This window comes from Zosterops lateralis (genome assembly GCF_965231275.1).
Source record: "Zosterops lateralis genome assembly, chromosome: 3".
NCBI lineage: Eukaryota > Metazoa > Chordata > Aves > Passeriformes > Zosteropidae > Zosterops > Zosterops lateralis.
The window spans coordinates 77,290,692-77,415,653 of record NC_139764.1 but is presented as its reverse complement, the minus strand read 5'-3'; the positions used below and the strand labels follow the sequence as shown (position 1 = coordinate 77,415,653).

Here is a 124,962-nt window from a genome sequence, read left to right as displayed (position 1 = left end):
GATAACAGTTCTGAAAATATTTCAAGTCATAAACAGTTTGGTTGGGGGAAGGGATAGAAGGCTAAGAGCAGTCTTTCTGAGAACATGAGGATGTGTCATGAATTGTGTTTCATTCTGTGGTTTTAAAATACAGAATCCTGGTTTGCTGTAAATGGGGATGAGACTTCGTTTTTAAGAACCTTGTTTAATAATATTTTCCATGTTTACATAGAAACAAATCTACTAGAATCTAACAATTATTTTAGAGGGAGTTTTTGGAGAGATTTATAAATGGAAGTTTAAGTATCTCACTAACCCTAAATTAATCTTTTCATTAACAGGTAATTAATCTTTTCGTTAACAGGTAATTACATGCCTCTGATTTTAGTTCATGAGTGCAACAGATTAGTTTTCCAAAGGGTGCTCTTCAAGTAGGTGTTCACTTTTGGGTCTTAACTATGTCTCAGACGATTTAACTTTCTTGGTCTCTGAGCTATAACAGAAGTGGGAATTATTGAATGCCTAGGTGGGTTACTCGTTATCCTTAACTTTTTTTTTTTTTTCAGAATCTTTCTACAGGAGCTGTGTTCAAGTCTCAGCTTCTGCTCATACTTTTAGCCTTCACTACTGATCTTAACTGTATTTATAAACATTTTTACTCCATTCATGCTAAAGATTTTTCTCTTTATAGGAAAATACTGTTCTCAGTAAAAAGTTATTTTAATTAGTTTGATTGTGTTACTTGTCTTCTTTATATTAAATGAAGATTATCTTTGGCGTTTGGACAAATTTCGTGTTTAGGAACATCTTTCCAAACTTCTTTTTGTGGGTAGGGGATATCTATTGTATCTAATTATATTCTTGGTATCTAATGGTAATGGTTCTTTTTTGTTTCTTCCCTTCCAAATTAAACACTGGTTCATTGTCTTGTGTTTAAAAACAAATTATAACTTAAGGCAGATTTCTTCCTTCTTTCTTCAGTGTAATACAAATAAGATTTACTACTTTGCTTTTTAGCCAAAGAAAGGGGCTGAGGAACCTTAAAATGTTTACTGTAGTGCAACTTTGTGGAGCTCTGCTAGTTGATTCCTACAAACCATTGTAGTAAGGATGATCATGAATATCGGTGATCTTGCTTTTGTTCAGAGGTCTTGAAATGAACTTTTCACAGACACCCAGCTGCAATAGGGCTTTCATGTGTAAGTTATATGATACGCTCAATGTTAACCATTACCTTCCTTAAACCAAAACTCTCTGTATGGCTGTCCTGTCCTTGAATTGCATGTCAAATGTCAAAATGTGCTTGAGCAATTGCTTTTTTTATCTCACACTGCAGTAGGGTTTACTGAATTTTCTTTCCACAGCTTCTCCTCTGAATTTTTGCAGTGGGAGTTCAGGAGAGATAACAAAGCACAGTCTCCAGAGCCATAGGAGTGGAACTTTGTATGCTACCCTTTTCTGGGGGCGGTTGAGTATTTTGTGTCATCTTTTTCAAGACCTCTATTTCTGTTTAGTTTTCATGTGGTTTTCAATGTTTTCTTTTAGGATATCAGTTTCTTCTGTTGAAAGGGAAGGAAGATAGCTCAGTTGCTTCTCCATGTCTGTGCAGCAGAACAGTCGTTAAGAGCTGAGCGCACTCGCTGCCACCTCTGCACGGGCATTAGTGTCGCTCTGTTCCCAGGTATCGCTCCAGGCAGACAAGCCTCACCAGGGCTTCCTCCAGTACCTCAGGTCACACACTCCAGCTGTGCCCCGTGCAGCTCTTCTCACTGGGCACACAGCCAGGGGGATGTGACATCATGTGAGGCTGACCTAGCTTGGAACAGGTGCCAGGACCTGTTTCTCCTTCTGCTAGGTAGGGTAGCTTTGCTGCAGGATATCATAACCTCCTAAAGCAGATGGCTTAGTTAAACATGTCTTAGTTGAGGCACCCACACCTGTGATAACTTAATCTGGTCAAAATGTAGTATTCATGGGGTTCATTCACTTCCTGTGCACAAAACTGATAAAATCTTAAGAAGGTCTAGTGTATTTGAAAATTCCACTTTTGAAGTTTGGGATTGTATATAAACGTTCACTGGAATCTTTTGTGTTTTCCCCTCTGTTCATCTTTGTGGTAAAGATGACTCCATTAAATATGCAGTGACTTGAAGAGGCTTCAGGACATATTTTTGAGAGGCTGGAACTCCAGTATCTCTCTGTTGAAGATAGTACAGGATTATGTATATTGCATTGATAACTGCAATTACTTATGCTTCCAATCTGTATGTGTCTAGCAAGCATACAATTTCAGATATTTGTATGGAAACTATTGGAACACCTGGTGTTCTAAACATACCTCTCTTTATTCCCATAAAGGGTGTAACATTTTGTCTGATAGAAGGGAAGATTTAGCTGTCACGTTTTTATTAAAAGCTGTCTGGATTTTGCCTCTCCATATCACTAGAAAATACCCAATTTAAATATCTTCTATTCAGCAAAAATAACATGTCAACTGGTAGTACAGTGAACATGGATATATATTTAGGAGGAATGACATGACTCAGAGCTGTGATGCAGTGAAATTTCTAATGTTTCATTCACTAAGTGAGAGTAGGGAAAAGGGCAGCACCGTCTTTGCAGCAGTTGGTATATTGGGACTTAGTAAGGTAGGTCTAGAACCCGTGGTTAAGTCTGGGGTATGCAGAACTTCTGGTTTGTCTGTCCAGATTGACCAAAGAATCAATTAGTAGTGGAGACTGCTGGAAATTAAAATAACTTATTGCTGTGCCAAGAGCTGGATTTTCTTCAGATGCATCCTGAATTTATAGGAAGAGATGTTTTTGAACAAGCTTTGCTGTTTCCATTATCTGTAAGCAGAGTAAATAGCAACCCCCTGTCCTAATAATGTAGGCTCTGTGGACTCATTTCTAGTAACTATAGGCTTCCAAGTAAAATCTGTATTCTTCAGTCATTTAATTACTAAATCTTAAAGCATTACCAATATCTTTTCTTCATAAAGTATCACGATATAGAGGCTACCCGATGTGTTAAAATTAAATTTTATACACCACTGCTAAAGAAACAAGTTCTTGCGTCTCTGGCCCCAAAAAAGTTAATTGAGATCTTAGTGGGTTATCCCTATTTTTCCCTGCTACAAAACAATGCTTCCTCTGGTACCTGGATATCAGAATAACTGGTATGTTGATTTCTTCAGCTTTGAAATGTCATTTGAGCAGATAATGAGTGGATTGCTTGTTTGGGTAAAAAAAAAAAAAACCAAAACAACCAACCAAAACCACTTGGGATGTAATTGTAGACTCTTGGGTGATTTACTATGAAGAATCTTATAGTTTGGGATGATATCATTCAGTAGATTAGGCTGTGAAATAGGTGCTGGATAACATACTGAAAGTGATAGGCATGAAAGAATCATCATTAAAATCTGCAGCATTGCATCAGGTGTTTATCTACAAAGTCCTAGCATTTTGTCTGGAGTTCAGTTCTGATTTTATTTCAAAGGTGCTTGTGCCACTGAGATTTCCATAACTGAGAATAATCAAAACACATGGGGGAAAAAACAATTACCTCAATCTGTTTTTGTTTTAAGATAAATAGTTTCTACTTTAGTCCCCTACAGAATGTTGAATATTTGCATGTTTGTGGAAGCAGGAATTGTTGGGTCAAGTTCTAAAGGGCTCTAACAGGGAAATAGCTGAAACGCCTGACATTCCCAAGGTTTGCAGCTTTCCAGTTCTTGAATTAACAGCTCACTGTCAGGGGATACTTGATAAAAATGAGCAGTAAAAGGAATAGGAACATGCTGGTACGTCTTCCTTGCAGTCCAGTGTCTGATCATTGATCAGAAGCACACTAGAGAGCAGCACCTGAAGATGGCTAGTTAGGGAAAACACCTTGGTGAAAGGAGATATTTGTATGAATAATGACTCATTAGAAATGTTTTTTTTTAGTATTTGGGGCAAAGGATACTCCATTTTAGATATGGGCTGGAGAGAATGTCTATCATGCATTTTCTTACAGCATTCAAAACTGCCCAACACTTCCATTAAGAAAATCTCTATGCTGCTTCTAGGTTCCACAGACTTTGGAAATGTTACATTTGTGGTCCCTGGGATTCATCCTTATTTTTATATTGGCTCTGATGCATTGAATCATACTGAGCAGTACACAGAAGCTGCAGGTGAGTGGAAGTGAAAAGGGTTAGAGGATTTGTATTTGCAATCCTTAAGCATTGTATAGTCTGTTTGCTGACTGCTCACTACAGCAAATCTAGAAATCAGAAATATTTCAGATTACAGACATGGCTTTCCCATTTTTCACTGGAATTCAAAGCTACTGTGTAGTAAATGTTTAAAAGTGTAAGTACTAGATCTGAAATTGGCTGCATGTGAATACCTTACAGAAACAGGATTGCTTTTGTCCAGCGGGATGTGGTCTGAGCTGAATAAGGATCCTGAAACAATTAAAATTAATAGTAGAGTTGCAGAAAAAGCAGACAAATTAAAATTTCTTGGTTTGTGTTTGAGGTTACATGTGTATGGGTAGGATAACCCCTCCTCATACTAAAAGCCTGATTTGATAATGCCATCTGGACAAAAGAAATTAGAAGGATTATCCATAACAGCATATTCAGAAGAATTTCTAAACATGAGCCGAGAGATAAGTAATTTTTACTCCTAAAACACAGTACTTAGGAAATGTAACAGTGCTAGCTTATAAAACTCCACATCTTCTAAAGAGCATAATGTGAACACTCACTTTCCTGTTCTCAGTCTTAGTTGTTTATATCAGTAGCAGAAAATTAAGTACTTGCAAAAGAAAAAAATGTTTTGAGGCATGGGAAAATAGGTTTATTTTATGCAAGTAGATTCTTAAGAAAATGTTCTTGCAGCTGAAACTTACGATCTTATTTTATGAAATATCCCTTATGCAGTAAGCAAGTGGTTTAACATTGGTAATCTCACCTGAAATTCCTCTTACTTTTTTTTCTGCAGGGTCACAGATGGCTCAGTTCTATGCCTTGCGCACAGCAAAAGCTTTGGCAATGACTGCACTGGATGTCATTTTCAAGCCAGGTCTGTTAGAAGAAGTCAGGAAAGACTTTAGAGAAGTGAAGCTGAAAGAAGAGGAGCAAATAAATCCAGCAGAACCTAAAAAAGAATCTGTTGTTGGTGTAGGAGCGTGTGCATCACACTAAACTTGATTAAAACATTCTCAGTAGGATTGACTTAATGGAGATGCTGTATTTAAATCCCACTAGGGGCTGGATAAATATATAGCAGAATAAATGATTATTTGATTTTCTTTTATTTGGACTTTAGGAGAAGTAAATAGTATCATTGCTTTCAAAAATGAAATTTCATCTAGCTGTAATGTTTGTGTTCACTATGATGATGATTTTCATACAGAGATTTCAAATATGTTCTCTTTCATTTGCAGTGTTGAAGAAATTACAGTGTTTAGATCCCTTGTCAGTAATTTTCTATGTAGTGCTATAGTAATATTCCTTATAAAGGAAGTATGGCAGTTTTCTGTTCTAAAATAAGCTTTTCATTCAGCGAGCATGTGCTGAATCTGAAACTGTGAAGTTTTTATAAAATTTCTGGTCAGTCACTTTTCTTGGGGCAAGATGGAGACATAAAACATGAGCTGGTTTCACTGGAGAGAAGGGGCTATGTTTGGAAATATACCTGGTTTTGAAAATAGTAGCTTGTAGCAATGCAAGAGGACTGTTTGTCTGGGAATGCAATCTATAAATCTTGATTGTCCTGAAACACATTGGTTTTCCTCCTAATAAATTTTGGAGGTGGTGTGGAGAAGTCATGAATCACAAAATTAGAAAGCAGCTAAATGTTTAATTGATTAACTCATTTAAATGACCACAGGAAAAATTCTGCTCTGAGGTAACACAGGTGTCCACGTAAGGCTTCACATTAGCTTAACTGATCTGAAGGAGGTGTATAAATTTAGCTGAACCAGTGGAAATTTTTGTCACAAAGCAGAAAATGGCTGTGTGCAAGGCCCTCTGGTAAGCTCAGAGGAGCTTGCAGTGAGGAGTGCTGTTGCAGTAACTGGCTTCTTTAACCTGTTTGTTCCTGTGTCCTAAGTAGCAGATCTGTTAAGTCTTGCCAGTTGTCCTTTCTGTGTGTTGCATAGTCAATCTTTGTTATTTTGCTTCCCAGAGACATTAATACTGCAGTTTTATTTAGGTGGTGTTCAGTGTGCCCAAACATGTTAGGATTTCTTTTAATTCACTGGTTAAAGGATCTCGTGAGTAAACAGAAAAGAAGTCAGTGGACAGATGGAGTGAGAAAGCAACTTACTAATTAACGTTTTCCTAAGCACAGATATTACTATAAGCTTCAGAAAGGAAGGCAGGCAAGCTGTATTCCTCAGGAAGTCGGAATAACTGACTTTCAGAAACTTTTTTTTTTTTAACAGTCTCTAAATGGTAAACTCTCAAATTCTGTTCACCATTTATAGTTTATTGATTTCTGTATTGACTTTAATTTTATGCCAGCATCCTTGTGTTCATTAGCAAGTGGTTTTCACAGATGAATGTGTGAAACAGATGAAGGTAGGACTCTGAGTTGTAGATGTGTCCAGGATAGTAAGTTGAATACTAAATCCAACTGAAATTTGTTTTAAGGTTTGTCAAAGGACTTTTGTCTTTAACTTTTAATTTACAGTCTGCCTTGCCAGCTCTCAGATGCAATTGCAGTTCATTAACATCTACAGGGTTAACAGGCTAGGACATTGATTTCCTTGGCACATGTGACTTTTTATTTCCTCCTGCAAGAACTGCTTAACTTGTTGCTTTGCTGTTTTTAAGATGGAGTGTTTGGATCCCACATAGGTACCACATGCTTTGTTGTTGTGTTTCCTGCAAGCTGATATGCATTAAAGCCTTCTCAGTTCTTTTTGTCCAGACTTCTTGGGTGGATTCTATCCAAGATCAGTTAATTAAACTTCTCTGAACTAAAAGAGTGTCTTCATTTTGTTGTAATCATTGCTGTACTGAATTGAAGTACTGATTAAAGATTAGTTGATATTAATAAAGGAATTTAATTGATTGACTTCTCATATTTTTCTTAATATTGGGATGCTGTATGATTTTGAGTAGCGGGTTTGTTTTTTTTTTCTTTTTCCCCCTAGTTATGATTTTGTAAGATTAAGGGTGTTTTAAGCTTTCCATTTTGGTCTGTGTTTGTGAGGGTTAATGCTTTTCAAATGCAGTATTTAATGTTAATCTTTATAATCTTATGGCTGTTTTAACTGTTAAAACATGTTGGAATTGATAGAATAAGTCAGAATGTGAGCTTGTGGGTGATTGCTGAAGGATCTCTGTTAGGCTAAAGCTGGTCTAGCCTCCAGTTTGAAGTGGGATTATCACCAACACTAGGTCAGGTGATCTTGGCTTCATTTGCCAAATCCTTGAATGCTCTTTCAGCCTTTTTTCTCAACTCCCCATGTGAGCTAATGCCAGTTTGTCTCAGAATGTTAATTCTTGAGATCCAGAACTAAAGCAGTTTGGAGTTTAACCTTGCAGTTTTACTATCACCGTGATACTATGTATGGGAGAATTTTAGTTCCTGTGGGAATAAAGCTTTGATTTTCAGAGATTTATGCTCAAAAATCACTCGTATATGAAAATATCCTACATGCTTTTTAAGTTGCCCTAAGTGCAGTTCTTCCCTAAGCAGTTTGTAATTTAAGAATATTGGAGTATTTGTCAGGAATAGTATTCTCAGTAATGAATCAAAATGTGTAGGAAATGAACTGTAATGGCTGAAATTATTCTTAACTGCTGATGGCAAATCCTAGCTGTGAAAGGATGAGGTGATGATGTCCAGATGTTGTAAAGAACTTAAATCCTCTGCCAGTCTACCAAACTACTATATTTCCTTATTTAGTATCTGTCTTAGAACCTGAGTAAAAGATACATGTGGTTTAAAGCAAAACAAAAAATAAAACATGAAATGTGATGGGTTTATTTTTTACAAAAAGATTTGAAGGAGATGACTTGCAACCTGCTGTGTTCCTGGTGTAAAAGGCCCAGCAGTCTTTCTTCAAACCATAAATGGGAAGCAGTTTTTAATGTTCTTGTGAATCTTGTTTCTGTAATCGTTTCCCCCCACTATGAGTGCTCTGTATCAGCTCCCACTGCAGTCACAAGGAGCAGGACTGTGGTGTTCTGAGGAAGAGTCATGACACATTAACTGAAGTCTCTCTAGTATTCATTGAGTGATCTCAAACTTGCTAACAGCATTCCTGAAAACAGACTTTTATTTAGAGCAAAATGTTTTGGAATAAATAATTTGGAAAAAAACCAAAAAGTCAGTCTACATTTTTTCCTTTTTACCTCTGAGGTCTGAAATTTCTTTGTCCTGCAGGTAGCAGCCCTCCACAAAGCCTTTGTCCACCAGACTGTTTCATTGGCTGCTGCTGCCACCCACGTTTTGTTCCTACTAGGCAGCAAAAGTGCATCCTGCATAAATATTCATACCCAAACTGTACTGAGCCAAAGTTGGATAAGATGGCTGCTGTTTTAGATTCCTCTAGGCATTAATGGAAGCCAGAAGTATCTGACAAACTCAATGAGGATTTTTCTCAAGCTATAACTGCATCTAATGTCCTTACTTAAAAATAACCTGAGAATCCAAATGCTTCAGTCCTAATGAAGTCCACAGAGTTGAAGATAGTATAAAAATATGGTGCTATTGTTTATGATGGCTCTAGAGTTTCAGAGAATCACAGAATGGTTTGGGTCAGAAGAGAGATTAAAAGACCACCTAGTTCTTCATGCCTTCTCACTACTCCTAGAATAATTTCATTTCTTTTCCTACTCCAGCCTGGCCTTAAACACTCTCAGGGATGGGGTATCTGCAGCTTTGCAGTTGCAGACTGAAGTTTGCTTCCTTGCTGCTTCACCCTATCAGTAATCATCACCAACATCCTTAAAGACTATCAAAGGCTTCAGCGTCCAAAGCTGGATATGCTCACAGGCAGAACCTGTGTCTACCCACAATACACACAGACCTGCCTTCTGTCCATAGCTTCATTGCAGGCTGGGCTTTGGGTTAATCTCAAAGAGATTGTCACCCAAAGCAAGAAGAACAAGGACGGTAATGCCCACAGTCTGAGATGGAAAGCTGAGTGTCACCATCATGGTGACCTGGAGTTTGCATGCAGGCTTCTTATCAGAGCCCTGCTAGTGAAGCTGGAACTCTGCAGCTCCACCAGCATAACCAGATTTAAGGATGCATTTGGTATTCATCTGCATCATGTCCTGAGCTCTCCATGTATAAACTCATGGAGATCATGCATTTGAAGGCAGAAAACACACAGTGCTGTACAAATGTGAAGTTTTATTGGGATTTTGAGTGTTTCTAGAAATAAACAAAAGCAAACAAGCCTCTCTGATTTATCATAGAAGTGGAAAGGAGCAGAGTGTTAATGATTAGATACAAAACCTATACAGTGAAAGATTAAAAGCCAAAAAAGTGCATATGTAAATATGTTTAATGAGTACAGTTGCTGATTGCAAGCACTGACTGTATATGACATATCCCGTAGTTATAGAATACATGTATATACACATTTATATAAGACTGAAAAGGCACTAGAGTTTCCCAAATAAAACACAAGTAAATTAACAGTGTAAATCCAAACACTGAGGTTGGGGAATCAATTTAGGGAATTGTGCTGGAAGGGAAATTTTGAAAGATCACATGGGAAGTTAGAAACTAGGTTCCCACTGAAAGCCAGGGAATTCAAAAGTCCAGCTCCCATTTGTATCTTCAAAATCTCCTTTAATATACTGATCAGATGCCAAATAATGTATGTAGTATGAGATTAATGAGTCTATAAAGGAATGTACTGTACTGCAGCAAACTACAGAACATTAAGCTTCTTATGGAGCTGAAAAGCTTACTATAAAATCTGGCACTCCTGTTCATGTTATTCTTAAATTGTAGAAATACATGGGTTCTTGCAATACTGAGAATCTAAATACATTCCTGTGCAAATTTGCCCAAGAAATCTTTGAGCTATTTGTGGGTAAAGTTGTCATCAAAATAAGGTAGAGTGGGCAAACCTGGTAGTCAACCTTCTTTCTGCTTTTGCCAGAGTGACTTTTCTACTTTCATTTGACTGCAAGGCTAAACAAAAAACCAAAAAACCAAAACAAAAAAGAAAAAAAAAGAAAAAAAAAAGAAAAAAAAAAAAAAAAGGCATTTTTTTAATCTCTTGAAAAATCTTACAGGAGAATAATATGATATGAAGGGGACTTGATAAAGCAAAGGTATAATAGTATCTGGTAAAAAACCCTGTAGATATAAGTAGTAGAACTATCTTATGGGTGGGTGTGTCTTTCAATGGTTTTTTAGTTTTTGTGATTTAACTGCCTTAGCTATGGAGTGTAGGTTGTGTGAGATTAGAGTAGGTAGTTTTTCAGGTCACAATTTTAGCAGTTGTAAGAAATGCTGAGTATGTTTATGTAACATTTACTTACATAGGAAATAAAAACAACAACCAGCAGTGTTCAAACAACTGCAATGACTGTGCCACGCACCTGATGGTAGAGTGACAGAACAGGCAGTCCAGGACAGGTGTCATATAAGAAGATTCACTCCCTTTGTGGAGTCACAGCTGCTTTGGTCTGATGTTCAGAGCAGCTCCACCAGTAAAACTCGAGAGTATCTGCTCTTGTACTGTACTGAATGGCAGTAATGAATTCTGCAGCTGTGTGCAAAAGCATGTATGTGTTTAAAGTCCTGTGAATGCAAACCCTCAGGCAGCTTTGTGAACACAGGTGTGTGTATATCATGTAGCAGCAGAACAACTGAATGATCACAATTCTGAGACACCTTTGGTGCTGCTGGTGTTGTAAAGGCCCCTGATTCCATTCAATTGATTCTCATTTGTCTGAACTATTTTATCACTTCTGTATTACAGATTCTGCCTTTTCCATATGGAGTGTATTCACACTGACTGGCTGCTCTGCAGACACTGTGTTGGAGATCTGGGACTTAAGTCAGTGCCAACTGCATCCCCTTGTTCTGCCTCGGAAGGTGCTGAGCCTTCTCTGAGAGCAAGATGGACTGCAGGATGCTGAGGGACTATGCAGCATGAAAGCAGATTCTGTTAGTTGTACCTGTGTCTGCAGTGGAGCTTCTGTCTTATGGTGGAAGCTGTTTTCTTACTTCAATCCATAGGTTTTGGCATGGTGTTTCTTGTAAAGTCCTTACTACTGCTTCGTCAGCTGTTAAGCACCTTTCTATTATGCTTTTACTACAAACAGATGAACCTGGATTTTCCTGGAAGCGAGTACAGCTACTGCTGGTATTGCAGGCTGCAACAGGTTCTCAGGCTTATATAGGCTGGTAATGCCCAGACTATATCAGAGGAAAGAGGCTTCTCCTGGAGTAGTCTGGGGTTTTTTCATAGACAACAGATTGTCTCCACTGGATCATTTTGTAGAGAAACCCATTCCCAGGAAACTCAAAATCAAAACTACCAGTACCCCAAATAAGCAGATCCAAGGAGAGCTCCAGTATTTCTCAGAGGATTTGGTTAGCATTACAGGAAGTCTGGCTTTTGTTCATACCTTATTAAATGTACATTGCAACTCACACTTTAAAAACTTAGTCAAGACAGTTTGGAAATATTTCCATGTTTTAAATACTATTAAGACAAAGCACAAGTCTGAAAGTATTGCTACGTGGACCTGTCAATGCAGTACTGCTAATGAGTCATGCATTAAGCTGTGAAAGATGTAGCCATCAATAACCTTGCCAAAGCGGTTTCCTAGTACTGGGTATTTTGTGTTTGTAATTACCATTTCTGACCTCATCCTGCAAACATGCAAGTATTTGCATATTCTTGTATTTATTGCTACTGAATGTGGTCAGTCTGCTGAGCTGAGAGATGTATGCATGCACTCAGGTACTCACAGAATTAGGATTTCAGGGGTACAAAATGGAGGATGCACCATATATAAGCAAGTGGCAATTATAGCCACTTGTTAAAATAGTTTACAGTGGCCTGTGAGGCACAAGAAGGAACATAGCACATCTTTAAATAAGTATAAAATTTTAGATTGTATATCCTATATTTTTCTGACATGTGAAACTTCCACAATTACTTATGCCACAGATGAGTTGCCTCTAATTAAAAAAAAAATTAAATCCTGGAAAAAATCAGTCTTCCTTCCAATTAAAACAATTCTCTATTTGCATTCTGTTAGCCTGTGAGACTGTACTTTCATTTAATGTCACAATGCTCTGTGACTACAGAAGCCATGAATCTTTATGAAAAAATGGACCAGTATATCAAATTAAATAGAATGTATGCCCCAGGGAATATTATCCTGGAGTACTTGTCGATGGCATGGGTGTCGATCCGCATGCTGACGTATCTCTGGTTTTTCCTCCTGGCCGAGCCCCTCTCGGAGCCCAGCGCCAGCTGCACCATCATCCGGTCCTGTTTGTCCCCGTCCTCGGACATGAAGTGCCCCAGCTCGTTCACGTCCCCGTCGTTGTAGCTGCCGTCCACCATCATGGCCCGGGGCTGAGGTAGGCTGCATGCACAGGCAGGCTGTGGGCACACACAAGGGCAGCAAGGGTTTGAGCTGTGTCCACACAGTCACAGACATCCCTTTGCTTCTTCCATCCCATAGAGGTAGGAAGAGGCCCAAGGGATTCAGGCTGCTGGGATGGAGAGCAAAATGGTGGAGCCGGGCAGTAGCTTTTCCCATCTGCACTTCCATGTCTGCAAGGCACAGGTGCAGTCAGGAAGAGAGCTGGGCTGTCTATGGAAAAGCTTTAGCTTAGGCACAGGTATCAGGGTGTAAATGAAGGTTGGACCTGCACCTTGCAGCTGAGAAAATCAGAGCAAGATAGAGGGAAACCACAAGAAGGAATGTCTGACACCTGCCCCGTTTGGAGAGATCTTAGGCTGAAATTTTTGTTAAAATTTAATGTAACAAGGGCAGAATGGGAAAATTAGGACCATTGTGTAAGTTCAGACTGTGCATAGACAAAAGTGGGGGATATCTGTCATGTCACCTGAGACCCAAAATGCAGAATCCAACTGATTCAATCCACAAGTTTTAACCTACAGTATAAAAAAATATTTAAATGTAAAATCCTAAGACCCATCCCATCTATACAGGCAGTGGAGGACTGTACCTAGAGGGAGTTAGCCTGTGCAGGCTACAAAGATAGAGGAGTGAAATTGGGCATGGCAAATCTTTATAACCTGCAGTGCCTTACTGCTGGTGTCTTTTTGCATGCACTGCATTTTCCCCAGGCAGCTGAGAGCAGTGCTCTGCAGTCACAAAGCTTTGAACATTTCCAGACTTTTGCCACATCTTTTACGAGGGCAATAAAATGACATTGGATAGAAAACCCCACCTTGTCCCGCAGTTTCCTCTCCTTCCGCTCTTGCACCGTTGTCAGGTAATTCACAGCCGCGTATTCCAACACCGAGAGGAAGACAAACACAAAACTGACCCACAGGTAAATGTCCACTGCTTTGATGTAGGAAACACGAGGCATGGAGGCATTCACTCCAGTGATGATCGTGGACATGGTCAGCACAGTGGTTATCCCTGGGAATACCAGCAGAAGAGACCATATGATGCTTTCAAACCAGACTCTTCATCACAAATACAGCAGTTGTTACAATTTCCTGAATCTGAATTTACCTTGCAATATTTTTTTTTCATTTTCAGGCAATGAGTTTCACTGCCCAAGGAGGGTCCAGGCAGCCCTGATTTGTAACTGGACTTTTCTTGTCTTTTTGGTGAGCACAGCTCTAATTTTGGTCTCAGGTGTTGCTAGTCTGCCTCCTCACCACACCATTAGCCTCACCCTATGGCCAGGGAGCAGCACTTTGACCCTGTGATGGCTGCACCCCATTCCAGGCTCAGGACAGTCCCTGGAGGGGTACAAGTACATGGATTTGAACTCAGTTATCCTTATGGGTCCCTTCCAACTCAAGATATTCTATGACTCTACAATTCTGAGTACCTCAGCTTCTAGTTCAACCCCTCCACAGCATGGACACAAGCAAAGCTGCTACTTTTAGCTGTTTCTCCTGTGTTTTCTGTATGCTGGACTTCTCCTGGGAAGTCCTTCTTCATGAGAAGTCGCAGAACGCCCCAGCTGACTCTCACACCTGACCTGTACTTTCACTGGAGCAAAAGGAGGGAATATGTTGCCCCACAAGGCAATTGCTGCCCCACATCACATCCTGGGCGAGCACAATGAGCACATGAGCAAGGACAGGAGCCCCTGTAGTTCGGCATTACTTTGACTCTGAGAGAGCCTCTCCATGACCCTCTCATTTCAGGGGCTAATTATGTCACATTAGTGAGTACTTTGGAAGTTGAAATTGTGTATATAAGCACAAAGGACTGATTTCACAGGACTATCTAGGTGCTAAAAATACTGCTAAGGCAGTGTCTAGGTCTTCTGAAAAGCCATGGCCCATACCCTTATCATCTTTTAATGATGTCTCAAGGCAATGGGTGCTTTTTCCAAATCCAGATGTGAAAAACTGCCCTATTGCCATCTCTATTTTGTCTCTTTATATTCTCGACACTGAGGAATATGATTTTAAGAATAAATAAAAACCTGAGGCATGTTGCCTGGAATAAGAGGAAGCAAGCTTGATCTCATAATCTGCAGAAAACCAAACAGCACTTTGCTGAGGGCAAAGCATCCACTTTGGAAGAAGATTTATGTCCACATCACAGTTCTGCTCCTGTGGTGACTCCTGTGACATATGGCTTCATCTCTCTGAAAGATGCTGCAAAAGGGGAAGCTGAATGCCTCACACTGCAGTGCAAACTCATTTAACAAGTTAAATCGCACAGCACAGTTCAGCTGTGTTACCTCCACCCTTCCTCCTCCAGTAAAACTCAATAACTGAAATTTTTTCAGGGCTGCTGATACTGGTTTTCACCTTCTCACTCACTGAAGTCTCAGAAGGATACTGACACCTTGGCTGTACACGTGCCCTGTCTCTGTTTAGAGCAATAAAAGCAGAGTGGGACCTTTGTTCTCTGATTCATTCCAGATGCATCTTGTGCAAACAGGGAAGGCAACTCTCATGGCACTGCAGGGCACAAGGAGAATTTGCACCATGAGGGGACACATGCCCTGTCCCTGGAGCATGAGTGTGTGGCGCAGATGATTTCCATGCCTCAAGACAACCTGGGGGCAGTGCACAGCACCACGGATTTCACCTTGATGGTCAAGGCCATGGTTGCAGCCTTTGTGTCTTAGGTCTACTGACTGCAAGATTGCTTTTACCTAATGGGACTCTGGCAGGAACTGCTCGTCGGTCGATCCAGAAGGACACCCAGGACAACATGACCATGAGAGTGGCAGGGAAGTAGGTTTGGAGCAGGAAGAAAAAGATGTGCCGGCGTAACGTGAAGTTTATATAGAGGCGATTGTACCACCCTGTGAAACAGAAAGAATGAAAAAGAGAAGTTACACCAACATCAGGCTACTTTCAGATAGAGTGATGCTGCACCAGGGGAAAAGTGAAAAACTTTATTTTATTAAAACACAGTTAACAGCTGCAGATCATTACAATTTAATGAAAAAACTCCTTACTGAACCAATGATCAAAGTCAAACATCTCTCAGGCTGATATCTTCCAGAAAATATAACCTATGCAATCAGAGAGTTTAATTCAAGTTAAGACTCGGTGTGACCTTGAAGGTTATCTTTCCAGACTGCATGACCATTAAGATGGAAGTGTGTGGCAGGGACAACAAACTTGGTATAGAGGAGTGGCAGGTCTGATGGGACACAGAGAGAACCCCTAGATGACAATCCTCCATGGCCAGGGCCAAGAGAGACAGTTTTCACCCCTTCTTCCCCCAGCTCTGGCAGGTGCTCTGGTTGCCCACCTGTGCTGCTGTAAAAGGCAAGCTTTGTGGTGGTGTGAAACTCCTGAATCAGGAACTGGGACAGCGATATCCTCTCATCTGTTTTAAGGGAATCGTTCCCATTCTTCCAGTAGAGCATAAGGTCATCTTCAGTGTAGGCATCTGGGGAAGCAGAGCAAACTCAGGGTAGTGCACTAGAACAGCTGCTACCACCCTCACAGCCCAGGGCATGCCCACACAGCCCTCCTGGCTCCCTCAGAGCTCCCAGCTGAAAAGCTCAAATTTCCAAATGCCATCCACCTAGGTGGTGGGTGCAGCTGTGGCAAGGAGTGGACTAGCTCACTGTCACAGCCCTCAGGCCTGATGCCTGGCACATTTTGTTAACCCTCCTGTTTCTCTAATCATAGTTGCACACAAATAATACGAGTGTCAAGTAACCCACTGCATCAGAAAACTTGAGAAATCCTTTATCATAAACCTCCTAAAATCAGAAGCAAAGAAAAGGAGCCTTAGCAGAAAGAGCCTGTTTGGGGTGACAAGAGAAACAATCTATCAATGGTCTGAGGCACACAGGAGGAAAAACTCTTGGGTAAATTTTCTGCCTGTGATATACACATGAACTTTACTTTGTTTTTTTAATACATGTGGAAGTAACAGTAATGTTAACCCTCTCAGATGGGCTTAGTAGCAGCTCTTTTCACACAGGGAGAAAAAAAATCACATATAAATTTATTAAAACAGAATTAAAATTGTGATTTCTTATTACAAGTTTAAGAAAGAGAAGAAAATAACTCAAAAAAGCCAAAAGTTTAAAATGTTGCTACATGAAATTTGGCTAATTCATATGTGCAGCATACTTGGGACAAAGGGCATAAGCTGGGTTTATCTCCAATAGGACTAAGAAGCATAAGAGGAAGGCAATTAACATCACTACCCCGTCGTGGTTTCTACATCACGGATAAGCAGATGGTGCCTGGGAAGGGCATACAGACATTTATCCATGTGTTTGAGGGCACCTGGGCAAACAGGTGCTGCTGGAGACTGCTGACCTGCAGGCAAGTGGCCCAGGGCCCCGGGGGGTGGGTGCAGTGGGGCAGCCTGGCTGGCATTCAGGGCCACTGGCAAGACAGTGCTCACAGCTGGTTTTTAAAAACACTTGTTGCACACACCATCTAATTCTAGTGAAAAAATACAGGCAGGGAGCTCTTCTTAGTGTTGAAGTCCAATGACTTTGGTTAGAGCTCCTATGACTGTAACAGCAGTTCAATTATTGGTATAATTAATTATTGATATCATTAATTATTGGTATAACACAGTTTAGGTGCCCTTGGGGTGCCCTTGGCTTCCCTATACCTCCACTTTACTTACAGCTTTCAATCTCCAGGGAACATGTCTGTGTGTCCAGGGGAAAGCGACTGAAATCCATGTTGCACATTGCTGTTACTGTAACTCTAGGAATAATAAAAATCACTCCATTAAAAACTTGTCTCCTTATGTGACTGAAAAACAGTAAAGGTGTGAGTTTGGTTTCTCATTAAACAACTACAGCCAGTACCACTCAACTGAAATAAATTCCTTCCATTCAGCTAAAGGCATTCCACTTTACTTAAAGCGTTTGCTTCAGCAAACTACGGTTAAAAAAGGTGACTAGAAAGTTGGGCCATTACAAATTGTAACTAGATGACAAAAGTATTGGAGAAGAAAATGAGAAAGGGCAAAAAGGACACCTCCCCCCTGACAATCAGCAAACATATCTCTGCAGACATCTGTCCTTTAAACAGATGCTTTGTACGATAAAATAATTTGCATTTCTCAAAGCCATTGTAGTGCCATGAGGGATGCAGGTAATTTCCTTGCCATATTGAATTTCCAGCTGCTCAGTGGGAACCCGGTGATCACACATGAGAATCAGCCACCAGAGGGCACAAGGCTGGAGCTGGAATGCAACATTGACCACCGAAATGCTCTGGCCCATCAGTCAAAATCTCTGGCCTTGCTATAGTCTGATTATCACATTTTAATAGCATAATTTAGTGTTCGAACCAGAAGCAACCATAAATCTTAACTTTAATGGTTTGGAATCTAGAGAAGTCAATGAAAAGTGTAAATCATATCAGGGAAAGAATTAATATGTTATAGAAGGGTTAGTGGTAGAGAGACATCTATCACATAGTGATAAAAACACAATGCAATCCCTTATGTTAGTCATCCTTCTGCACTAGTGGGTTCTGTCTGATGTTGCTTTCCTGTCTGGATTTAGCCTTTGAGTGAAAGTGCTTCCTCAAATGGAAGTTTAAGTGCCAGTGAGGTCTATGGTGGTTTCCAAGATGAGAAAACAATGTCTGGCAAAGAACCCTAAAAAGGCAGACACCAAGGAAAAATACAATCTGCAGGCAATGGCTTTCAACAAGGCAGACAGGCAGTAAAGACCTGCTTGTTCTTACAGGGAGCCTTCGTCCTTCCCCAGCATTCACAAAGCATTGCAACCTCTGCTGCTGAATAAATTGAAGCTCAGCCAATTTGCTATTGAAGACATTTCGCCACCACTTTGTACTGAGCAATTGTTTAAGCACAAGGCTGTGCAGGATCTGAGGAGTCTGATGTCCTCCTGTTCCCATCTTCTTTAGATAACCATAAAAGCCTGCAATGCAGATGATTGGCAGCTAAATGAGTGTGTAGGCATGCATGCTTTAGCTGAACAATATATCATATTCTTGTCCTTTTTTATCGTACTCAGGACCTGACTAAACTTTGCAAAGGCTTAAGGAATACCTGAACCTTGCCTAATCTGCTGAGTGAAGAAAAAGCTTTGATAATGAGAAGGTAGACAATGTTCAGGCTACAAATTCAAATGAACTATAGGATAAAAATATTAAAGAACAAAAGAATTCTTGTCAAACTGATGCCCCCTAGAGAATCAAGAATTTCTTTGCTTGACTTTTTTATAGAATCATGAAACATCTTGGCCAACAGAGAAATTACCCCTTCACCTTGTGGCAGGCTCAGCTTTACCTCTGCCACTACCAACATTCCTTAAAGATCTCAACAGCCTTCTCAAGCACTGTATTCTGCAACTTCCCACTAGTTAAATCTATGAGTCTTGCTGATACTGACCTCCTATCGGTCAGGTTTTCCTTCTTTTTGTCCTTCAGAATATATTATCTATCATCTGATGCTTTCTTTACTTATAAGGTGTATTTCATTGCCATGGAGGTGATGCTGACATTCTTGCATCAGAATATTGCACAGATATTTCCTTTCTAATAAGTTTTTGTGGGTCCTTTGGCAATAGTTCTTTCCTAACTGGATGGAGTTGCAGCCAAGTAAAACAAAAGCACAGATTTTATTTTCTTTCAGAGACTGACAAAGTGATTGTTTGGGAGAGAGTTAATTTTTTTTTTTTCACAGTAGCTAGTGTGGGAATACATCTTGAATTTGTCCAGAAAACAGCATTAATAATACAGGGATATTTTCATCAATGCTAAGTAGGACTTCCACAGCATCAAGGCTTTTTCTGCTTCTTACCCCACTCCAAAAGGGAGGAGGCTGAGGGTGCACAGGGAGTTTGGAGAGGACAGCTGATCCCAGCTGACCAAAAGGACATTCCACAGCATATGGCATCATGCTTAGCATATGAAGTGGGGGAAGAAGAAAGAAGGGGTGGAAGTTTGGAATAAAGGCATTCACGTTCCCAAGTGACTGTTATGTGTGATGGAGCCCTGCTTTTCTTGGGTGGCTGAACACCTGCCTCCCCTTGGGAAGTGGTGAATTAATTTCTTGATTTGCTTTGCCTGTGTATGGGGCTTTTGCTTTACCTAATTATCTGCCTTTATCTCAACCCATGAGGTTTTTTTGCCTTTTACTGTTCCAATTCTCTTCTCCTTCCTACCAGGAGGGAGTGAGCCAGCAGCTATAGGGGGCTTAATTGCCAGCTGGGGTTAAATCATGACACAGATGCTCCTCATTTAGCATCTCCAAGCATGAAAGTGTTATTTATCAGAAATTTAAAAATCTCAGTTTAATAACATTCAGACTTATATAACTGAACTATTTGGAAAATAAGGGAGAAAGCCAGGGCTGGGAAGACCCCTCAAACCAGAGGACAAAGCAATGTTTATCAAAAATGTCTCCTGCAAGAAACTTTCATGGATTTCACATGAAAAGTGAGTAAAAAGCAGGAAGAGCCAAACTGTTTGGGTTACTCTAACCACACATGGGAGTCACCAGGAGCCATACACCCTTGCCCTGAAGCTTGTCATTTCACATGCTGAAGGATGTTCCCTCTGGTTTTTTGCTTATCATAAAGTAGCACTTGGTATAATTTATACTTCTTTATTATTGCTTTCAAGAATAGAAACTGCACATTTTTCTGAGCCTAGACACTTCGCCATGTAGTGAAGTGGATAACTATAGCTGCCCTGGACTTCTCTTTATTACCAGACACTGCCCTTTTATTTATAATGTGCCCTGCCCTCTTCAGCAGAGCCCTGTGGGAACTACAGCCTGCTAGCCCCCTGCAGAGCTGTTCCCAGGGACTGCCACGTCTGACTGCAGCTTCCCAACAGGAACAGGGGCTAGCCATGCTCACAAGGTGAAGGGACAGTGGTGGAAACAATAATGCTGGCACAGAAACTGGCTTTCTGCATTAGGCACTTAAATGTACTCATACAGGCCCTTAGATGTCTGTGGATAGCCAGCACATTCATTCTTTTTTATGCTTTTTTGTATGAAGTCATGCAAGAACACAATAGAGGAATCAATTAAACCACTTTCTCTTTCCACTAATAGCTTGCATTGACCGAATGCAGTTTTACCTGAGGCTATAAAGTACTTTCCCATCTGGCTGGACCCGCAGCATGACATTGTCTGTGGTGGTGTCATGGATGAAGGAACGCTTGGAGTGGACGAAAAACATGTCAGGGACCCAAATCTTCTTCACCAGTCTGCCATCAAAGGTCATGCTTTGGTTGTTGGTGCTGGGGAAGGACAGCCTCTCATCTTTCCAGTAGTGCCTCAGATAAAGCGTCATGGTGAAGTCCTGCAGCAAACAGGCTCCTGTCAGAACTTATACCTTATCAACATGTAGTGATTGCTCCTCTCTGGGACAAACCATGAACTGTAAAGAACCTCTCCTGAGGACACATCCACTCCCCAGGCTGCAAGGGGCATCACCAGAGAAGCAGCTTGTTTATTCATCAGGTCACATAGATCTACTGGGTTCAGACAAAACTTCTCAAGCTTAAACATAGTACAGAATGAATAATTGTCACTGATGCATCTTCATTAAAAAAAGCAAGTAATGATCTTGCTAAGCACCATGGCATTTTTCTACAAAGCTGCATGAGTTAAAAAGTATTGATTCTGAAAATACGAAATCTTCTCCATTATTATTTTACCAACAGCCAAAACCTACCCTTTTTTTTTTTTTTTTAACCCAAAGCCATCTCAGTGGTTTTCTCATGTTGATGAGTGTTGCAACATGACATTAGAAGAGGAACAGGGGCAATATTCAAACACCATAGGAACTAATTCAAAATCATAATGTTTGATTAAAAAAAAAAGAAGAAGAACAGATTTGTTGTTTGGGTTTTGTTTGGTTTGGGGTTTGTTTTGGGGATTTGTTGGTTTGTTTTTTTTTTTTTCTTTAACTTCTAAGTCCTTGGTGTTAGTTCTTCCACTTTGCTTTCAAGTCCCAAAGCTTTTTAGGGCCCCTCTGGCCACCTTTACAAGCTTTCTCCTCAACCAGAGCAGGTGAAAGCTCAGGATACCCATGGGTAGCTGTCAGGATGTCAAGAGCATTGGAGTCAGGGAGTCAGCTGGAGGGGTCCCCAGCTCTGCGGAAAATGCTCACCCCTGAGGTCAGATGACTGCAGATATCCCAGCCCACACAAGAGCTGAAATAGCTGCAGTGAGAGGAGCCTGACATGCCACCAGTGTGTCTGCCAACCACCAGCTGTGCTGCCACACAGCCCTGTTCCTGGCTCAGGCACGGGAGGAGGTCCAGTGCAGGCTCTTTATCCCTCTGTTTGTTAATTAGGAGCACAGAGAATCTGGGGCTTCCTGTGAAACCTTCAGAGCTGTTTGATGATTTTGTTGAAAAGTCAAAACATTTTGAAAAATATTCTGTATTGGGGAGGGATTTTTTTTTCTCTTCCAAAGCAAAACCTGAGTTACTGAGAGACTCTATGGGTTATAGAATGTTTGGATTGGAAAAGTGCCCTTGAAGACCATTGTGTTCCAACCTTCCTGACATTGGCAGGCTATCTTCCACTAAACTAAGTTGCTCAAAGCTCTCTCCAGCCTGACCTTGAATGGGATGGGGCCTCCACAACTTCTCTGGGCAGTCTGTTCCAGTGCCTCACCAGGCTGCGAGTAAAAAATTTGCTCCTTACATCTGATCCAAACCTATCTTTTTTTAGTTTAAAGCCATCCCCCTTTTTCCTTGGGAGCTCTCTGGCCCCTGACTGTCTCAGAACTTGCCCAAAGTGACACTATGTCTGCAGCATGTAAGTGCCTTTAAACAAACACATTCATTGGTCTCCTCAGAACTTTTAAGTGTGTTATCACTACTTAAGAAAATATAGAAACCCAAATCCTTTGAGCCACTCTTGGCAATGTTTTATCATTTTGTCCTAGAGAAAAGAAAATGTCAGATTTCTTCCTTCTGCTTCAAGGGCCATGAAATGGTAGCATGAGGTCAATGGAAGTAATTGTTGGCAGATTCAGATCAAACCTGAATCTGCCTTTAGAGGCTGTGGAGTGTTTGTCCTTGGCAGTATTCAAACCCCATGGACACAAACCCAGATAGCCTGCAGAGTTTTGGTCTCCAGAGGTCCCATCTGTGACTCTTACCATGTCCACCTCAGAAATGCTGTCCAGACTTTCAACTTGGACATCCACCCCAACAGGAATTGCAGGGCCTAGGGAAAAAAAAAAATTAGGAGTTGACAAAGTACAAACCTATTGAGACAAAGCAATCCACTGACTTTACTATCTTACAGATAGAAACAGATACTCAGTCTGAAATAGAAACAACAGCAAACCTATAGAAAGTATAAATTATTGGAATTGACAACAAAAATCTCCTAATAATAATTAAAGTCAGTAATAAGACTGACCCACTAATAACTTTCTCTTTTTATTGTGTCATCCTACAAAATTCAAAAGCAAATTTAACTGTTTTTAGCTCTAGCGCTTGGGTACAGGACTGGTGAGGGAGATTACAGGAAGAGGATCCATTCACAGAGAGACCAATGGTGGCACAATGAAGGGAATGTGGGAGATTTTCCCCCACTTTTGCTCCCCTTGCAGGCTAATAACATCCATGAGAGCTACTATGTGTGTTTGACTTTCACAAGACTCAGTGCTCAGCTGTGGAAAAGAAAGGGTGGAAGGAAGGGATACATTGCAGGACACAGGCATGTGTCACTGAGCCTGAGGCTCCTGAGGGGAAGGATCCAACTGTGACCCCATGTAATAGGGATTTTGAACTTTTTCCCTCATCCATGCTTTTACTAGTCCCTCATATACCTCTGGCAATTACAGTCCAGGAGAGCCGTCAAGTAAAATAATGCTCACATTTGTGAACTGCTGTGAAACTGAAATGTTTTTAAATTAATTGAACATGCTGGTATTTGGTATATTGAGCATTTAGTGATAAAATCTTCTTTCATCAGAGTATATAATGGTATCCTGGATTTGAATGACCATCTGTCAGCCAGAAAGGGTAGATAAATTACAACATTCTCTAATCCAATGCGCTGAAAGAAAGTTTGTTCTCTTCATCCATTTCCCTGAAAGCTTCAGTTGCTCTAGTACATAGCCACAAAACTGTGAGCAAGCATTAACACAGGCAGTCAAAATATTTTCTTTTGGGTTATAAAAGAAGTAAGTGCAGTAAGTATTTGATTATGCACATGTATGGCCTTACTAAGAGAAAAACTTAGAGCTTCCCCCATCATCCAGGAATAAGCAAAAGGTGTATTTTTATCAGAGGAAAGTATCATTGAGCACCAGGAATAATATATTGCCTGTTAATCACATTTCCACGCCTTTGACTATGTTTTTTGCTCATCCAGAAGATTATTTCACTGCACCGCTATTCCCCCAAGAGTGCCATGAATTCACAACTCAAAAGAAATTAGAGAAAGGAAAGCCAATCTGCTTCTTACTGCTATAGATGTTAGAGTACAAAGAAGTGACAGTGTAAAACAGGAACAGTGACAAATATCTCCATAACAGTTTCATACCTCCAAAACCTGGTCTCATGCTGAAGTCATGGTCATCTATTCGCAGCAGCTGCTCTGACTTCGTCAGGGGAGATTTGGTGATGTCAGGGCTTCGTTTTAAGATTGGGCTACCAGGAGGAGAGAAGCACAGCTATGAGCTCTGAGCAGTGCCATTTACTCCCCAGAACATCCACCCCTTAGACCATGAGCCTGTGATTGTGGCAGTGGTTGGCAGCATGTCATTAAAAACCGATTCCTGCACTGAGCATACAGTTTAGGCACCTGTGATAATTTTAGCACTGAGAAAATATTTGTTTGGTGGCTTTTTGTCCCTGTAAAATTCTCTCTGCATACAGCACTTTGGGAACAGTCACTCAAACCTGTGGGCTAGAGGAATAGTATGTGGGGTTAAGTGGAGAGGGGGAGGTATTCCTGACATTGAGGTATGTTGGAGTGTGAGGCCAGGAATTAGGGAAACAATATATCAAATAAGCTATTGGCTGTTGCCCAGGAACAAAATGGAGGTAGTCTGGGAACCAGGCCAGGAGGCAGGCCATTCCCTAACTTGGGATAAAATTATTAGCTTCTGCCCTAGATTTCCATCAAGGATAAAAAACAGCATTACAGACCTGTGAGGTCTCTGAGCTTTAAAGAGCCTGGGAGGGTAATTCCAGAAGCTGCTGGAGTTGCACCCAGTGCTGGACAGAGGAGGCTCTGATCTCCTTCCATATCCAAAATGCAAACTGCTGTTCAGTGCCCCAGTGCTTTGACTGGGATGGTGATGGCAGCAGCTCCTTGGTTACTCCCTTGTGTAGGGGAAGCCTTTGCTGCCCTTCGAGCCAGCTGCACACCAGCCACTTGGGTGCCAGGAGGGCTCAAAAGAAGGAAGAAAGGTTTTCCTGGTTCTTGATTTTAGAAAAGATGGCACTCGTCTGAATATACACAAGACAAGTAAGAAGTAGATTAAAGGAAAACAGGCTGACAAAGAAACTTAATGAGGAAAAAGTTCCTGCGATAAAGTTTTTCATAAATTAAACTGCTTAGCCATGCTGTACTTCTCAAAGACTTGTTGAAAGCTGTACAAGCAACCAATACAACAATCTTCTAACAGTGGCCAGTGGTGTTTTCAGTGACTCCTCTCTCAAATCCTTTATCTGGACTACAAAGTATCTTAGAAAGGTGGCTAGTCTGAGTTCAGTAATTTCTAGGAGGGTTGTCTACTTCCATTAGTGAGTTCTAGTCATGAATTATCCTTCAGGCATTTTAAAAGGTGGCTCCTGCTTCTGCTTTAGGTTTAAGCCAGCCTCTGAAAGACCTGGGAGTGTACATTAGGAAAGGTTTATGCCTGTCCAAGGCAGAGGAGCAATATATCAGGCCAGTGGCAAAGCAAACATCTGTGAGCAGGTTTGACTGTGCTCAGAAAGGTGCTGTCTCCCTGCCAGTGGCAGTGGGAAGGACAAGTGGCATGGCAGAGCCCATGGAAGGGCTCAGGTCTGCAGGAGGGACTCTTGGAGGGAAGGCATCCGCTGTCACAGCGCGGCAACACAAACTGTCCATCAGCACCGCACGAAGGGCATGGGGCAAATGGCCACGGCCTCACCCCCGTGAGGGTGTCGGACAGCGGGACCTCCTCTGGGGCCTGCTGGATCCTGCTGATGGCACAGCTGGTGCCTAAAGACATGGCTCGTGTGAGCGGTGCCCCCTCCCCGCCCCGCCGAGGTTCTCCTTACCTGCCCTGTTTGCGCGCCTCGCCGTGCGCCTCCCGCCTCTGCCGCTGCGGCCGGCTGCGGGGAACGGGAAAGGACAATCAGACAGGTGGGCACAGCAGCCGGGAGAGGGTGTCAGGAGCGGGGCCCCGGGTCCCTGCAGCATTGCCTGCTGTCACATGTGAGAAATGGTGCTTACCTTTTTTTTTTCACCCTGTCACCACAGCGGGTGTCAGGCTGGGCACGGCAGAGGGAGGGGAGGGATGCTCGGGCTCACAGTGGGGACAGGTAAAAGGAGGGGAGCCACGATTGCTGTAAGGTGGGATGCCTCTGCTTTTGACTGTCTGGCAAAGTAGCCGAGCAGGCAGCTTGGGTCCCACCTGTCCAGCTTTGGAGGGCAACACCAGGGGCTGTGGAGACAGGAGCTGCCATGGGGCTCTGCCAGGGTGATGGGGGCACAGCTGGTACATCTAAAGACCAGAGTCAGCCGGGTATGTTCATGAGAAAAAAATACTTTCAAATTATTTTGGGGAAAAAAAGGAAAAAAAAAACCTGTGAAAATTGTATCTGGCTTTGTACCATCTGCCAGCTGGCTGTCAAGAAAGATCTTCTCAGGTCTTCAGCCAATATTTTATTTAATCATTAAAGGCAAGAGTTTTGCTTTTGGCAATGTAAGTGCTAGCTTGAGCAAAGTTAACATTTTAAACATTTAAGAGTTCTAAGTAATATCTTTAACTAAAAATATAAAAAAATAGCTTCTTTCTGTAATAAACGCTAACTGAAATCAACTCTACTAATTAGGCTTTTTGCCCATTAGCATGCATTTCAAATCCCTCTGTAGAAATTTACAATGGCAAAACTCTTTTTGTCAGCACCTGAGCACTATCATCCTTTGGTGTGTGGTGGAGGCACCCCAGGCCTTGTGGGACAGTTCCTTTATGGGCTGGGAACATTCCAGAGACCAATAGTATTAGAGGAAAATTCATCTTGCTGCTGCCGCAGAGAAAGAAGCAGACAGCCAGGACAGGAATGGGCACATTGGGCTGTAGCATTGTCTCACCCTGAAGTGAAACACTGGATGAGTAGGATTTTTTTTCCAGAATCTGCTCTTTGCTTCCCAGAGGAATTCTAGGAATAAGTGCTCAGGCAGACCAGTGTTTGGGGGAGCCTTTGGGCCATGCAGCACCATTGCCATTACAAGAAGCAGCTTCTGTGGCACTGGTTGGACCTGGGCATCACACAGCAAAATATTTTCAAATGCAAGATGCACTTTCTGGAGTCCTCTTCCTTGTTCTACACCCTTGCTGATACGTCTCACTGCTGCCTGCTTCTCATCTGCTGGCTGTCAGGAAGTAATTTCCCGTGTTTTGGGGATAAGCAGATTCTGGCAACAAGCTGACCGATTTACATGACTTTAAAGTGCCCTAGTAAACTCTTGGCTGTTCAGGAATAATGCTGGTATTCAAACAGGGATGAGGCAGTCCATGTTCTTGCAATTCCTAATTTTCATTTCCTTCATAGGTCTTATCTAATACTGCACAATGGCTCTGTCCCTATTCTCCTTGTCAAGGGAGACTTCAAGGTATGGCCATCAAGGATTTGTGGCCAAATCATCCCCATCCTCTGCACTCAGCAGCCCCTGGTGCTTCCTTTTATTTCCTCCAGGTGTTTCTCCATCCCCTCTAAAATGAACTTTATTTCCTTGTAACAAACAAGCATAAAGTGTCCCCCATCCTCCATCCACTGCAGGGTACTGTGTTCATTTAAGCTTTTGTTCAGGTATTTAGCTCTTTTTTGCTGGCCCTGTTCCCCTTGTCACAGCTCTGTGGCAGCAAAACAGTTGTATCCGTCACTCAATTACTTCAATTTGAAGCCCTATTTCTTTCTACTCAATAAATATCTTTTCTGCTCTGGTTCCTGGGAAGTCCTCTGCTGGCTCAGGGATCAATGGTAGCTCCATCATGGGAGCCCACTACCCTGCCTGTCTGGGCTGTGAGTCAATGGAAAGCTGCTGTGGCTTCCGCTCTTTCTGGGTGTTTGCGGTCAACAGCCTCAGCCAAGAGATTCAGTCCAGACACTGTGCACAGATTGCTCAGCACAACTGGCTGTGAGTGTCCCTCCTGCCTTCACTGGGGTGACAGGCTGTCTTAAAAACTCAACAATCATTCCTGATGTAAAATATACTGAATAATGAACAACCCTTTCTTTCCACCCCACAATGTCAATATTTATCTCCTAGCAGTTACAATGCCAAAAGGCATTTCATGTCTCATGAAGCTCACAGAGATGCTTTGTTGAAAAGCAACAACTGGAGCAGAGTGGCATTTATTCACAGTGCTCCCTGTGCATTACTAGGGTAGGTCTTGGGTGCCTGATGGCAGCTGGGGTGATGCAAGATCTTCAAAGTTATTGTTATTGCCCCAGACCTACCCATGCTTCAGGGGATCTTGAGATGCTTCTGCCTTAAAGTCTGAGGCTTGCTGGATCTGGGAGGCAACGATGTGGCTGAAGCATAGGATAACTGGGGAAGAAAATCAGCCAACCCAGATTTTGATCACTACTGCTACAGACACAAGGCAAAAAGCAGTTACTCTTTTTGTATTCTAAAGAATGATATTCCCTATTGCTCTAATAGTCACTCCAACACAGCAAAAAGGGTTGCAGGGTTAGGGTTAACAGTGTCTGATTTTCTGAAGAAACCATACAACCCTGACATCTGAAGGTCCCAGCAGGCATTTCCAAATACCCAGTTTCACAGGACATGTGCCAGAGGAATGTGAGGTCCACGCTTACAATGTGCACCAGAATCCCCATGTTATTCTTCATCTTGGAAATAAAAGCTTTTGGAAGCAACCAAAACAAATGTGCAAGAAATAATTACCCATCATAGCATTTTAGTTTGCAATTACTTCTGAAACATACATTTCCCATCTATAATCTCACAGATCTTTATAGTATCAATACACCTTTGCCAATCCCATGTCCATCCTGCCATGACTTTGTTCCCTGCAAGGGACTTGTGCTGCCTCCGCTGCCCACTCCTGCCTTGCCCATGTGTAGTTTGATGGGAAGACCAAGCAGAGCATGGGTGCTGGCATTCTCCTGCCCATCAGGGCATGAGGTCTGTGCAGCACAGCAGGTGCAGAATGGGAGGCACAGCACAAGCTGTCCACCCCTGCTCACAGGGATCAGGGCCCAGCACTGAGTTCCATGGCACGGCTGGTGGCCATGAGGGACTCTCATCACCTTCTTCACTTCCCAATTGGAAGTCCTGCTGAAAACTGGCTCAACAAGCTCAGAATCCCCCGCTGCCTTGCATCAGTGGTAAGGAAGTCTGTGGATCAGCCACACTGCAGTGCAGCATGTGCTGCAGAGCTCATATCTGACAAAATTAAGCAGGAGAGGGCAGTGGAGGCAGCTCAAGTCCCTGCAGGGAACAGTCTTGGCAGGATGGACATGAAATCAGAAAAGATGTATTGATACTATAGAGATCTGTGAGATATGTAAAAATCTTACTAAATACCTATTAAATGCCTATATATTCGACTAGGCTTTGATTCTACTTATTTTATGACCAGTTAGTGACTGGGGTTCATAGCGTCCTGTTAAAGGCCAAAACCAGGTTAGGGGATGGGGGAGAAGCAAGAAGGAACTGAGGATTGTATGCACAAACATACAGGAGGTTCCTGCAGGGAAAAAGTAGGACAGAGACAAAGGGAGCTGGGATCTGCAACAGCACCTGTGCTTTGGGTGAGACTGAGGTGAAAAGAGGCTCGATGGGCAGAGGTGGGGAGGGAAGGAAAACATTGGGTAATGCCAGAAGATATCAGAAGGAGCAGAGAAGAGAGGAGACATCAGATTCAAACAGGCCTCATCATTTTGTGCAATGATTCCTGGGGCACAGAGAGCCTTCACTGTCCTTCATGAGTAGCGGTGTCCCCTCACCACAGAGTGATGCTGGACAGAAATAATGTTCAGCTCCTGGAGACATGTGAGCCTTGCTGGGCTAAAGAACTTTTCAGCTTGTGTCCCAAAGGAAGAAAATAGTGTTTGGAGTGGGGAGTTCACAGAAAGTTCCTCCCTAGCATGCTTATGACTTGCAAATGATTTGGGAAGGCCTTCTCAGCAAGCAGGAGACATGGTGCAGCAGGTCCAGGTGAACACTGAGAAGTCATCCAGAGCCCAGAGAAGAGCTTTGCACGGGGAGGAAAAGTGAGCTAGCTAAATGGCAAGAAAACCTGCCCAGCTCCTGAGGGAGGAAAGAACAAGCCTGAAATGAGAGGAAGCTGCTTTTACCTGGTGACATGCGCTTCGCCAGACACGATCCACTGCATAACACATTAATTCCCCAGGGATGATGTAGGATAAAACCCCACTAATTTGTACTCAAATTGAGAGACTTGCAAAGCCATGAGCTGTAAATAAGACTCTAAGAACTGAAGAAATTTTTTCATAAAATGTGTTTTGGGTTTTTTGGTGGTATTTTTTTGCATTCATCAAGCCCTTATGTATTTGTAATTATTTTGGACCATGTGTCCTTATGATTAGTAGGTTTAAAGATTGTGAAGAAAGGTCATGCATTTCTATTATAATATATATTGTTAAATATTTGAAAAGAAAGGGGGAAATGACACTTTTTTGATGTTTACATCACAAAGTCTGAGAAACTGGGATTCGGAGCTCTTCTACCATCTTTTTTTTTTGAGTGATACAGAAAATTCAATGAGAACCCCATTTTAATCCACTACTACTTGAATACAGGTCAGTCTCAGAATCCAAAATATGCAGGAGACATATATACATCCTTTAAAAGTTGCACTTCTTTTGCTCTTTGCCTGGACATAAACACTGACTAAAGGAAAAAAGGGAACATACGTACACATATTGATTACTCACAGAAAAGTCATGCTACCTGAGCTTTTGACACTGTACCTGATATTGCAAAAATGGAAGTGCCCCTATGTTGCAGGAATTGCATCCAGTACATGGGTGTTTGTTGAGTTTTGTGTTACATATGTTGAAAGGAAGAGTTGGAGGAAGCAGAAGGTCCATCCTGCCAGCTAGGAGGAGGCAGGCATGGTGCCAGGACTCAGCCAAGTAAAAAGAAGAAACAGATGAAGAGAAGGGGAGAAATAACTAAGCAATGCAGAACATGCTGAAAGGCTTCATGTCTGACCCAGTCTCAGAAGAAAAATTGACTTGCAAGCAGACATCAGCACAATGTAGATCAGGGAGGGGCATTTTAAAGAGTATTTAGATAGTTGGAGGCATTTAACAGAGGCTGATGGCACTTCCCCAGGAGCACCAGGAGTACCAGTCACTACAGACTCTGAGCTGTAAGCCATCACCTTCAAGGACTCCTCCGAGATGGGTGATGCCCCTGGGAAAGCATGAGGGTGAAAATAATACCTGGTTTTAAGAAGGGTACAAAAGAAGGAAGTTGGGGTTTTGAGATCTGAAAATAAATTGTGACAAACTCAAGTGATCCCCTGGTTTGCCTTTCCCCCCAGGAATAATGAGATTATAAAGATCAGTCAATGTGAATCTTTGCAATAATTGACGTCAAACCAGTCTAATGTCCTGTCTGACAGTGTAACTGGCTGCCTTAGTGTAAGCAGGAAGAAAAGTGGATTTGAGTGAGGTTTTTAATATTTCATTACTAAACAAGGGAAATAGGGTTGAGATGAACTGTGACTTTGAACATGGTTGAAGTACCATGGTTAATGTAATGCCATTAATTTGCTGCTGAGAGACACTAAACAACATTTCACAGATTTCATCCTGGAAATAGCTGGTCAATATTTTCAATAATAAGACAGATGACAGAACTATAAAACCCAGGCATGAGGGTATGCTTGAAAGAGAAACAGACATTTGGGGATCTGGGGTCACAATTCAAAGCAGCCGCAACATGTTGGATGGAGAAAAGGTCTGATGTCAATACGACAAATTGCAGCAAAAAATACTAAGAACTACATGGAATATGGAGAAATAATTGTATAAATTATGAATGGGGAAAAACTAACTTTAAAAAATAGAATTGTAATAGAATAGAACAGAAAAAGCAGAATTGTAACAATTCTGGTGTTGGGACAGAAATATTAAGAAATATTCATATTGGCACAGGACCAGAGATAGATTTAAAGTAAATGGACTGAACAGTAACAAGTCAACAGGCTTTTACCCAGAAGAAAGCTAAGTAAGAAACTGTTGAATCAATTGTCATTGGTGACACAAGATTGGAAGGCAACAGCTTTCCACTTCTTTGGAACTCTAGAAATCTTACTGTTCCATTAAACTAATTAGCTACAAAGATAGTAAAAACCACCAAAAGTTGACACCAGATAAATACAGTATGTATTGAAGAAGAGCAAGAGGCAGTTTGACCTTTCTTGAAGGATATTATGCCCTTTAGAATTATGGAAACATTAAATTTGGAAGAGACCTTTAAAATCATCAAGTCCAACCATCAACCTGTCACCACCACCATATTGACCATTAAATCATATCCTCAAATCTATAGCTACATGTTTTTTGAACATTTCCAGGCATGGTGACTGTACCGCTTCCCTGGGAAGCCCATTTCAATGCTTCACAACCCTTCCCATGAAAATGCTTTTCCTAACATTTAAACTAAACCTCTCCTGGTGCAACTTGAGGCCATTTCCTCTTGTCCTGTCACTTGTTACCTAAGATAAGAGACTGGTGCCCACCTCACTACAACTTCCTTTCAGGCAGTTGTTGTAAAATAATGGCCTTCTCTAAAACATTAGTGACCTTGTACACAAGAGTGATCAAGATGACACATTGTGCCTCAAATTACAAGTGTGTTGACAGGTTCTTCTCCTAAAGAAATCAGTCAGAAAAAAGCTCCCCACATGTGCATGGTTACAAAACAAGAAACAGGAATTATGGAGAGTTTTTACCATGAAGAAAGTTTCTCGGTGTAGTCACATTACACCTATGATAGGATCGCTGTTGTTGAATAGCTTTATAAATTATTTTGGATAAAAGAGTAATTAGTGGAAACAATATTTACTGAGGATATTTAACTGTTCAAGGTAGTTAAAATCAGATCTATGAATGGAGAATTGCAGCAGAATCTCATTACTTGAGAAAAATTCAGTGCTAACAAATTCAGAAAAATGTACATTGATTTCTACTTAGTATTTTTAATTTTTTCCATTTTGCTTTCAGAAACGATGTTAAAATAGTGATGGCCTCCAAACAAACTGTTACTGCTAAGGAGGTGTCATTGTGGTGTTGGTTGATAAACCTCAGCTTAATGATGCACAGTGCTCTGGGAACAGAGCAGCAAACCAGGCAGAAGGCATTTCAATGCTGTCAGCAACAACAAGGCATGTCCACATCTCACATATCTAATGTGCATAGCTAGAAGAAATAGCTGAGTAACAGAAGAGATCTTGGAGGTGGAGAAACCTTCCAGGCAGCCTGAGCAGGGCTCTCAGAGTAGGAAAGGAGAAAAAGCATATGAGTTCAGGAGTAGCTTGGTGCAATTGGGCAGGAATCTGTCACTCAAGATTTTTCACAGTGCATAGCAAAGAGAAGAAATTTGAAAGAAAGTACATAAAAATGGCATGTCATCAACTGTGAAATCCACTCTGAAATCTGTGAGTGCTTTCATACAAGTGAGTTTGGAAGGTGACTGAGCATTTTTTAGAAGAAAAACCATCACCATTTCAGATGTGAACTCAACCCTGCAATGAGAAAATCAATTTATATGCACTCAGGAGGGAAGAAATTACCCTGCAGCCTCTTTGAATTGGGCTGGGGTTGGGGTTTTTTTTGTCTAGGCTGCACACAGCCTGCTATGTCTCCTCACACCAGCTCATAAAACACTTTGCAGTAATGGTGGGCTGGAAGAAAACATGAAGCTGCTGATCCTGAGCAAGTTACAATATTGCCTGGTGCTTCTATCAGTAGGGGCCAAGTAAAGTTGGAGAGTGTGTATGAACATAGCTACAGAAGTGACAGTAGAGACTGTTCTGCCACAATTGAAACTAATAAAGTTAGGAAGCTGTGTGGTGCAAAGACCCAAAGTAAATTCGAGAAGGGATGAAAGCAGGCTGGTGATAATGATGAAAGTAGAAAATTTAGTTTTCAAAGCATTATCACTTGCTGTGAGAAGCATAGGGGGGACACTTCTGGCTGGTCTGAGTAAAGGTGCCATGCACAATTGAAATTTCTTGGAAGAACAACAGGGGTGAAAAGGCAAATGAGAGAAATAATGAAGCAATAGCAAAAAATAAGCTAATGTATAACAAGATAAAGAAGAGAGCACTGTTGGAGGAAAGAAAAGGGTTTGAAGTAGGCCACAAAGTAATATGAAGTTAAAAGCAACAAGGTAAATCTTGGCAGATCTGTGTGACAAGGGCAAGGGATGTGGTTAGGGATTAAAAAATGAGGCAGGTGAAGCAGAGGGCAGAGAAAGGGACAGAAAAAACCCAGACAGACAAACAAACAAACAAACAATCAAACAACCACCAGCTTATTGAAGAAAAGGAGAAACCTTGAATGAGGGCAAGAAAAGAAGTGAAGGAGATGAAGCTAAAAGGAGGAAAGGGAAAGGCAAGTTACTAACTGAGGAGATGGAGAGATGCCACTTGCACTGGCCTGAAGTCCACACTGGGCCTCTTGCTGTCCTGAGACTCAACACTCTGGAGCAAATGGTGTCCAGATGCAACTCAAACTGATCCTGGAAAGCAATGTCTTGGGAGCTGCAGGCTCACTTGATCTTGCTCGCCACTGATAATGTGGCAATGCTTTCACCAGGCATTTTACGGTCTTACCATGCACTCCAGAAGTCTGATCTAGAGACAGCTTGCATTAGCAAGATTTGTTTATGCAAATGGGTTACTATTTGGAGATAAGAGTGAGGCAAAACTATTACAGCATGGTCAGGGAATGGTAGGGATATGACTAACAACATGAAGAGAGTCTCTTAGGTAAGGTTAAACAAACATGATCTGTAGATCTTTTACAGTGAAATCTTTTCTGTTGAAAGCTGTTTGTCTGAAAGGTGGTTTTAATGTTGTCCAGGGAGATTTTAGTGTTAAAAGAGATTTTTTTCCCCCCCAGCAGTTAGCTCTGGCAGAACAACATGGCTCAGGTCCAGGACATCCTCTCTAGTAGATTCTGCAAGTTTAATTAGCAACACAGGCTTTGGCCCTTTTGTTGGCACAACGATGTTGTGACTTTTAGTAAGCCTTTGCATCATTCCAGTGACCTCCCCCCCCTCTGAAGCCTGGTGGCTTTCCAAGAGCCTGAGCAGTTGGGAAAACAGCAGACAGCTCTCTTGCCAGTGCTCCGGAACTCAGCTCCTTCCTGTAGGAGTTTTGGCACTCTGAATCTAACAGGCATAAAAAGCCTTGCAATCCCTGCAGGTTTTGCACACGTCTGACTGCAAACTGTGAACAGGTCTGCAAGGTGAGAAAGCTTTTATTTTTATATTGCTGCTCTGTGAATTGAAATTCCTTTGAGGTGATTTGTCCTGGAGATTAGCAAAAAATAAGTAGTTGAGTCTTTGACTGGCACACAGACATTTTTACAGTGAATTACAATATTTGAGGGTTCTGTAGTAAGAGCCATGCAAAAAAGCTATCTGCTGTGCTGCTTTCACTGTGACTGTCTGCATACTTCGACCTAGACTGATTTGCCATTTTCTTGTCACACTATGTGACAAAGCCTCAGCAGCTTTATTTAAGGAATTATTTGGGACCTTCTTTGAAATTCCTGTCATGCAAACCCAGTCCTCATAAGACTGTAGTGCATGAATGAACTCTTGTGGGCAAAACCTTGCCTGTCTGCTCACTCTTCTTCACAGCTCTTGTGTCTCATGCTAGAATGGGGTACCTGCATTGACAAGAATTGTCACAGAGAAGATGTCTGACCCATATACTCCATTCACCATATCTCTAGAACGTGGAGGCTGTGGATGTGAGCTCAGCTGGATCTGGGCAGGTGAAAAACAAGCCCTGGAGCTGAAAGCTACAGATCCAGTAGTGAGTTTTAATTTGAAAGCAGAGTTCAGAGCAAGTGAGTCTCCTTGGAAGAAACTAACACACCGTCCAAAGAAACAAGCTGAAAGCCTGTGTGTTCCTCCATCAGCTGCACCATGAGAATCAGGAGCAAAGCTGGACATGTCTGTCAGGAGCAGCAGGATGCTGGCACCCCGCCCAATGTGGCAGGTCTTTACAGCAGGTGCCTCTGCCATGTGCCGACACCGGTGGCTGGCGCTGAGCCCTAGCACTAGGGCAAGAGGATGATCTTGTCCTGTAGGGGTTCTGGGTGTTAGGGAGGTCATGGGTGCAAATCAAGCCATCCTGAGCATCCTGTGATGGAGTGGAGACAGCCATTTCCACTTCAAATGGATTTTCCCATCAATCTCCACTGAGGTCTGTGTCTTTCTTCAGACGGAAAAAGCTACAGCGAAAGGATGGATGTCCTTACCACAGGGCTTATGGAGCAAGAGATAAGAGTATTCAGAGAGGTGTAAAGAGGTCAATTACTCTAACTTCTCCTCCTACTCTAACAACTTCTCCTCTAGCCAGTGTTCAGAGCTGGGTGTTGAAGGGAGGAGGGAAACAGAGTCAAACATGAAATGTTCAGGAGCAATGTTCTCTGCAAGTTTTTCTGATGTAGTATAGCATCCTCCATTGCTCTGCTTTGAATCCAGAATCTAACTCTGTGATGGAAAAAGGCATGGAATTTGATTGAAGTGCTAAGGAATCACGCCTACTTCAAAACTGTTTTAAATAACCAGCATCTTAACATGTAAGAGACTACCCCATGAGAGCAAAGAGGGTTGGTTGTGCCTCTGAGATGAGGTGTTCTGCCATACACAGATGCCTGGCAGTGTTGGGCAGGCATGATCTCCCACTGGGAGATCCTGACTGCAGTCCCAGAAGGTCAGGGGGATTACCTCTGCATACAGGACCTGCAGGAGGGCTGTACAAATACTGCACAGAGTCCTGATGTCAATCCTGAAAAAACAGTGAAGGGACAGAGGAAAAAGAGCAAATGGCTGTGTCAAAGCTTGGGAAACATCCTGCACTGAGAAATGTAAGAAGCTTAATCTCCTGAATATATGTAAGCAGAGATGAATGGAGGCTTGATCCACCTGCAAATACCTTGATGGGGAGGTATCTGGGGGACAAGTTAGCGTAGAACAGGACCAAACGGATGGAAGCCAGAATTAAAAAATACTTGCAATCCTGTTCTGAGTTTGACATTGAAGGTTAGGGGTTTGGTACAGAAGGGTATGTTGTTCATGCTTAGGAGGAAATCCTAAGGTTCTATGGTCATCCTATGGGTGGCCATAATCATCTTTTTTACCTCACAGGGGTGTCTCACAGGCTGTCCCATCACAGGGCGAAGTGGGCACTGTACTGGGTGCCACACTGCTGATGGACAACCCTACGGCCACAGGCCAGCTTTGTTTCTCTCTCCCCATCAGCTCTCCTCAACATCATTGTGCCCTACTGAGGAAGAAGTAGGCCAAAAATTACCTCCCAGGCCAGAGTGGGCATGCTGGGAGGGCAATGGAGCCAATTCTCCAGAGCCACACCACCTCAGGGCTTACTGATGGGCTTACCCTGGAACAATTACGCCTTATATACAAAGTATGGGTGAAGAGGCAGCTCCTGCATTTAATGAATAGGTATTTCTTTTCCATTTTCACACATTTTTAACACTTTTCTGCTTTGATTTGTTATATTGTCACTTCATTGCACTGACACTCTTAAGCATTTAGTGCAATATAGAGTTTTCCCTAAAGATGGTAAACAAGAAAATGGCTGTGTGTGCACATTCCTCTCATCTGGATGCTCCCAGCTCACACAGTGGTACCTTGCTCCTCACCCCTTTAATTTGCTACACCCAACGCATCACCTCTGCTGTCACTGTCATGAAGCCTCAACAAAAAAAAAGGGTATTTTGTGCCTGTCTTGCACCCATATTGCCTCTGATAATGCATCCCTGGGGGCTGGTCATGAAGAGAGCAGTGCATCCATTTTGCCAGTTTTACCTCGGTGGAGGTGGTATCAGTGCTAAAGGCACTTCCTAGGTATAAAATGGTTCATGGATCCCCAAGTACCCACTGGGACATGGCAGTCACTCTGGAAGGTACCCCTCACCTACAACAAGGGGCTGTAGGAAAATAAAAAGGCACAACATTTTCCATCCCTTCCACCTTTTAGTTGTTTTTTTCTGAAGGCTCATAGAAGTGGTTTGAATTCCTCAGGACTGTGACATTCCTGCATTTCCATCCCTATATACTTTACAGTACTGATGATGATACAGAGTCTTTACAAACAGCACTGTAGTAAAGCAGAGACAACCCAGGTTCAGTCTGTCACAAGAAGAAGTACACATCATTTAAACAAAATTAAATGTGTCAGCTATATTCTTACATTAAAGAAAAAAGAAAAAAAAAGTATTTTTCCTCTAGGTGTAACTTGTTTTGTGCCTAAGCATAAAGATCCTCACACAAAGTTACAAATATTTCCCAAATAGAATATAAATAATCAGAACTCAGTTATAGCAAAAACCCTTCCTCAACTCAAATCCTCCTAAAATGGCTGTCTACAAGATAGTGAGAGCAAAATATCACAGTCTTTTTGTAAGAGATAGAGAGAGAAAGAGTAGACAACATTTTAAATAATTTTAGCATATTAATACAGTACACTGCTCCTTCTGTTTCTTTTCGTAACTGACCATTGCCTTGCTGAGACCTTTTTTCCTTTTAAAAGGTATATAAAACAAATTACATCGAAACAATAAACCAAATTCTGAATGTTTTCATCTGAGATCTCAAGTCCATCTAATCTTCAGTGAATGCAACAATTCTCATGGACCTAAATTTCATTTTCACTTTCATGTAAATATTCTATCACATTATAACCACTAGAAATATAAATATTTTAATTTCTGTACCCTATCAAACTTTGAGACACTTCAGAAACCTATTTTTTGAAAGAAGCAGTGATTTTCACTGTAGAAAATGCATTAAAACTTACTCACTGGGAAAAGAAACAACAGAAAATATTTTTGCCTGAGAGATCACAGTCTACAAATGAAAGCTCAAATTATCTTTTAGTCATTTTATCATCACCTAAAACATTACATTTATCCAAACTGTAGCTACTTGAATGTAAAAAAATGAGACTCACCTGCCTTTTTTGTATACCTCATGTATTTCTTTTCCTTGTCGGTGGGTTCTGCATTCAGTGGATAAAATCCATCCCCACAGCAGGAGGAAGATGCTAAAACGCATTTTATGGACAGTCAACATGTTACCTGAAGGTCCTGTATCCAGAAATAGTCCATACAAGAAAAAGAAAACCTAAATGTAGATCCTGTTTCTCTTTTTAAGACATTATCGGTCTGATCGTTATTGGAAGGATGTTTACTCATACAAAAAATCATCCTGCAGTATTTAATCTGGACAGTGGGGAAAGCAATTTCCACTAAACCTATAAATCCTTCTACGTCAGATGGCAGGGATTTTCTAGCAGTGTTGAATTCACGTATTCTAAGACAACAATTATTTTTAGTCCAAACAGGCTATTTTATTAATTGGTTTAAATTGAACCCTATTCAAATACCTGTGGCACATATACATATATTTCTGCCTTCTTAAGTGAAGTAGTGCATTTCATCAGGTAGGTGTCATTGGTAATTCTTTAATCACCAAACTTATCTCTGTAACTGTAATGTTTGTTATAAGGATTGCAATAAATTGAAAAGTATTAATGAACATATACCAGTTTCCTGAAAAAATTAATTTTTATTTAGCTCCACAAGCAGCATTTGATCCTGTATATTCTTCCACATTGCTTCAGCATACAGGGATGCTGTGGCCAGAGTGGTTGGTGCTTCCACAACTTGTGCTCTGTGGAGCACCATGTCTGGAAAGTATTCAGTGTTCTGAGGAACAGGGAAGGACAGAATGGGGGAGATGGCTCTGCCCTCTGCACAGGGATGTTTGGAGACTTCCTGCCAAAATCAAGCAGCAAACACCCACCAGAGCTGCAGGAGAACTTGGGGGCCTGGTGTGTCAGGTCTCACGTGGCTGGCAAGATCCTCGTTTGTGGTAAAGAAAATAAAACAACGTGGGCAGAAATAGGACTGGTTGAGCCAGCCACACTGCCCATCAGTTTGGAGCTCACACCCTTCCTGCACAACCCACAGCTCCATGTTCACCCTCCTTCTCCTCTGTGCCTCCCCTCAAGGGCTCAGCTCTGGTTCTGACTTGTGTCTTCTCCTGGAAACCTCACCTGTGCCCTGCTGACACAGCCAGCCTTGTCCTGCCCCTTTGTTGATAAGACTCTTCTTCCTCAGCCCATTACCCATGGATTTCTATTTCAGAGCAGCTTATCAGGTCACCCACCTCTTTCTACAAACCATGGGGAGCAGATCTCTACCTGGCCTAAGCTGCTGTGGCCGTACTGGCTTTGGTGAGCATTTACACCACCTTGGGATCCACGGGAATGACACGCTGAAAGGCACTAACATTTCATTCAAGCAACAAAGATTCAGCTCCATGATTTGTGGAGGTAAAACATTTCCTACACAAACTCATGCAGGCTTCAAGAGATGGGCAATCAGTCACCAGCAGTTTGTTGTGATCACTGATCAATGCTTTTGTTCAAAGATGTTGTACCCGTTTAACTTCGAAAATCTCCTGCATTTCATTTACACTGATTCATACGTCCTTCTCAAGGAGAATAAAAAGCACCTTAATAACTGTTATTTTCACTTGTGGAGATATTAGATATACTCTTCTCAGTCTCAATAACCTATGTAAATATATTTTGATTTATACATATTTAAAAAATACTAGTCCCTTTCTTGTGCGCCAGAGGAGCAAGGGGGATCGACAAGCAATGGATAGCTATGAATTCACTTAGCTGCCCTAAAACAGCTGGAGGTGCCTTGGTACATGTGAGAAGAGGGAAACAATTATCCTCTTACTAACAGAGGGAATTCACCAAAGGAATATATCAGGAAGGCCAAAAAATATGTTCAATTTCCTTTTTTTTTTGGATTGTTGTTCATAGAAAAGTTCAAATATGAGCAATTCATAGAAAAATCCTAGAACAAATCATCAGACAACTTATGAATTCCTTAAAGAAAATGTCTAGATGAAGAATAGACGTGGGAAAGAAACTTCTTCCCCTGACAGGCCAGTAGGCTTCAGAGCTTGGAGAGAAGCAGTAGATTTAGATAAGCCTTCAACACCACCTCATAGAGCACTTCCATAAGCAAGACAGAGAAGCATGGTCTTGCTGAAATGTCTGTAGGACTGATGCAAAACTTTGCAAGCTTTAGCTCAGTTTATCTTGCTGTACCTTGAGAGCAGCCATCCATGACCAGCTCCTAGCCTGCAAGGTGTAACATGTTTTGCAGATGACCTGCAAGGAAGCTGCCAACCACCTGGGTGGTAACCCAAAGGGAGGGCTGGAAAGGATAGGAACGCCACAGTGTACATCTCCAGGTATGTAAAGTGACTTCAGACAGAAAAATATTCTGCTCCAAATGGCCATGAGATACAGAACAAAAAGGTAACAGAGAGATTAGTAAGGGGAAAATGAGGCAAAAATGAGGTTAGATACTAGATTAGATACTAGGAATATTTTTAACAATAGGGACAGGGAAGCATTGCAGCAGATTACATGGAAAGAGTTTGCAATTGCCATCATTAGAAATAGTTAAGAAGGTATAACAGATCTTGTCTTAGGAACAAATGTTAGACTACATTACTTCCCAAAATTACCTCCAGCACTGAGTCTTTCTGGTTTTCCCAGAGGAAAAAATGATGGAAAGTTTCCATATCAGAATTAGAAAAAAATTTAAAAATTCAGAAATCCAGGAACAAGAAGAGAGATGGCCAGGTGCCTTGTAGATGAAAAAATAAAACAGAAAAATTGGACAAAACAACTTTCAAAAGGTTTGTCCTCCAGTTCTGCTTAATATTGATCTTGAGCAGATGGACAATTAATTTTGCCTGCTTTCTCCATGAAAATGTCTAGAGACTATAGATATAGCACTATTTTCATTCAGTAGGTAAAACCCTCTGGATACCAAATATGAAAAGAATGAATAATTTGCAGTGAACAGTATTTTTAACAAGTTCATCTTTTCTACATTTTGGGGGCTAGCTGTGAGCTGACTGAAGGCTCCTCAAATGACTTTACTATTTATCTTATCAGCTGTTAGATTTGGTGGGAAAATCCCACAGATATGTGTCAAAATATTTGCATTTTGATTTATTATTAAGTTTTATTTGATTTGGTAATCCCTTGGCATTTTTTTTCTTGTTGACCCATCAAATGAGTGTTCACAAATATGAAATTTAATATACACTCTGCCTTCCAGATACTCAACTAGTATAAAATAAGTACCAACTTTCCACCTGCAGCTGATGCTCACCAGCTCTCAAAACAAATTTTTAAATGGAAAAGGTACAATACTGTTGACTTTCCTAACTTTAACACCAGTTCTGTGGGTAGGAGACAGCCATTCGAATGCAAAATGATTGCACTAAATCCCTCAAAGCCAGCCAGCAGCTGATCCAGGGATAGACCAAGAAGTGGGGGTGGACTGTAGCCGTGAAGTCAGCAGGAGCAATGTTGAGTTTTGCAGGAGGAAAGGCCAGCTATTTCCTTTTTATAGCAGAAGCCATCTTTCCTGGAATGCTTTTATGCTTGAAGCCAGACACCAGGCTTGTTTGGGTTAGAGCAGTAGCTGAATGCAATTGATAATCCATAAGAATAATATAAAAGCATCTCAGACAGATGAGACAAATGATCTTGAACAGGAAAGGTAAAAGAAATTAGAGTTCTTGAGTAAGCAGCAATGAATAAGGTTTGAAGTTGTGTTGGAGGGCAGTCCCCAGCAGCTGCCCTCACTTACAGCAGCTTGATCTCCCCTCAGGAATGCCACCCCCAGCTCCTGCTCAACTCCTGCCAGCTGGTGATGCTTTCCTGGCTCGAGGATTTTATCACTTTGATCACTATGCTCCTTAGAGGAGTTCAACAGGGTCTTGGGCTTTTACTTAATTACTGAGGCGTAGAAATGCAGGTTTCCCAGACTGTTCAGGACTTTAATCCTGGATTTCCTGGATTTTCATTAACAAAACATGATAAGAAGGGTCACAAAAATAAACTTTTCATTCATTTGGCTCAACCAAATTATTATAATTTGTTAAATATACACTTTTTCCCATTTGATTCCAGAAGAGTAAACTATTTATCTAGTTCAATTTATAACCTATCCATCTCCAAAATAAGAACATAGTAGAAGAATAAATTGAGACTTTTTTTTTGCCTTTGAGTCAACAATATACTGAGATACTGAACTTGTCAGAAGCAGAAATCCAGTCTGGAGAGCAGTCACACAAGCCACCAGAAACCACAGGAACCCAGGTACTTTCAGTGCTTTCAGGGCAGGGCACAATGCAGTGAAAGTGTCTGACACAACAGTAACTCCAGTTAAACCATGGCCCAGTCTTCTCTTGTTTCACTAACTACCCAAAGCTTCAAAAAGTGCAACAATACACAGCACACTCCGTGTTAATTCTCTTGGAGCTACAATCAAGCTACAGCAGACACACATAAAAGAGCATTTAGATGTTCTAACCTCTTCCCAGCAGGTGTCTGCCTTTAAAAGCTATTGATGCAAGCATGGACAACTGTGTCAGTGCATCTCTGTTGTGATTTACCTTTGCAGGAGCTGGAGGAGCACAAGAGTTCCTATGTAACAGATCGGGTGCTGCTTGACTTCTGGAAAGTTATTCCAGAAGTTATTCCAGAAGTAAGCAGCAGTTATTCAGTTATTCAGCCCCTCTGCACCTCTGTTTCTTTCAGAAATGGTACTCTATGCTCCAGGACACAATGGTCAGAGAATATTTTTTACTTCTTTAGTATCTTCTATCATGGGTGTCATCAGAGACTTTAAAAATCTGGCTTAACATGAAGTTAGTGGGGTTTCTGCATCTATTACTTATGCCCTTTTAAAGAAATATACTTCCATTCTTTGGGACATTTACAGGAGATCCATGCTCACTCCGTGTAAGGTGAAATATGTCACCTGGATCCCTCATGTTTGTTGGATTACTGGACCATACCCAAGGAGGTTGTTAGTACAGATGAAGAATAGAATTTGATCAGCCTAGGGATAAGTGCCATTTCCACTGAGTTTCACTGTGGTGGCGTCAGCAGAGCCGGTGGCTATTCCTAGCATTCCTAGCTCTTGTTAGCTCTACTCTTTTGTGTGACTCGAAATCAAACTCTCCAGGAAGTTGAGAGGATGAGAGAAGTGTGAAGATACATATTTATACTGCAATGGTTAAAACTAAAGAAACCCACACAGAAAGGGAAAGAAGACAGAATTTCCTCTGCAGGCACAAGAGCAAATGCACCCTTTTCCAGGCTGTAGCTAGATGTGCTGTGATTGTGGAGAGCAGAGGATGGGAGCTACTGGCTAGAGTAGGGCAGATGAAATGTCCCAACAGGATAACTTTACTTTTCAGTGTTAAAGTTCATTATATGATCTGGCATAAGGGTGCACCAGGATGGGAATCACGTCACTTTATACTGTCCAAGATTTTCACCACAAATAGGCTTTTCAGTTTGTTATCACATTTGTTTTCATGCCCCTGCTCCTCTCTGGTGTCTCTTGCACCTCTTGTTTATAACATCACATCAGAGCAGATTCACATGATTTTTGTGGCAAACCCTGGAGCTTCTCCAAGCAGTAATGAGGACATTGGTGGACCTCAAGAAGTCATAAACACCAATGAATAATTAGATTTCCGTGCAGCTTGAATGGCAAGGAGGTGCAAGTGCCCATGAACCCGTGACCCCAAGCCTTCTTATCACAGAATAAAAATCAGATAGAGACAAGGCAGTGTACATGGGCCTCTAAGCCGCTATAAATCCCTAAATGGATTGTGCACTGCATGAAAGAAAAGGGAAATAGGCCAAGCCCGCACTGAGCAGAAACCTGAATGGCTACAGCAAACAATATGCCTGAGTGAATTGCGCTGCTTGGGGACTAATGCACTGAGCTGCTGTTCCTCGCTGCCAGAATGAATAACAATGCCACAATACCCCAACGAGGCCTGTCTTTAGTACCACTCTCCTTTCATTAGAGCTCTTCCCGCAGGGATGCCTTTCTCCACCAAACGTGTCTTTGCTCCCTACATGATGTGTCTCTGTGCCCGTGGAGGCAGATCTGGGTTTGCAAAGTGCCACTCCGTGGCCCTGCACTCTGTCTGAGAGATTATGTGGTTTGTTGCGTGCTGAGCTGTGTCCTTTTGTTTCAGCCCCTCCTGCAATTCCCCGGAGCTGCCTTAGCTGGATTAGGCGGCTTTGTGGGTACTTGGCCGTGGGGCACCTGACCTTTTGCGTGGAGGTTCTGCTACTAAAACTGAAGAAAAGATACCAAAAGCAGAGTAAAAGATAAATGAGAGATTAAAAGACACTTTTAGAAGTATACTTTGCTGTTAGCAGTTTACCAGGGTTGAATTAAAACATTGAAACTACATACCAGTGCCTAGTGCAGCCTGGTGGAAAGGATTTTTGTCTGCTACTAGCAGATATACTAGGGGAGGCAGACTTAGGATACTACAGATGTCGAGGATGCTCCCCAGGATGTCCTAATCCCCACAGTACACAGCACTCATTTACTAGGAGGGGCTGATCCCTTAAAGGGAGCTCTGTTAGAAGATCCAGAACTAAAAGATTTGGAAGCATTCAGACTGGATTGAAGTTGTACCCTGGACATTGTAGACAGGGACTAATTTCACTAATTTCACTCCAGCTACTAGATTCTGGTCCTTAGTCCTCCTATCCAGCCCATGCAATTCTGCTTTTTTTGCAATAAGTACATTTCTTTCAATAGAACCCTAGCTTTAAAAGGGTTTCCCAGTTTCCTCTGCTGGTCTCACAGTTCATCTGCAGCACTCCATGGGGAATTTCATCAGCAATATGCTAAGGACCTCTGCCTATCGACCAAGAAATTGTTCCAATTATTTTTCAAAAAACAGCAACAAAATGGAAGAAAAAAGAAAGGTGATGAGTCTGAAATTCTTACACACAGACACTGAGATTCCAGCAGGGCCCTCTCAAGGCAAAAGCTGACATGAGTATGAATTACATCTACAGAACTGTCAATAGCAATTCAGCCAAGGCAGTAGTGCTTAATAAGAGAGTTGTTCTGCCAATATTCAGAGGGGATTAAAGGAACAACTGGACTAATTACAGCCCTCATCCTGACAAAATATTGGAAAGGCTGATATGGCACTCAATAAATGAAGAGTTAGGGAGTAATTTGATTAATGTCAATTAGCATGGCTTTAAAGAAAAATAGATCTTTCCAAGTTAATCCTTTTTTGATTAATTTAAAATGTGTTTGCCAGGGGAAACTGAACTATGTGATGTGCCTCTGTAAGGCGTTTAATGTTGCACCACATGGCATTTTTGTTAAGGAAGTGCTTCAATACAGTACTGAGATAAAATAAGGAAAATATTAAAATATTTTAAAACTGGATAAACTCCCCCATATTGAATACGACTGTAAATAGCAAATCCTCATCAGGTAATGAAATTATCTCCCCAAAGAGGCTGGTTCTTTACCCTATGCTGTTCTTGACAAAATGTGGGAATAAGGATCACTGACAAGGAGTAAATAGAATATCATAGGGGAAGGCCCATAAACTATTAGTGTCAATTGACCACAGCTTACTACAAAATTGTCCTCTCTGTAGATACTAGACTGTATCTAACAGTCAAGAATGTGGCTCATAATTTTAGGATAAGGAGTAGAAAATCTAGACACCAATGGAGAGTTAAAAAAAAATAGAAGAAAGAAAAGATAGACAAAATTTCCTCACTTTTGTGCTTAAAAAAGGAATATTGTAAGAGTATGAAGCATGAAGATTATATTTCCTCTTTATGTGTTGATGCAAACTGGGGAAGTCTTGAAAGTGAGTTCTCTATCCATCAAGCTGAAGATTTATTAACATAGCTTTATTAATTTTGTTACAAGATCCAGTGCCCGGAATACCACAAAACATAAATTTGAAATAGGTTGGGTTTGGGTTTTTTTTACAGTAGTAATGAAGTTTGTTTCACTATTCGTATATTTATGGACTGAAGATAGTATTTTCTGAAAGATTTGGACTAGTTCTCTGACAGGAATAAATCTGGAGAAACCAAATACTAGGGCCATAACAAAGAGATGATTAGATGATCAAACACTCAGTGAGCCAGGCTGAGAACCATCAACTATTAGCACTAGGTAAGTGATAAATTTGAACAGTCCTTTTGAAACTCAAATTTATTTGGATGTGACAACCTTTGCTGAATTTGGCAGTGAATTAACTTCAGAGGACAGGACATTTTAACAGTTAAGTTTTACAAAATGATTGGCCAAAAAGAGTTTCTAAACAAATAATAGACTAAAACAGTTTGTATTTTTTAAAATTAAGACAAAAAAGTCAAACATTCTCCCTTGACAGATGTAATCTGAGGCACACATTGGTTGTCTTTTAGCTCCTTCTTGGAGTCACCTCCTTTCATGGGTGTCCATCTGGTGGACCCACCTGCCAGTCCCAAATGGTGTCTGGCCATTGCACACAGGACTCGCAGAGTTCGTATGTGGCTGCAGTCAATGACGTGATCAGTGTCAGCAGGTCTCACCTTTCCGGTCTTGTTTCATTCTGATGGAGTCTTGTATGTGGAATGCCCATGGGCAACCCATCCCAACAGCTTCCTACATATTTCCCCTCACTGGAGACACTGCAACCTTTTAGTTTTGGCACAAAGAAATCCAGTAGCTTTTGTTTTCCATATGTGAAAATGCTGCAGAATCTCCAGCTCTGTCAATTCGAGGATATTTCAGTTTTGCACTAACATTGGATCATGACCGCAGATTGGAGCAACTCTAGCAACAATGTTCCTTGAATTTCTGTGTGGAAAAAATATTAGCTGGCTTTTGGATATACTGAAGCTCTGTGAATTATACAAGGTCATTTGGAAAATTACTGGTTGGGTCATTTTCTTCTGCTACTGATCTTCATCACTGTAACAATGATGCCTCAAAGCAGCAATAAAAACCAAAATGAAAGGTATTATGAGCTCCACTGAAACACACCAGGAAGAGGACAACAAACAGGAGCCACAAATCTGTCACATGAAATTCTGGCTTCAGCAGCAACCTCTAAAAGCTGCTAGGTGGTTATCACAAATAAACCTGCCTGACACAGCTTCACCAGCATGGCTGGTGCTGTTCACTGCCTCTGGATCTCAAACTCCTGCAGCCTTTCCAGGTCTTCAGACCTGTGATGAAACAGAAATGCCTCAACAGACATTTCTCACAGTGTCTCCCTTTAGCCTGTTACCCAGAAGCATAACCCCACTGGTGCTCAGTTGCTCTGCCCTTCAGCTTTAGAGATGAACGAGAGTTATTTTAGACCATTTTCTCAACCAATTAATTCCCTGTCAAAAAAATTAGTACAGGATACAGCTAGTTTTTGCATATATTTTTAAAATTTCATTATAATTGAAAAAATTTACTTTTTTATTATCTCCCAGGATCTCAATTTAGCAAAATATTGATTTGCTCAGTTTGTCTTACTGCTGTTATAAGTGTCTTTATAGAAGCAGTGGGCTGAATACAGTGAAATGCTTTGTGTTTCTCCATCAGATTAGCTTCTGCCTCTTGTCTGCAGATACCATATGGTGTAATATGGGAAGAGACAAGACTATAATTAGTAGACCATTAGTCTGATTACAATATTTAACTGAAATAAAATGCTAATAAGAGGTCTTGTTCTGCAGACATTGACTGCAAGTGTACAGGAATCAACAGATGATTGTGTAGCATAGAAATCACTGCCACTGGCAAATGACCAAGCTTAGTATGTAAAGATTCTTTAGTGTCAGAGCATCCTGCTTTATCCCTCTGCAGAATGAGGGAGTTCATGACTTTTAATCCTGTCATTTTTCAGACTGCATGGTCAGTGACAGCTATTATTTGTCAAGTCTTAGTGACAGAATAGATTTGTGTTTGGAATAGAGCTTCCATTAATTTTGGTCTTCATATAATTTAAAAAATCTTATTGGCATCATTCTGATGTTCCTTTTGCAGCACAAATTATCATTGATCTCTTGAGATGTAGTTGAAGGTTTTGATAGGTTTTTCTCACATCAAAGTTGTAAAGCGATTTTGGTTCATTGGATGTGAAACCATCAGCCTTGGTTTCTCGTTTCTTGCCATAGCAAGAAATAGTCTGGGATCCAGACTTATTAACACAGCCACAGTCTGGAGATGATGCATTTATCCTGTGCCATGAGTTTAATTTTTCCTTTTGGTTTGCAAGAATATTTGAACTTAGTATTTATTGTTCAGTATGAACTGAGCCTTGAGAGGAAGTCCTGATGCTAGTGTTTCTTTTCTGGTGACCATACACTAGTGAACAGGCCTGTTTTCCTATACAATCTACTAAAAAGTTTTGGTGATACTTTCTGGTCTTCAGCCTGAGAGATCCAATTAGACCAGGCTTCTCAGGACCCTTTACAGTTAAATTTTCATACCTCCAAGGGTGAAGTTTCCACAGCCTCTCTAAACAACTTTCTCCTTGTACCTTGCTGCAGCTTGTCACTATTGCCACTTGCCTTCTGCCAAGCACTGCTGAGAACAGGTGTGCACCTCATAAAAAAACAGATTAGCCCCCAGCCTGTACCCATGCTCAGGGTTATCCTTCCCTAGGTGCAGGACCCTGCGTTTGCCTTTGATGAATTTCAGAAGGTTCCTCTCTGCTCATCCCTCAAAACTGTCAAGGTCCGTCTGAAGGGCTGCAACAGCCCTTTGGGGTTTTGGCCATTCCTCCAGCTTCGTGTCATCAGTGAACTTGCTGAGGAGGCCTCTGCACCTCCATCCATGTCATTGATGAACAAGCTAACTCAGCAGGGTCAGGGATGCCTTGACCTGCTGTAAAGCAGAAGTTGCATAGGAAAAACAGAGTGCCAGATATTGAAAATTAAGGTGTGCAGTGTTGGGTTTGTGACATTTTGGGTGAGCTGTGTTACAGAAGAAGCCAGCCCTTGTGTTTTTTAACTTTTTCCATGTCATTTCACCATGGTTTCTTCTTTCCCCCTTCCAAACTAGGTCAATGCCAATTATATGAATCCATGCATGTACTTCTAAAGCCATCATGTGTGTACTTCTAAAGCCATCATGTGTGGAGGCTATTGAGAAGTCACTGAAGTATATGAGCAAGAACAAGGCACATCACCAGAGGGACAGAGGCACAAAAGATCTATCAGAAAGGTCTCAGCAGCTCACTGAGGTGGAAGGGATAGAAGAGACAGTCTTTACCTTACATGGTTTTATTTCCAGATAAAACAGAGAAAACTGTATATTCACTTTGTTGCAAGCACACTAGCAGATGGCAGAGTTTAAAAAGTATTAGATAGACCACAGAAGTGGAAAGCCTTGTCAAAAACACAAGCACAATTAATACAGGTTTGCTATGACCATTTTGGTTTCTCACATCATTGATTTATGCACATATTTCTTCTTCCACACATTTATCCCCTTTAGCCTCTCATAGCCAGCACATTCCCTTTCTAGTTCAACCTCCTGCTCTCATTCCATGGCACATCCAAGCCAGGGTAAGCAGAAATGAACAAGCTGCAGCAGTGGCAGGAGAGCAGCTGCCTGTCCCCAAGACTTGTGTCCACACCAGGACTGCCTCACTTCTGCCACCAGTGCCACTTGCTTGTGTCCCACCTGGGGACTGACCTCGGGGATGAGACAGGATGGGGATGAGCCTTACACCCAGGACTGCACAGAGTCCTGTAATGGCAGTCAGGGGAACAGAATCACCTGCAATTTTTCTTTCCATTGGAGTATAGGGACATGGAGGTTAAGAAAAAGAAAGGAGGGAATTTTGCTGCCATTCACTCTATTTTTTTCACCTGCTTTTCCATCTGTAATACCAACTTGGTATTTTTTCTTTGCCAGAATCTCAAACACTACAATAGGCAGCTGCCTTAGGAAATTAACCACCAAGGCTGGGTCTCTGCCTCTTGGAGCATGACGTGGTCAGTGGGACTGGCAGGGCCATGGGAAGCGCTGGGGACAGGGTGACAGGCAGGCAGGGAGTGATGCTGTGCCGGAGGCACCCCCCAGGCAGGCGGCAGTACGGGAACAGGCAGCATCGGTGCAGACAGGCTTCCACCTGCTGGCCACAGGCAGCTCCACAGCTGCTTTTCCGAGCTGCCTGATCCCGTCCCAGCAGATGGGGCCTCGCAGGAATGACCACACCGGGAAGCCCCGGCACCGTGGCCAGGGGGCCGGGGGGGCAGCCAGAGGTCTTTGTCATGCAGTTTGGTGTGTCAGGGGAGTTCACCTCAGCATGAAGGAGACTATAAACGGATGCGGATTTGTATCTGGAGGGAAATTACATCTTCCTGATAGCCTTTTGGGAAGGCAGAGGGCTGGAAAGGATGCTCATTGCCCAGGGTGGGGGAAGTGTGAAAAAAAATCCAGATTGCCACAGTGCACACTCCCTCCAATGTGTGGGTAACTGGAGGCTTCAGGAGAGACAGCTGAGCAGTTCCCGTGGGGGGTAAAACTCACCCAAAGATACAAAAAACCCAAAATAAAAGATATCTATCCCTCCTTCCTCACTCCCTCGTCAAAAGACATCACTCTAGCTATGGAAAGCTGCCTAGCATTAATGGGTTTGTTTATGGCTTTGGTTAGAATGACCATTTTTCTTTCCTTCACTGAACTCTCAGGCACCAGAAAATGGGCTCTGATTTCTTAGGCTAAATCCTTCTCACTCCCTCTCTCTGGCAATAGTGAATTTGTTGTCAGAGGTTTGATACTAATAGCATTTGAATGGTTTATGTTTAAAGGAAAATAATGTCATTATTTCAGAGAGAAATCCAGAGCTAATAGAAGGGGAGATAGTGGTTTGAGATGCTCTGGGCAAGGACCCAAAAACCAGACTATTAGCATGTGCAGTAGCAAGTTTATGGCTTTGCAGCACAGCCTGCTGATGTCAGCCCAGAAACAGTGCAGGAAAATCAGAAATTTCCAGAAATTCAGTCTGTGGTATGTAGGAACACAATGGGTGAGGTTTGTGCTGAACATATAAAGAGTAACATGTATGAGAAGGCATCATGCCCTTTCCATGATTGTCACCAGTGGTCAGTGCAGGATGAACTATGCTACCACCCAGAGTTGAGCCCTGAGAATGCTGCTTCTCCAACATTAAAAAAAAAAAAAAAAAAAAGAAAAAAAAAAAAAAAAAAAAGAGAGAGAGAGAGAGAGAGAGAAAGAAACAATCTTTACCCCTACAATAAAATATTTCTTTTCAAGATTTTTCCTTGAAAGATTTTCAAACTTTTTCCTTCCTTCATTTCCCCAGTTTTGAGCAAAGGCTGAGCAAAGAAACTAAATAAACCCCCAAAAAATACAGAGGAGACATATTTAAAGCACCATGTTTCAAGACAGAAAATGTTGGTGAACTTTTCTTTAAGACTTATTTTTTTAAAAATTTGCAAAATTCAAGATTATATTGAGATTTCTAAAAATGGTTGTCTAGTCGTTTTGTCTTTTTCTAGTGCTGAAGATTGTTATTAATCTGTACATGCTTTTTGCACATGGTTTCTGTAGCTCCTTATGAGAGCTTATCTCTCCATTTGACATTAAAGACATTGTCTACTGTGCCAGAGCCAAAAAAGCCATTAACAGTCTTCAGACTGGCATCCCTTTAACAGTAACTTCTTTCATAGCCCAGACAAAGTATTAGAAAATATTGAGCATTTTTTAAAGATGATTAAGATGATCTAATGGGGTTGTTTCATCTCTGATGTCAATAATTGGATGTTTTCATCTCATTGCTCACTTTGTATTGGTGTTACAAATTTTCTCCTGGCTATAAATGTGGCCTGTAATTTCCACTACAGCATATGCAGAGTTGTCCATGAATAAAATGTAGTTGGATTTTGCTTTGTGCTGAGAAGCATAAAGCTGCTCAGGGACCTTACTGGTAAAAAAAACAGTGTGTGAAAAAGGCTCAGAGAGAGGCTGTTGACCATTTTCTCTGCTCACTTTAGTACACAACCCACATTGTTTGCATGGCAGCCTGCTGGGAGGCCTCCTTTGCACACTCAGGTACTATCAGCTGACAGACCTTTGGTTGGTAGGGATTTCTGGACATGTATGTCCTGGGCAGCAGCCCTGTGGTATTTCTTTCCACCCCTCTCATCAGCCACAGAGTGTAGTTTAAGCTGCAGAGAGCAGTTTGGGGGTGCTATTGGCTGGCCTGTTGTATTGGAAGAAAAGTCCCTCAGTGGTGATGCCCCTGTCCTTCCATCCTCAGGAGCCTGGGAGGTGGTCTCAGGGGCAGCATCATGCTCCTAGACATGAGAACAGGGCTCTTCCAGGCCCCCTTAACATGGGTGTTCGTAAGTGGCCAAAACTCGAAGAAGCCCTTGCTCACGTGTACCTCACTCTGGCCACGCTGATAAGCTGCAAATTCAATCACCTGCTGCGCCTCTTTTGAAGTCGCTGCCTATGACGGTATCTCTGCCACCAGCCTTTCTCCCTCTTTGAAGTCCTTTGCCTGCACAGAACTGACTTTGTTCTCACACTTCTTACAGATTTAATCTGCTTTCCGCAGCTTGGCATCACTGCAGAAACGCAAGGTGAAACGGAAAAGAGATTAAAGAAATCCCCAGGATCTGAGAGATCCAATTTTACCTGCTGAGCATCCATGCTGCTCAGGAGATATAGGTCTCCTTTGCCTTCTCCTGTTCCCATGTCAGAAGTTGTGAAGATTCTCCTGCTTTATGTACATTTATTTTGTGTAAGTCGGTGTTCTGTAAAAGATAAGATGCTCAAGCAAAATGGAATAATTCTTGCTTTAAGACATTCTTGTAAAATTCCTCAGATCATCAGTAAATTAGTTGGAAGATTCTTATCAGATTATGAATAAAACTACATGTAGTATAAAAAACAAGCCTCACAAGTACAAATTACCTTCCTGGATGTGAAGCAGTTTCATTGTATCTATATCTTTATAGATATAGATATAGGGTAAATCATAGTGATTTTGCTTTTTAACTGGTAATTATTGACACTATTTATTGGTGTCAATAAAAAACTACTCCAGGAGATTTAGCTTTTCAGTGAGTTTAGGTTTTGGACCCATGACTTTGGCAGAATATCTCAGACCCTCTGCTGGGATGGGTGCAAGCATCTCTGCAAGTTCCTTCTGCAAGGGTGACACTGGAAAGAAGATGACACTGCGGAGTAGGCCAGGAGCCAGCACCTAAGGCCTCATCTCAGGGAATGTCTTAAGGGAGAGAGAGGAAAAATCAGTGAGTCACTGGAATGCCTTGTTTCCTTGCAAGTGGAAATACAGGTCCCAGTAGGCTCCTGGTGGCTGCGAGGGTGAAAGTCTCTGTGTGTGCATCCATCACATCATCCACTGCCTGGATCTGGGCAGCTGCACAGTCTCCTGCTAAACCCCTGCTGCTTAAGCTGCCTTTGACCTCCTGCTTTTCACGGCCCATCTCACAGCCCGGTACAGATGCATCCCTGCTCCTTGCACCTTCCCAGGGTGACTCCTTTGACAGAAACACCCATTGGACAGCCCCAAACCCCGTGGCTGAGGTCAGGGAGTTGGAAGTATCCCTCCAGCTGTGAGAACCCTGGTGTGCCCCTGCAAGGCCATCTTCTGCATCCCTGGGGCACAGGGTCCACACAGTGCCCTTCTCCTGCCTCACACCACCCCCTCTGCCACATCTGCATCACCAGGCCATGGTGTAACATATTGTACTCTTTAGGAAGCAAGCTCAGCGCTCCTGGAATTAGAATCTGAGTGACGCTGGCTGAATCATAACCTTAAAAAAATAGCAGGGTTTGGGGTTTTTGTCTGTTTTTCCCACAGAGGAACAAAGCCGGATTTAAAGGTCTGCCGTGGGTGGATGATTGCAACCCTTGATCCCCAGCCAGAAGCATTACATTACATAAAGAGTTTTTTTCTTCATTAGGAATTAATCTGTGCTAACCAACTGTCAACTGCTGGTAACGACCGTTTATTAACATGCTGCCCTCCCCGGACTAGGGGCATTTAACTGACTTATTACATTAGATGTAATATGAAAATGCACTTATCCATATCCCAGGCATTCACATGGCCCAGCTTCCTGCCCGTCTGCCCACGCGTGTGCCGGTGCAGGGGAGCGAGGGCAGCCGGGCAGGGCAGGGCAGGGCCTCAGCCATCCTCCTGCCTCCTGCTGCCTGGCTGCAGGCTGTAACCTCAGATCACCAGCAGTCGAGCTCATAAAAGAGACCTGTCTGTAAAAAGTCCTGCTTTAGATTATACTGGGGGACATTATTTGCCTCCATGGCGGGAACCAAAGTTTGCGGCAGTGCTGTGCACATGGAAAAGCCCTTCTATGCATTTATGGAATGCGTAAGTTCATTGATGGTTAAGCCATTGGTTTATTCTGCCTGGTGGGAGTTTTTTAGAGGTGCAGAATGGGTCACTTCTGGGCTACCAGGTAATCTTCACAGGTGTTAAGGAAAAGCTGAAGCTGTTGTTCACAAAAGAGTTATCACCTCTCTGCAGTGTAATGAAACATTTAATGAAATAGATGAAAAACATATACACAAAAAACCAGCAACCAACCAAAAAAAAAAAAAAAAAAAAAAAAAAAAAAAAAAAAAGAAAAAAATCAAATTCCAATCTCAAATCATGCCACTTCTGCAGAAGGAAATGGTGGATGCAAGCAGGGCTTGTATAGCTTGATAGCAATAGGATAGGGGAAAACAGTTTTAAATGGAGACATGGTAGGTTTAGATTAGACATTAGGAAGAAATTCTTTACTGTGAGGGTGATGAGGCATTGGAGCAGGTTGCCCAGAGAAGCTGTGGATGCCCCAACCCTGTAGATGTTCAAGGCTAGGTTGGATGGGGCTTTGACTGACCTGGTTTAGTGGAAGGTGTCCTTGCCCATGGCAGGGGAGTTGGAACAAGATGGTCTTTAAGGATCCTTCCAACCCAAACAATTCTGTGATTGAAGTAAGGCCGTTGTGAGATTTTTTTCTATAAACAAACTGAGGAACTCTGAGGAGGGTCTCAGACAAAATGGAGGTCACTTAGTCCAGGGAAGTGAAGAGCAGAGGAAACACAAGATAAATCTGCACAAATTTAGGTACATAAACTGTACATAAACTTTACCTCATACATACAGGGCTTGACAGACCCAGCAAAAGAGATTCAGCTGGGTTACTGGTGAACACTTCCTAATTTTAAGGCTGGTTAATCACTGGTAAAAGCTCCCTGGGGAGGCTGTGGCATTGCCACATGAAGTTTTTAAGAGCAGTCTGCACAAGCACCTGCTAGAAATGGTTTAAATGTGGCCAATGATACCTTCAGGCACAGGAGCCTCAGCTGCCTGGTTCCCCCCATCCAGCCCTGTTTGGCCTGACTGTTGTGGCAGCATGTGGTATGGCAGCCTTGTCCTGGTGGTAGGGACATGTCCCAAGACTACCATTCCTTGGCCAAAAAGGTGTTGGTGCTGGAGATGTGTTGAGCTGAGCCTGCTGTGCCTGAGACCTGGCACACACTGAGCCCTAATACCAAGTGTGTATGATGCACCCAAGCACTCAGGAGGCCCAGCAAAGCAGCTTCACCCTCCTTATTCTTCCTGATCATTGACAAACATTTTTCAACCTCTTTCTTCACCTTGTTTCTGGGTGATTCATGATCTTCTGTCACAGCCTTATGAGGAGCAGGAATAAGGATTGGGGTAGACACCAGGAGACAGATGAAGGGGTGTCTGTTTGGCTGCAAGTGCATGTGAGCCCTTTGACTCCATAAACTGCTCTACTGCCAGCAGAAGCTGGGGAGGCTGGGATGGGAGATGGGCGAGGTGCTTGAGGCATTGAGGGACCTCCAGGTTCAGGGAGGCAGCTGAGAAGTGGCACCAGAGGCAGTTTAACACCACAGTGCTGACTCTGGACAGGCAGCTGAGGCTGGAGGCTCATGACATATTAACATTAAGGCATTCTGCTCCATACAGGCAGAGCCAGGGCCCAGAGACATGCCTTGGGGTGGCCATGAAGCATCGAGGCAGCCTCCATACTGGAAATGGATGTGCCTGGAAGCAACTGTGAGCTTTTTATAGTTTAGGTGGTAACTTAGCAGCATGGGATAGAGTGATGGAGAAATGAAACTCTAGGTCTAAGCTTCATCCTAGGTGCACTGGTGGTCCTCCTGTGGGCTCCTCCTGGCCCCACACCCACCATCCAGCCATCCATGGCTCCTCTCACCGCTGTGTGTTGTGCATCCACACAGTCTTGATTGAGGCCTGAAGTGAGGGTAAGCCTAGGACTTACCTTCTGAGGTTGCTTCCTCCTCTGTGAAATCTAACAAATTTTAATTTTTATTATTTTTACAAGGCTGTTTTACCTCTTCCCAACTAAATTGCTTCAACTAACTGGATTCACATAGTAAGTAAACCTTACAAAGTTTGTATTTGTGAAGCAGCCTCAATGGTCCCTTCCCTTGGCAGAGCACCAGGACAAAGGTTTTGCACTGGAGATGTTAGTCACTTATTTTCATGGCTTTTGTTACCAGCTGAGACGTGGGAAGAATAATGACATTCTTAATATTTACGTCAGCTGCCAAAGAACTGAGGAGGAGAAAGCACAAACATTACAGCTGTCATTAAAGAAAAGCTGGAGAACTGAAAAGCAGCTAATGGCTTGGCAAAATACTGCCTTTGGCAGAGTCACAAAAATACTTAGTTTGGTTCGGGGTGGGGGGACTTTTTTCTCTTCTTGCCTCTTTCCCTACTTCTTCCTCTTTTTAAAGGAAGCCATGTCCTGCTAAGCTCTGCATAGCTGCATCTGCAGGAGGGTAGGTAAGAGATAGGGAAAGCCCTTCCGTGGGAGGCTGAGCATGGGGAAGGGGAAGCTGATGGGCACCATTGTTCCTGGGCAGCATCACTGCTGGTACCATCACCACCTGACAGCTCCAGAATAAGAGAAACACTTTCAGTGTGCCACCCTGGGAGCACCTCAGAGACATTTGGGGCAAGGGGACACTGACTGACCCCATAAAGAAAGCATCTACTAGAGGCACAGAACATGGACCAAGCCCTGGGGAAATGTCCTTTGCCACCTTCTCCAGGATGGCACTTTGCATCCACGGTGCCATTATGGATGGGGCTGTGGTTAGGGTGATGACCACCTAGGTGGTTGGTGTCTCTACGTCTGGCCAAGCAGGAGTTTCCTTTCCTTTCCTCATCAGAGAGTCTTACAAAGTCCCCTGCAGCACCACACCTGAGCACCCAACAATATGTGTTAGATGTCAAGGCCTCTATCTGGTGCAAATGATAGGATCTTTCTCCTGTGCAGCTCCTTGGGGAGCATCTTGTGTCCCTGCCCAACAGGTGAATAACTCTGTCTTTCCTGTTTTGTGGAATGGCAGCTCTCCTGTTACTCTAGATGCAAAATTAGCAATATTTTTACTTAGAGGCTGCTGCAATTACAATCTGTGCAGGGCACTGAAGGTCTCCTCCCATCTGTACCAATAAAAATGTGGTCATTATGCACCTAAATAAGAAAAGTTTAAAATTTCATGGTTGAAATGAATTTGGACCCTAATAAAAATCCAGATAAAATGGAAAGAGCCAGGAGGCTAGAGAGTTTTACAGATCTAATGTTCTGTTCCGTTTCCCAAAATATATTTGTTCAAGTAATTCAAACTGTCATTACAATTAACTTGTTCTTTCATTTCCCGCTCTGAATTCCCTCTAAGCTAAACACACAATTTTCTTCTATAAATCTGCATGACAAGTAGAGCAGTAAAATCTTTCCTTCCTTTTTTCCACATCATTTATACACATTTTGCACAGGTTGAATTGCCAGGCATTTCTCCCAAGCTAATTTCTATGGTTGCAACTGCACATATACACACTCAGAGACCCCTAAAAGACTTGTGGAAGAAGTCCATTTTGGACAACTGGCCAAAAGGAGTCTTCAGCAGTTTCTCAAAGGGAGGAAATATTAAAAATCAGGTGTCAAATTATCTGCTAAGGATTTTGCTGCTTTCTCTGGGGAGTGGGCAATGCAGGACTGTCTTGATTCTTGGCTGCCTTGCAGAGGGAGGGATGACAGATCCTGTGCTATGCCCATTACGTAGCTGCCATCTCTTCAGTGCTGCAGGATGGGCTGAGAGGTGGGGATATATCTGGGGTCTGGGCATATCTCTCTGTTGGTATGGAGGGGACTCTGTCCTTGCCTGCCAGGGGCACAGGTTTTCCCTGTGGAAACCCTGACCAAGGACCAGATAAGGACACACATGGCCAGAACTGAGCCCAAACCTCTGGCCAAAAATGGGCTACACCACCTGCACCACATCACCTCTCATGACTACCCTATGGCTGGTGGGGATCCTACCCCTTCTGCAGAGGATGATATTTTGTGCCCAAATCAAGGAGTGCCACATGGTGATGTGTGATTTCCAGACATCCAGTACCTTGGGAAAGTTGTTTCCCCTCACCCTTGCCTCCACAGCAGGCCCTGCTCAGCCTGGTGGTCGCTCCTGTCCTTCCACAAGAGCTGGATGCCAAGAGTGGCACCTTTTCTGTGCTTGTGCGCAATTTCCCTTCTCTCTTCATCTGGAATGATAGTTCCTCTGACCAGGAGAGTAATGACCCTGAGACATTATTTCAAATGTCATTTGTGCAAAGTAATTAATCAGCTTAATGTGAGACTGGATTACATTTTAATTTTAATAGTGCTAAATGCTTGCTGTTTTTTAAATAAATTTTCCTGCTCTTTACATTTCAGCAGGGCAGAATCTCACTTAGTTAGGCTGTACCTTGCTGTAATCTCTCCACTGTGGAAATGTGACAGACAATAACCATTATTTAGTGGTTCAGGCATCAGCCTCACCCATGCACATTTATTTTAGTTCCATAATTCTGCATTAGGGATAATACCTGAGATCTGGCAGCTGGGACCTCGGAGCAGTCTCATCTTCCATTGGGAAGTGTGGAGACAACGTTTTCAAAGGCACAAAGCAGGAACTAAATGACAAGTTCTCATTTGTAGTCAGACGGAGATTGAGATACATACCTGCCACTTGATCTTTTGAAAATGTGCCATTAACTGTAAAGCAATTATTAAAATTTCTTCGGTTGTGGGTTGTTTTCACAAAAGGTCTCCACAGCTTATAACTGTAATTAACAGCTCCCTTTTCCCAAAGAGCTTTGCATACTTCAAAGTACTCAAATACTACCACCTTTTGAAATTTTTTTTACTTGGAATCAATTACAAATGAGGTGTTTATTCAAATCCTTTGCCCCTGGGTATCAGCTTATAGGTAACAGATTTCCAAACAGAATTAAATTCACATTTTAAAGTTCACACCATGAAATTGACTCTTTTCCACCCTTTCCATCTGTTATTTTATTACCAGGTTTGATTACAGCAATCAGCACAGTGGATTGTACCCACTGCACAAGCTTAGCATCAGCATTGCTTGTATCCTATCAACACCTCATTTTTCAGAAAAAAAAAAAAAAAGTAAGAGAACCCATATTTTTTTGTCAATATTTCATTTCTTGGCCCTTGACTGACAATAAGAGCTTTTTTTCCATTCAACATAGTAAGTTTTCTGGGCATAATAAACGGTAATTTACATACAAGATATTGCAATTTCACACATGGACACTATTTAACATAGGTACACATCGCAATGTCTTCCTTTGTTATACATTATGCTTGCACACACATTATACATATGTGCACATATCTATATAGTTACTTTTTCTCAAAGACATGATTTGGTTAGAAGTAAAATTACAATGGAGCCAGACTTAGAATGAGCAGAGCTGACATTTTCTGTCTTAGCAATTGGACCAGGTTGTCTATAGAAGGCATTTTCAGCAGTGACCTCAATTTGCCCAAATCTCCTGTGCAGTTCTGAAAATCCTCTCCTTCAGTAGGTTCGTTGTCCATCTGCTCAGTGCTTCACAGAATTGGGTTGTATCCATTGAACAGCACTCTCTCTCCAAAACATTGGTTTTGGGATCTGGCAACTGGAAGGTAGACAATGCTCGTGGAGTCTCTTGTAATCCAGGGGAAATCAAAGGTGAAATATATTGTCAATACCACACTTCAAATATTTGTTCTAGATTCATGCCTAGCCACTCTCCTCTGAATAAACAGAAAAAATAACAATTCATAGTGATGACTGAAGGAGAAGTCTTGGCTTTATTTGCATCTACACTTTCAATTTACTGTTTCAATTAATAATGAGCCTAAGTAATGCCTAAGATGGAAGAGGGATTTTTTTTTTTCCCTTTCGTGAAAAAATACCCTCTTGATAGTTTTGTAGGCTGACAAAAGCAGACATCAATTTCTATTAGTTATGTATACATGCAAATAAAATAACAGTAAGATATCCTCTCCAAAAGATGCCTATTAGACCTTAAAACTACTGGGAATGTACAAAAGGACATCTTTGCCATCACATAACTTCTAAGGAAACAGGAGGTGTAATAAAAAGAAATGGCAAAGTAAAGCACTAGGACTTCCTGGGTTTTGTATTCCAGGAGGCATTATTCATTGACAGTGCTCATTTTTTGGCTGTTTGTCTACATTTATCCCTGGTTTAATATCATAGTAATGCAGGGGAGTTGTGATAGCATCATAAGGCAGGAGAGATACCTGCTTTCTTTCAGCTGGACTGGTTCAGAGAATGCATTTGAAGAACTCACTCATAAGTAATACAAAATTGGATCCCCACTGGGTGGCCTGCTCAGAAATCATAGGCATGCCCCACACACGTTCTATCTAAGCCTGTTGAGCCCCTCAGCACCTTATGAGGTAGGCAAATCCTAGTGCTCCTGACTTTCTAGATGGAGGAGCTGAGGCACTGAGAGGTTAAATGGCATGTGCCGTGGGTAATGCCGAAAGACTGGCAAAACAGGGGGGTACAGGAATCGAGTTTCTCTCTCCCTGAACTGTCTCTCTGGTGGCTTCATGGCATAGTTCTGCTGCCTTTCCCCAGCAAAGGTCCCTTTGCTGCAACTGTCCTGCTGACAGCTGGGACATTGGCTCCTGTTTTACTCTCAAAACTGCTAATGCTGAAGAATGCACTGTTATGCCCAGGCTTTAACCTCTCAAAAGATGAGTGGCCTATTTCATTAATATTTTTTGTGTCTTTCTTGTAGTGGTCTCCACCTGTCAATACGAGAAGTATCCAGGTGTCAGCTCCATGAGTATGAGTGGTAAATTCACTGACCTGGTGGCTCAGGAGACAAGTGTCAGACTGGGCAATCCTGCCCCTCAGACACTGTCCTCCTTTTTCTTGCCAGCAATTTCAGGGCTGTGGTTTCTCACTTTTATGACCAGAGAGAACTTCATTCATTTTAGTTATTGACATGGCTGATTAAAGGGGGAAAGAGTTGTTAATTTAAGCTTCTATTATCAATTTTGTTTCCACTAAATTGGTGCCATCATCAGCTTGACTTAGGCAGTAACATTTGAAGCACAAGGGAAGACCTGGGGAATGCTGACAGCCAAGAGTTGACACTTCTCTGCTACTTTCTACATCCCCTGAGATTTAGGATATACAAATTTCCACTATGGTAAGCAGAAAATTTCACGTGCTGACAAATAATTATGCCTAAGTAATTTTTTTTTAACCGTTAAGTATTTTTGTTTGCTTTTTATTTATTCTAACCTCAGTCCTGGCCCTTCACACTTCAAGCTCTGCCCCCACTGCTCAGCTTTGGCTTGGCAAACAGGTGTTCCGATGCACATAATCTCCACGGCAGCCAAAAAGTCATGGGATTTTCTTAAAATAAGGAGCACACAAACCTGAGCATCGCTGTCTTGCTGCTATCACATTTCTACATTTGGGTTTTGCTGTTGGTGTTGTTAGCAAAGGAAGGAGAGATATCACGGGATAGGAAAGAACTGCCAAGCACATAAGCTTGTTACAATGTTGTGCAGCAGCTTCAAAGGACTTACATTGACCTTGTACCCACAGTATTATTCTTGGCTATTTAATCTCTGACATGCCTCTGTTTCTGCAGAGAGGTTCTGGCAGGCATGTATCCCTTTTGATCCCAAATGCCTGAACAGAAGGGCATTGTGTTGATTGGGAGAGGCACACTGGGTTATGCAGTTTGTCTGTGGGCTGCACTTTGTAATTTAGAAAAAAACCCTGCTGACTCAGACATACTACCTGTGTTCTGTAACCAGCCCAGCTGATCCTGGCCAGCCAGCTGTCCTAAAGGACCTGATGAAGGTCTTATCCAGACAGAAAGCAGAATCTGTACCCTTTAAGGAGGTGTTCTTCACAAAACAATGGGAAAAATTATGCTTATATGCCAAAGAAAAAACAAAAGAATTTTCTCAAAAGTAGAGGAAAGTGCTCATTCAGTTTCCTGACAGGAGAAGCACTGTCCAGACTTCCCCACATAAATTGCATTTATTAAATTCCTTACAGCTCACACGAGCACTGTCTTTGGTTGTCCATTGCACAGCAGGCACCAGCAGCATGGCCAGCCCCAAAAAAGCATCCAGCACCTTTTGGGTGTATGGTGGACACGTATTTTCAAGTATGAGAAATGACATGTGTAAAGCAAACGGGAGCAAGGGGCTGGGCTGGAAACCAACCAGCACAGCAAGTTCCTCCACGAGGCCTGCACATGGAATTGCCTCCTGGAGCATGTGTCCTCCCATTTACCCATCAAGGAAACAATAAAATAATCAGGTTCCTAGCTTTGTGTCCAGATTAGACAAAAAAAAGTACCAACAAAAGAATGTTTCGTAGATGTCCTCTGACTCAGTCACTACTGTGCCAGCATGCTTAGCTAAAGACAGACCAATATATCAAATTGAAAAATATATAGGTGCCTGGGAATATTAATCTTGAATATTTATCAATTGCATGAGTGTTCTGGATGATGCGCAAGCCCACATGGCCCTTCAAGCCTCTCTTCCTTGATGAATTAGATTCATTGCTCAAAGCTAAATGCACAACCATCTTTTCTGGTTTTTCTTCTTCTGGTACCATCTGGTTTCTCGTATACCCTGCCAGGCTGTTGGCATCAGATTCACTGTAGTTTCCATCCAGCATCATAGTTTTCGAGTGAGGTATTCCACATGAACACGAAAACTAGGGACATAAACAAGAAATATAGCTGAATATTGGAAAAACATGTAAGCAACAGAAATTATGCCTTTCTATTAACAGACAGCTTGTAAACAGTTGAGTTCAAAATTTTGATTGAGATATTTTAAGTTTCTCTTTGAACAAAAAAGTCAGGGTTTTTGGGGGGTTGTTTTTTGGTTTTTTTTTTTTCTTTTTTTTTCTTTTTTTTTTTTTTTTTTTTTTTGCTTGTTTTCAAAAGGAAGAAACAGGGTTTATCTTCACTGCTTGGACAAGCAGCTTCAGAAAATATTAGAAAAATGCTTTAGCAGACATATAGTCTAAGCAAAAGGTTTTCTTAGGTGTCTGCTGTTCAACCTTATTGTCTTGAGATTCCTTATTATGCATTCCTTGTGTTTATAAATATTCATGGACAAGATGCAGTTTAATCTGTGGAAATGGCTTATGCAGTACATTCTATAGGAAGAAAAGGGCCAAGTTCTGGTTTTACAGATACACATGCTTTCTTCATAAATCTGATTTTAAACCAAGCAGAGGACCAGCCAAAAGTATAATGTAAAATCCCAGCTCTGTTGGAGCTAATAGCAAAGCTTCTATTGACTTCAGCAGCACCAGCATGCATCCCATAAGCCTAAAAGAATCCAATGCATGCAGATAGAATTTTGAATAGGAAATGCAGTCTTTGACCATTCAAAACCTTCAGCTTTCCTGCCCTGGCAATATGGATTATGTATTTGCATGCAATGAAAATGGGCTCCAAAATGTCCTTTCTGCTAGGAATTCCTGTCTCTGATTTCCCACAGACCAATTTCCTTACCTAATAATACTCCACCAACTTTGATGCATGGGTTTTCCAAGAACTTGTTTTCAAGGATATGTTCAGCTAAAACAAATGTATGTATCTGAATACATATATATGTAAAAATGTATATAACATCAATATGTAATATTCAGGATGCCATTGGAAAACCCTGCAGTCAAGGCCTTTTCTTCAAATTATTTAAACAACAGATCACATTGCTTATTGAAAACCTTAAAATCAACTTGAGGATTGTTTTCTGTGTTCTTGGCATAACCAAAAGATTTGGTATGAGCAGGTTATGTTCAGAAAAACATGACAAGTTAGTAGCCTGCTTAATTTACTTTTTTTGACCACTCTATGAGTACAACTGAACATCAACTGGGTTTTAAGACATACTTTTTTCTAAGCAGGCACACTTTGAAAAACCCACACCCCAAAATTAACAAAACCAAACCAAAACCAAACCAAAACCAGACTGTACCTCCCCAAAAAGAACAGCTGGGATTTAACCCCAGCTGACAAATAATCATCATGCAGTCCCTCAGTCAACCCACTTTCCCCCTTGGACTCCAAAGTGTTGTGGAGAAGAATCAAATGTAAAACTTCTAGATTGAGATAAGAACAGTTTAATAACTGAAATGTGTTCTATGGCGTAGAATATCGCTTTGGCTCATTTGGGTCACCTGTCCCAGTCATGTTCCCTTCCAACTTTTTTGTTTACCTCCTCACTGGCAGAGCATGAGACACAAAAATGTCCTTGACTCAGGATAAACAATTTAGCAACAACATCAGTGTGTTACAACATTATTCTCACACTGAATTCAGAACACAGCACTGTACCAGCTGCTGAAAAGAAACTAGTTCTATGCCAGCCAAAACCAGACCAATACCAAGCAACAACAACAAAAAACCACCACGGGGGAGAATTACACATCAGACTCTTTATATTGAACTGACAGGTCCAGGAGATGGTGGCTGGGTGTGAGGGACAGCAGTTACAATAACGAGCTAATTGCTGCAGGACTCAGCAGAGAAAGCAATTCTGCAGATTTACTGTCAGCCCCCAGGTCAAATTACAGTTCCCATGGCTTCGTCCACGTAGGATGACAGTCACTTCTATGGACAAGAGAGCCTGACGTGTCAGAAATCCATGTCCACAGAACCTAAAATTACACTCATCCTCACACAGGCACGTACACACAGAGGTGCAGTACATAATTTCACCCTGCAGGACTTTTAGCCTATGTCTACAATAATAATTCCAAGATTTCCAAACAGCTTCCTTGGACATGGGAATGTAGCTGACAATACTATTAAAGTGTCAGAAAGGTCTCTGGCCTCTCTCAGACCAGCAAGCACGGAAAAGTTCCCAGGTGGGAACTGGGAGTAAGCCACAGACCTTTTGCCACAGGCATTTCGCAGCAGCTCCTGTGATCTTGAGGGAGAGAAGGTTTAGTTTTCAATACTGCAATCTTTGTCCCTGGCACATTTAATTTTTTTAATGTAGACATAACATAGAGCTCTCTTCTGGGCAGTCTTACATATTCGTACTAGAACTTATGGAATCTTTCACAGGAGAGCAGCACTGGCTGACAAGATCTACATTTACTATGAGAAATGTCTCTTCTGCTTCTTCAAGTACTTCTTCCTCAAATAATGCTATTTATTATCTCTGTTCCCATTTCCCCTACTGAAGAATAATATTGTCACATGTTGAAGACTGGGTACAATATTTTCCCTTGTGTAGTAAAAAGGCATTTGCTAAATATAGAATTCAATGTACAGGACTCAATAAAGGGCAGATTTATGATATAAATAACAAGCTACACCATCACTGAGTGTGGCAAAATGTCCCAGAACAAACCTTCTTAAATTCATTTCCTCCCTCCAGTACAGTTGAAAACAAAGAAGAGTTTTTATCTTAAAAAACCCCACAGGTTTGTTCTAGGCAAGTCAAACTTAGCAAGGATGTTTCTTGTTATTTCCCATGACCTGCCAAGATGCCATATTATTTGGACATGGGATGCCTTATCAGGGCTGCCTAAAATCCCACAGACCACTGCTCACATGCAGCAAGTCAGACACACTGGAGTCACTGTGCTTGCACAGAGCATCTCTACCTTGTGTTGCAGAGAACTGCTGGGCCCCAGGTCGGGACTGGGGAGGGGCATAGGTAAATTAAGATACTCAGAACCTGTTCAAGCAGCTTTCCAGAATCATAATGGTGTTGAGAAGCCTTGAAGAAAAGTAAAATTTCATCACAGGAGTCTAGTAAATGTATCCAATTGTGGTTTTTAAAAATATATCTAATTACACTTTTTTACTGTATCTCAACTGAGAAAGGTGCTAGGCTGTTATGGGGCTTGTTCTGTTCTTCAAGAAAGTCATAGGGAGAAAAAGAAGGAAAAGAGAAGGACATGAAAAACCAAAGGAGCACTTCACAGAGGGAAATAGCATGCTTAAATTATATGAAAGATGATGTCTGCATTGGCATTTCCAAGAAGCTTGTACAAATTTCTCCAGGAGTCAAAGACAGTAGACTATCAGTATTACCAGTAGACTAATGCAGTGAGTTCCTACTGAGAACAAAGAAACTGTAAAACATGGTGATGTCCTGGGTGTATGGGGACCGAAAAAAATTTAGTCCCAAGCCTTAGTGTTCAAAAGGCAATGGTGCTTTGTTTAATCACAAAGAAGGGCCTGGAGATCTGTAAGATACCTCAGGCTGGAAAGGACTTCAGGGCATCTCTAGTCCTATATCCTGCTCATAGCAGGGCCAAGATGCTCAGGATGTATCAGGTCTGGAAACACTCCAAGGATGCAGGATAAGACCTTTCATACCACGTTAACAAGTACAAGCATAAACTTGGCCCAATCATGTTTGTGCTTGGTGATGGGGAACACCTCCACTATTACATCCATTAAATCCAGTTTCCAGAGTAAAGTTGTCTATAGAGGCAGGAAACTAATTTGCACCAAAAAACACCTTTAGCTTGCTAAACAGGAATCATGGCAGGTGCAAAAAAGTACTAGATTTTATACTTTCCCCTCTTGCCATTCCCTCACATTTCCAGGTTGAGCTCTTTCCCAGTTCAGATCATGCTCTCTTCTCTGATGTTTCTATGAAGATCCATAAGATCAAATCCTGTTTTTCTGTGTTAGCAATTCAGCCTGAGGTGGAGCAGTCTAAACAGACCCAATTACACACATGGTTGTCAATGTTTTCCCATTAACAGACAGTCAATACAAAGACCAGATCAGCTGTAAGAGAAAAAAAAGGAATAAGTGGATGACAAAAGTGCTTCTCACCCTCTCCCGCAGTTTCCTCTCCTTCCGCTCTTGCACTGTTGTCAGGTAATTCACAGCCGCGTATTCCAACACCGAGAGGAAGACAAACACAAAACTGACCCACAGGTAAATGTCCACTGCTTTGATGTAGGAAACACGAGGCATGGAGGCATTCACCCCAGTGATGATTGTGGACATGGTCAGCACGGTGGTTATCCCTGGAAAGAACCAAGAGAAGGAAATATTTCTGACTGATACAGTTCATAAGGGTCTCTACAGAAACAGAAATTATGCTCTACATGATGCTCTAAAAAATGTTCAGTATGAAATAAATGTGTGTAAAGTAACTCTTCTGCTAATGCAGAATTGTTCCCCTACCTACATTTTTGTGGTCATGATGGGTTGAGTTTTGAGGAGCAATGGAACAGTCAACATTTTGTATTTAACGAACAGCATTTAACTCCTTCCTTAAATTCCAGGGTTTAAACAAAATGCTGCTAAAACATATTTTTACACACCTAATTCTAAGATCAAGTCTGCTAAGAGCAGTGATGACAAGGACTCCTGTTTCCTAGCTGTACCATTCTGTGTTATGGCTTCATTTTTAAGACTACAGTGCTTTCTATCCTGAGGTACATAGAAGTGAGGAAGACTGCTAAATGATGAAGGACTTCAGACAAAGTGCAAGTTATACGTTATATTAATCATCAGATAAAATCCCCATTTGCTTGCACAATATATTTAACCATGAAAATGGGCAGTTCCCTTTCCTGCCAAAACCTTCACATGCAAAGCTTTCCACACAGCCATGGCTTGTTGTGGTTGCTCTCACCCAAAGAGACTCTGGCAGGAACTGCTCGTCGGTCGATCCAGAAGGACACCCAGGACAACATGACCATGAGAGTGGCAGGGAAGTAGGTTTGGAGCAGGAAGAAGAAGATGTGTCGGCGTAATGTGAAGTTTATATAGAGGCGATTGTACCACCCTTTGAGAAAGGAGGAAAGCCAGAATCAGTGAGAATAGCCTGGACAGCAGGTACAGAGAGACAAGATCTTTCTTTGGTTCTTTTCTTTCTAAGACTAGTAAAACAAGAAAGTGAGCTTTCAAAAGGACTGTGGAGACTGCACTTCGGTGACATAATCCCAAGAGCCCCCTCAAAAGCTCTTAATGCATTATTAGGTTTAGCAATAGTATGACATCAGAAAAGGTGCTACCTGTGCTACTGTAGAAAGCCAGTCTTGATGTGGTGTGGAATTTTTGTATCAAAAACTGAGACAAAGAAATTTTTTCATCAGTTTTCAGAGATTCATTCCCATTTTTCCAATACAGCATCAGATCTTCATCAGTGTAAGCATCTTAGGGAAAGAAGAAATACAATGTGATGTGACTTTAGCTTAGAGGTTCAATAAAAGTTAATTCATCCAGTGTTTGGCATGAACTAATGCCACAAATAAGTTTGCCAACAGCAAGGGAGTTTGAAAGATCTTGTAATATAATATACTGTGACAACAACAAAAATCCAGATTCAAAATTCAAGAAAACAAATCCTCTCTTTACTTCACGTTGAAACAACAGTTAGAATGGCACTCATCTGAACCTCACAGACTAAAAATAGATAATAGCTCAGGAAATATTCATGGGTAAAACATTTTAATTTAGAGAAAGAGGAAAGCATAGACACTCCAAACTATCTTAGAATGGCAAAAGCAAAAGGAACAGGTGAGAAGCATAAACCCAGAAATATGTTAAAAGTGTAAATTAAAAACGTACAGAATTTGTGCACTAAGTAACAGGAATGGGGAATGAGAAGAGAGTTACCAAGATCATCAGGGACAGGAGCACATGGCTTAGGGACAAGAGGCTGGGAGATTAGGGCTTGTTCAGCTGGGAGAGGAGCAGTCTGTGGTGGGGTCCAGCTGCTGCCCTGCTGACCCTCATGGAGAAGGTGGCAGCAACCTTTTCCCAGATGCTTTGACAAAATGGAGAATGAAAGGACAAGAGGCAAAGGATGGAAGTGTCAGCAAAGGATTGTTCCCAAGCAGGTAAAAGGAAACATTTTCAGGATAAGGGCTGTCAAATATTTGAGCCTGTTGCAGAGAAAAGTTCAGTGGAGCCTGAATTACCTTGCTCAAAACCCTACTGGACACAACCCCAAGGAACCCATCATAAATAACTCCCTGCTCTCAGCAGGGTATTGGAGCAGCTGACCTCAAGATCAGTGAAAATTATCCTCTGATTCTGATTCTGTTTTTGCAGAGGAACATTCAGTTAAATAGCTGGGAGGACCTCAAAACAACCAGATGTTAATCTTGCCATACACTGGAGAAAGTCTACAAAAAATCTTATTGTTCGCATTATTTTCTCCATCAAAGAAGCTGAGCCCAGATCACAGGTTCAGGATTATGTCATAGGATGTTTTCCTTGCAAATTCTGGTCCTGCAGCACAAGAACTAGATACACAATACTGCTGAGTCAATAGGACTCCTAGTTACTCTGATGAACTTTTTTTTCAGGCTCTAAAATAGACAGTATTCTGACACATGTCCAGTGAAATGTTTGTGCAGCCAGCCAAGGAGCACATCTAGCTAGAAACATGGATACCACGTACAGCTTTCCAGCTCCAAAGAACACGTCTGAGAGTCCAGGGGGAAGTGACTGAAGTCCATGTTGCACATTGCTGTCACTGTGACCCTAGAAATCGAAAATGAGAAAGAGCTGGTTTCTATGAGGAGCAATCAAGAGAGAATGTTATGGCAGATAATTATGCAGCAGCTTTTAAGCCAGAAATATTGCATGATAGCAAAAAATCCACAAGATAATGCCTACCAATTCTCCATGTTCAAGCTAGATGGATTATACACAGAAATTCCAAAGATAATTTTAATTTCAATATCTATCACGGAACTAAAGCACTATCTTGGACATTACTGTTATCCTAATGTCAGTACAGATATTTCCACCGTGTTTTATATCCAGCTACTTGCTTACAAGACTACAATGTAAAGTAACTTCACCATTTACATTTGACTATTCCCTTATGTGCAGTTTAATTAAGGTTTCCAAATTTTCCCCATTGCTCAGTTTCCTCTGTAGTCACCCCCAGAATGACCCTAGCCTGAGGAATATGACCATTTTTTTTGCAAGCCACAAAATTCCTTCAGTACATATATTATTAAGGCAAAAGCAATTTCTTACAGTTGTCAATAAATTCTTAATCTGAGAGGTGTATTTCTGGAGCAGGAGTTGTAAAATGGGTGCAGCTGGTTTTCAGCAATTTAGATTTGCTTCTGTTAAGTTTTTGACTTAGCTAAAAAGCTGCAGCAATCACAGCTCCAGCTTTTAAACTGGTCCAGTTGTGCACAATGTTACATAAGAAATTTTCCAGTGGGTCAGTGAACTTTCTCTTGCAGATGGATTTGCAGTGGAGCTTCCAAATTAGGAGGGGCAAATCAGCTGTGACTCATCATTTCAGAGGCCAACTTACGTTGGCTGTGACCATTTTCTAGATTCATTGCAGACGTTGATAAAGAACTTTTCCTCTCTTCCAGGGATTGTGCTCCAAATCCTACCCTGACCTGTGCACTCATCACCCCTGAAAGGCACATGCTGTTCATTTTGACTATAAATTACAGCAAAATTTTGCCATTTGAGTAAAATGGCAAAATGTTTTTGGGGATATGCTCCTGAAGGTACCCTGCCACAATGATCTCCCCTAACTGTGTGTAGCATTTAAACATTGTATAACTCAGTCTCATTAAAACGTGTTATTTTCTTTCCTCAGTGTCACCTGAACTGTGGCACAACCTGTGGTCAAAAACAGTTTGTTAGTCAGGGGCAGAAGAGAAACTCAGCTTATCAATATGATATTCCTCAATTAGAGTGCAGTGTCCAGGTGGCTTTGAAGGCCCAAGGCCCAAAACAGGAATTAAATGTTCCCTAGTCCAGTGTCAATCCCATGCAGACATCTCAAGATATCTGAGGGCATTCCCAGCACCACTGGACACTCATGCTTTTTCAGCTGGATATTATTCTGAGTATTCTAAACACCACCAAGCCCAAATGTCATGGAGATTTTCTTTCTCCTTGGATTTTACATATCAAATTATCAATTTAGCGCTTGTGAAATCAGCTGTGGTTAACTCACAGACTTCTCTCTTGCATGTAACATTAAAAAGTCACATCACCTCCTCAACAGATCACAGATGTAAACTTAATAGAAAACCTTTCCGAGTTTTTTAAAATCATTTTACCATAGCGGAAGTAAATAAGTTCCTGAAAGATCCTAGAACAGAAATCCTTGGCTATAAAATATTCAAAGGTCACTGTAAACTGAGAGCATGTTTTCTGTCCTGGGGAAATATCCCTTTTTTTGGCTCTTGAGCTTTTCTCCTCTGGCAGTGTGTTTTTCTCTGCTTCTCTTTTTTCATTCTTCTGAAAGAAATTAAATCTGCTGGGATGCTGATGTGAGCAGCCATAAAGGTGGCCTGGTTAGAAGGGGAAGCTACTGAGCAAAAAACCTGTCTGATGAAAAATATGGACAGAGAAAGGCTTGCCAGCCTGGGAACAAGACAAATCCTTGAGTAGCACAGCTGGCCTCTTTGACATGCAGATAGGGTAGCTAGAAGCTGGAGACATCCTGAAACACCATCAATAACTGCCAAAAAACAAGTGATTTAACAGGCATTTTATTGTCAGAAAAGGTACTTGAGAATAAAAAAGGGTCTGAGAGAACAGAAAACATCATTATCTATTGGCTGTCACAGGTGAAAAATAAAAATTAGCAGCATCTATTGCCTGTTCAAAGTGATGGCATCCTACACCCTCTTATCTTTCTGGATATAAGGAGGCCGTAATTTTTATCCAAAATGAAACCTTCCTCTGAGACATTTCCATGCTGCACATACTTTTCTGTTCCCTAGAAGGTTGAATTCAGTGCATGAACTTTCTACCAGTGCTTGGACACCTGCCAAAGACACCTGGCTGACTCCACAGCCTGTGACTCACAGCATCTCTGAAATGAGACTCTGCAGTCTCACTGGTCCCCTCCGAGCCCACTTTGGAGGCCGTTTCAGTTTGTCCTTCCATCGGTTGGATGATTTGGGTCACTTGATGGTGGTATCACTTGATGCCAGTACTGTGCACCCACACAAACTACCTGTCCTATGTGTACCTGAGGGTATATTGTGGATGAGTTGCTCCACCAATGTAAAGTAAATACCCTGTTTAGTTATTGGCTGTCGCCACATGATTGATGGATGCTAAATTATTGATTGCTGATAGTAATTTGCAGTAGTGTGATATGGATATATAGTCACTTTATTAATCATGGGTATAGTTGCCAGTGGTGATTTTGTGGTAGTTTACTTGCTAGTGGTGATTTTTGTGGTATTTTTGATAATCTGTAATAAGGTAGAGAAGTTTAGAGGATTAAGCCTTCATGTCCTTGTGCATTACAGAATCCTGAAAACCCAGTCACTATCCGTGTATATCCACAGGATGGATAACCCTCCAGGTCATGACAGGCATCCCTCAGGATTCTTCCAGCCAACAAATCTACTAGAAAACCAAGATGTCTTTAATACTGCTATTTCAGTTTCAATAAACTTAAACATTTACATCAACAAGAAAGTACCACAACTAAAAAAAAAAAAAAAAAAAAAAAATCTAGACAAACAAGAAGGAAAATAGGATAATTGTAGAGGTCACCATCTGGTATATCAGCTGCTTCCAGTTTAATCACACACTGACCCTGGGATGAACATTCCTGCTTGACTAAGCCCTCCACTGACTGCAAAGAGTTGGGGGCATGCTCCACCCAGGAGGAGATTATCCTGTTACTGCCCACAGCATGGTTTCTCAGAGCTTCCTGCAAAGCATTTTGTACTGTATATTCTGGAAACAGGGCTCTACATCAGCAGCAGGAGTAGCAGGATTGACAGGAGCAATCCTGGCGACCATGAAAGTCAAGGCCAGAGCAAACCTGGCAGGAAAGGCCCAGGGGATGCTCAGGGGAAGCAGGGCTGCTCCGTTACCTCATGCTGTAGAGGACGTGCCCATCGGGGAACACCCGCAGCATGATGTTGTCCGTGGTGGTATCATGGATGAAGGACCTCTTGGAATGCACAAAGAAGACATCGGGGACCCAGATCTTCTTCACCAGCCTGCCATCAAAGGTCATGCTCTTGTTGTTGGTGCTGGGAAACGAGAGACGCTCATCCTTCCAGTAGTGCCTTAAGTACAAGGTCATAGTGAAATCCTTCAGAAAAAGGAAGAGAGTTCTGTCAGTGCTGCACTCTACAACTAGGACACACCAGAAAGAAAACTTACTCCCACCAGATAGATGAGATCTCTCCACTCACAACTCCTGATTCTTTCCTAGGTGAATGCTCTCTGTCAGTAGATTTTTCTGACAAAATAATTTCAGCCGAAACAAAGCATAGCCAAGTAAAGAATTCATTACAGTACCTAGTAATGTTCAGTCCCAAACAGGATATAAATTTGCCCCAAGAGAAGCAACACCCTGCAGAAATGATTCTTCAGTTCTGGCAAAAATTATCTTACAGGACTATGGCAGCAATAGGACGATCAAGAGGAAAAACTGAAAGTTATCTTAAGGTTCAGGCTGAACACTAGACAATTTATCCCCAAAAGGACTAAATTGTTGCAAACAGCAACCAAGTGAGGGAACTTTGTTTCCTGCCATATAAGTGTGTAAAGAAAGCTCCCTTTTAGGCTTGCTTATGGGGCAGGATCTTCAGTCACATAAAGGAAAATGTTTGTTGATCCAAACCTGGCAGCTGCTGCTTTTAGAGCTGAATCTACTCTCATGCTGAAAGACCAAATACATTTATTTTCTTTATATTCCCAATTAAGCAAGTGATGGGAGCTGCAGCTGCCAAGCCTGAGCAGGCAGCAACACAGGCCAGGGTCTCTCTCTAACCATGTGGCAACTGTTTTCTCAAACCACAACCAATCAGTTTGGTGACAGTGACAATCAGTTACCCTGACTCTCTCCTTCAAAAGGCTGTCTCACAGCAGCCTTGCAATGCCAGTAGGTTTTTCATTCATTTGTCAAAGAAAGCTTTAGTGCCAGTCCTCACCTTGCTGCCTGGCACAGTACAGAGCTGGCCAGACAGTTACCTCTCTGACCATGGCAGAGATTGGCCAGGGGGACACTTCTGCACACCCATCTGCAGATTCCCACCTTATCAGGCTGGTCCCAGACTCCCTCACTGCTCATGCCAGGGATGCTGCCAGCTCCTGTTCCCTACTGGACACTGCCCACTTTTCCCATACATCTATAGTCCCAAAGAAACACTTCCAGCAGCTACTGCCACTGAGGCAGTAGAAGAAGAATCAGCCTCAGGGGCTGGACATCAAGCTCATCAGTTTGACAAGAGCTGGGAAAAAGGAAACCAAGGAAGAGGCACAATTGCTGCTTTCTTAGGAGTCAGTGCAAGTTATGGTAGAAGTCAAAAAAGGAGTAAAGATCGAAGTCAGGGTCAGATTCAGGGTCACCAGTTTTTTGGCCATGACATGAGACAGAGGGACATGGAACTCCAGGAGAGGAGACCATTGTCATGGTTTAACTCCAGCCAGCAGCTCAGTACAACACAAACTTGCTCACTCCTCTCTCCCACCACCTCCAGCCAACGGGATGGGGAGTAGCTCAAAAGAAGTTCGCTTGAGATAAAAACAATTTAATCATTGAAATAAATAGTAATAAGAAGAGTAATGAAAAGGAAGATGGAAAGAGAGAGAGAGGAAAACTCCAGAAAAACAACTGATGCACTATACAGTTGCTGGCAGATGCCCAGCCTGTCCCACAGCAGTGATCATCCCCTCCCAGCCAACTCCCCCCAGTTTATACACTGGATATGATGTTCTGTAATGGGGAATATCCCTTTGGCCAGGTCAGGTCAGCTGTCCTGGCCATGCTCCCTCACAGCTTCTTGTGCCCCTCCTCACTGGCAGAGCACGAGACACTGAAAGTCCTTGACTCAGTGTAAGCTCTGCTGAGCCACAACCGAAACACTGTGTTATCAGTATCATTCTCATATTAAATCCAAAAACAGCACTGTACCAGCTACTAAGAAGAAAATTAGCTCTATCCCAGCCAAAACCAGGACAGCCAGGCAGCCTGAGGCTGTGGCTGCAAAATGCCTCTGGGGAGCTCCATCATCAGAGCACAGGGGAACAGGGACCATCTGCCAGGCACCCTCAGCTTTGCTTACAGCCACCGTAGAGGAGGGGGAAGAGACTGTCTGAAGGCACAGCACAGGAAGGAACTCACTGCTTTCCAGGTCCCCCCTTTCCCTGTCCTACCAGACAGGAGCTTCTCATCTTTCGCCTTCAGCCCCTCTCTCTCTCCAAACAGCCAACACTGTGGCCTCTGCAATGGCCAACCCTCCTCTCTCTCTTATGGCCAACATGGTGCAGCAAATGCTGCAAAAACACAGAGACAAAGTGGCAGCTGACAACAGCTTCTAAGTATAAAATCCAACCTAAGGAGTCTTTTCCATGGCATGATTCAAAAGAGGCAGTGTACTGACCGCTTGTTCCTTTCTGGCCAGCACACAATTTACAAGCAAGAAAAAGGGTTTATTTCAGCACTCACAAATAGGAAAGTCCCTTGGAAAATTACAGCAAACTGGGAGAATGATAGTACCTGTCAGAGGCACAGCAAATGACTCTACACAAGTACCTCAATTTTGGCAGCATATTTCATGTTTGCTCCATTCTCCAGGCAGCCTCAAGGGTGTCCTGCCACTGCACACAACAGCAGCCCATCCACATCAACCAGACAGGCACCAGTTCTAAATCCACATGCTTTAAACAGCCCCTGGCTGCTCCCACTGTCACACACAGTCTGGCAGATACAGTGGGTTGTGGCTTGGCTGGTGATGCCTCAGTCTGGTCCTTCTTTGGGGCACCAAGTGCCTTCTCAGGCAGTGACAGGACTGCCCAATCCGGGGTACCTGATGTTCAGGGCCACTTCAGAGCAGCTTGAAACAAGCCCTGCCGGCAGCTCTGCCGTGCCTGCAATGGAGAGACAAGGAGGGCACCTGCTGCAGGCACAGCCAGCCCCAGTCCCCTGGCCACTCTCCTCCCTGCAAACACCCATGCTGGAACAGTCTATTGGGAAAAACACACCAACATAACTCAGACTGACCTAAGAGAACACTCTTCCACCCCAAATATATGTCAGCAACTCTGTAGGAAGTACTTGTCATGAGGTGGGAAAATAGGAATTATCAACAGCCAAGGGAGAGAACTGACCTTGAAGACTTCTGACACGCAAGATTTTTGTTGAATCCTCACAGAAAGCACTGCGAGTTATTTACTTGCACAATTAGGCCTCTTTGCTGCTCTGACATTATCTTGATATATTAGAGCCCCAGTTCTCCTCCTGGCAGCCGTTTCCTGTGCTGGCAGCTCCCTCCCACACACCTCACTGCATGCATACCCCCAAACCCTCTCTTTCAATATGCAGGCAGGCAAGCTGCCTGGTTTTAACCATAGACCATAGAATAGTTTGTGTAGGAAAGGACCTTTAAAGGTCATCTAAACTAACCCCTCAAAAATGGGATGAAGATGTAATTACACCACATTAAAAACACTCAACCTAAAGCTCTTCCTTTGTCTTTATGTTATGTCTAGACCACAAAAGGTGCACAAGAACACGGGGGGAAAGGCAAAAAGAGGAAGGAGCCCAGAAGCTTCCTCTTTTCCTCTATGTTCCCCTTTCCACTTCTCAAGTGTTTTTATTCCATTTTCTACAATTAAAAAAAAATCACCGTGAAATAACCCAAAACCAAACAGTAAAGCATGTGTGAGCACTCGTGAATTGAATGGTTCCCTAAGGAAGAAAATTTCTGCAGCAAGCACAGCTTATATGAATTTTATCATATATCTTCAAACCTTCATATGCAGCTGCTTATATTTTTAGTTGTGAAAGGTCTTTCACAGCACTGATTATTCTCCCATTCAAGGTCCCTTTTCTGTTCATGCTTTTAATCTTTGTCTGGAGGTAGAGTTAGGACTTTGATCACTTGGTTTTATGAAGTCTTTGGTTCTGATTATCAGCCTCTTTGAATTTCAGAGATGCTGCTATTACTTTCATCTGACCAATCATTACAAGCCCACAGGTTTCAAGTCAGAAGGTCTTTTTATGACTAAAAGTAACTGAGACTTAGAAGAGGATTACGTACCATGTCAACCTCAGAAATACTGTCCAAGCTTTCAACTTGCACATCCACCCCAACAGGAATTGCAGGGCCTGGAAGAGAATGAGATTTACATATGTAAATAAATGTTCTTTCATATCATCTGCATTTAATTTGCACTTCTAAGGTGACATGAAAACATTTCTGAGCTTATGTTGTACATTGCTGTCAATGGTTCTTCAGGAGGAGGCTGGGGAAAGAGTGAAGAACCATGTAAGTGTCTTTTTGAAACATTGAATTATCTTCTCCTTGCCATATGCTGCAATGTTGACACTTTGCCAGTTGATCCAGAGCTTGGATGAAACAGTTGCCTATGTTTGTAAAAACTGAGCCATGCCATCTTAAAATTTAGGCCTTGATGAACAAATTTGGCCCCAAGGACAGGGGACTGAAAGGAAGACATGAGCTCTTCTTTGGAGGTTTCTCATTTTTTACTGACAAGGCAAGCCACATTAAATCCAAGAGCCCATCACCATTTTGATTCTATTCACTGATGATATTGCTGATTTTCCACAGTAGTTTTAAAATTAGCAACCAAAGAGTTCACAAAGAGTAAATGAGCAGAAAGCATCCCATAATGAATGCACATTCATCTATTACTAGAAAATCTGTATCAAAACTTCACTGTAGATTGCTGCTCATTAATGACTAGGACTTACTCAGATGACTCAAGATCCCCATAGTGTGCCCTCATACACCTTTTCCCAAATTCTGATAAGTGATAAGTGCCTACTGAGACAAGTACACCAAGCATGACCCAGCAGGGTAACTCAGCAGGGACTGCTGAGGAACAGTCCAGGTGGATCCAGTGTTGCCTGGTGCTCTCAGTGTGGCAGTGGGTCTCACTGATGACCCTGTCCAGGGCGTGTCACCAGCCTGGGCACTGTCAGTGACACAGACGATGTCAAAGGAAGCAGAACCTCTGCAGACATGTCCAGCAGAAATTAATTTTCTAGAGACCATAGTGGCCTCCATGAAGATTTGCAAAGACTTTTAGCACCTAGATTTTGAACCTGATTAGCAGTCAGATAGTTTGTAAGATGCACCACAATCCCTTTGTGGATTCAGACCCATATTTGCAGCACCACGAACAGCAAGGCCTACTGAATGCATACATTTAGCTAGAGTAGCATCTTCCTCAAGACCACATCAAAGCTCTGAATGCACAACAAATTTAACCAGAGAGCAGAAATGGTGCTGAGAGAGCAGCACACTTTTTCAATCTGCTATCCATCCTGCTCCTGTACCTGCAGCAGCACCCACACATCTTCAGGGCTTTTGAACACAGCCTTATGTTTGCCTCTGCTGGAGGAGGAAGAAGCAGCAGCTCAGCCTCAGTAGGAAAAGGGTGATCCCCATGCCCACGAGACAAGCTGCAACCAGCCCCAGTGTGGGTTTGCCAGGGCTTTGATAAGCCAGCCTCACCTGATTACAGCAGAGCACACTGACAGTGGCACTGTCCCCTTCCCACATGCACAGTTCCAGCCTGTCATGCCCATGGTGTCTGTCAGCAGCTGTGCTGGGAACAGGCACCCTAAACAAGCCCTGTGGAGTGGGACCAGGCTCCCCAGAACCACCAAATCCAGTTTAAGTGACTGCTGCCCCCAGCAATGAAGCTCAAACCTGGCTAACTCTGAGATGACTCCCAGATCCTTATAAACACCTACGTGTCACATTCAGACACACAGCTCTGCACTGCATACTTTAAAAAAATGGCCAGCGACCATTTGCAACCAAGAGAAAGAATTTTTCTATGATATTTCTCTCTTGCTCAGTAAAGCATGCTTTGGTTTGTTGGGATACTTTTTAAACAAGGTAGGAAATTGCACTGTATCTGTGGTGACAAGAGACATTTTGATGTGCAGTACGATCAATAGAGAAACAGCACAAGCTGAAGGCTGTGTGCCCAACACATGCTGGGCAGCCCCCCACAACTTCCAGACTGCAAGAGAGACTCCCTGTGAATGAATTCTTAATTTAGCCATGATTCAGGAAATCAACACCTGCATAAAGTCTATTTAACTGCTGCTATTTAATGCTTCTCTGAACACTAATCACAGATTTAAAAAAAAACCCCAAAACCCAAACAACTGAAAACCAAACCCATAAACATAAGAACACTGCCAAGTTGGTATCTGTTCTGCTCTCCTATTCCTACCCTATCTGCTCTTGAAGATAAAATACTATGTCCTTAATTTTGTTCATGTTCCTGCATCAAACACTCAACCAGAAGTTATCTCACTGCAAGGACCAAGCCTAAGGTTCAGTCTGGAGCTGACACGAAGATTTATTAAACCTAAATTAAAGGGTGTTCCATGTAAAGCTGGATGGACTGGAAAGCCCTTGAGAGAAGGGGTCCAAGTCTGGATTAGGTGTCTTTTCTGGAGTTAATCACAAATTTGGGGGATAATAAAAAAGTAATTGTAATAGAGAGAGGGAGAAATGATTTAAATGCTGGACTCAAATGTTTAGTGCTTAATACAGAAATGTAAACATGAGTAAAACCAGTGTAAAACCAATTTATCAGCAGAAATATTTACTCTGCCTTTTTTGAGCAAACTCCTACTACAATCAGCAGGAGTAATCACTTTTTCCTTTTCCCTGCTCCTCATTCATCATCTGAGGCTGAGGCAATGAGAGAGCACACAAATGGGAATGAGGATATGTTGAGACACCAAGACCTTTTGGAGGAGGTTTAGACAAGAAGATGGACTGAGTGGAGAAGGGTGAGTGAAGGCCCAGTGAGGACAGTGCAAATGTTGCTGCCTGTGAGGTAATGACAGGAATCAAATGAGCACCAAGTTCTGCTCCTGCTGATGAGCATAAGTGATAATGATAATTGCATGTTCACTTGGCCCATCACTCTACAAAACTTCAAGTAAGATGCAGTTTTGCAGAGGTCCTTGATGCAAGGAACATTGAAAGTGCATGTAGCTTCTGAAGCAAAGCAAAAGCTCTCTCTAGAAATTACCTCTTTAAACCACAGAAACAAACCCTGGGTTTCCTTGACGATCGTGTTGGCTACAGCACATACCATTGAATTAAATGGCTGTTGATCAGTCAGAGAGAAATGTCAAGAGATCTTTAATCTCACTAACCCATGGAGTCAATTAGGAACTGCTAGCTTTTTAATCCTGTTCTTCTGGGAACTGAACAGTTGAATCACAGAGGCTCAGGGTGTTTTGCCAAATTCCTCATCAAATGCCACTAGGGATGAGCAGAAAGAAAAAACCCTCTGTATTGAGAGAGAGCAGAGTATGATGAGAGTGTGAATGTGAAGAAAAAAGAACAGCTCACACGGTATATGACAAACTGAACTGGTAGACAGAACAATTAACTTTGATTATAGCATTAGATTCAAAAAAGCCCTCATCAACCAGTCTTTCTTTGCCATTAAAAATGTTTTAACAATATTCACCTTTTCTTCAAAAAGAGGAAATATAGAAGGATCATCTTAGAGAATTATAAGCAACAAAAGACTTGAGCATGTTAACACTGGAGAGATCTCAAAGCTCAGGCTCATCTTTAGGATGTTCACTGCTGGACAGGAAGCTAAATGGATCCGTGTGAAAGCTGGGGATATGGCTGATAAAAGGAAGCAGTGCTGCTTTGCTCAAAGCCTGCAGTCCAGCAGAGTTTTTTCAGATCACACTTAAAAAATCTCTGAAAAGTATCAGCCAGATTAATGGAATTTTGGGTTGGTTCTGGCACAAAGAAGACTTTGTGGCTTGTTTCATACTGCAAAAACTCCACTTTGAGTATCAAACTCTGCCCCAGATTGAATGGGATGTCTGGCCTTGGGCTGACCTCTCCAGGGAACCCAGGAGGTTTCCACAAATCCCTTGCAGGAATGGCTTCAGAAGGAGCCCAACATTAAGGCCTGTTACATCCCACTGTGTTTCCACACCTAAAAACATCAACCAGTGAGCAGCACGGAAGCTTCAAAGTGTGAGACAGTTCCCAGTCAGAACTGGGCACACAAACATGGTTTTTATTTCTGAACACTGGAGCAGGATTTGGAAGATAGGGAAGAGAATGCTACCATGAAGATGCCTGGAGTCAGTTTTCCACTCCAGCTCTGAGACTAGAGCTTTGTGACATCTCTTTAATTTTTCTCTTTGGCAGTGCTTTCAAAGGCTCGTTGTTTCTCTTTGAGACAGTGCCCACTCATCTATCTTTGAAGGAGGGAGGCAAATGAAGGTCCTGGGAAAAAAATATGTACATGGGAAACAAGTAAGTTTAAGATTTATGTATTGACAGGTACCTCATGCACATCCAGAGAGACTGAAAATGTCCATAAGAGATCCCATGTCTGCAAGATGCAAAACAGCTTTCAGTGTAATTTTTGTGTGTGTGTGTGTGTGTCTGTGTATTTACTTTTTATTTTACTTTTACTTTACTGTATATTTACTTTTTAATGAATGTGTATCTGATTGGGACCTCTTAGGGTTGGGCAGCTCCCAGGCAGCCAGCGCCAGGACATGCTCATCACCTGCCTGATGACTGCAGGCCTTTGTCCCTCTGCATCTCACAGGCAGCTGCTCAGCAGCAGAGAAGCAAGTTCTATTCCAGCCCTTGTCACCAACACTCAGTGAACTACTTGTGCTTTATTCACCCCACTGCCCATCCATCCTGGCAAAAGCACTGCTCAGAAAGGGCAGCAGGGACCAGCTGACATTAGGCTACTCGGCTATGAGCAAATATAATAAAAGTAAAGCATTAGGCTGGTTCTCAATAAAGAAGATACAGCTATTTTAAGTATCAACTAAAGCTGCTTATTCACAGGCTCCCTGTAAAATACGAGATGTCATAAATGAAATGCTTAAAATGGGCGTTTAAGGAAGGCAGCAAAACAAACATTTACATAATCTTTAAATATTAATAATAGTAAATAATACCTGAACATCTGCTAGCTAGAACAAGGTCACTGACATGGAGATAACTCCCTAAGGGTCAAAAAACCCTGCAGTCCCTTTTAGCTTGTGGAGGTCTTTGACCATCAGCAAAGCAAAAAAACTAAATTGTCATTGCCTCTGTACCCAATTGCCTGTCTCTAATGGGCTGAGGACAGGCAAGACAACCATGTTTATTGGGCTGTTAATAACACAACTTATACAACATTTGTTTGCTCACTTGCTCTTTACAAAGATACTTCTTCTTGAAAAACCCTTCACCTTTGTCTAATACCATTTTTTTTTTTCATTTCACCTTGCATAACCTCAGCCTGCTCTGCCCAGTGGTGATAACTGTGTTGGGCTGGCAGCTTGCTGACTGTCCTCTGCAGACCAGCAAGAGTCACTGTGGCCACCATGAAACAGCTCATACCCTATACCCTTTTTAGCTTAAGGTGGAGTTGCAGGCTGGCCCACCAAGCTTGGGAACCATCAGCAGTAGTGGGTTTCTTTTAGTCTTAATGCCACTCACAAGTTACTTATGGGTTGTTGTTTTTTTTTTTTTTTTAATTTTCCAGAAGTGAGGTGCCTTTCCCACCTGCAAGGTAACATCAAAGGCCCAATGGAATGTCATAGGGCTGGAATCTCAATTAGGCCAGAGAGAGTCTTAGGGCAACAACCAGTTACAATCACTTGTATCCCACAGGCTCCTCTTCTCCACTTCTGCAGTACAAAAGTCTTTTTATCCTCCACAGGTCAGACCACATCAGTTTGACTGACATTGCCACAGGAAGAAGCTGGAAGGACTCATGGTGCATGGCAAATCACTGCGACTGCCTGACGAATAACATTACAGACAAAACTATGAGAATCACCTCTTACTAGAATTTTTTTCCCTTTCCTTCATGGTTTCTTTCCATTAGGCTTATCATCTGTCACTGCAGCTGAGCAAGAACCTGTAGCACCTGCTATCTCTGTGCATCTCAGTCAGGCTTTCCGAGGCTGGAGTCTCAACAAAGCTCTTTCTATGCTTTGCTCCTCATCACATGGAATTTCAGTGCAACTTTGCTAATACCACACCATAGTCCCAAGAATCTCTGGAAGTTAAGAAGGCTTTAAGCAAAATTTTTAAAAAGTGTATCATGTTTTTCCTTTACAAAAAAAGGAACCTTCTCAGCAAAGGCTCTTAGAGTATTTCTCAGTTTTATAAACGTTATTCCAAATTTTGGCTCTAGAAGAATCTTGATGCCGTGATGGGGGGTAGCATGGGAAAACAGGGCAAAAAAGAGATTAAAATGCAGTTCCATTAACACTAGAAGAATGACTGTGTAATTATGTGTGTCTGTTTGGTGTGACCTGTGCTCAAATGCACTTTTCAAGGACCCTGATGAAAATACAATGACACAGATGAAAATACAGATGTTTCCAGAAATACAGTGCAGTGGTGCCACTGGGTGCTAAACCATCAGCACAACAGAACAAAACCCCCCAGCTTCTTCCCAAAACAGGCATGATGCCCTGACATACATCCAGTTGGGGAAAAAGTTAAAAAATCACCATAGTTCCCCAGCTGTCTCCAACTGTGTCAAGGTAGGGAGTCCAAATATCCTCCCAGAGAAGCCGTGTCACCCCACCCATCAGACCAGCGGGTCTTTTGTCCAGAGGATTGATCAGCACCTTTAGTTTGGTCATTTCAGGCACTCAGAAGTCAACAGCCAAGCTCCAAAAATTGAGGTTGGCTAAAAAAAAAAATCAGAAAACCTAAGACAGCATCCTCTCACCTTATAACAGGGTAGGGCATACCTGGCACTTAGGGACACATGTGCACTTTGGTGAATTCACACTTTTACAGCTGATTCATAAAGAACCCCAGTGCCCCCAGAGCCAGCTCCCAGCCCTCACCCCTGAGCCTCAGCTGTGGCCAGAGCTCTGTGCGTTCCCACCACCCCAGGGAGATCTGCCTCTGCTCCACCCAGAGGGCAATTTAGGGCAAACTCTTCAACCCTGAAAGTAGCAGATCAAGTTTTTCACTGATTAGAAAGAATTTACCTCCAATTTTTGGGCTGGACTACCACTTGCTGGTAAGTGGTAGTCCAGGGGCAGTAAGGGGGCAGGAAATACTAGTGATGACAGGTTTTGAACTCTGGAGTGTGAAAATATATATAAATATATAGCAGGGGTCAGCACGGTGCTCTCAGAATGGCACATCTTCACTGACAGGCAAGAAACATCTTTTCAGCCACGCCAGGAACGGGCAGGTCTGAGAAGCTCTGTTTTATGGACCAGGTGCAAAGGGCACAACACTCATGTGTCCCACTGGGTAGGAAGAGGTAGCACTTCACCCTAGATGGCCAATTGACAAAGGATGCAGTATTAGTCATTCAGTGAAAATGCAGAAAACTCTTCCCTTAGCTCTGGAAGGATTTGATTATTGACATAATCAGAAGAGGGACTGCCACACTGGTATTCCAGCAGTTTTTGTTCAGGTACCCTCTTTTCTCTGCAGTAGTGAGTCAAGAAAGGTCAGGCAAGCACATTCCTGTAACTGGGTGTAACCAAAGTCAGAAGTGAAGCTGGCAGAGGTCTCCCATCCTACTCTCTTATTTGCTTATGAGAGTTTGAGACAAGACTTTTTTTCTGGACAAAAGTATTCCATTTTCTCCTAGTAATGATGGGCTGTGATCCACCCAATCAGTTCTTTACTTTGCAATTTAATCACATCAGCTGAAAAGCTCATTGCAACTTCACAACCACAAGTAAATATTAAAACCTGCAGTTTGTTCCTCTTCTCAATAGAGTGAAACACTTACTGGGAGGGTCCAACCTGAGCTCTGGGGAATGCCAGTCAAAAAGAGAGTCAACTGCTGCAACAGGAAGGAATGTAGGAAATGTACAGAGCACAGGAAGCAATGAGATGAGCATGAGGCCTCTCTGAATCTGCACCAAGTCTTTTGCCTTCACACTGATGCATCTGGACAGAGGTTTGTTAGCTTGGTTTTTAATTAGATTGCTAATTGGATAATTAGATTATTCTTAATTAGATGAGCATGAAATCAAGAGAACCATTTTATCCTCACCTCCAAAGGCCGGCCGCATGGTGAAGTCATGTTCATCGACTCTGAGAAGCTGGTCTGTCTTTCCTTTCCAGGCTTTGGTCAAGTCACGATTCTTCTTAAAGATGTGACTGCAAGAGACAGCAATGGCATTGTTCTGATGTCTCTGTGCCCAAGTGCCACAACTGCCAGCCCCATTTTGGAGCCACAGGAGCAGCAGCTTTGCAGGCACAGTCCCGGGGACAGTGGGGAGACTGCCAGCACCAAAACACAGACACAGTGCTGCCTTTCCACAGCACTAACTCAGACCTTTGTGCCCCACGGCAGCCCTGCTCCCTCTGCCCCTTCCGAGGACATGGTGTTCCCTCTGCCCCAGGCACCCTGGCTCCCAGGGAGGCACAAGGCAAAGAGCACAGCATCTCACAGGGCAGCTGCATGCAGCAAATGCTGCAGCTGAGAGCAAGAAGCAGTAGAAGCAGCTGGCTGCCCCACATTACCTGGCCAGGATTTGGCCAGGTACCAAGACAACGTTGTCATGAAAAATCTCTTTTCAATGCTGGTCACGCAATGTCATACACTACTTGGAAAGTGCCCCGTGAACTTCACCAATTCAGTGCCAGCAGTTTGTGTGGACAGAGGGTCTTCTGGCTTTCAGCAACAACAAAACCACCCATTCCTCCCCACAGCAGCAGGAAGAGAGGAGTTTTATCTAAAGAAGCCTTCAGTCCCTCACTTTCCTGAACATTAAGGTAGGAAAAATTCTAACTTTTTATTTGAGGTATTGTATGATAACAGTGGAACAAGAATGACAACAATCCCCTAAGAAAAGTGAGAATAGTCACTAAAATCATATAAGAGGATAACTAACCAGCAGATAAACAAACTGCATGCACTTCTGGAAGAAAATCCAGATCAGCATCCCTGACTGTTCTCCAGTGGTGCAAAGGGAAGACTTGGACCATTAAGGTTCCTCAATCCCTTTGCTCTGGACATAAGAGCTGATGACATTGTAAGTACTGCTGCAATTAGCTGGTTTCTAGTAACTTACTAAAAATAACTATGATCAATAGAAAGAACTTTATACAAAAGGTTCATGTTCCTTTTCCTGTATGGAGGAAATATTACTGAAAATAAAGAACAAAAAATCCTGGAGGAGAAATATAGAGACTACTTAGGCTTAAAGTCTTGGTCAAGAATTCAGAACTTACAAAACAATCACCCCACTTGTAAGTGTAGGTAGGAAAAGGGATGTTCTTAGCTTCATTAAAATATAAAGCACGGTAAGTATGAGCCAAAGGGAGCATAAATCACGAAGCAGAAGAAAAGTTTTCCATCAGAGCACATATTTCAAGAAAGAAATTATGAAACCTAAAGGGTGTTGATAGCTGCTGCTAACATCAATAACCCATTTCCTTGCAGTAAGAAGGTGAAAAAGAAGCAACAGATTTTAAAAATAATTATATCAAATAGATGTTTTGAAGGAATATAACCCCTTGTACCCCAGGGCACATGCTACATAGGAAAAGTTGGATCTCCCTCCAATTTGGTTGATTTGCACTCCTGTTTCATTTGGGATGTCAGAGCTTCTCTCCCTGTTGGCTGAGAGAAAGAGCCAGCCGGAGCAAGCGCCCTCCAAACAAGGCTGCATTAATGGCTACCTAAAAGCAGGGGTGTAAAACCAAGCACAGCCACTAATGGGAATGGTTGGAGGCAAAAGTTTAGCTTTTAACTGCTTGCTGCAGGGGGAAAGCTTTGTTTCGCTGCAAAGTTAGGGCTGCTGCCAAAGTGATCCACTTCACCATCCGCTACACAGTCTTTGTGTCCAAAAAGCTGGAAGTCTGGAAAAAGGGTCTTGATCAAAAGGTTGCTTGACTTTAATTATCGGGGAAAAGCCAAAGTATCCGTGAATTTTCAATCAAGTCCTTCCCCTCGAAGAAGGGGAGAATTAAAAATCCAATAAAACATTGGATTGCACATTGTACAAGGAATGAGTACGGAAAACCCTAGCAGTGTTATCTTGTAAATCAATGGCTCAGCCTCACTGAAATGCTACATTTTGATCAATTCTTTGAAAATCATCAAAGAGCAAAGAGCACACAGGAGAGCTGCTGAAAACAGCCTGTGGCTGCAGAGGCTTCAGAGGGCTGGCTGGGGACATGGACACTGTCTTAGGATGAAAGGAGGTTTTCAGGCACATCCTGAGCCAGGGGTTGCATTTAATAACCATCATTTAATCATCAGTTCATGCTCAATCCTTCAGATATTATGATCACCAATTCAGATTTTACAGAAAGAGCTCTGACCATCCCTTTTTAATCAATTTAATCCATTTACCAAGTTTTTGTATTGAGATATTTTTAATGACAGGAAGTCTACACAGCCTTTAAAATGTATTACTACTTTCATCTATTTAATCCAATTCAAGACCAAGTTTGTTTGAAAAAAAAATAAATTTCTTTGTAATAGTGTTTGACATCAGCTGTGCTGTATCTTCTGCCCTGCTCTGGCAAGTACCCCATGGCAACCCCACTGCTGTTTGGCACAGGGAGCATCTAATTACCTGCAGCAAAGGTGACACCAGCTGCCAGTGCTCTTGCAGAACTGAAGGGTGCTCTGACCACTGCTGCCTGCAGGGTGCCTTTACTGACAATCTGATCACCAGCATCTCATAAATCCTCCCTGATGTACTTATGGTCTTTAGCATTTCTGATTATAGATTTGTCAGGGTTTCTTTCAGCTTTATGCACTCTGCATTTCACCAGTATTCATTTAAATCCACTCATCTCCCTTTGTCTTTTTTGCCACATTTTTCATATATAACTTCAGTGCTGTTTAGATTTCATTCAAGGAGCATGAATTTGATAAATCTGACTTCTGTGAAGAATTGTTTCTGTTTAAAGAGGAGAGGTGACAGATAGCTCATTGAGCTTCTGTAAAGGCTTCTCTATTATTGCCCTATTTTTAAAAAAAAAAATATTTTCCTTTCCAGTCACTTCTATTCAGAATTGTCTCAATTGCATAAAATAGATGCTTTTTCTATTGCCAACTATATAGAAGAAAATTCATTCTTGATGGCATGAGAAATTACAGATAACAGCTCAGCAGGATTCAAAAAAGAGCAGGTGTCTATGCGGACATCCAGATCTTTCCAGAGCAAGATAAAGAACTTTCAAGTTGGAAACAGCCCTTGTGCTGTAGGGCACGAGGCAATGGCTAAGTGGTCAGCCTGAAAGGAAACATGATCTCCATCCTGAGCATGGCACAGCTGTTGGCAGCCAGAGTCTAGCAGGTTTTTGCACCTTCTCCTGGAGTATTCAGGGTAGATTTTGGTTGTAAGATGGTACCTCATGGTCATGGGGCTTTGTTCCAATTACATATCGGGATGCAGAGAAGTATTTCTACAGTGGAAATGTTACCACTCTTCAGTATATTCTCTGGGCGGTGTGGGGGAGAATCCCAAAATGCATTAGGTGAAGGCATCACTTACTTCGTGTAGTAGCCACAGCAAGCTGGAGGAGATGCACACTGTGTAAACCCAGAACCAAGGAAGGTACAAGACCTTCTGTTTTTCTTACCAACAAAGCATGTGACTGCTGCAGCACAAAGCCCTAGAAGCTAAATTAAAAAGAGAAGGTACAAGAACAGTTTATGAGTATCATAACAATTAGCTTGCTCCTAGATGAAAATTCCCAATTTATTAATGCCACTGTGTTATGAATGTAGCTTTAATGTTTATATGAATGGATCATACGGGATCCATATGGTTGAGAAATTTCTGACAAACTGGGAACATTGAGATCTTCAATTTTGGTGAAGTCTCTTTTCAATGCCTGTCAGGGACACCAATTCAAGTGCTTTAGGAGTCCCAGCTGCCCAGGAAGGCCTGGCATCTCCACAAGATAGGTCTGTCTTGGGTTGGGTGGCCACACCAGTCTCTATTGCTTCCAGAGCCTCAGGAAAGAAGTATCTCTTGCCCTACCTCTGGATGTAAGATGTTTCACACTTACTCATCTGTGAGTTTATGTTGGGAGCAGGAAGGAAAGGAAAGTGACTTTCCTTGCCAGATTTCTAGAAAAACTAAATACGACTCTGGAAAAGGATGGACGCAAATTCAAAGGATGTGCACAATCACTGCTGTAATACACATTCCCTCCCTGATTTTGTTTCACATTGCTCTTTGGCCCCTGCTGATGATAGTGTTGGGAGAAAAGCCTCAGGGGACATCAAACCCTGCACTAGAGGTTCAGCAGTGCCCTGGACTTGAGCCCCAGGGTAGCCATACACCTGTAAAAATGGCTATCACATTTCAATCACTGAAGCACTAACAAACTCCAAATTTTTTGAGAAACTGCCATAGAGCAAAGGGGATTTGTGAGCGCTGAGAGGTACCACAGGCTAGAGGATGTGTCTGCAGTATCCAGCTGAAAAACGGGAAAAAATGCAGCTCCACAAGGCAATGGAGGGAAGTTCCTGCCAGCAGCAGCAATGTCAGCAGGGATCACCAGACTACTTGCTCCAGTGGAATGCTGTTTTGGAAAAACAGTTTGTGTGCTGAGCCTTGTGCTGCAGTGTCCTGGTGGTTGCCTTTTGCTTCTGGGTCCCAATCTAAAGCTGGTATGTAGCACACCCTGAAAATGGCATATCTAATGAGATTCTCCAAAAGACTGACCACCAAAAACCTTGGCAGGAATTCTTTACCTAAGAACAACCCAAAGCCATCTCTATATCACAGGCAGTTTTTCTGCTGTTGAAACACGAGGCTTTGCATGGCCGGTAGGAGAGAGGAACAGGCAGACTCAGAGTCAGGTGGGCATGGGTCGCTGGAAACATGAAATTCAGTAGCACAACAGAGATGGTGAATGTCTCCAGAGTTCTCAATTTATGCAGAGCAATAAACATTACCAGAAGGATTATCAATTAGCAATTTTTATAGAGCAGTAAATATTAACAAAACCATTAATTTTCAGAGTTTCTTTCTGTCTTTCGGAAATTCTGTCCGGCTGGATAAAATTCTGTCTGGCTGCTAGCAGGATTGTCAGCATTTACCATTTCTAAGAGGCAGCCACTGCTGAGCTACTGAAGAGTACCCAAAACTGTTTCAAAAACTCAGTGCTGGACATTCCAGCAGCATTTGCTTGGCACTTGGGGTAAGGCTGATGCTCTGAGGAAGATCCAGGCACAGCTACATACACTGTACAGCCAGTACTACCTACAGCAAGTCTGACCTGCCCTGGCAGCACCTAAACTCTGTGCACAGCTCTCTGGAAAATCCCAGCTATCAGCACAGCAGCACAGACCATCCGACACACAGACCTGCACCTTTGCATATTTACATTGTTTCCTTCAGCACCAGGTTCTTCTTCTTTTGTGTAAATTCATTTTCTGGTGTGCAGGTAAGGCTGGGGCAAACATGCCCTGCCCAGCAGTCCCCCAGGTGACTCTGACAAAAGGTTTTACTTTGCAATTCATTCATCATTTGAATTCTCCAAACAAAACTAAATGCAAAATTTTTTAACCAGCAATGGTGTTACAGTTCTAGAACCCTTGGTTTCATGCACCTTTTGTACATCTTGCACATCAGCAAGAACACCTTCAACTTCATAGAAACAAGTATGACTGATATCCTTCAGTTTCTTAATATAAGTGACAAGGACTTTATACCATGGAAAACATGAAAAACTATCAAAGTATAAAGCTGCTACTTGATGAGGACACACCAATTCCCTGTGCAAAGCCTGGGCTCTCCAGAGTATAACACAAGGCAGTCTTGGGCAACAGTCAGGGCAGTGATGCACATAGGCAGTTGTTTATGTTATACCTCAAGCTGTAGGAAGAGAGATGTGTTATCAGTGAGGGGGGGGATGCAGGAGGAAGAGAAAATTAAATGCAAGGCAGTTTCTAATCAAGCAAGGATTATCCATTCAGCATGCTGAGCGAGGCACCACTCATGGAAAAAAAAATGTGTTACAATGTATTAAACAACCAAGATTAATTAAGGATGCACAAGCAATCCTTTACCTAGCAGTTCTGAATTTGGCTTCCTAACCTGACTTTCCCCATGTTCCTTTTCCACTTAGGCACAGGCTCAACAACTTCTCCACAGAATGGTGGCAGAGACCTGTCCCAGAACCCGCAGCACCGGCCACCCAAGCGCCCAGAGCTCTGTGGGGAAGGACCTCTGCACCACGGGAACCTATGTGCAATGTCCAAGTAAGAAGCTACAGCACTGAAGGTGTTCTGCACCTGCACAACCCAAGCTAGATTCTTAAAGTCAATATAAAGATCCTTAGATCAGGTGGATTTATCACCTTAGTGGACACAAAATATCAAACTTACCAACTGTAGATTCCTAAATACAGGAATAAATTTTCTTGAGTAAGAAAAGTTTACTGTGAAATTTACTCTGCTTCTTATGATAAGTCAGCAAGAGAAATACTAAGCAGAAAATGTGATAAAATTATTTAAAAGATCATTCTTTTAATTTCTTTTACATGATTAGGAAACCAGCCTAGGAACTAGTTTTAGTTTCTTTTTACTAGAATAGTCCACTATTTATTGTTGTCCTATGGACAACTAAATTTTTTCTATATAACTGATAATGAATACAAAATCTAAAATAAATAATATTGAATATTGAAATATGAAAATTGAAATATAATTTAATACAAAAATTAAAATATTAACGATGCTGCTTCATACACTTTTTTGTTGCAACACTGCGGAACTCTCTGTATTTAAAATGTCATTCTTATTTGACAATCCCTAAAGCCAGATTTCATAAAATTTGAAATAATTTGCATAGGAATTGTGTGTGTGTGTGTGTGTGTGTGTGCACGTACACAGTATATAGTTCCTCGGATCCTACCTAGATGGAAAATTGTTCATTTAAAGTATTACACCACATAATACTAAATAGTATTGTCATTCTTTAAAGTGTATTTATAAAAATAATTTTAGCAGTGCTTTGACTTCCACTCTGTTACAACTCATGAAAATATCAGCGCTGTAGAAATTGTAAATTATTTTCTCCAAGTTCAAATAAAGTAAAAAACTTTAAAAACAAGGAATAGCTCTACTTCAGGGGAAATTTATATTTACACTAGTTTATTACCTCCTTTTATTACTTCAAAGCATATGATTTTTATTACACAAAAAGGTTTGCAAGGACATGCTATGGTTCAATTCCCTGCATTCCTCAGGATATAGACTTCGGAATATTTTCAGTGTTCCATGAAAGATCTCATTCAATAATTGAGATTTTGTGAACATCAGTGGTAAAACTTCAGTTGACTTTAGGATTTCAGGATCAGGCCCTAGCTGTTTCAGCTTTTTAACATTTACGTCACTAAAAGCATATGCCACTGTATTTTTTCAATAAGAAGTGTAAATCTGATAGCATATTATGTTTTCTTTGCTTGCAATTGCATCACATTTCTTTTCAAAACATTCAAGTAACAACACTCCTCATAAAAGTGTTGAGTGATAAACCAAGAAGTCCACAAAAATAAATGAAATTTTGAAAGTTTACAGCCATAGTGAAACCATTTAATAAGATGGATTAACCCAATTTTATTTTTGAGCCTTTCAAACAATGTCTTGTAAGATATAATTGCCACTGGATGACATAACCACAAAAAAGGATAACATACTTTGGACTGTCTGGCAGGTTTGGAAGATTATCTTTTCTAATGTAAACCTCTAGACAAATCTCAGTAGTGGTAAATCTAATAAACTTTATTAAGGCTTTTAACTCATTCTTGTGCTTTCACTCAACTTTAAAATCCATTTTTTAAAGCTTCCATGTATTTTTTTTTAAATTAATTTTACAATCCCTGGCCAACTTCTAGGGTTTGTTATCAATTACCACAATGTGTGCTAACCAACATTCCCATCTCAAATTATCAGAGCATAATGGGCAATTCCAAGTGAACATAAGTAACACATGTTCCAGCAAGCAGGTGAATAACCTACCCTGAAACAGTGCTGATACATTAAACTGCATGCATATTCAAACATCTCTGTCAACTACAAGTCCTCGGAATTCCCTCAGAAATTCGCATGTATGGCTAAGAATAATTTTACCACAATCCATGCCAAAGTAGTTAACTTCTCTGCAAAACCTGCCTCACTCACAGTTAATCAAGGTTAGCAACAGAAGTGTCCACTTACACATAAAACTGGTTATACTACCAGAGACCATTATAAAACATTATCTGTAAAGCTGTTTGCACACATAATACACACAAAAACATTTACAGAGTAGGTTTTTATATCCCTGTAGTAATGCATTTGTAACACTGCAGGAAAAGATGCATACATGGTTTAGCAACTGTTACCTTGCCCTCTGCACATCCAGATGGCTCGTCCACCTCCTTCTCCTGTGCTTTCTGCTTTCCACAAGAAGAACTAAGCAGAAGATTAATAAAAGGAGTTTTGTGAAATAAGGCATCTTGCTGGAAACGGGAGCTGGGCACTCTGCACTCCAGTGACCTCCTGTAGTACAAGTCCCCCCCGGCTTAAACATTGAATCAACTCTAATTCTGGCGTGTCGCGCTGGTCGGCGATCAGTGGCACAAACGCTGAGTTCCCGGCGTGATGCATTCGACAGGCTCTCAGGGGCTTCCAGCTCAGAGCATTTCCCTCATCACCACTTAATGATTGGCCATTACTCACCAAGTTTGCCTCACTGAACATTTCCACTGGGTCCTAAAGGATACGTACTAAAGCCATTATATAAAAACCTGCAATTCTGCACGCCGGCTTTTTGCTCAATCCCCTAATCTCAGTGCTATCCTCCTGCCAGACTGTAAAACCAGCCTGTTCCTTTTCATTAGGCTTTCTACGTTTTTTGATCCTCTGTAGGGCATCTCTTTCAACTGGTAACTGCATGTGCCGCATTTCAGACATGTATCTAATTGTAAAATGTATGTATTTTAATACATTTAGGGCAGTCAAGGTTTTATTTTCTGTCTGGCTCTTCATGTTGTTGAAGACATAATATGAGCTACTTCCTTTGAAAAAGCTGAATTTATTTACTGTTAACTCAAAAGGAAAATTAAAACAGTAACTCCCAAGCTATACATGCAACTGCCTTTACATAAACCAAATCACTGTTAATTTTTTTTCCAAAAGGCATTTGCATAATCAGGTATTTTAACTTTTATCAAAGAAGATAGAAATTAAAATTAGAAGTGGCTATTTCTTTAATCACAATGAAGAGACTATTTCCAAAACACATTCAAGGCTTATTTCTACAGAGGCTGGTCACAGGGCAATGCTCATTTGGCCTCTGTGCAACATGGGGCTGTGCTAAAAGGTGTGTGTGGTACTCATAGGGGGGCAGAAGTCTGCTTGGCACAGCAGGGATTCTGCAGGACAAGAAAAGCACATTCAGAGTAAATACTTCAGAGGAGCAACGACTCCATACTCAGCAGAATGGTCTTGTGGGTCAGACCTCTTCCAGAACTCTCCTCTGTGAGCCCACATCTGCAGTATTTGCACAGGGATTCAAGCACCACACCAACAAGGAAACACAGTGCTTCTATTTTAGAGACTACAGGATCTGAACAGGTGTTTTAGGGTCCTGGTGTGGGTTTCTGTGGGGGGAATCTGTGTATTGGTTTTTGCTTGTTTTTATTTAATTTCTAATGAAATTCACAACTTATGTAAAAAGATGTAAAATAATATATTGACATCAAATTGGTCTGGAGCAGAAAGTTTAACTGCTGAACAAATACATACTTTTGCCTGAACTTCTCACATAAGTTATTTTTTCACCTTTTTTTCCATTATACCCGCAAACAAGATTATCAACAATACAGAGAAATGCTAAAAGACTCAGATTTTGGTGGTTTTCTAAATTTACACATCTCCCTTAGACACAAAAAGGTTTGTTCTTATTTTAGAAGTTGTTATAACCGCTTTAATGTTGCAAAACCATAATATATAATACAGTTGACAAAATTTAGGAAAACTCTAGGTATCCTGATAAATACTTCCTAAAAAATAGGATGAGAATCTCACTTAAGTCAGTGCTATTATTTTTGACAGCAACAAAATGAAAGCTAGCTAAACTTCTTGTCTTTGAAAGAAACATGCTTAACAGTATTTGAACAATAATACAAGAGGAAAATTATCCCCCTTTCTTCTACTTCAGTATTTAAACAGTCAAAGACAAAACTTCTCAAAACTCTAAGAACTGTAGGTCTACTGTTTGTATATGCCTTTTCACAGTACTCATGAATATTACTAGGGACGTATAATAAGTAGATCTCTGGCTCCAAAATATTGTTTTTAAGTTTAAAAAAGAGAAAAAAAACCCACACTGAACCCCCCTCCCCAAAAAAAAGCAAAGAAAAAAAACCCAACCAACCAACTAACAGAAATCCCCTTACAAAAATCCAACCAACCAAAAAACCCTCAAACAAGAAACAAACTGCCATGTGATACTTGAAACGTATACAAAGACTGGCTTGAAACTTTATTACTAGCAGGATTGTAATAAATACTTCTCTTAAGCATCTTCATATATATGAGAATTTAAGTATAATAAGGTTTAAATTTTCTTTAGTAAATAAAACCACGTATGAAACATTCAGTTCAACACATTATGTATATTTCTGGTATAATTAAAAGACAACAGCTCTGGGTAAATAATTATATTACATATTTATAACTATTGCAAGAATAGACATGTTTTGCATAATCTTCAAATTTTAAAAACAAGATATACAGTTGAAAGTACTAGAAGAGGACATTCAAAACTTTCAAAAGATTATCCAATCTTTCTTCCAAAAAATAAAAATCAAAATAATGGAAGTAGTTTTCTGGCACCTACTTTCCTACCACAGTCCTTTCCTCCTTCCACACATACGACGCAGCATCACAACCAATTTGTATGTGTTTCTCCTCTGGAAATGTGTCATGGCAAATAAAAGTGGTTACAAAACTGTATTCTCTCTAAATTAAGACCTCACTAGATACAAACACATAGTAGTATTTAATTTTATAATCCCCTCTCCAATGTCAATTCTTATATAACTTAGAGGGGGTACTTAAAAGGGCACTTATGCCTCATAAAAAAAAATCAACCATTTTTTAAAAATTGTCTTTTTCTAGTTTATAAATTACTCAAATTTAGTCCCATCCCACATGCCTTAATGTTACTGTTCCACTGCACTGTTTCTCCAAGTATCTAGCGGGCGCTCAAAACTCACAGCTTACATGTCCAACTTGTTTTTTCTTACAAGTAATGTATCTGTAGGTAAATTAACATTCATAAGGATTTAAGCGTAAATACAAAAAGTAACCTTTGTAAACAGTTCTCATGTCTTAGCCAATACAGAATGTTCAGAGAAGCGTTCCAGTCACTGCTGTTAGGACAAACAACCTTATAACTCAAACACATACTCGTTGGCCAAACATATTCTACGAAATATGAGGGCTGCCAGCGCAAAGGTCAGCAGGACAATGAGCACAGTTGACCCTGTGTGGTTCGTGTTGACTCTCGGCTGCTGTGCCCGGTTGAAGTCAGTCGAAGCTGGGGCCCGTCTCTGGCTCTGCTGCTGCGCACGGCGCTGCCGAGGACTCATCGAGGTGCTGGTGCTGGATGCAGCTGGACTACGCTCTTGGCCAGCCACAGCACTGCTGTTCTGAGTTTCAGACTGAAAAAGATACATTGAGAGTTGTCAGACAATATGGCACATAAGGTTAGCAAGAGATAAAATCGTAACGACTAAAATGTGCTCTTCAGATAACTGTTAACACATCACTAGTCATTGCAAGATTGTTATTGTCTGTAACAACGGTTATTTTCGTCCATAAATGGTTGGCTGTTTTTGTCCATACACCATTCTGAGTAGAAGTATATTTCAAGCTGAAAATCAGGCATTCTGTAGACAAGAGAAGGCTGATGGAAGCCTGTCAAACTATATTTGCTAGAGATTTCAAATATATTTGTCTAGGATTTGTTTTAACTCTTTGCTGCTCAAGAAATCTTTAATAATCTTCTGGATAGTTACATCTCTGAAGATTCACAATGCCGAAGGGGAAACAAGATGGGGAAGCCAAAAGAAGGATGGAAACAAGTCCAAGAACTGTAATTAAGCAATGCTGCAGGGCTTCCTGTGGACAGCTGGGTCCAGAAGTCTGTTCTCATCACCACCACCATCACTGAAAAAAAACAAAAATCCTAACCACAAACCACCTACCTACCTGATCTCAGGAGGAGTTCCCGAGCGCAGCACTGCGCAGGCACTTACCTATTGCCCTCTACTGGTCAAACTCGGTCTAACATTACAAGCACTAAAAAATAAACTTCGGCAAATGATGTTTCTCCTCATGAGGATTTTATGCTGGAGAAACCAAGTTTCAATCTCATGAACTAGAAAATATGACATCTGATCTTACACCAGAATAATCCTGCTTGCAATATTAAAAAGCTCAAACTTCCAATGCTTAATATTAAAAATAGTGATGCAGCACAGTCATTAGAAATAAGCATTTTTATAAGGTTCTATTTGAAAGAGTTAAAAAAAACTCTGAGAAAAATTTAAAAACCTGCAGTTTCTTAAGTCTTGTTTTCAGTCCTCAGAAAATAAGGTTTTCTGGTATTCATACTTAAAGCAATTTGCAGAGTTAGCTTTCCAGAGTTAGCTTTCTCACCCTTTCCATCTAAAAAAATTATCATTACAGCAAATAAAACTAGAATTCTGGACATTTTAGATCTGTTACCATTTTAATGGACACAATATCCATAAGCACCACTTGAGCCATTGACTGTACCCATAAAAGATAACCTTTCTACATGACCAAATAGGGAATGCCCTCAAATGGTTATTGACAGTCCATAACACAGTGAATAGCACTTGGTTTTGTGACTCTCAGAAGAGTCATAAGAATCAAAGAAGTAAAAGAATTCAAAATTTTCACCTAATTGGTGATTTGTCTTGCCCAGGGAAGAGGCATTCATTCCTACCTACTAAAACAGTATTTCCCACTGTTTATCATTGGCAAGGAAGTACTGATGCAATTACTCTCCACATTTGACAACTTGCCTGTTTACACAGACATCTTGCCTAAATAAGCAAAGCAGCTTGTGTAGCTTCAAAGAAAAATGTTTTTAAAAGATATATTTTATCAGCAGAGACAGCCAAGAACACCACAAGCAGCCTGTCATGATTTCCAGTACACTGCCAAAGACAGAAGTTCTGCTTCTCACTTGAAAGCTCCTCATGCCAAGGAAAATAAAGACTTGGGGAAGCCAAGCCTTTGAAAAATGAAGTTTCTAGATTCATCTACATTCCCATCATCCAGAAGGGGAGAGGGAGAGAAGTGAATTCAGGACACAAGAACTACCAATTCAGTAAGCAGTGTTTTTCTTCTTCAAGGAGTTTTTAAAAATATATTAAAAAGTCTAGAAATATTCATAATCATTCATCTTACTAACAAAAGTAACTAGCACTGGCTGTCACAAATATCTTCTCAACACTGCAAAACTTTTAAATTTAAAAATAAAACAGAAAGGCCCTGTTCTGAATAGAACAATCTGTCATACACTGACATGAACATATCTGTGATTCAAGAGAAACTCACTGACAATTTCAAGGTTTTAACTTATTTTTCTACGGAAATTACAGATGGATTGGGGCAGCAGCAAACCAACAGCTTCACCCAAAGCTCAGCTAATGCACCACCTTGGGATTATTCCCAACATAATAAATGGCCAACTATTACCAGATAAGCAGCAGAAAGGTAAGAAAGGAGTGATCATGACCTGATACTGGGTGCAGGTGCTACAGTATCTGAAATAATAGAGATAGATAGATAGATAGATAGATAGATAGATAGATAGATAGATAGACAGATAGAGTTGGGTTTGTTTGTTTGAAGACTTAATTGTTAAGAATCCCAAAAGTGGCAGATGGGCTGCAGTATTTAAAAAAAAAAAATCACAATTATCATGTCTTCAAATTAATGGCAAGTATTTAAATTCTTTGTAAGCAAGCCTTACAAGATTTTTAGACTAACATAACACCTCACATGACACAATTTAGATTGTTTTTGCCAAATAATGGCTTCTGCCAAACCATACTGAAAATGTGGATGAGGCTTAACAGACTAAAAATAGAAATATTCAATAATAGTTACATTATAGCCACCTTTAGCATCTGATCTTTACAGACATTTAATACATATATGTGACATTATTACATACTATTTATATTACTATGTGTCATATGATTTCTAAAGCTTCTGAAACTGTTGGGACTGATAGGAAACTGCTCCAAGGACATCTGAACAATTATTTGATGAATAAGCTATTTCAGTAAAATATACTTTTATTAGAACTAACAAAAATGTGTATCATCTAACAAAATGCAAGTAAGGAAATTTTTATGATGTTCAGTCTACTGAAGAATTCATAGCATCCTTTCTATTTCCAGGCCATTATTTTAATTTTTTTAAAAATCAGAATACTAGAAGAATTAAATAATCATCTTAGAAGGGATGTTTTAAAAATATAGCAAACTCAGGAACTCAGACCCATATAAATTCTCTGGGTTACTGAAGCCTCTTTCATTTATACTAATGGTCTGGGTAGAGATGCAGAAATCAGGATAGGTGAAATACTTGTTTGTCTGCACAACTTCCAACTGAAGAAACACTGAAGTTTGACACAGGCTTAATGGTTAATATGAAAAATGTCTATTTTTTAATGAATCAAAGTTGAGCCAAGTACTCTCAACTGTCAAAAGACATCTTAAATGGTTGCTGTAGTATTAAAAAATAAGACATCACTTAACAGAGATAAAGGGAAACACTTTTTACCAACATATCATTCAGAATTTATGACTAAAGGTAAGGGCTTTTATAAATCCCATGGATCATAATATAGCCTCATTTTCTGACAGAAACCTCCTTCATCAGCTCAAGAGTAGCTGGCTTCAGTTACACTGTTTATTTTATCACCCCTCATAATGCTTCATCCAGTCCCTATTATCAGTGCAGCTCACTACTATAGGATATTGTTTAATAACAGGTGTACTGAAGCTTAATGTATTCTCAGGTTATCAGAAAACAGCCTAACTACAGTTTTTACCTTGTTCTTAATAAAGCTCATCAAGCATCAACTTTATGCATTAGCCATAAGCCCCAAGGTGGTACATCATTGCTATCCATACACCAGATGTACTGCTATAGATTTCGTAGAAGTTCAGACACCCATAATCCACATGGATTTAGTCTGTGCAATCAGGGAGGAAAACAGAAATGCAGCCTACCAGCCTCTGTTGCTGAGTAAACTGCACTGCTTTGCAGCCTCCACTAATGAGTCCACTGTGATCAGAGTTTTGGTACCAAAATTTAGGTGACCACTTTATCAAGCCAACTTTCAGCAGCGGCACCTTGCTTGCACTTTGAATACTCAAACAAGAATAATGTCCCATTACTTTGTCCTGAGTAGACATCAACAGCTATTACAAATTAACAAAAAAGTATTGTCAGAAGTAGTCCAGTCAGAGGTGTTCTCTGCACTGGGTTCAGACTCCTCAAACGTACCATGCTGCATAATGCCTTAGGAAGTCTTATTGTTTTAGTTTTATTAATGCTAAAGACTGTTCTCTGCAGCTCTGTATCCCTTTATACAAGTTGTTGTGGCAGCATTTTTCAGAGCAGTGCTGTCCCTCATTTTGTTCTCATGCTGTTGTAGTTGTTACCTTGCACCTGGCAAACCTTGATAATGTCATGACAAATTCTCTGGGGAAGAAGCTCTCACTGGCATGAGAATCAACTCCCTCCCCTCCTTCTTCTTCCTTCAAAGATCAGCTGTTTAAAGGCTGGATAAATGTCCTCTAATAATACAGGCACATAAAACTTAACAGCCAATGTGCAACATCTGCACCAGTGCTGCACAGTCCCGTCATTACTAACAGTACAGTGAACGGGAACAACCACTGCCAGTCTGGCAAAAAGACAAGAGAAGGTGGGGAGGAAGGGAAGTGACCTGGAAGATAGAGTCATCCAGGGAAAGCCTGAAAGTCAAGAGCCCTGAGTGCACCTCTTCCACAGCACAGACAAATACATCCAGGCAGTAATTAGACAGTAAGTATTTTCAAAGGGCAAGAAGCTGTAAGACTGAAGTACTGAGTAACACAATGACAGCCAAAACATAAAGAACAATTTCAAACTGAGTTTTGAAATCTGAAAAACATATGTTGAATGGAAATACTGTAAGACTTGATCCTTCTTTAGTCAGTGAGGCTATAATCCTTTCCCTAGGTGAAAGCTGACAGAAGTGAGAGCTAATTCAAAACTTTTTTTTTGTTTTGATGAAATGAAAAATTCTCTCTTCAGGAATAAGGCCCCAAGTGGAACAAAGAAATGGACACCAAGCGATGCCCTGCCAGAGACCCATTTCAGTGTGCTCTTCACACAAGAATTACATTAGCCCTGTCCCTGCCCCAAGTGGAACAAAGAAATGGACACCAAGCGATGCCCTGCCAGAGACCCATTTCAGTGTGCTCTTCACACAAGAATTACATTAGCCCTGTCCCAGAAAGGACATTACTGTGCTCACAAATATCTTGCCATTAACACATTCTAAAAATCTCTGGCCTTCCAAGCAACTTAAAGGTTAAAAAATCATGGAATAGAGAACTGTTGCTGGAAAGAACAAACTTGACTCAAGGCAGCCCCAGAGTAAAATACAGTCTACAGGTTGCTTCACTTTCACCTAGAGGTGACCCTTTCCTTAGCACCTATTTATCATTGTGTATTTAACCAAGACTGATTACAACTGTTCTAGGAGCAGAAGAAAGGTAACACTCCATTTCTCCTGCATGGTTTCTTCTCATATTCACTTCTGTATTGTCTAGAAAGACAAAAGGTCCCATGGCTTCAGAGTGAGACACATTAATCTACTACATTAGAAGGAATTACACAAGTTCATACAATAATTCAGCACTGGCCCTACCTCCCCCCTCTTTTTACTCTCAAAAAGAATAAACCCAGCAAATTTTCTACAATAGCTTTTAACTAAGTACACATTTGTAGAGTAAGTGGCAAACATTTTATCCACGAAGAGAGAATAATATGTTTTGTTGCCCACATCCAACACAACTTAATAAGGCAGAATTAGGTCTTTACACAACAAGAACTCAATAAACAGATTTTACACATGCAAGAAACCCAGCTGAGTAGAAAAGATCTGAGGCTTGCATAGGTACTCTTTCACACCTCTAAGCAGATCAAGGCCCAGAGTGCCCTACTTTGAAAAGATTTCTATTATCTTTCACATGAATAAGAACAGAAAAAATAGCAAGCTCAAATTCCTTAAAATAGCCTTTCCTGTTACACATTTCTTTCTTCCACAGTGTGGCTATTTTCCACTTCTGGATGGCTCCAGATAATTCCTAACATTTAAAATGTGACAACTCAGAAACATAGGTGTTGGTTCAAACTAAAACTAACAATCCTGAATATTAGTTCAATTTCTAAAACATGAACCCACTTATCATTTACAGTTAATCACATATATATGAGTATTTTTACAGACATTTATATCTTTATATGTTTAAAAGTCCCATTTCTTATGGGATTGATCTTCTAAAAATTAAATTAATGAATAATTAATAAATCAATATAATTGATACAACCAGTTTTCTTAAAAATGTGAATAATTTTTAAAAGTCTCTCTCCTCAAGAAAATGCCAGTGATGTCTTGGTGTGTCAGCTCTTTCTACTGTATTAGCCAGGATTTGTAATAAGAAGAATATAATAAAATGTTTTATTGAATCCTTAACAATCTGGAAAAATCCTTATTGTGGGGGGTAAAAAGTATGCTATTAACATGCTTATATTTCTACGTAGCTTGAAAATATGTTGAAACACACAACAGATGTTATTGGACATGTTGTAGGTTTTTTAACCAATCTGCAGCCCCATCCTCTCTAAAAAAGGCAGCTTAGCTGGGATTTGCCTGCAATTTATCAGTGAATTTAGACTGCACTTGCAATAGTCATAACAGCAGCTGCCTTGGCCCATCACCAGATTTCCACCACTTCCAAAACCTTTATGTAAGCCCTACACCTAGCAGTATTAAAACACAAGTGTCATACTTCAAATGGTAAGAATATTTCAGACTTACTTAAGAGGTTATAAAACCCAAGAAGATAGTATTGATGAATATTTAAAAGCTACAGGTTATCACTGAAACATTTTTTTTGCTTCTGACTAAGAATGCTGCAGAAAAAACCTGTGCTACATTATGCAGATGGTAAATTGTAGTGCCTCAGACACCATAAAGTTTTAATGAACACTTAATGTAATTAAAGGAATCACTGGGAAGAAGAACTGCTAAAAGAACATTATTTATTGTTTTAAGAGAAGGAAGTGAAAGCAGAGGTTGTTATTTCTAAAAATGATTCAACATACTATTTGCTAATAGATTTTATATAAAAGTATACAGGAGTTCCAGAATAAATATGTGAACTACATACTTTAATCAGCTTAAGAGGACCAATTTCATGTTCAGACTACACCCAGTAAAGCTCAAAGATGGACCATACCGTTGCACTTGCTGGGTCTGGGAATGCTCTAGCTGCACCATCCTGCTGGGGATCACGTGAAGCAGCAGAGTGGTTCAGTCCTGATGTGTTTGAGGGTCCAGCATCAGACCTCCTGGATGAATTGACCTCTGCCTACAAGAAGCACAAATGTACACTTCACAGACAAGATCAAAATTGCTCCAAAACTATTTGGCTTATTTTGGAATGTGTATTTTATTGTAAAGAATATGAGGCTTACCAAAATCAGGTGTGCCAGTTGCATTTCAATCACACAGCAACAAGTTTAAGAAATTTTCATTCTTTAAAAATAAGACCGCAAATGTGCAAACAACAGTTTAAAAAACAATTTTGTTTGCACATAACAAATATAATGTTCAAAAAAAGCGAAGATGGAGAGAACAATGAAGAAAATTCTTTAGAAGATCCATGACATTATGCCAGAATAACATGGTTTTCAAAACTTTTGTTTTGCATGTCCTTAAGACAATGCTGACCTACTGTTGATACAAGTGAAGTAGCACAGCCTGTCCCCCCACAAGACCAAGGAGTCTCTTGCGAGTGCCAGTGTAATGTGGCTATACTGGTTTCATTATGAAAGTTGCCTCACAGACAGAGTGGGCATATATGCATGACACTACACTGGGTACTATATGCATATCAGTGTCCAGTATTTAAATTTCAGCACAGAGTAAAAGAAAAAATATAAGTCTTGTAATACTGCTTTCATACACATTTACAAAATGTCTACTATGCATTATTTCCCAGAGTTTAGGTTTCATACTTAGGAAATCTGAAACGAGATCAGTAGGGACAGGTAGAAGAACACAAACTCCAGTACACATGCCAGCAATTATTTTTGGGAATGGAAAAGGACATATCATCATAGTGCTGAACTGAAATACTTTTAAAATTTACACATCAGAAAAAAAAAGTCATGACCAGATCAATTTTTATCAGTAAGCAAGTCACCTCTCAAGTCATGTGTCTAGACCCCAATTTATTACAAAGGTGACAACTTCAAATCTAGTAACTGTCTTCAAATGCAGACATAAGTAGTGGTGGTAGTAGCAAGAAATACAAACAATGTATTAGAAACAACCAGTTACAGTGATAACAAACTGGTAAGATCACAGTATAATACCATTTGATGATACCATTTAGTGTGAGGAAATTAAGTTCTCTGTTTCTTTATGTGTATTACCTCAAGAGAATCCAAAAGATATGGCACCAAAACAATCTGGAAATGGATTTAACATTCGAAAACTTAGAATCTGACAACACTGCTTTCCCTTTGCACTTGACTCTTATGAACTGTAATATTAGACAAGAAAAATTATGATTCAAATATGGATCATCAACAAAGCAACAGAATTATGAAATATTTAGACTGGAATGGACCTCTAGATGTCCCTGGCCCAACTCTCTAGAGTCATGTCCAGACAAGCTTTGAGCATCTCCAAAGCTGGGGGCTGCAGAGTCCCTCTGGGCAGTCTGCTCCAGCATTTGACAACACTCAGGGTGAATCTTTCCTATATCAAATTGTAAGCTCCCTGGAACCTGTGACTATTGATTTTCATACTAATGCTTCTTGCAAGATGAGCTTATTTCATCTTTACTGTTAATCTCTATAAAGCAGTGCCAAATGTGCATTTGATTTACTTTAGTTTATGAAAGTACTAAGTCTAGTATCTAGACTGAAGTCAGACTAACATTCAAAGGATGACCAACATATTTAAACATAATAATGAGAGGAAGCATAGAATTAATTTTACTGCAAAATATGCCTTGTGATAGCAACATGAAGGTAAACCATACTGTTTTACAGTGATACATATGTTATCAGTAATTTCTTTTTCCTTTTTTTAAGCAAAACAGAATTTCTGTTATATAACACGTAAAATTTAGAAAACTATTTGGAAGTCAATATAAAACTGATACAAAATATAATGTACTATTAAAGCAGACAGGAACAAAGGTGGATGCTCGCAGAAGCAGAAAAACTGTAATGAGAAGATGTATTGGGTTGTTTCCCCACTTCTCGATGTCATATTGGTATCTCAGTACCACACAGGGGGCTTTTTACAAAGTTACCATCTTGTTTAAAGCTGGTAAGAAACACAGTAACGCTGGGATCATCTACACATAGTTAGGAAATCTCTTATTTAAGGGTTTGAGAGAGTCTCTCTCAAATTGTACACTCAATCATCAATCTGATGTTAAATCTTACCCCATAAATTGACATGAAATGTATCTAAATGATTAAAAACTTCTTTATTTTCTGCTAGTAATTCATACTATTAGTTTATTACAAACACATCAATTGAACACCTCAGCCTAACAACAAACACATAAGGAAATCAAGCAAAGCAGATAAGCAGGAAGCTTAAAAAACCCCAGCTCCTAAAATTTGATTTGAGAAGGAAAGAAAGATGCAACCAGAGGACAGAACTGATTTACCTTATTAAAAAAAAACCCAACACAATGGATGGTAAGAGGCTGTAGAAACCTAAGACTTTTGTTCATTTTTTTTCCCCTGACAAGCGCTTGTTCTTAGAAGGTAGTGTCAAGCATATAGATACACAGAAAGCACCAATATTCTTAAAAACTGATGTCTCTAAGTCATTAATTTTAAAACTGAAAAAGGTAGGAAATACAAATTATGAGTTCTTTCTCACAAAAGAAACTCAAAACCAAACTCTGATATTTCTAGAATTTCTTTGATGAAGATTAGTAGTTCTCAAGTAAAAATAAATCCTACAATTTTAAACCCTTATATATTGTAAAAAATCCAGGAAAAGGCAATCCACTGTTTCTCCAAGTAGCTCAGCGTTAAAACTCTCTCCCTTTCTCATCTTTGTAAAATACTTGGAGATGTTTTTATCATAACCATTATGGCACAGGAATATGCATGTCCTGCAAAACCATCAGGAATGCTCAGTCAGAAGAAGACAATCTTTACTTTCATGGCACACACAAAAAAAGCAGAAGTAGTCTTTAGGTCACTATTAGAAGAACATGGGTGATAAAAGGGGACATCGGCAGCCCTGACCTTAGCGAGGATGTGTTCTGCAATAATGCCACATTGTCATAATACAACTGTAGTTCTCTGCCCTCATGCACAGTAGTCTTCCTTAGTGGCTGATTTAAGAGTTTAGTGGAAAACCCAGTGAAAAACAACACTGTGCATGCAAGCCATGCAATTCTCTAAGGAATGAATGTATTTGTCTAAACAAACCTTGCTTTCATTGAAACACAAGCTAGAGAACACATTTTTCGGTCACAGCAACTTCCATACCAGAGTTCAACTTTCAGTATCTTCAGATAGTAGCAGAGTAGTTCAAAAGAATTTGCAACCATTTTTCAGTAGTAGTATGTTTTATTCCTTCCATAAGCCAAAAGGAAAAAAAAATCACAAAGGTAAAAAAATTTAGATTAGCTTTGCCCAAACTTTCCTCATACTTCTACGATAACACTAATTCTGGAGAATTTAATCAAGTTATTAGTTTCTGAAAATGTGGAAGTAAAAGCAACATAGGCAGTTCTTACCACAGTGGTCACCACTAAAATTTAAGCTAATCAACCAATGCTTGAGATGCACAACTTATTAACTGGAAAATTTCAAGAGATCCATTCTTATTTTTCTATTTCAGACTATACTGAGAAAACAGGCTTCCACATAGCAATTGATGAAGGTTTTCTGAAATGATGAAATGTTTCTGTGATTTACAAGTTTTTCCACAGTAATTTTTTTTCATATTCTGTACAATAGAGATAAAAGTGTAAACAGTGACTTTACCTTGAAGCTAATTTGTCTGGCAAGTTCTTTAGCCTCCTTGTCTGCCTGGCTTGACACACTTCCAGACGTCAGTGGTAAGAGGGCTGTCTTCATAGATGTGCCACACATTTCACAACAGAAGTCTTGTGACCTGCCCACAAATGACATAGCTCAGAATAGCATGTTCTCAGTGTTCCTATGTGCTTGTTTAAATAAACTATTTGCAGAACAATCCACAGAAAGTGGTGGCAGGGCCAGTAGTTTAGAAGTACTTCCCTCTGTTTCAAATCATTCTATCTTGAAAAACTATTTTGAGAATTACCTATATTACTAACATAAACTCTCTTATGTCATTTAGGAAACTATTAACAACTGACTTAAATATCATTATTAATTATACTTCATTAATTATTTCTTATAATTAAAATACGTATATCTGCAGCAAATAAAAATTACAAATTATAAAGATTTAACTATTTTTACAAATGTTATACTGGACCCAGGAGCTTGCATCTCCAATCCAGGAATTTCAGCTTCTTGGAGAACATTACCTTCCCACACCTTCTCTCTGCAGGGAGCTCTCCAGGCCAGTGAGGAAGCACACAGACTTGACAGCACAGTATCACGATCAACCCACCCCACTGACTCACTCCTGAATGCCACTGAAAAAAGCCTGGCTTTACCTTTTTTACAACTTCCTTTCAGATAACCATACACATGGATATGATCCCCTGAACCTTCTCTTCTCCAGACTGAATACTCCCAGCTCTTTTATTATCTCCATGTCTGAAACATGTTCCAGCCCCTCAGTCACCTTTGTGGCACTGCACTAAATTTGCTCCAGGACATCCTTATCTTTCTTGTACTCTGACCTGGTCACAACCCCACCTGAACTCAGCACTCCTGATGTCTCACCAGTGCTGAGTACTGAAGCAGAATCACTTCCTTGACCTGCTGGCAATGCTCCTCCTCATGCAACCCAGGACACCATCAGTCTTCTTTGCTGCAAGGGCACACTGCTGCCTCATGATCAGCTTGGTGACCACCAGAATCTTCCCTTCCAAGCTCCCTTCTAGTCAGCTGGTGTTATTCCTCTCCAGGGGCAGGACTTTGACATTCCTCCAGCCCACTGAGGCTCTTCTGGATGGCAGCACAACTTTCTGCATATCAGCCACTCTTCCTAGTTTTGGATCACCAGCAAACTTGCTGAGGGCGCACCCTGTCCCAGTATCCAGGTCATTAATGACACTGAATAGCACTGGCCCCAGTACTGACACCAGGAATACACCAATAGTGACCAGCCTGCAGCTGGATTTTGTGTTGCTTATCACAATCCTTTGAGCCAGACAGCTCAGCCAGTTAATCCACCTTACTGTCCCCACCTACCTAAGCTGTATTTCATGACTGAGGATAGGGGAAAGGACACCAAAAGCCTTGCTAAAGTCCCTATAAACAACACCCACTGCCTTCCCTTTGTCCACTAAGCTAATAATTTCATCACAGTCACAAACCTAATCTTAAATTAATTTCCTAAAGATTATTTAGAAGAGGTTGCTTCAGAATTTTGAAATAATTTTATTATTACTACTTACTTAAAGACAATTATGCCTCATTATTTTGGTTGTTTCCTCCCCACTTACTATCAATTCCATCATACCCACTTTATCTCCATGCTGCAATTAGTACAGTATCACAATGTTAATTACATCTCCAAATCTGAATTTCAGACAAACTTCTACTATGACCACAAAATGCTGGAAGGAACAGAGTGCTCTCAAAATACTTTGTTTGACTGCAAGTTCCAAGTTTGCACAATATTCAGAGAAAAAAGTGATTACATATACAAGGCATCAAACTTGTTTTATTTGGAATAAATGCAAGAGAATAGACTGAAGTGGCTTGTTTTCTACACAATGCATTACCCTAAAAGTGAGTGAATGTAAGTGTACCTACAGTAACAAACTTAGCGCTTACTTCTTTGCAAGAGCTCTCCTTTCTTCTGGTGTGTAATCTAGAGATCCTATTGCTCCTTCACCTTTGGTTGGCATGAATCCAATGATGGCTAGTAAAGCTGTTCTTACTAAAATGGGAAAAGAGAGATATAAACAAGGTGGCAGAAACAAGTTATGTGATCTCATTCCACACTCAGAAAAGTTGCATTTCTGACTGCAAAACTTCATTCTGCCAAGTCTGAACTTCCTAGAAGCAGCACCGGTTTGGGGTGGGTTTTTTTGGCACACTGCAAGGCTTTCTCAATTTTGTTTTAACATCACATTGTAAACAAAGAAAAGGCCACCAGCCAACAGAGAAGAAAAAATTGTCACAAAAATGTTGCATTAAGGTGAATGTTCCAGACCTTAAAAACTAAGAAAAAAGGTAAAGCAGAACTAAGATATAAAAAGGTGGGAAGGGGGGAAGGGGAGCAGGGGAGAGGAAGAAGATAAGAAGGTTCACAGGGAATTTTTCTTTTTCCGTCTGTTTTTTATTAGACATGAATTCTGCAATTTAGTGTACACATGCTCAGAGCTTTTCTTTTTTGCAAAGTATTGCAGAATTTGTTCCTTTTATGTCATCATAATAGGGGAAGGAGCTCACTTAAAATATTAATAACTGCTTGTAACAGAACTGTCATCTGAAACATGTGTTTTGACAACATCTGTACTTGGACTTTTATTTACCAAATCTACTAGCAAAGTATCTTGAATTCTTTAATTTCTGTAAAATAATATCAGATCAGAATAAGTACTACAGAAATGAGACAGGATTTTTACAACTACTTAGAAATACAGTATTTTCTACGCTTTAAAAAAACTAAAGAGACTTAACAAAAGTTGAAGAGTGGTCGGATAGAAAACTCCTAAGATCTTATCAACATATTTTTAAAGTGAAGCTGATATAGAAATAATTGATGTACTGTACTAACAGAACTAAAATTACTTGAACATAAACATATTGCCTTGGATGAACTGTGCCAGCTCTCAATTTCTGTGATAACAGTATTTTTAAAACTAAAGATAGACAAGATTGAGTTATTCTGAACTCAGACCACATTCTTTCCTCTTGAGTGTTCAGAACCACAGCACTAGAATTGAAAACTCCCCTCTATTAATGTTCAAGCTGGCTTAGTGATCATGCAAAACCAGAGTAAAGTAATAGGATTTATTTTCATAAGAACACTTTTAAACAAAACACACAAAGAATATTCTAAGTAGTCTGAGAATTCTTAATGCTTATATATCCAAGTAAAGAAGAGCTTACCATCACCCCACAGTTTCTCAGCCCTGGCATTTACTTAATATAATTTCCAAATCATTCAATTTCACTCTTTTATGATCCTACATTTGACGAATTCTCCCATAATTTTACACCCTCAAAATCTGTCTCCTTTTCCACTATAAACATTCTTCATTAGATGTTTTTAGTTTTAAGAATGAGTTGTTTGACAGGGGTAACATTTTTCAAGGAATTGTTACTTACTACTCCAGGAAGGCTGCCATGTTTCAGGATGATGCCCTGAGATGCTTAAACAAATTTTCTTCCCCACTTCAAACCTGCCATTTGCCTTTAAAGGAAGAGGGAGGATACAATAAAACATGCTAGAAGTTAACTCTTGAGTTTTGGTAAAAGTCACAAAAAACCATGATCAAAAGAATTCCATATGCAAACAATCTGTAACAATTATACTAGTGCCAAGCTCACAAAATTAGCATTCAGCCTGCTGAACACAGAACTCTGTCATCTGACTCTATTAATGCATGAAGAAAACCTACAAATCTATGCACTAAGGAAGGACTTTGCCCCAAACTTCAGGTCTGCCTTCCTACATCTAAGCAATGTTTTCAACAGAAACCAAGAGGGGCCATGGGGAGAACAGAAGGTTAGACAATCACATCAGCAATGTGATTTCTCCTGGAGTAAAGAACTTCCATTTATTAGGCATAAAGCTTCATTGCATAAAGCAATTAGAGATTACCAAAATAATCTTGGAAGACTTTGGATCTTCTATTGTACTACACTGTGCCACCGTTCTTACAAAAATGACATTATGTTAAATGCCAAGAATCTCTCTCTTTCCCTATGATAAAAATGATAACATAAAAAGAAAAAATCTAGTAAGTATGCTTACTTACCGTCAGCAAAATAATGCTGGGTGGTTTCATGGGATATTCAGGTGGTAGCACTATTCTCCCATGATAAATGCCTCCATCAAAATCTGAATCTGGAGGGCCTCTAACAGTGAAGTGCCATTCAAAAAGATTATCCTAAAATGCCCCCATCAATGGAAGGGGGGGGTATAAAAAAAAAGAAAAAGAAACAAAAAAGCATTGGTCACAGAAACAGACAACTCAATGTCATTTTCTTGAACAAGGACAGGCTAAAGAAACAGTACACAGGCAGAAGTTTTAAGAAGCCAAAATCAAATGGAGAGTTAAGATAACGTAGCACTAAGAATAAAGCATTGTAGGTTTCTGGTAATTTTCTTATGCAGTAATTCACCAAAACCTTCAAATTCATTATCCAAATTCTTTATGGTAGCTGTACAAATTATGACAAGAGTTTTATTACACAACAGATTGAAAACTGAGTCAATTAAAAGAAAACTGGAAATTTGCCTCAGAGAGCAATAATTTTTGGAGAACCAAGGGGAGACCTACACCAAGAAAGAACACTAATGACAGCCTCCCCAAAGCTCCTTCCATGCCCAGGGATTTGACTCACACCCAGAGAATTCATATTGTTTCTCTTCCACTATCAATTTTAAAGCAGCTACTGTGCATTATTGCACAACTTTGAAAGGTACACTTTGAAATCTAGAGTTCTATCATCATTAAATTGACATTATCGACATATAAATAACTTCTCTTTAAACATTATTTCTTTGGGGTTTTGAGCTGGGATTTGTGTATCAGAACTTGTGCTGCCAACAACTTCCTAAGTATTTACAAGCAGAACTCCTACTGTTAGGACTGGACGCCAAATGAGGCTTGCTGTCAGTGAATGAGATCCCTCAGCTAATGCTAAACACTGGTATTACAGCATTGGAAGAGCCCACCTAGTCATGGTTTTTCAAGTACAGGAGATAACTGTCAACATTTCCAGCATTTCCTTTCATTTGCCACTGTTCTCCTCCCAGTGAGACACTGTTCTAATCCAGAAATAAGATCTTCATGTCGGTTACAAATAACGGCAATTTCACCACAGGAAGGTGAAACAAGCTACAGATAAAAACTAGCAGACAATAAGGAACATTTTATAGCACCTAGGAACACGCATTATTACGTGAGCATGTTAAGCGTGTTACGCATTTCTGCAAACAGCTAAAAACCAAGTCTCCCAACTGAATACTACAGAATACTGCCTTTTTTGATTTATTCAGTGAAATCAGAAGGGATTTCTGTTTAAACTTCTAACCACCAGAACTTCATTGTCCTCTCAACCCAAAGACTTAACCGGGTGTTTAGACAAGAAGCTACTCCTCAAGTGAAATCCCTCTCTCTTACAATGCATCCAGAATTGAACACATTTATGTTTTCACAGGTTGTCTTAAATGCAAAACAGCAATCCTCAGAGATCACTTTAGGTTAAGCGTTTCAGTGAGCAAGTCAGCAACTGAGCCAGATATCAGGTTTGGGTACAAAAAAGCTTGACTTAAGTATTTCCATAGGCTTGGGAAAGAGATGGGGGAATAAACACACCCATGCTATAAAACTACTCAGGTGCAATGTAAAAAGCTGTTATTAAGTAGTTTCACCAATAACCTGGAACTAAAACACCACTGAAGCTGAATTCTGCTGCTGATTTCCATCACAGGGAAAAAAAAAAATCAGTTTTCTATAATTTAAATATGTACATTTTAAATATACATGCATTTTAGAGAAGTACATATTAATTAAGAGTATATATGAATAAAACTGCCTAATTACAAACTCTTGCAAACATATAGAGAAACAAACCTCCAAAGGCTGTGCATGATAATGATCTGTAGGATCCTTCAGTTCCGCAGCCTCTTTCATCAAACGTTTGACAGCTGAAAAAAGAGAAAGCATAAGACATGAAAATGAAGAAAATAACTTAATATACATTGCATAGAAAAATACATAAAACATTTCTTGAAGAACTCTTTTCAGCTAACTAATCTTCTCCCTATTCCAGCTTCTTCACTGGAGTTCCTAATTCAAGACACTACATAATTACTTATGATGAATAAACCTTAAATGGGTTATACAAGCATAAAGTTATGAAAAATATGTGCATGGTCACAGAGTTTCTCAACACTGAACACTGGGACTAAAGTAGTTTTATATTAGTAATTGCACCGGACAGGAGGAAGAACATACACACCATTAACAGAGTTTCAGACCTACAAGATTTACAAAGCTAACAACATCGATATTTTGTGATACAGAACACCATGTGCATCTTTAGCAATTGCCGAAAAGCTTTATCCTGACACCTCCCATGACACTTACATGACTACTCCCTTAAGGAGGTCACGGTAGTGCGTGAGAGAAATCAACACATCACTATTAACAAGAGATGAAGTTTTACATTAGATTCGAAAACATGTATGTCCAGCCAGAAAAATTTACCCAGGGCCTCTGCAGTTGGAACCTGCCACTGAGTAGTGGTGGTTCACCTAGGTGAACACCCAGGCATTTTTCTATCATAACTTCAGGATAGTCATTAGTAACCTTTCCAACCTTCCACTTCAAAAATACCAGCACCATCTGTATTTTCTGCATCTCCTTCTTGTGGCCACTTTTGCAAGCTCTGTTACATTACTTATACTTCAGATGCATATACTCATGTGCACCATACATTAATGTCTAATAAAAAAACTCTAACCTCCCCACAGAGGAATTTTCCTTCCAATCTACTGTGAAAAGTTCTTTTCCTCTTTTACACTTTTGGACAGCTACAAACAACAGCTGAAATTTTGAGAATTTCACTTCTTACAACCCAAACAGAAAACCAATTACGTGGAAATGTGCTGCTGCCAGTTACCTCAGTTATGCTGCTGCCACAGGGAGGTGTCATTTAAAACACCCTACAGATCCATCAGGTCACATCAAGGCTAGCAGCGTTCAGGCTCTGCTGAATAACAGTTTGTCTCTTTAATCTTCATTAAGGTTTACCAGTTCATTAGAGAGGAATAACAAGAAAACCAGCCCAGACCAGAAAAGACTTTGGACCCAGCATCGCTTCACAGTCAACAAGTCTGGACACTTCCCTTTAGAAGCAGTGGCATGCACCAGGATGAGCTAATTCAGGAGTAAACACCCCATGAAGCAGAACAGTGACCATGAGAAAACTGAGAGTGTATGTAACAAACTCTAATAAAGACAGAGCACTCATGGACAAGGCAGACAGCTGTTACTGAGATTTCCCAGCTGAGGACCAACACAGAAAAAAAACCAGATATAACCGCATCATGTGCAGTCACCCATGTTTACTGAGGGAAAGCTATTAGAGCATCATAACTATTCCACTCTTGGGGCACAAAACCATAGCAAAATCTAATCTAGCACTCGTATATCATAGAGATGATTTGCTTTTAACAAGTTTTCAGTATTAAGCAATCCAGGACATCTTAAAAATCTATCAGGTGACCTAACTTCAGCCTTCCAATACCTGAAGATACTCTACAAGCAAGATGAGAGAGGGACTTTTATAAGAGCATGTAGCAACAAGACGGGGAATGGCTTCAGACTGAAAGAGTAGATTTACATTAGATATTAGAAAGAATTTCTTTCCTGTGAGGATGGTGAGGTGCTGGAACAACTTATCCAGTGAAGCTGTGGATGCCCCATCCCTGGAAGCGTTCCAGGCTAGGCTGGACGGAGCTCTGAGCAACTCGGTCTAGTGAAGGTGTCCCTGCCCATGGCATAGGGGTTGGAAGAAGGTGATCTTTAAGATCTTTTATCTTTCCAACCCAAGCGTTCCTATTATTCCATGATTCTAAGAAGCACATGTGTGTGCAGCAAGGCTGAGAGTTGGGGTTGTTCAGTCTGAAGAAAAGGCTCTGGGGAGACTTTACTGTGACCTTTCAATACCTAGAATATGCTTATAAAGAACAAAGTAACTTTTTACCACAGCCTGTAATGACAAGAGGGAATGGTTTTAAACTCAAAGAGAGTAGGTTTAGATTGGACATATGGAAGAAATTCTCTACAGTAAGGGCAATGAGACACTAGAACAAGTTGTCCAGAGAAGTTGTGAATGCCTCATCCCTGGAAGCATTGAAGGTCAAATTGGACAGAGCTCTGAGCTGTGATCTAGCAGAAGATGTCCCTGCCTGAGGCAGGGAGGTTGAACTAGATGATCTTTAAAGATCCCTGCCAAGCCAAACCATTTTGTGTTTCTCCTCCCACACTGCTGAAAAATACCAACTGAGAGGCTGCAAAGAAAAGCCTGGAGCGGTAAAGGTTCATTCTGAGAACGTGTGATCCAGTGAAGAAAGCACAAAATTTGTTTCTTCTTTAAGCACTGCTGCAGTATTCATGAAACAGCTCCTCCTTTCACTACCAAAAACTGCAGTGGAAGAAACAAGCATAATTCACAAAGTCTGCCTGCAACAAGTCATGGTATTTCAACCCACTTAAGTCATGGTGAGTCACTGAGTAAGCATTTGGCAATGGCAATTCTGAAAAATCAGAATGGTTTGGGCTCATCTGAAATAAAGAGTCACAGACTATCAATAAAGTCAAAGAGTATCACTAATTCAGCCAAAAAAAGAAAAGTCAAGACACTGAATTTGTCTAAGACAGGTCTTAGAGAGAAAAAAAAATCAATTTGTTTTTAATGTGATCTAACCATCAGCGTGAAAAATAACCACACTTTCACAGATACACTGAGCAACACTTTATCAATGTTCATCAAAATCAAATCCTGAGGAAATTAAGTTTCTGGACTAGAGATTACAGGAGAGTTCCCAGCAAGTAGGAGGTGTGGGAGCTCTGTATTGCTCTGTGGAGGAAAGACAGAATACTACAGGTCAGATGCTCGGCCTGACAATCTGCCTCTTGTGTTACACTGAACTTACTAAAATTTTCTGAAAAGCAAAATATGGGTATTAAAAATCTGAGAATCAAATTAAAAGCCACCAGCTTGCTTTAGGATTGAGTGGTGGAATAACTGAGCAAAATTTGTACAATATATACATATGTGAGCTCTACATTTATTTCTGCCAAAAACCATGTCCAGTCAAATTCCACTTTCATCATCATTTACTTCAAGCTACCCTGAAACTTCAGTTCACACAACTGCATCTTTTCAATATATCTGCAGGTCACATTCAAGTTCTCCTGCTACGCGCCCAACCAGACAAGTCTGCACCTGGTGCCTGGGGAAACCTTCTGGACGCAGAAAACGCAAGTGATCGGTCTTTGTAAACATCAGTGTAACTGCTTGCTTAAAGAGACGACAGGATTTGAACATTGGTGGCGTTTTCTTAGTAAATCATTATGCCTTTTCTTTAAAAAAAAAAAAAAAAAAAAAAAAAAAAAAAAAAAAAAGAGAGAGAGAGAAAGAAAAAAGAAGTGGTTGTGCATCACAGTATCTTCCTCAAATGTACAGCAACCTTTTCATTCTGAAATGAATTCCCAAACTTCAGTTTGAAATTTCAGTTCTACTATTTGAAAAAGAAAGTACATAATGAATAGATAAATAATGGAATCCAGAACAGCTGGCATAAAGCTAGAGATCTCTCAATCTTTCAGGTTGGCTTATCTAAGCTGGGAAAAGAAGAATAAAACAACCTGACAGCTTTTACTGCATTGGCAAATGTTTCCTACCTTTATATTTATGGCTGCTATTATTTTTTTTTTTTCACTTTAAGAAAGATTTAGAGGTTCTACTCAGGAGAAATACAGAAGAAGTAGTAACTTTTTCCCTATGGCTCCGGTGACCAAAACAGCACAAGTAAGGATGCAATTTACTTACTGAATACAGGTTTTGCAATGAAAGTAAAACTCATAAAACCTGTCATCTCAGAGAAACGTTTGTAACTACTCAATCCACTTAAGAGATTAGTAAAGCACAAGTCATCTTTGTTATGTGTTTTTCTATTAATGAGGCTACTATCTACAATTAGGAAAAATATTAGACCATAATAGTAGAAAAAAAATTTTAAAAAATTAACTCACATAAACCATTTGAGACAAGTATCAAGTCCCTTCAATTATATGCATGTGTCATGGATGACATTTTGGGAGGACCTTCTTAAATGCAGGCAGCTTTGTTTTCTTCCCCACTCCACTCTGTACCTGACCATTGAGCCAAGAGTGCCTGACCTATGGCTGGTGTAACCATCAAGTGACTTCAGAGGCCACAGTGCAGAGTCACCCGCTGATGCACCAGTCCCCTCAGCAGCCCAAAGCACCTGGGAATCCAAACTGCACTGGCATTTAAAAGAAAATCTCATTTACTAAAGGTAACATTTAAATTTCTTGTAAGTGAAAAAATAACAGTGAATCACACTGTCAATAGTTCCACTGCATAAAGAATGGATCACATAATTTAAAAAACCCATCAAGATTAAGTTTATGTGTAAAGTACTTAAGATTTCTTGTAAAATGACAACATCTGACGAGTTTTGACATTTTAAGTTAAAAAAAAAACAACAAACACTTAAGGTGATGTGGTCACTGATGCATGTAAGAAAATATATTTAAAGCAAAGAGTCACAGCAGCTCTTTGATATGGAAAATAGTATTTTTTCAATTTTTTTTTTCTGTACTCTCTGGAGAATGGTTTATTAAATTTAACCATACAGCAACTCTAACAGGTTCACAGCAACCTGCACAGTGTCACTAGGACCTGTGTGTCACCTTGTGGATGTGAGTCTCCTGGACAGCTTAGAACCTGTGAATGATGTGTGATCATCTGTGAACTAAAAGTAATAGAAATAAATCCAAAACACGGCACTGAACCAGCTACTGGAAAGAAAATTAACTCCATCCCAGCCAAGACCAAGACATTCCTTTGGCAGTTCCTTTGACTTCTGCTACAAAACAAATGGAAACACCATTTGCCAAGAAAGAGGCCAGGTGTTTTCCACCCTCAGGGTCTCCGATACATCCTTTCCCAAGGCCCATAAGCCTCCTGAATAGCTGCTTTACATCTTCACAGCCTCATGTACATTCTTTCACATGACCAACAAGGCTCCTGTACTCATACAAAGTATTAACGACTATTAAAAAACACAAAAAACTTTTAATTAGTCTTATCTTGCCTTCCTCTCACCCTCAGAAATAGCCAGCCTTTAGTCCTCATTTCCCTCAGGGCAGCACGAAGTACAGTACTCTTCTTGTAGTTGCAATTGAAAACAACTGTTCAGTCAACACAAAGGGAGGAAAAACTTACAAAATGCAAGGTGCTTGTTGAACACACTAAGATCAAACAATGTCTTCAGTCTTAATAAATTTTTAACAGTTCAACTTTTTATTTTTAAACAATCTATCCTTATTTCATACACAGAAGGTACTAAGCAGCACAACAGCTACTGGCTATTTCCTACTAGGTCTGTTTTGTTAACAAAGAACTGACGCACGCTTGTTGGCACGGAACACCTACTTGTACAAAATATGCAGTGGAGAAAGAAGTGCAGTTTGTAGGAAAAGCAGCAATCATATTGCAGATGACAGTTAAGAGGATCACAATCTCAGCATTGTTATGTTCCCTATGCCTCCAGGATCCCAAAGCAGTGCCCTGGGCAACAAATGCAGGACAGCATGGACAGCACGTCACGCCTCCCTCCACGTGCTCTCCCTAGGACTCCAGCGCCCCTGCTAATCAAATACTCAATGAAGTGGCCTGCTGAAAGCAAAACAAACTCTGCCCCCCCAAAAAACTAAAAACCATGATTGTCTGTGGCTCTGTAAGTAGCTGTTGATAATTCCTCAAGTGCTAATATCCACTCAGACGTCTGGTCACAGCCTACACAAAAGCGAGACATTGCCACTATAAAAGCAGTGACTACAAGATTTGGTGTCTGAACTTACAACAGGCTGAGGGTCACAGCTCTTGGGGGAGAAAAAAAGTAAAGAGATTATTCCAAGTAGCTGCCTTATAATTTCAGAAAACAGGGATGTTCCTGAGACATGAAGAGGATGAAATCTGTACTTTAGTCAGCTGAACTTGAATATTGATGAGTTTTATCAGCCATGTGGTAGCAGGCTGATATACATTGACTAATCCATTTTGAAATCCTCAGACAGAAAATAGCTTGCCCTTTTACAACTGCCAAAAACACACACAAAAATATGAAGCAACACTTTACAAAGCTTTGCCTTATTGAAGAAATACAAAGAAGCCTGAAGTGTGGAGTGTGAAATTTCACCCCTTCCAAAATTAACAGTCTTTTTGGGAAGAAATAAAAAAGAAACTCAAGTTCATAGGCTGGTGAGAAGACAGTATCAAGTGGATGCCCCCATGGCTCCTTGCTGCTACAGAGAGAAAGTGACAGGAGCTGCTTCACCATCCCAGACTTGCACTGGCCATGGCCTGTACCTATGGCAAACCCAGACAGCCCAGAGCTGTGCTGCCTCTCATCCACAGAGACATGGTGTGCAGGGGAGCAACTTGCTTTGTGTTGTGGAGAGTTACCATCTTTCAGGTTGGGATGAACCAATTAGCTGTAGAAACAGGGATAAGGAAGAAGATGAACACATTGCCTAGGAGCAATCAGCAGCAGGACAAAGATGTGTAGCAATATTGCTCTTTGGGGGTCTGCCTGAGAGCACACAGAAAGCACAGCAAGGAAGAGCCTCACCAGTCCCACTCATCAACCTGGTCCAGCACACTCACAGAAGAGGGATCCAGGTATTAACCACAGATGAACTTCAGCGCCTTCACAACTCTACAGCAGAATTTGGCTTAAAAATAAAGGTCAATAAAGGCAAATGTTTCTTGTACCAATATTTTCCTATTTAAAATGTGTTTTTACCTTACATTAAAGCAACTTACACTAAAAGGGTTAGTATGATTTGTCCTTTTAAAATCTATTGAGCAGACGAAGTCACGGTTTGTAGTTTTGCTCAAGTCCAAAAGCAGATTTTAACAGTAGAAGCCTCTTGAACAGGTACAAAACGATTACTTTTTCCACTCTGTCTCGAGATAGCATGTTCCAAATCCCTAAAGCTGACCTAAAGGTTAGCAGCTTGGTTCTTCCTCTATTAAAGGCAAAGCAACAGGCACAAGGACAGCTACTCATTCTAAAGCCCTAGAGGGCTCAGTTACCAAAGTAATCCCTTCAGTCCACAGATGACACAACCCTTTGAAACAGAAAATATGGTGGACTTCTTTTCATATATTTTGGTGCATTTACATTAATTGAAACCACCTTAATATCAGAATATTCTACAGTTCCATCGTAAGCCTTCAGCTGAATGGCAAGAGTAAGATACCACCACTGAACTGTACATGTAACTGGAACAAGATAGGAATTTGTAAAACATACACAGAAATATTAAGTAACTGCATATTCATATCTACCTGGTTAGCAAGTAAAGTATAAGACTAAAAGCAGTGGCTATACATAATTACCATCAGCTCACTTTAATGGATGACTGTTAAAGAAGCAATATTTATTTGAAATATCTGTTTATATTTATTTAATACCTTTTTGCCCATCTGTTCACTGAACGATTTCACACGCACTGACTATTGAAATCAATGTTTTAAATCATTATAGAAATTTTGGAAGTTATTTATATAATTTGCAAACTTTCACTATCTATAGGGAAAGAAATAGTTTAATATATTAATAGGTAACTAAACACGTTTAATTTGGAGAAATAATATCAAGCCATTATATGAATGATTTATCTTTGTCACATAAAGTTCATTTTGCTATGGAACAGCTGGTTACAGCTGGTTTTCAGCACCAACAGGTGCTGAAAATCAATTCCAGCAAAGGTAATAGTCTCTTTAATATAGAGAGGACAAGTAACAAAAAAGGGGAAGAACATTTCTAAATTAAGCCTCAAATATTTGTGCTCTCCACCCAGTTCCCAGGTGCTTGTCACACAGCACACCGCCACTGTTTCCCATGACGTGGCAAACCACCAGTGAGTGTGTTTGTGTAGCCTTGTAAATTCACATATGCCACACATCCTGCATATCTCCCTAAAAAAAGTATTCCCTCCTGTCATTTTAAAAGACAACAAGTTCATAATTTGCTTAACGATCCTTCTTATCTTTCAGTTATGCAACTATGCAACTTGGGCGCGAAGCTAAGGGACATAATTTAGCAGCAGACACATCGTCTGCATGAGATATGTTTGTAAACAAGCGTGTCACTGACATTTGTAAGGTACGAGTCATCACAGCATTCAGTTTCTCCCCACCTCTCATGCTGGTAACAGGACGGTATGATTAAAAAATAAAGCCCCTGTTCACCACAATAACATGAAGCTAATAATGCCTATTTCTCAATACCCGGTTACAGGAAAGCAGGGGCAGGAGAGCAATCCACACACAAACCCTACCAGCCCTTACAATCTGCAGAAGGGGTTTTGCTCCGGCAGGGTCAGGCCTGTGCCAGCAGCCCCCGGGAGGTGAGGCCCTGGCAGAGCCGGTCAGAGGCCACTGCTCCAGCACAGCCATAGGAGGACACGGCCTGGCCACTATTCGCTTCCCGGGAATCAACACCTTCCCTTCCACCGCCGTCTCCACCTCTCTTGAGGCGCCTCTCTCACTTCGAGGATTCAAAAAAAAGCCCAGGAGTTATAGGCATGAAGTTTAACATGCAAACATGTCAAACCAAACATGTGAACACAGACACGAAAGTAAATAGAGCCTGTAGGGCGACACTTGGGGAAAACAAACTGAGGCCAGACACACAGGCCGAGTAACCCTTGGCAAGGCTTCCCCCACACGCTCCTGCTCAGAGAGGAGGCGATGCCGGGGAACAGGGCACGGCCACCTGAATAAACACTCAAAGGTACCACCAACCACCAAAAACGCGTGGGCACACAGACACATACACAAACCTGACGGTCAGGGTGTTTCGAACCGAATTACAGCTCGGAGGGAGGTTTCAACGCCACCGCACTGCGAAGGCGAACCGAACCGGGCCGGCCTCCGCCTGAACGCCACCACCGCCCGGCCTCGGCCCTCCTCCCCGCCGCCGTGCCAGTCCAGTCCCGGCCCCAGCCCCGGCTCCCGAGCCCCCCGTGACCAGCGGCAGCCCCGGGGTAGGTGGGCTCGCTCTCTCGCTCCCTCGCTCGCCCGCAGCGGCCCGGGCAGCCCGTAAAGGCGCGGCCGCCACCCCGTCCGGCCCCGGCGCCTACCCGGGCTCTTGAGGTTGTACCGGGCCTCCATGGCAGCGGCACCGCTCGCTCGCTCGCTCGCTCGTTCTCTCCTCGGCGGCGGCTCCGGCGGCGGGCAGGGGGCAGGGGCGGAGGAGGAAGGCCGGCCCAGCCCAGCCCCTGGCCTGGGGACACTCCCCTGACGTGGCAGCGGCGGCGACAGCCCCGCCGTGACCGCGGGGGGAGGCACCGCCGCCGGCACCGCCCCGGCCCGCCCCGGAACCGCAGCCGGGAGGAGACCCGGGGCTGCCGTGCCCGGGCCGCGGTGCCTGCGCCAGGGAAAACGGGAAAATGTCCCTTGTGCGCCCCCAGCTCCGCCCCGGCCGCAGGGGCGATGGGGAGAGGTGCCCCGGGCCTCGGTGGGTTTGAGACCCGGGGGATGGGAAAGGGCCTTCCAGGAGCCCTGGGAACACACCCCGCCCAACACACCCCACTGTAAGGCTTAATTGTGTCTTGTTAGTTGGTTTTCAGGGTCACGAAAGACTGAAATGGTGTCATATGTCAATGATTATTATTTTAGGCAAAAATTATCTAGAGTTTGACTTGATTGTCACCTTTTCCATACCACAATGACAGAGATATCTGTATTTACAACTCTTTCTCTTCCACCTGGTTATAGGTGTAATATGCTTGGAATAAAACGTATAAGAACATATAGATAAGAGAATATCTAAATTAAAGTGGTCAGAGTCTCAGCAGTCTTCATTTCTTTTTGTTTCAGTACAAGCTGTAAATAAGAAACAACCTTTTAAGTATTTGTGTTCAGCATAAGTTTGAAGCTCATATTTAGATCATATTGTCCCTAATTTCATCTCTGAGGTGAATTATTCCTAATTTCATGTTACTTTTATATTATTCATAATCATATTTTAATGTTTGTTTCTTTGTTTGTTTTGATGTCTTAGTTCTCTTCTCACTTTGATTGAACAGCAATGGCACAGTTGTAAATCAAAAAATCAAAATCATTTGAGTAGCTACA

The 124,962-nt window shown here is 41.2% G+C and overlaps 4 protein-coding genes across 5 annotated transcripts in view; 1 reads left to right on the top strand and 3 right to left on the bottom strand.

Annotated features, from left to right (window-relative positions):
* PM20D2 (peptidase M20 domain containing 2) overlaps positions 1 to 5,974 on the top strand; it is a gene marked incomplete at its 5' end in the record, with an annotated part of 16,233 nt that extends 10,259 nt beyond the window's left edge. Inside the window, 2 exons of the mRNA XM_083857011.1 lie at positions 4,052 to 4,159; positions 4,974 to 5,974. Of these exons, the coding sequence (XP_083713137.1) occupies positions 4,052 to 4,159; positions 4,974 to 5,176 (311 nt within the window). The 3' untranslated portion in view covers positions 5,177 to 5,974. The remainder of the gene's footprint in view (positions 1 to 4,051; positions 4,160 to 4,973) is intronic.
* A 5,947-nt stretch (positions 5,975 to 11,921) lies between these two features.
* Positions 11,922 to 39,132, bottom strand: LOC310907823 (gamma-aminobutyric acid receptor subunit rho-1; the record flags this gene model as incomplete). 2 transcript variants are annotated; one of them, XM_083858308.1, is made up of 10 exons in its annotated part: positions 11,922 to 12,576; positions 13,395 to 13,591; positions 15,300 to 15,452; positions 15,908 to 16,048; positions 17,255 to 17,337; positions 20,701 to 20,924; positions 22,739 to 22,806; positions 24,136 to 24,242; positions 25,845 to 25,898; positions 39,011 to 39,132. In XM_083858308.1, 10 exons carry the CDS (start codon positions 39,130 to 39,132, stop codon positions 12,289 to 12,291), a joined length of 1,437 nt encoding a protein of 478 aa, XP_083714434.1. In that variant the 3' UTR covers positions 11,922 to 12,288. The 2 variants fall into 2 exon arrangements, with proteins under 2 accessions (XP_083714434.1, XP_083714435.1); XM_083858309.1 differs by lacking the exon at positions 25,845 to 25,898.
* A 24,635-nt stretch (positions 39,133 to 63,767) lies between these two features.
* LOC310907952 (gamma-aminobutyric acid receptor subunit rho-2) lies at positions 63,768 to 86,389 on the bottom strand (the record flags this gene model as incomplete). The annotated part of the gene is made up of 8 exons (XM_083858536.1): positions 86,356 to 86,389; positions 78,372 to 78,439; positions 74,193 to 74,416; positions 70,769 to 70,851; positions 69,375 to 69,515; positions 68,993 to 69,145; positions 68,182 to 68,378; positions 63,768 to 64,076 (listed from the first exon to the last, which is right to left on the bottom strand). Exons 1-8 carry the CDS (start codon positions 86,372 to 86,374, stop codon positions 63,768 to 63,770), a joined length of 1,194 nt encoding a protein of 397 aa, XP_083714662.1. The 5' UTR covers positions 86,375 to 86,389.
* A 9,609-nt stretch (positions 86,390 to 95,998) lies between these two features.
* Positions 95,999 to 124,106, bottom strand: UBE2J1 (ubiquitin conjugating enzyme E2 J1). Its single transcript, XM_083856020.1, has 8 exons — positions 123,966 to 124,106; positions 114,627 to 114,700; positions 112,803 to 112,934; positions 112,150 to 112,234; positions 110,647 to 110,752; positions 108,694 to 108,823; positions 104,898 to 105,029; positions 95,999 to 97,994 (listed from the first exon to the last, which is right to left on the bottom strand). Exons 1-8 carry the CDS (start codon positions 123,994 to 123,996, stop codon positions 97,722 to 97,724), a joined length of 963 nt encoding a protein of 320 aa, XP_083712146.1. The 5' UTR covers positions 123,997 to 124,106; the 3' UTR covers positions 95,999 to 97,721.
* Positions 124,107 to 124,962: the final 856 nt, after the last annotated feature.

What these genes read in the sequence shown, in the direction of transcription:
- UBE2J1 (XM_083856020.1), bottom strand. Translation starts at nt 123,996, where the DNA reads ATGGAGGCCCGGTACAACCTCAAGAGCCCGG. An exon ending in GTACAACCTCAAGAGCCCGG is followed by an intron (nt 114,701 to 123,965) that starts GTAGGCGCCGGG and finishes CTCTTTTTTCAG; the next exon opens with CTGTCAAACGTTTGATGAAA. An exon ending in CCAGACAAATTAGCTTCAAG is followed by an intron (nt 105,030 to 108,693) that starts GTAAAGTCACTG and finishes TGCTTCTTGTAG; the next exon opens with GCAGAGGTCAATTCATCCAG.